The sequence below is a fragment of the Rhipicephalus microplus genome, chromosome X (genome assembly GCF_043290135.1).
Source record: "Rhipicephalus microplus isolate Deutch F79 chromosome X, USDA_Rmic, whole genome shotgun sequence".
NCBI lineage: Eukaryota > Metazoa > Arthropoda > Arachnida > Ixodida > Ixodidae > Rhipicephalus > Rhipicephalus microplus.
Genome location: NC_134710.1, coordinates 245,140,954 through 245,285,132, shown reverse-complemented (window position 1 = coordinate 245,285,132; position 144,179 = coordinate 245,140,954). Strand labels below are relative to the sequence as shown.

General features: G+C 45.1%; 3 protein-coding genes and 1 long non-coding RNA gene across 4 annotated transcripts in view; 2 read left to right on the top strand and 2 right to left on the bottom strand.

Annotated features, from left to right (window-relative positions):
* The window catches only part of LOC119161618 (uncharacterized protein C1orf53), a 123,134-nt gene extending 97,910 nt beyond the window's left edge, over positions 1-25,224 (top strand). Inside the window, exon 3 of the mRNA XM_075878898.1 lies at positions 25,057-25,224. Within this exon, the coding sequence (XP_075735013.1) occupies positions 25,057-25,095 (39 nt within the window). The 3' untranslated portion in view covers positions 25,096-25,224. The remainder of the gene's footprint in view (positions 1-25,056) is intronic.
* Positions 3,268-11,498, top strand: LOC142776050 (uncharacterized). The gene is made up of 2 exons (XR_012887259.1): positions 3,268-3,492; positions 11,242-11,498. It is a non-coding gene; the product is annotated as an uncharacterized LOC142776050 (long non-coding RNA).
* Positions 12,408-34,173, bottom strand: LOC119161617 (uncharacterized). Its single transcript, XM_037414186.2, has 3 exons — positions 33,732-34,173; positions 14,938-15,423; positions 12,408-14,039 (listed from the first exon to the last, which is right to left on the bottom strand). The coding sequence occupies exons 2-3, from the start codon at positions 15,421-15,423 to the stop codon at positions 13,095-13,097; spliced, it is 1,431 nt and encodes a 476-aa protein (XP_037270083.2). The 5' UTR covers positions 33,732-34,173; the 3' UTR covers positions 12,408-13,094.
* A 19,188-nt stretch (positions 34,174-53,361) lies between these two features.
* Positions 53,362-142,607, bottom strand: LOC119162282 (nose resistant to fluoxetine protein 6). The gene is made up of 13 exons (XM_037414738.2): positions 142,076-142,607; positions 95,129-95,340; positions 93,706-93,908; positions 79,701-79,798; positions 71,156-71,338; positions 70,286-70,379; positions 69,982-70,080; positions 69,063-69,228; positions 64,745-64,824; positions 63,607-63,729; positions 62,174-62,294; positions 60,517-60,846; positions 53,362-59,782 (listed from the first exon to the last, which is right to left on the bottom strand). Exons 1-13 carry the CDS (start codon positions 142,605-142,607, stop codon positions 59,513-59,515), a joined length of 2,511 nt encoding a protein of 836 aa, XP_037270635.2. The 3' UTR covers positions 53,362-59,512.
* Between the last annotated feature and the right edge of the window lie 1,572 nt (positions 142,608-144,179).

Genomic DNA, 144,179 nt, shown 5'->3' with positions numbered 1-144,179 from the left:
TAAAATCCTCTATGAAGCGGAAAAGACTTCCGTCATCATGGTTCCATATCATAAAAATATCGTCTAAGTATCTTCTGTAGTAGAAAGGTTTCAAGGTGCGTCCCTCAATGAATGGGATTTCAAGTGAAGCCATAAAGGTGCTCGAGTAGTTTGGGGCCATTTTCGTGCCCATTGCAGTGCCACTGACCTGAAGGAAATGCTTGCCGTTGAACTCAAAATGGTTAGAATTTAGTACAAGTTCAAGAAGTGTAAACAGTACCTCGCCACTTACACTAGTTGATGAGTCAGATTTTACATATTCAGAAACCATAGCCGCTATTCCGTCATGGTGGGGTATGTTGGTGTACAGTGAGCAGACGTCCATGGTCACCAGAAAACTGCCGCCTGGGATGTCGAGACTTGAAGTTTCGCAGATGAAGTGGTTTGTGTCCTTTAGGTAATAGGGAAAATTTGGGGGGATGTTTTTTATTAAGAAATTGATGAATTCTTAATACCTTCATATATATATATATATATATATATATATATATATATATATATATATATATATATATATAGTCCAGTTCACGGAGGATCTACTGGACTACCACCATGCCTGCCTATATATATATATATATATTATGCCTTGAAAAAGACAGGGTTCCTGTCGAAACGTCGGCACAATAAACAGTTGTTATGTGAAAGCGCATCTACTTTCATATATATATATATGTATTGCTTGGCATTCCTGGCATATTCCCTGTACATTCCTTGGCATTACTGTCTGTTAGATCTCATTAATATTGTGTTAAAACACGGACAAAACGAGCCCTTAGGTATACACTTCTTTCCCTTATTTCATTGAACGAGGGTCTCGTACTGGCAGACTTGGTGTGTTTAGGTTGTATAAGAGAGAGAATTAATCAGCTGCCCGCTCATAATAAGTTCACGTGCTACGTGACGCCAAACATGCGCATAAGAGTGTTTTCACACTCGTCGTTTGGCTTATAGATGGCGCTGACTGTCACTCCTACTTCTAAATTCACATATAAACCCAAAAAAAGTGGATGGAGGGAAGGCCGCTGTGGTAGCTCAGTGGTTAGAGCATAGAACGCGTTATTCGAAGGTCGTAGGTTCGATTCCTGCTCACGGCTGGTTATTTTTTCATCCACTTTTTTTTCTTCTTATTTACATTCCATTGGTTCTAATAACTTCCCCTGTACACTCCTTGGCATTACTGTCTGTTAGATCTCATTAGTATTGTGTTAAAACACGAAAAAAACGAGCCCTTAGGTATACACTTCTTTCCCTTATATATATATATATATATATATATATATATATATATATATATATATATATATATATATATATTTGTATATATATATATATATATATATATATATGTATATACGGTAGAAAAAGAGGTGGACAAACGTTTGAAAACACAAGTTTTACTAACGTTTCGGCAGGTGCGCCTGCCTTCGTCAGAGTGAATGGTTACAGATGCCACACAGGGCACATATATAAGCCGCTTCTTTGTGTATCACAAGGCTGAGTCTTTATTGGTAGTTTAAGAAACAAGAATATATATCACCAAAGGCACGCGGCTATAGTGCATATATATATATATATATATATATATATATATATATATATATATATATATATATATTTGGGGGCCTCCAAACTGTGAGGGTGGCCCCCTCTGCTACAGGAACTTGTATCATTTTGCTTAGATCCTCCAAAGAAGGCTGGTCCACCAGCCAAATCTGTTAGGTTTCAATAAATAAATAAATCATTGTTTTGTTTCCTATACTGCACTATTCTCGAAGTATATAATTTTTATTATGGTAGCCACAAGAAACTCCGATCATACATACATACATATATATATATATATATATATATATATATATATATATATATATATATATATATATATATACTGACGTAGTCCTTTACAGGACTTTATTAGGCCTGGAAGACGTGGCCAAAAACAGTCACTTCCGAGGCACAGAACCGACTCAAGCCCTACCTCTACTAACGATGGAGATGAGGAGGACCACTATGGGATGATGGTTATGTAAAGGTAATGAATAAGCGTGTTGTGAATGCCCACACTGATTTCCCGCGCATGAGAGTGGCCATCCTGGCCGCAACACGTCACCGCCCCATTAACAATATCCATGGAATACTCAGCTACGATTTTTAGGCGGTGCGTTTCTCGTCTGACTACGTTAGACTTGATCTAGTTTTAAGACGTCATACTGTTGAAAAGATGGAATTTACAGTGCGCATTTGTACAGTGACACGCTATATTCAGCTTCGCCAACTGTAAACGTTCGGTGCAAGAGTATACCCAGAATATTTTTTTTTTTGGGGGGGGGGGATGTAACAGAACGATTAAGTTTGGCAATTTGGTGATTGCTGCGAATGGGTGCAAATATTTTAGTATACCCTGAAAAGTTAATTTAGTATACCCTGAAAAGTTAAATTACGAAAACATTTCGTGGTGTAGGGAGTTCACATTCCCTTCCTCTCCCCTCTTTACTTATTGCTTCTTGGTTCTGCGAGCGTTCGACACGGTTATAGTTTTTTAATCTCACAGCTTTTTGAGCACAACTAACTTCCAGTAAATCGGCTCTGTTATTGTGCTTATTGTAGACGCCTAACGAAGAAAGAGTGCAGACAGAAGAAATGAGTATAGGACACGCCCTTTCTGAATTATTTTTGATCTCTCACAAGGGCTTTTATGGAGCTCATATTCAGTAGATTGGCGTGTCATACTTCAAAGGCTATAAAATCATGTGATATACATGATTGATAGGCAGGCACGAAGAAATCTGCGTGAAAAAAAAGCGTGCCGGAGGAGCCGAAGCCCATAGCACTTCCTGCACGCGGTGTGCGGCTCTTTCAGTGCTATTCGACATCAGTGCCACCGCTGCGGGCAACGGTGAAGCGATCAGGCGGCGGGGCGCGGTCACGCCACTCAACACTTCTAGTACACTCTAACACAGCTCTACGCATACGTGCGTCGGCGTACGGCTCCAAGCCAAAAAGCCAACTCCGCTCAAGGAGACAATGCTTTAGTTCGGGGAAGTCGGATGGTGGCGATGGCGCAAAACAGTATGATGCTATAGGAAGCCAAAGCAACCCATGGTGTCGCTGCGACTCCGGACAGGCAGTGCCATCTTTGGTAGAAAAGTAGAAATCGGGAGTGTAGATGGCGCGTTTTCCCTTCGCTCCAATGCACTGCCGCTCGCTTACGTGCTCGTGCAGAGAACGCGCCCTGTATTTGAGTCACCTCACAATGTACCGCCTGCAGTGCGGCTTCATAAAGATCTCTGAGCTGGACAAGTCTTCCGAGAAGCGAATCGAACAAAAGGAGTAAAGCTGGTTAGTCTAGTTTATGATGTGGAGCAGACGACGGAAGACGAGCGTGCCCGAGTCATTGCGAAATGTATGTCGCGGGTCCTTCATGATAATACTGTGTACGACGTATGCCTCGAGGTAAGTCCCATTCTGCGGACATGAAGCCGCGTACTCTATCGTTGTGCTTTGTTGACGTTTATGGAAACCATATCATTGTTGTTTTGATGTGGTATCTAGCAGTGGCAGCCGTGTATTGTCATGTGCAAACGTAGGCGGCGTGCTGAAAAAATAAATAAAAACAAAAGTTATACGGTCACGGCATTAAAATGTCCGAGAGGTTTTAGAGTCATGTTTTCCGTGCCGTGCTTGACCCGCTGACGTCACCGCGAAGCAGCAAGATGTGGAGTTTAACGGCTTATAACCATCATATCATGATGAGAGACGCCGTAGCGGAGGGCTCCGGAAATTTCGACCACCTGGGGTTGTTTAACGTGCACCCAAATCTGAGCAGACGGGCCTACAAGATTTCCGCCTCCATCGGAAATGCAGCCGCCGAATACGGGATTCAATCCCACGACCTGCGGGTCAGCAGCCGAGTACCTTAGCCACTAGACCACCGCGGCGGGGCAAAGGAAGTTCGAACAGCAAGCTGTTGTTTACAGGGAAGGCCCCTGATTTTCTTCTCGAACTCAGTCGTTGACAGTTGTTGTATGTCTGTTTTCATTTGTTCAACTTCACTTTGCAGCTTTGCCGCCTTTTTCTACATCAGCCACACCGCATGAGTCCTAGAAGCAAGCATTTTTTTATGGAAGTCGAGCTTGCTTTTTTTTTGCGGGACATCGTGTTCTGAGTCAATTTTCTCGGATATTTACATGCTAGGCACATTAATTCCGAAACAACAGCAGTTTGCAGCATAATATAGTTCATTGAAAGTAGCAAATGATTTGCTTAGCGGCTTTCGTGCACTCCAGGGCACAAGTTGGAATTTGCGACTTTTTTCGATAGTTCATGAACTTTTTCTACAGACTCTATTTGTTGATCCTGGAACTTTTTCCCGCGGATGTAAACAAATGCTCTTTCTGGACTGTCTTTAGTGCCACTATAGCCCAGCGCCACACGTTGGCCCACATGAATAACGTCCAACAATCCATCGTCGCTTTCCTGGCACTCAACAAACGTTATGCTGTCTTTTGCATCACGAAAGTGAACTTTGGTCCAAGGAGGTTAAACTGGAAGCTCAGCGCATTTTAAAAACATAGAGCTATCGACTTGTCGTTCTCCTGGCTCCACATTGTCACACGCGATCACTTCAGCGTCATGGCAATGGTCCTTAAAATCACGACGCTGCCTTTTTGCTGGTCGAGGACGAGGAGCCTGCTCGCATAAGTTGCGGTCTTTTCTTTTTATGAGACAAAGGCTTAGACAAGTGCTTCGGAGCGTCCGGAAAAACAGTAGGCACAGCATCCTTGGCAAGGAGAGGTGTGTCTTTTGGAATCTCTTCCACCTTGCCCTGAATTACTATCTTGAAGATGCGCTCGTTGAACGAAGGTTCAAAATGCCTCTCGCAAACAACACACGCGTCGTTCAGCGTCTTGTCACCACGCTTAATGTTTCGCGCCCATTGCTGTAATCATTCTGGCTCTTTCGGCGTACGAAAAAACGAGAACTTTGTTTTGCACGAACGCTACCTCCTGTTACAGCCCGGTACAAAACACGTGCTGTCGCGCTTCTCACGCTTTCGCACGGACATTTAGTTCGCTCGAAAATACTACGCACAGAACACATAAAGCGTGTTCCCCACATCATATTGGAATGAAAACACTCGTGATGAGGGCCAAGTGGTCAAGCTCACACTGTCACAATTTCGGTCGAAAAAACACAACGGATGAACTGCAGCAACAACACAACGCAGTGAACGAGCAGGCAGAAGCAGGCGAGAGCAACGACATGAATGGATGGATGGATGGCAATGGTTGTACCCTTTAGATCGGGCGGTGGCTAGCGCCACCAAGCCGTTCTACTTAATGAACCAAAAACTAGATTTATTTTCTTTTTCCTTTAAACATTGAGGTTGAGGACTCGTACTTTGCAGTGAAGGGTTTGATTTTCATTCGTGCCTTGACTTTAGCCACCAATCAGATAACCTCCTTCTAGTTAATTCTACCCACTTAAAGTCTATTTTGCCCTCCCTGTCCCTAAACCCCAGTGCTTTGAAAAACTCTGCGCCATCATCCTGAACTATAGGGTGAATCCCTTTACAGAACATTATCAAGTGTTCGGCAGTTTCTTCTTCCTCTCCACACGCACTGCATACCGTGTCTGCCCCTTCGTATTTGGCCCGATATGCCTTGGTTCGCAATACTCCCGTTCTGGCCTCAAGCAGTAGAGAACTACCCCGAGTAATATCATAGAATTTTTCCTTGGCAATTTCCTGCTTAAAGGTTTGATAGATCTCTAGTGCGGACTTCTTAATTATGCCAATTCTCCACATATAAGTTTCAGCTTCCTTCACGGAAAGCGCGCAGCGCCCCCTGCGTGGTCAATTAGGAAGCGTAAACCTCTCCCGAGTCCCCACACGGCCCGCCGCGCAGACGCAAGACTAGCCAAGTATTCTAGGCGCCGTAGCAATGCTCGAGCCCACTCCTCACGTGGGCATTATTACAGTGTACTAGAAGGGGCAGCAGAAGTCTCTGCTGATTCTGCGGCGGGTGACAGTAGCGGCGGCGCTGTAGTTCGATGGTACTGAAGATCGCGGAAACGTCTGCATTGGGAGCGCGCACGCCCGAACGTGCGAAAGCGTGTAATTGCTCGTTTACAGCGCGTTTAATGCGTTTCTGAGGCTTTATCAGTGGACGCACCTGCTACGTGCCATGTTGCACGAGTAAATATGCTCACGACGAAATTGCGTCAATACATTCACTGTTTCAAGAGCCTGCCGACCCAGAAAAAAAGATGTCATTCTAAATTTGCACGGATACGCCAAGCTCCTTCCTCAATCAGCGCTTTGAGCTGCGTTACATCATAGGAGGCTACTGGCAAACTACAAAGAGAGGAGAAGTATCAAAACGATGATAAAATCATGCGCTCATTTTGTCAGCAGTCTCTACGAAATCCAGAGCACAGTGTTCCTCATATGAGCCTGTATGCGCTCGATTGTTTCACGAGAAAGCCGAGTGTAAGTAACGCTGTCACAACGTTAATTGGTGACGACTCTTTTTTATCATGCCAGTTTTGTGGAAGATAATAATTTTTGCTTTCCGAAAGGCTTTTTACATAATAAACCTATTAAAAACAACACTAAAACATATTAAAAAGTTCCAATTGTAATATAGCCCGTCTGTTAATCTGCGTAAATTCATTGTAACCAGTTCTCATTTTGTATCTACAGCTTGAATTCGGCTGCTTTCCAAATATTCTATTGGCGTAATGCCATTGCAAGTGAGCAAGTTTATGACGATGTTTTGTATTATAAACGGCGTAGTTCTATTAATAGGCGTCAAAAGCGTAGGCAGGCAGTGGTGCATCTTGTTTTGAGAAATTTACCTTACTTGTATATGTACAAAGTAAACACACACACACGCATATATATATATATATATATATATATATATATATATATATATATATATATATATATATATATATATATATAGTAAATGCCTCTTAGCACAGCTACTAGTTGTAGGCGGTGCATTTCTCGTTTGACTACGTTACACTTGAACTAGTTTTGAGACCTCATACTCGAAAAGGGGAAAGCTACAGTGCGCATTTGTAGAGACACGCTATGTTCCGCTTTGGCAACTGTACACTATTGGCACAGGGCTACCCAGGATTTCTTTTTTTTTGAGGGGGTGTGGTGTGCAGCAGAACGCCTAACTTTGGCAATTGGTGGTCGCTGTGAATGCCTGTAACTATCATAGTACACCCTTCAAAGTTAAATTACCAAAACATTTCATGGTGTAGGGGGTTCAGATTCCTTTCTCTCCCCTATTTCCTTGTGGCTTTCGGGCTCTGTGTGCATGTGACGCAGTATTTGTTTTTTAATCTCACAGCTTTCTGAGCACAGCCAACTTCCAATAAATCAGGTCAGTTATTCTGATTATTGTAGACGCCTAACCAACGAAGAAAAAGTTAAGAGAGAAGAAATCAGTATAAGACACACCCTTTCTGAATTATTCGCTATCTCTCACAAAGGCTTTTGTAGAGCTCAAATTCAGTAGATGGGCGTGTCATACTTCAAGGGCTATGGCATCATGTGCTAGAGATAAATGATGGGCAGGTGCGAAGAAATCTGCATCAAGAAATTGCGGTGGAGGAGCCGAAGCGCAGAGCAGTTCCTGCACGCGGCGTGCGGCTCTTTCAGTACTATTCGACTGCAGCGCCGCCGCTGCGGGCAACGCGGAAGGGATCAGACGGCGAGGCGCGGTCATGCCACTCAACACTTCTAGTACACTCTAGCATTATCTCACTCGCGCCACCTCTCTCCATCTGTCGGCAAGAAGCCGCGAGCCAGCGGGTAGTTGCGCTCCGCGTGCCTCGAGAACTTATGCAGATGACCTATCTATTGTCGTCCCGGAGGAGACAACTGTTTGCACTGTCTTGGATGTAATGGAGGGGTACTGCTTCGTGAGTGGCGCCAAGATAAATAAGTCGAAGTGCGCAGTCTTGTATTTGAACAGCGCTCCCTCCAGCCCACGTCCCATGCACGGCCTCTTCATTAAGGAGCGCCTACGCATATTGGGTTTCCATTTCGAACCGGATGGCCTGACTTCCGAAAACCGGCGCTTAGCTAGGAAAAAGTTGATCGACAGAATTCGGTAACTTGGTGTCTTGTCTTGTCAACTTACAGCTAGGGCCACGATAATTCGATCGCTGTTTAGTTTTCTCACGTATGTAGGTTCAGCTATGCCTATTAAGCCCCATACCAGGATTCTCCTGAAAAAAAAAAAACTTTTCGGTTTTCTTTGGAGCCGTGCATCTCCGTGAGTGTCGTGCCCTGTGCTGAAGTTGCGCAGGGATGAAGGAGGACTCGGTATTCCTGACCTGAGCGTTGTGACCATGGCGTCACACGTTAGATGGATACGGGTATGCTTGATACGGATATGCTCTTTACTCGAAGCTTTGCGTCGTATTTCCCGAGCCCGTGGCTGAGGTGTTGTCGCCTGAGGCATTTTCGAATTCGGTGCCTTGGGCGGGAACGCCTTCTGCCTTCTATGCAGGGGCCGCTTCCACTTTGGCCTGCCTCCCAGAGGTCGACCCCGAGATAGATTTAGCTTCAAACGAACCCCACCAGTTAGTTGATAGATTAACTGGTGGAGTTACCCTGAGTTACCTACACACTTTAGGGCATTTGACCTGTCCAACCGTAATCCTAACTGGTGCTTAATTGCTGACAGTTTCTTTGACGCCAAGTGCACTCCATTCATGTACCGCCTGGCCAGAGGGCACCTGCCCATAGCTTTCAGGCCCTTCACGAAAATTCCTAAACGAGAAAAGTGCTCCTTTGTGGTAGTATCGAGGACCTGGTTCAAGTGTTGTTTCAGTCTGCACTACCAGGTGCCCTCCATCGAAATATAGCTACCTTGTTTGGTCACCCCGGTGTTTCTTTCAACACCATCCGTTTTTTATTTGCATCCCCTGTCAGGACAAGCGGTTAAGCAGTACGTGCTTCTGCTTGTTGAGTGCTCCTACCAAGTGTGGGCGTCACGGTGTTGTGCCGTTTTCGGCGGGAGGTGACCCGGGCTTCACGAAGTAACTCACAAGAGTGGAAGCTTGGGCTAGTTGGTGCGTAGTCATATTTGCAAGATGTTTCAGCGCGCGAACAAAGGAAAAAGGACAGGGTAGACAGAAAGAGCAGCGCAAAAGAAAAACGACAGGGTAGACAGAAAGAGCGCTGCTCTTTCTGTCTACCCTGTCCTTTTTCCTTTATTCACGCGCTGAAATATCTTGCAAATATGTTCACGAAGTAGTTGCATAAGTGCGAAAGGAGGTCTGGTTCGTTGTCCACCGAGAGTAGCAGTGCCTAGGTGCAAAAACGTTCTATGAGATGTGGCATCGTCCGGCAGTGATTTTCAGTGAGTCAGGAGGGCAGATAACTATCAATTTTTAATGATGGCGTTCTCTAAAGTTTCACGACTCGGCCTAGTCAGCTAATCGCCCCCGAGTTTAGTTTGAGTGGTTGTTCGCCTGAGTTATGCACGTACTACGGTGATCATGTCGCCTCGTCGGCCTTTAGCCGCAAGGTCCGCTTTCGCCCCTTCTCCATGCTCGGCGACTCGACTCCCCGAGGCGGAGGGTGGATCCCTTCTTTGCGAAGGGCTAAGCCGGCTTTTAGCCGTGCGAATTTACCGGGGTACGTTGGGTTTGCGTGCAGCGGCATTCGATTCTGCACCAAACAGTTGTCCCACAGCCCCCAAGGGACCGATTGTGTCTCGCTGGGCGGTCACGAGACGGGCCATGGCCGCAGTGCGTGGGGCGCGCCCCACGCACAGCGCCCACCTTGTCAGGGTACGTCCGATTTGCGTTTTGTGATTGAAGTTACCGCACCGAAGGGTATCCCCTATGTTGGGCCTCCCTGGCTTGTATGCCGGGGCGCAGGCCGGGGTGCAGGCCGCGTCTGTTTGGCGCCGAGCGGCGGCCTCCTTACCAGGGTACGGCCGTCTGCCCGAAACAACCCCCCTCCCACGACCCTTGGGGGAGAAGTGCCGGGACAGACGTACGGATGATGATGGGTTGATGAGTTACGAGAGATTCTGGGACAAAGCGCTTCGCGCCACGTCTCCTTCCTATCTGACAACGGCACCTCGCTGCGCTGACGAATGTGGACAGCGCGTCGTTGCTTGCCGCGCGATCGCGCCGACAGGTGGGACGCCATCGCGGCAAGCTTCCCCCTAGTGTGCACGTACTTTTCCCAATTGTCACCGGCGTTGCGAGGGTTAGCCAAGCCGGCCGCTTTCGCGAATGACGACGTCAACACCGATTAGGTGCGAGCCAGGGAAGCCCAACGCAAGTGTCGGCAGTGGGATACCAGCGACACCAACAAGGTGCAAGTAAGAACACCGATCGCGTTCGAGAATACAGAAGGCATGCAATTAACACCGACGAGACGCGAGCCAAGGTACCGAGCGCAAGCGTCTTAAATGCATCCCGCCTCCCGTGTCTTTGCATTTCAAACAAACGTTTGCTCGAGTAAGCGCTACACCGACTTTTGCTTTAAACAGTTCTTCTAGAACCCCCGTCAACAACCCTTTCAACCAGGTCAGCGCTGTGCGCACCGCTACTGCTTCGCATTTCATCAGCGTTCCCTTCAGAGAGATGGTCCATCGTTTTTTTGTTTTGTTATGCCTCTAGCTCGTGCGCTCACCTTTAGGCTTCCCAGTCTCTAGGTCAAGCCATCCGTTTTGGTCTTTTGATGTCAGCCGTTCCACAGGCACTGGCGATTCTCGGTAGCACTCCAGCGTGTTTGTATACTGTCAGTCTGTCATTTGATTCTGTCATCTATTACTGCCTCTTTTTTCTACTGTGCATGGTGAACAAATAGGCACCTGTGCTTGCTGCATCGAAGGAATATGTACTCGATTGCCCTACAGGAGATGCGTGGTTTTGCCTGCTACTACAGGTGTAAAAATGTAAACGTTGACTGGCCGTATCGACAAAAAACTAGGGGAGTAAATGCCACGCATAAAAAAATATAGCGTAATGCCATCCCAGCAATTTCATGTCCCCTACAATATTGTATACACAATATATATATATATATATATATATATATATATATATATGTATATATATAACTTCGGTGTCACTCCTAAACTAAACAACACAACGTTTCGGTAACGTTTTTTTTTTCCTCAAAAGATTGTGTCTTTCGCTTTTTGTTCTGTTCAGAGTCACAACATCAACATCCAGGACTCTTGGAGATGTACTTGTGCAGGACAGACCGTAAATATCTCGAAGGACAACTCCCAATAACACCATGGCAAGAAAATAATGACTAAAGAATGTGGTTCTCCCTTTCGAAAATTTCTGGCTTTTGTCTATTGTGTCAAAGTGCTTTTTAAGTCTTCTTTTATTGCATCACTTTATTGTAATGGGGAAATAAATATTAAAATTTCGAAGGGGCTACTAGCTGCCGTGGTTCACAACATACCTGGTTCATTATTTACACACGTGTGCTCAAACCACATATTTGGGAGTGCAGGTAGGATCGTTGTGGTCTATGTATTTCACTGGCAATTATTAAGAGCTGATCAAGGCTTTACTGCTTTCCTGAAAAAAAAATAATGAAAACTTACGCCAGCTTTCTTTTTCCACATGCCGACATTTCATACTTTCAGAATACACAAATTTTGGACGATACAAACATTTTGGTGGTCCTGTGAGATTCGCATCAGTGATCTTTAACTAATACAAAGGAATGGAATCTACACAGTGGCAGCACAGCTGTGCTACAGGAATTTTTGCGTTCAAATACAGCCGTCGCCGAAGCCAAGAACAAACATCGAATTGGCTGGGACTCAGCATCAGCGTATGTTAATACAACTGTGATGAACGAAAGAAGGGCAGTAGGTCGGGATATCCCGTGTATCTTTGTAAATGGCAACTCTCGTTATATTCATTTCACGTCTGTTATAGTTAACAAACTTTAATATTAAATACAGACGCAACATTCAAAGTAAAATTGTTCGATTCTCGTTAACTGCGGCTACGTTGCGATAAAGTAAAAAAAGGACATACACACCCGTGTGATTTGTTTTGAGGTGCATGTTAAATGGTTCCAGATTGTCAAATTATTCTCAATAAAGTGTGCCTCCAGTGTTTACTGCATTAACTTTATTATTAGATTCACTTTAGTTCACAGGTACCAGTGATAGTTATTGATGATAACGTGAACATTACGACCTCTGTAGACGGTGAACAAAGCTCGAAGGTCAAGACTGAGAAAAGGCAAGTAATATATATATATATATATATATATATATATATATATATATATATATATATATATATATGTCGTGTGTGTGTGTGTGTGTGTGTGCATTTTTTTATGAAAGTTCTGGGTTAAAATTTCATTTAATCTCATAAAATCAACAATGCCGACATAAAATTTCCAGAATAAAACAGACAGTCAATAAAAGAATGATTAGCATTATTTGCTGGTAACCGAAACGGAAAGGATCCAACTCTAGACGATGTTGCTTAAAACTTCAGGGGCATGCCGATGGCGTCATTTCTCCTCTGCAACATTGCGTTGGTTAAACCATTCGTTACCGCTTTTGATTTGTCGTTTGACAAGACATGCTTGCAGTGATAGCGCTCTGCGAGAAACAGTTTTTATAGTTATGAGCAAAAATAAACCAATACATATACGTTCCGATGTCGGAAACTCCCAATATGGATGCTTTCGAAATTATAACGCCACCTGAAGCAACATTCTACTATATATGCACGTCGCCTGAGCTAATATTTTACCTGATATGAAATCAGAGCATGTATACACACTGTAGCGAGGTGTGGTATTTAGATAGTAATAAGTAAAATGATTGGGAACGCAGCTTTAGTAACACTCTATAAGCAGACAGCTGGCTACAGAAATTCGTATGCAAGGAATTGTAAATTTTCTCTGAGAGAGACAAAAAAAACGTTAGCTTTTTCTTTACCGCATGCAAAAAGAAAGACAAACAAGAAAAACAAAACATTTTTAAGTTAACAGACAGTGACTCAAGGCTCTGGTTAATCACCTAGGGCCTGAAATGAACGATATCAAGCTGCACGGACATGAACAAGCTGAGTCCTATAAGCAGGAACACAAATACGACCGTGCGTTTGGTCACGGGTAGGGCGCAGAGCTTGGCCTGCATTCGCAGCGAGGACGTAAAGAGAAGAAACGTGTCCAGATCAGACGATGGCACATTGGCGTAGCCAAAAGGCCTCGCCATTATCTCCAGCCCAACTTCGCGGACGTGGTTGCACTCGGAGCTGAGTCGGCTCGCCTGCACCAGGGGAATGAGCAGGAGCGAGAACCATACGGCCACGTTAAGCCAGGCAGCCGCGAAGCGCTGCCACTGCGTCCATGGTGTGCTCAGCAGGGCGTAGAAGCAGACCACCGTCCTGGAGGCGACCCACATTGTCTGCACGGTCACAGCGAGCGCGTGTCTTTGGTTGAGGAAGCGGACGCTCTTGCGGGCCTCCCCGATGCCGCGGTAGAACTCGAGCAACGTCGTCCGCTTCTCGCGCACGGCTTGCGACATGTTCTGCAGGTAGACGAGCACCAGCTGGCAATGGATGGCGTAGCTCGTGGCGAGGGTCATGCTCACGACGTCGTGGAACATAAGCATCAGCACGAGTGCCGCAAGGAGAAAGTAGTGAACCTCCTCGTCGCCCTCAGAGACGTAGATCCACTGGAAGTTTAGCGTGCCGCCGGCGTAAATGTTGAGCAACTGCGACGCCAACGAGGAGAGGATCCAGAACACGCCGGCGGCGTAGACGGCGTGCAGACGACGAGTGATGCGCTTCCTGGCGACGTTCCAGACGCCACTGGTGGTCAGTTGCAGGAACACTTTTTCCACGAGTGCTTGGAACTGTTCGTACTCGCTCGAGCGCATATGCACCAAGGCGATTACGTACGCAGATATCTGCATTGCCGATGGTAGAACGTACACAGCGAACCAGCTGCCGCCACATGTCTGCAACGAAAAGAATCAGTCAGGCTGGGCGAACAATTTGTTGAGTAATAAGAAGTTCCGCGACTTTATTGCTCACAAATAACATCGGTTATTGAGTGATGTGTTCTGTGGATCAAAAAGCGAGCACTGTGGCGAGTATGTTATCTCGCTGCGATGTTGTGAATACTAAAATTTTGCAATATTGGTTTTCCTTACATATATATTATCTCGTTTAGCCCTATCATTGTTCAGCAAAATACTCCAGGCATTCTGTACCTGCAAACAAGGTTGTGCTTTTGTTGTAGACCCCTAAAAAGTGCTTTCTCCGTGTTCTCCCCTCCCCCTGAAGTCTATTTTTCGACAAGCTTAATTTCAATGAAGCTGTCACTTTATAGCACACCTTTATTTCACATTTTTAAGTGCTCTGTTGTGCTGCCATCACTTTGTACTTCATCAGCTTTCTCTCATTACATTTTCTTTTTCACACACACACACGAGTTTTTTTCTTTTGTTGTCGTTTAACGTCCCAAAACCACCATATGATTATGAGAAACGCCGTAGGCAAGGGCTTCGGAAATTTTGATCCCTGGGGTTCTTTAACGTGCACCTAAATCCAGGCGCATGGGCCTCAAGCATTTCCGCCTCCATCGAAAATGCGGCCGCATCTGCAGGCATCTGATGTCACGACCTGACAGTAGCAGAATAGACTGCAGATTTTTCGGGACTTGCTCTGCCTATATATCAAAATAAGGCACAATCACCATCAGTATGGGACACCCTGTAACGCCCTTCTGATTTTTACCACACAACTATTTATTTAAGAACAGCTATACGACTGCACTTCTCAAAATAGTCTTGTTGCATTAGCCACAAGGAAATCCTACTCGTTAGGAATTCTGGTGAAGGCAGTCATAATTACCGCGTCACTTCCTTCGACCCATCCGAAGTGCTTGAGGGTGTTGAAGTGGAGCGCCGATGACCTGTAGTTCATGATGCCGTCTCTACGAAAGCAGGACGCGTACTGTAGCATCTGCCCCATAAAGAGCACGACAAAGACTATCAGGTTGTACATGGCGTTGAGTGTCTGGAGCGCGGGCTGGCAGTGTACAGGCTCGCTGGCATCCACTAGGGGCAGCCAGCCGACGACGGCGAGGAGCCGGAAGTAGTGGCGGAGCACGTTCTTGCGGCAGAAGTTGAGCACCACCGACGTGGAGACCTCCATAGGGCTGTGCATGTCCAGGAAGGCACCAGAGTGGATGCCCACGTAACTGCTATTGCTGCACACAATTTGCTGCGGCGATGTGGTGGTAATAGAGTCTGAGAAATGCCGAGTCTCATCTTCTCGCAGCTGTTGGCATGTCAAGGGCTCTTCTTCGGCCGGGGTCACTAGAATCTCCGTAGTCATCTGTACAGCGTGAATGCATGTTATTCACCGTGTTGATACAATTTCGTTTTCTTTAACCACAAATCGCAATATAACATTCTCAATAGTGCAGTCTATCTAAAGACATTGAAGTGCCTATGTCACACTTTAGCGTAGTATGACGCTTTTGTCTCTTTCTATTTTACTGAAGTCCACAATTTTTCCCTATCCGAGGAGGGGAATATACTTCTTGATCGCATGAAAGCAGTACACACATACTTTCTATTCTAAGGGCGTTTAATTGCGACCACACTTTTCTACACCATTGAACACGGGGAAGCAGGCGCTTAAGGGCGCACGATGCATTACCCTAATTGTTGATAATATTGGGGGCTTTACGTCCCAAAACCACCATATGATCATGAGAGACGCCGTAGTGGAGGGCTCCAGAAATTTCGACCTTCTGGAGTTCTTTAACCTGCACTGGCATCGCACAATACACGAGCTTCAACCATTTCGCCTCCATCGAAATCTGACCGCCACGGCCGGAATGGAACCCACAACCTACGGTTCATCAGCGGAGCACCACAACAACTGATCCACCGCGGTGAATTACCTCAATTATTCTTTTTATCTATGTTTATATTAGGTGCATTATAGTAACTGACCACCTCATCTCAAGAACGGCGGAAACAATAATTTGCCTGACTCTTGTTCATTGCTTTCTTGGGTAGATTGTAAAGTGCAACGCCGACAAAAAAAATGAAGATTCGGTCAACGATGACAGCAATTAGTATACGGAACTCCTTACAGCAGTAAAGCGCCTATACGGTGGCTGGACACACCTTGTCCCACACTCCGGGTGAGGCCCCACCGATATAACACCAGCGTGCCACAGAATCACAGGCTTCCACTTTACGTTTAGGCCTGCGACGCCTGAAAGACCTCGAAGTGGTATATATATAAAAGTTGTGTAGGTCGGACACCCCGTGCGGGGTTGCACGCATTGTGTGGTTTGGGTCGGTCCTACAGACTCATCGAGCGGACACGGACATTCGAATAAACACAAGCAAGCACTTCAATGAAGTATGAACAACGGCAAGAGATAACATAAATAAACTAAGCAAAAAACGTGAAAATTCGCCTGATAGATATGAACTAACTGCAAAGCTAACTATGTTAAAACATTACAAATAAAACATAAAAACAACGCAGAATATAATAAAGTAAGCGGGCATGAATAAAACAAAAAACAAACAAACATTACTAAAAAATTGTGCTCTGGAATCTTGACTGCTCGAGCGGCGCAGAGCACTAAAAGAGTGTTTAAAAAAATGTGGTTAATAAAATAACGGCCGCGAAAAACTATAATAAAAAGTATAGACCATCTCTTGGAAGGGCCCCAGGTGGTCGAAATTTCCCGAGCCCTCCACTACGGCGTCTCTCATAATCATATGGCGATTTTGCGACGTTAAATCCAACATATGAAACAATCAATCAATCCCGGAAGGGAACCACAATGGGATGGAAAGTAGCAGCGCTGTGCAGGCTGTCGACCCCACCATAACGTATGTCGACGCGGGTGCTGGAAGAACGGTTTAAAGTGAAACTCGGTGTAGCCGTTACTCAAGTAAATGTTTCTTGAAAACTCAAAGAGATGGGAGGCGGGTTGGGTTTCGTGCAAATTTCATGACAGATAAACGAACCGGAAGGGTGTTTCCACTCGATCTGTGCTCGAACATTTCGAGTGGTGGAAAAGGTGAAGCGAGCGAGATGACACGGGATGAATGTCGATAGGCTAGGGATATAGTGACATCATCGCGTGAGCACTGCGAGAAAAGGCGTGACCTACTTGGCACCACCCCAACACCTGCGGTTAGGGGAGCGCGGTGTGGGCGGAGGGACAAAGTACACAGGCTAGTCAAAGAGCTGCTTTGCATCTAGTAAGTTCCGTACGGAACAGGCCCTGTTCGTGGTTCACCTAAGGGAGTGGACGGGGTGCCGCTGAAGTTCTCTCTGGCTTGGTAGGCGGCGAGGGTCCCGGTGTCGCAGCCGTCTAAATACGTTGCCCGCGACACTCCGTAATCACCGCCTACGTGAGACTCGTGGCACCGATGACAGCCTCCTTCGCTTGTGCTAAGTCAACGGCCAAAACAGTCAAATTCTCTTTAGGGCGTACGCATTCCCTTTGAGATCATTTTCCCCGAACACATACGTGCCCCTTTTGGGTACATATGCAGGGAAGGCCCGCCAGCGCCGTTCAAAGTGGTTAGTGCCTGGAAGTCCTTTCCCAATACAAAGGCCCCCTTCCTTTGACGAAGAGGCGCGCTGGCGAGAATTCCAGACTTTTGTGAAACACCTATTTAGTTTTGAACACTATTAGTCCCGAGAACAAACAGTGGCGTCGCTGCAGTCACGGCGAAGTGACGTCACGGCACGGACTCGCCTGCTCCGTCGCTGACGTATGCCGATGGTCACTTCTTTCCAAGCCCGCCGTGTTACCCGCTCTTCAGCAATACGGTGGCAATTTCTTCTCAATATCGAGTAGCAGATTATAAAGGTACGAAGTAAAGGTATATATTACTGTTAAAAGTTAACTAACCTGCAGAAAGTATGAATCCACTTTGAAAATGAAGGCGCAGGACAACGAGACATTAGTTGTCTTCGCCATGCACGTACTCGATGAAATCAATGCTAAGAAAACATTCGTGCTAAATGGGTATTATGAATGAATTTAGAACGTTTTCAGTTTAATCACAGCATTTGCAATTTACCGTGCAAGTTATGTCTGCCTCAGCAAATAATGTAGCTCATTAGACAAAATTACGCTTTGGGGTGCAAGAGACTTTTGATGGATCTGTCTTTCATACACAATCGCCTATAATAGTGAGAAAAAAAGTCACGCTGCACACCACAGAATGGTTTGCGGAATTCTGAAAAGTCGTTATACTCGGACCTCATGTACAGATTTCTTATCAACATTCGTCAGGATTACGTAGTCACATACCCTGCTTTACGCGAACAGCTGACTCGATCAACCATCACATCATAAACGGTAATGTTCACTTCGCGCAGGAGCACTTCTGATAGCAATCATTCGCAAAAAAAAAAAAAAAAACGCCAGAAGGTCGAAATGAACTGTTTCGGTGGCGCACGCCGCTTCGTGGACCACGTGATAGTGAAACGCCCTTTGCCTTAGTGAAACAACGATTGCTCCCGCACGTCATATACGTCATGTTCATATACAGATTGATGCTGTTCTGGGGTAATCAACCATGGAAAAAAATTTATTCATCAGGTGGCTATTTAAACTGGTACTATACAAGCATGACAGCACAGTTGCTAGGATGTTGCACGTAGACACTATCTGAAATAAGTAGCAGTTTCTGAAACAAACCTCGACTTCTTTTCCAGAGAAACGGAGCGCCGAAATTATTCCCAGAAGCATGAAGCTAAATAACGTGATGAAATATGAGCAACTACGCACAAGAAAATTTAACGCAACATCGGCGGCGTAATTTCGAGCAGGCGCATTCACGATATTTTGCGACACTCGATACTAAACTAAGCATGCACCCTCAGGGGAAAAAAAGAAGCTACCATAAAATACCTTGATGCGTACGATGCATATACCAATTAATTGTGAAGGCGAAACAATCAAATCTTTTTAAAGGAATCGCCCGTGAACAGCGCAACCTTAAATGCAAGTACGTGTTCATATAAGTTTTTTAACCTGCTGCACATGTATTGTCTTTATGCTCACCCCGTCAGAGTGCGGCTACCATGGCCAAGAATCGAACCCATTTTCAAAGTAAGTAGCGCGACACCATAACAAACATTATCGAAGTGTGTACGCTGGAGAGCAGGCACCGTTGGTGACTACTGTAAATAAAAAATATTTCATTGTTTTACCAGGGACATTATCCATGCAGCTTCTGTCATTTATTTGAAGCGCGAGACAAGCAAAAAGTGAACGCTGGCAGCACAACGGCGTTCGAAGCGAGCGTGTGCTATGTATACGCGCGCCACAGCAAGATTTGAAGAGTCCGTGCCATGACGTCCTGCAAGCCTCCCACCAGGCGGCGCCACTCCAACTTCTCGGGGCTAATATCCAATAGTTTCCTCTCGATACCCATCAAACGCAGCATCGTGCTCCTTACCGGGCTGCAGAAATTAGGCGCATTCTAACCACTACCACCACCATCCCTCTTCTCCAGCCACATTCTCAGCTGACCTCCGTCTCTAGTGGCTGTACTGTCGAGCGTGATTCAGAGGCACTACAGAGCCATGACCAAGAATACGCTTTCGAGGCGAGAGAAGTATCACGCCAGCGTCACTCACTTCTTTGAAATTTTCCTTAAGCGGTGATCACTCCCATCTGAGGAAGCTGCATTTTCTTTTCCCTGTCAAGCATCCGTTTTACCATGTACATTTCTTATGGATTTCGCTATAACGACCGCGGAGACAAGAGCCAACAAAGTGTATACACTTGAATGTAACGAATGAAAATAATAAAATAGGGAGGATGCAGAGTTTGCTGTAACGGTGATTGTAGATTTGAAGAACCAACGAAAGAGAAGAATGCGTAACCTTGAATATTTCTTTTCAGAAACGCGCCGGTAGGTTCCTCGGATGCTAGGCTGGTCGACGTTCGAGTGATAAGCTTGAAATCGTGCTACTGCACTACAGAGCGGGAGCGCAAGGTGCACTTTTGACTTGCTCATTGCCGGTTTCAACGAAAGATTTCCCCTAGTTTAGGATCCTTCTGTTAAGCTGGCAAAACTGTGCGAGCTTGACCTTTAGGTGTGTTGCTTCCTGTAGTTCACATTTTGCGCCAGAGGTGCGATCACCCACCGTTGGGCGATTGATTTGATTGATTGTCGGGTTTAACGTCCCAAAACCACTATATTATTATGAGAGACGCCGTAGTGGAGGGCTCCGGAAATTTCGACCACCTGGGGTTCTTTAACGTGCACCCAAATCTGAGCACATGGGCCTACAACATTTCCGCCTCCATTGGAAATGGAGCCGCCGCAGCCGGAAATCGATCCCGCGACCTGCAGGTCAGCAGCCGAGTACCTTAGCCACTAGACCACCGCGGCGGGGCCACCGTTGGGCGAAGAGCGCCGGTCATCGTGGGCTTGAGTCATGGCTAAATTGACCAGTCGTTCAAATATAGGCTGGGAATGTCCCAGTTCTGCGGCTGGTGTCCTGTTGTCCCGCCGACCTGCTTGCGGGACGATGTTTTATCCCGCTTTCGACAAGCTAGCCTGTACACCAAATATGTTTTTTTCTTTTTCCTTCTATCCTTTCTTTTTTTGCTATTTCTATGTGTTTATGTCATTGTTCTCGTTCTCTCGCCCATATAAGAACACAAATTAATTATTTCATAAAATGCTTGTTCAGCAACCGCACCTGGATAACCGAGTGGTTACGACGCTATATATACGTAAAAGACCATCGATATCCGAGTTCTATTCCTGTCTCAAAATTTTATTGTTTTATTCAACGATTGTCCTTTCCACTTCCCATATCCATTTCTTCATACTCTCTTCGCCGAGCAGAGTTAACACTCAACCCCTTCTTCCCTCAACCCTCCTCGTTTTACTAGCCTTTACTGTCTAGAAATTGTTGATTGGGCGAGTTGGTGATTCTTGCGTTAGTTATTGCATTTTCATCGGTGTGTTCTCGTAACTGCTGTTCTTACGGAACGTTTTCCTGTCCACGCTCTAAAAACTAACAGAATGCTGGGCACTCTTTTTGGGAGATTACTTTCCTGTACTATATTTAACTCTCTTTACCAGAGTAAATCAGCGCTTGTTGAGGCAGAGTAGAGTTATTCCCCTCGAACGGGTCAAAGCACTCCCCCTCAACAGACCAACATAGCGCTACCTGAAGCATTGTTGCATGACCCCACCAAGTAATACACCTCACTAAAAAAACTAGCAGAACTTGGGCCCAAACTGGGCTTTTTAATTGTTTTTGATAGATTTCCTCACGAACGGATTGTAAGGATGGCTAAATATGAGCACAACAAAAAAGAAAATATGAGAAAGAAAAAGAAGACCGAGTTATAGGTTATAACTCAGTCATAGATTGTGAGTTTGCCACACTAGGCTAACCACTACACCACACCGAAAGACGGTAAGTTTAACGTTTTTAATGTAAGAAATAATGTTTGTGATCTGTCTGCATTTTCTTGTTTAGAAGCGTACATCCCAATCTCTCTGTGCTTATCTAAAGCAGCCGGACTGCTGCTTACGTGTTTAATGTGTTTGTTTTGTGCGTCATGAGAACAGAACACTTATCTGGTACGTTTTACAGTAGAACGAAAAGAAGTTAGTACAACCAAATGTATGAACGGCATTTGCACTGACTCAAGCGGTTAGTAATTTATGCCTACAAAACATGGCGCTTCTAAGGTGTACACTGAGTAGTTCAGTTTTTTTTCACCCCCTTGAACATATTTTCGGTCATGCTTGTTAACTTTCCATGACAAAAGCAACAATACTTCACTGTAGCCGTACCGTATACGTTGCTTACGGCAGCATTACCCGTGTGCCAATGTAACGAAAAACATGAATATTAATATGAAGAGAATGGAATGACCGCTTGCGTTTAGTTTCGATTGTGACCGATTAAATTCGGTAGTATTCGCTTATTTCACTACACAAATCCAGAGCTAAAAAAACAGATATTAAGAGTTCCAAGTGCCTTCCAATGCGCTGAAATTCACTGGCACATGCTGGAAACGCCGTTTTTTTGTTAATTGTCTCTAACGCCCCAACAAACAATTGCAGTACGTTTTACTGATTATATGTATAGTTCTTAAGTAGAGATAATTACTCGTGGTGTGCCGATGCACCGAAATATAGTAGAGAACAGGAGTATAACCGTGTTCTACTCTCATGTCTGAACAGTATATGGGCATTCTATTCTTGCAGAGAGAAGTTGAGTGGAAAGCAGTTTCACTCTCTGCTTTCATACAGAGTGAAAATGAATTTCACTATCTGATGCTTTGCGATAGTAGAAGTACACTCTGAAGAGTAACTTGGCCTGTTTACTTCTGCGATTTCCCCCGCAGTTTTTAGAGTGCAGATATACATGCGATAACTTACAAATGAACTGTCAGGTGGTACGGGCTTGTCCTTGTCTTGTCAAGTCCCTGTTTAAGTTACGTGCTTGTTCTTCAAGAATTGTCTCCCCCCCCCCCGCCACCTTGGCTTCAACCTTTTTATACGCCACTCTCCATCACAGTTTTTTGCTTCATTCTCTCTCTCTAAGTCTCTTCTTTCCCTCGCACCTGCTGTACTGGGCAGTGGGGCTTTGCGCAGTTTCCGTGGAGCATACATGCTCATATTTTTTGTGTACTGCAAGCCTGAAAACGTTCAAAGTGGAATTTTCAGTTTGAGCTATATGATATGCGTTCCCTTTCATCACTCCACGAGCCTCCCCCCCCCCCCCCCCCCCCCGTCCCGTTTCGATGTCTGGGGAGTATAGTCACTTTAGCCATGGTGCAAACAATAGAGAGGGGTATTCTCGATCACGCTAGAAACGGCAACTCTCTGCATGGTAATTTCGCTGGACATTCCAACCATTACATAATGTCTTGTTCCAGTAATCCATGAATTTTTGAACGTCTTACAACAAAGTTGACCTTTTACTGACCACTGTTCCCGAGTCTGTTTCATCTTCAACGCTTTTGCCTGCTTTAAGTGACCACTTAGTTGCCCATTTCACTATACCGTCATCCTCTTCGCGCCCCGCCAAACAGTTTAAACATATTAGAGACTACGTTAAAGCTGATTTCCAAGCCATAATTAGGGAACTGGAAGCTTTTATAGATTATTTCCTTCCTGAATTTTGGGAGCGTCCGCTCAATGTTGATTGGGCTTTATTTCGAAACAAGGTCCAATGGCTGACTGATAAGTACATACCGCTCAGACGAATACCCTGTCCGAAACGCCAACCATGGTACAACGTCTCACTAAAACGACGGCTTAATAAAAAAAAAGCGCATTTTTCGCTGCTGTAGACTATCAAGTTCTGCTGAAAGGTGGGCGGCTTATGCGCGCGTCGCATCAGAATACAAAAAAGCCCTTTCTCGTGCAAAAACCTAGTTTTATCAGCGAACGCTCCCATCCCTCTTATCGACTGATCCCCGCAAGTTCTGGAGCACTGTTAATATGAGCAGATCTAAAGATGTAAAATTAAAAACACCAGATGGAACACTTGTTCCACGAGAGCAGTGCTGCGTGTTGCTCAACAATACGTTTTTCTTTATCTTTTACTAAAACAATTCCTACTACTTTTCCTGTTAAAGAAAGCCTACATCTTGAACCAATGGAACCCATTTTTATTGACTGTGCTGGAATTTTCAAGCTGATACAGGGGGCTAAAATTTCTTCATCTTCTGAAATAGATGGAAATAACTATAAGTATCTGAAAAGCACCAATGTGAACTCCTCATTGATCCTTTCCTATATTTTTTCACAGTCTTTACAGTGTTCCTTACTGCCCGACGACTGGAAGGGTGGAAAGGTGATTCCAGTGTACAAGTCTGGTGAAGTTTTCTCCCCTTTTAACTATCGACCCATCTCTCTTACATCAATCCCATGCAAACTACTCGAACACATCATTTACACTAACTTGATGAGCTTTCTAGAATCTAATTCATTTTTTACAGTCTACCAACACGGTTTTCGCAAAAATCATTCCTGTGAAACTCAATCACCTTTACTAATGATCTCTGTTCTTTGTTGGATCGTGCGTCAGTAGTCGATTGCATTTTCATTGATTTCGCGAAGGCATTTGACTGCGTCTCCCACCCACTACTACTTTATAAACTTAGCAAACTGAGCATTGACCCTAACATTTTCAGGTGGATTGAATGTTTTCTGCAGAATCGCTTTCAATATGTAGCCGTTAATGATAACGAATCTCCTCACTGTCCTGTTACATCTGGTGTCCCTCAGGGATCAGTATTGGGGCCTCTTCTCTTCTTAATTTATAGTAATGATCTTCCTGATACCATAACCTCATCAATACGTCTTTTCGCTAACGATTGTGTTATATATAGAAATATATGTGAACCTTCTGATCCCTCACAACTTCAAACCGACCTTAACACAATTTCAGCCTGGTGCAACACCTGGCTAATGAAACTAAACGTCGACAAGTGCAAATATACGAGGTTAACTCGAACAATCAAGCACACCCTTGTAAACACATATTTCCTGAATGGCTCCCCTCTATTATCGGTTACCACCTACAAATACCTGGGCGTTCAGATTTCAGATAACCTTTCGTGGCACTCGCACATTGAATATATTAGCAATAATGCGAACCGCATGCTCGGCTTCCTTCGACGAAATTCCTCTCGAGCTCCCACTTCATTAAAACTGCAGCTTTACAAAACCCTTTTTCGGCCGAAGATTGAATATGCCTCTTCTGTATGGGATCCACATTCTGCCAATCTTGTCTCCACACTTGAAGCTATATCCAAAATCGGGCCGCTCGTTTCATTCTCTCTGATTATTCCCGGTCATCCAGTGTCACTAACATGAAACAAGTAGTACAACTACCTGATCTTGCAACCCGTCGTATGATATCCCGCCTATGTGTTTTCCATAAAATATTTTACACCAATCAGACCTTAAAACAATCTTTTTTCAGATACATCATACGTGTCATCCCGCATTGATCATCCGTTAAAAGTTGGTGTGCCAAACTCCCGAACAAACCTCTACCTGAACTCGTTTGTCCCAACGACCAGCGTGCAGTGGAATCACCTTCCAGCCTCCATCGTCTCCATCAGCGACGCTGCGCACTTCAGGTACACTGTCGGCAATCACTTTTTGTAACCAGCCCGCTGTTGTCTTTTCTCTTGATTTTTTAATATTGTACCCCTCCTCTCTGTAACGCCTTACGGCATTGAGAGTAAATAAATGAAATGAAATGAAATGAAAGTGTGTATTGTGTGATAGCCGTCATGCTAACCACGTATAATTGGAACATAAGAAACTACTGGCAGGATCTTGACTATCTAATCTATCTTTGCATTGTCGAGGGTGTAAGTGCACGCCAAAACTCAAGAAATGCACAGTTTCGTACATGCACAATAAAGAAACGAGTCTAACGATTGAGGTATGGCATATCGGTAATACTGGTGGCGCATGCGTCGGTCAGTGGGCCATCAATTTGCTTAAAAAAGAAGTGGGATGCTTTAACATTTACATACATATAAGGTAGAGCGCCGGGTGCACCGGATTGATAAGTTCACCTATTGTATGGGTATGAGCACAAGTTATCGTGTCGTATGTCTTTTCTGCCGTTGCGCGCCTTTGAAGTTGTTACACTCTTAGTCAAATCCTGGCTCAAGTACACGCGTGCAGGCAGGAAATCAGGTCAAATTGTGGCCACTTCTGCGCGGCTCCGAAGCCGTGTCCTAGAGAAACGCCCGATTCAAAGGGGCCTTCAGAATAGCTGGAACGAGGATTAACCGAGATTTTAAGTCAATTTTTTTTTGGCTAGATACCTCCTGCGGTTAGGCGTGACATTTCCGTAGGCGGCCTAGCCCTAACGCAGTGGCGGAAAAAACGCAATATTTTACGCAATCGACAGTGGTTTCTCGCCGATAATGCGGTGGATATTATGACTATAGGTTATTAGAAAACCATTACTGTCACAATCATCTACATCTGCGCGAATAACATACAAAGCACATTCAGCCCTGGAATCGAACTCGGGGCCGCATGCACGTGAAGTAGATGTCATACCCATTGCACCAGCGCCGCCGTACGAAGCCCAGTTTTTTTGTGGCGTATATATCTACCAAGGGGCCTTTTGCAAACCGTCGGTGGAACCTCGAACATTTTTGTGCCATATGCATATGCTTGAGCATGCATTTGATCATCGAATAGTTTGTAGAGCTTATTGATTGATATGTGTGGTTTAACGTCCTAAAACCACCATATGATTATGAGAGACGCCGTAGTGGAGGGCTCCGGAAATTTAGACCACCTGGAGTTCTTTGACGTGCACCCAAATCTGAGCACACAGGCCTACACCATTTCCGCCTCAATCAGAAAAGTTTGTGGGGCTGCATGAACTCGAGACAACCATGGTGAGCGCTTTCAGCTTCGACTTCGCTTCGTGGTGCGCCGTTCCGAAAAAAACGTGTAACGTGTGTCGTGCGTCAATTTAGTGCTTCCCCGTGAACCGCGGGTTTTTCGCTAACCGAAATTCGCAGATACCAGAGCAACGAGGCTTTGTTCGGTTGTCGAAACCTACGTATGTTTCTCGCACGTGCATGTGCTGTGAGCAATTTCGCTCATTTGTGTCGCGAGCTACACTCGTGTCAATAACAGGAGCCTCTTTTCAGCTGTTTGAAGACAATGCGTTTGCGCACGTAAACGTTGTATGAGTATTTTAGCGTGCCTATACTCTAACATTTTCATTTAGTACGCGTGAGCTCCCGCGAGCTGCACGCTGTGGCAGCAGCGCCTTTTTAGCAATTCGGCTATCACTTATTTCCGAAATTACAATTTGTGCGCATTATTTCGCGCTATAGAAAGGTTTTCACTCATTTTCAGTCCTTAACTGATCTTATTTATGGGGAGTGGCTACTATTACTTTTATTCAGCATCACACCGCTGTTCAAGTGAATGCCGAAACGCGCGCCAAGGTCAAGTGTGACGTACACAAATTAGCGACGGACAGGTATAGGTCTCCCTCCAAATAATGCTTCTGCACATCTCTTTCGCGAACGTCCGCGTGCACTTGGGGTCAAAAAATGGTGCTGAACGAACCTCAAAATCTGTTACTGCATGGAGTTGCTCTTTAGAAAATGGGGATTTTTGTAGCTGATACACTATCTCTTCAGTAGTACGCTGGTTGTCTTGGTCGTGGTTCACTGTTGGTAAATACATGCTGGAATATGAGAACTGTACTCAATATTCAAAAGAGTGAGCAAATGTCGGTGGCATACGCTCTCCTGCTGACTTTTTCACTTGACTTCTGTACTTGATGTTCAAGTTCATAGCATCAACAAACTATTTTCAATTTTGATGTTTCTCTGTCTCACTGCCTTCAGTTTGTTTCTTTTTTTGCCAAGCTTTCCTAAAATCATCAGTTCAACTTGTTTTGTAGAACACGAGCATCCACATACCTAGGCCAGTGTTTCAGTAAGCTGTCGCGCATGCACTAGTACTCTTATTTAGTTCATGACACAACGTCATACCTCGACCACTGATAAACAGAAAGTTGTTTGTACTCTTATTGAAACAAACGAGTAATACTGGGAGTGCACATCCCAGCGTTTGCCCAAATGCAGGGAGATATATGATATCTTGAATAAAGTGTGCCGTAAGGCACCGAGAAAAGTCTCCGTCCCACACCATCTCGTAGAAAAACGACCATTACAAGACAGCGGGAGGAAATGGCGATGCACAAATGCCACCGCAGGTGACGGGGAAGGCATTTGCGTCAGGTGATGCCGGCGCCGGGCGCCGAGCTGGCAAGACGACGGGGGGAGGGGGGTGGCGTTTCTTTTTTTTCTGCGCTCACGCCCGTCACTGAACGGGTCTGCGTAAGCTGATGCCGGCTCTGTGCGCCAGGCTGGTGCGGCACAGGCAGCGGCTCTCCCTTTTTCTTTTTTTTTTTTCCCTTCTTGCGCCCAATCTCACCGGCTATAGGCAGTGCCTCTGCACCACGCTGCTGTCACCGGTATTTCTTTTATTGCTGGGCTTCCTATAAACAGGATTTCAGTCAGTACGTAGGAGCACGCCGCCTAATGCCGTTTGTTATCCGGCACCTGGATGAGAGTGTAGCCTGCGTTTGTGGTGTCTTGTCTTCTTTCTCTTGTCGGTTTTCGCACGCCGTGCTTTTGGAACAATATCGGCCGTCTTCGTGTCTTTCCATGTAGAATCCTGGTGTGCTAAGATTCTACCGCGACCCGTATGTAGTTTGTGTGAGGTAAAGCTTGTGAAAGCTAACAAGGAATGGTGGTTTCATAATCATTGGCTTAATTAGTGCACGCCCGAACGGACTTTGAGATGCAATCTAATGATGAGGGGGAGAGGGGACAAACTGAGGGCAGAGGAGTGCGCCATGTTATACGACTGCAGAAGTACGTCGACCCATTTTTAAATGCGAAGGATTCTTTAGTGAACTTCGGCAATTTTGAGCGTTGCATCCATCCAGCCACCTACGACTAACTCTCCTGGTCGTTTCAATGACGGAGTCTATGCCAAAATTGTTATGGCATAACTTGACTGCATGACAAGCATAAGTGACTATTCATACTATGAAAATCATGTCATGGGTGTCATGAATGTCATGATTTACTTGTCGTGGTCATGCTGCTCTAGCAGTGGTTTTGTTTACATGACATTTCAAAACTGGTATGGTATGACATGACTGCATGGTGAACATAAGTGGCAGGCCCTAACGTGAAAATCATGACATGCATGCATGTCATGTAAATCATGATTACTCACCGGACGCTCATGATGCGCTCGAGATCGTTCTGCTTGCTTCACATAAACCAAATTCGTTAGTACGTGACGCGAACAGATGACGAAGGTGATTGACACGTCCAAACATGCTAATCATGCCATGCGTGTCATGTAAAACATGACATGCTACGCTCATAGCGCGCCCACGGTCGTTTCGCAAGCTTCACATATACCAAGCTAGGTATTATGTGACGTGAATAGATGACGAAGGTATATGACTGGTGCAAACATGAGAATAATTCATGACATGCATGTCATGTAAGAAGATGGCTACATGCCGCGCTCATGGTGCGCTCGCGGCCGTTTCACTAGCTTCATATGTACCAAATTTGGCAGTACGTGACGCGAATGGACGACGAGGGAAATGACACGTCCTATCATGATAATCATGATATGCGTGTCATGTGAAACATGACTGCTTGCTAAGCTTATAGTGCGCCCACAGTCGTTTTGCAAGCCTCACAAATACCAAATTTGTTGTTAGGGGACGTGAATAGAGAGGAAGGTATATGTTACTGGTGCAAACATGATAATTATGACACTAGTGTTATGTAAGAACTTGACTATATACCACGCTCATGATGCACTGGCAGCCGCTTTGCTTGCTTCATACATACCAAATTTGCTATTACGGGACGTGAATAGACGACGAACACAAATGCAGGGCGCAAGCATGATAATCATGACACTGAAGTCACGTATGGCATAATTTACATACCTATCACTGCTGGGACTGGTATTGCAAACGTTAGTGGTGCCGAAATACCTAATCTTATCCAGACACCCTAGTGCGCATAACATTTCCACTTGTGTTTACTATGCACTACATTCATGTCCCTCGTAACGTTGTGGTCTGAAATGACATATCAACCTCTCTTATTCATGCTTCGGATATCATCAATTACCACTGTACGTGGGATATGCCAATTATTTAATCTTCAATAAGTGAGCCTCGACCACCCAGTAATTAAACAACTGTATAACGAAGAATGGCGGCGAAATGAACAAAAATACGTGCATGGGCACCATGAACAATCATGTGCAGCTGTCTTGTCTTAGGCTGTTCCGGGAACGGAACGCCGGGAACCGGTGCTTATGTAGTCGGCAGTCGATGCTTGCGCGTTTTCGCAAGCCTTCAGAAGCCTGCTGCTTGCGAACGCAAGGGGCACCATCATTGCTTCACCATAGACAAGATTGTGGGTGCATGTGACCGCGCATACAAGGTAATGCAACGAATGTTCTCAATTGATCACCAGATGGGCGTGACTCAACGTCTTTGACGTTAAGCATATAACTGCCGCTTTTTCGACGGCATGAGTTGCATTTCTATCCTTCTCTCTCTCTCTAACTTTTATTCCCCTTACCCCCTCCCCAGTGCAAGGTGGGGAGGGGGTAACCTCCCTGCCTTTGTTTCATTCTCATTCTCTGCCTCTTTCTCTTGCGCAGTTAAGTTCTAAAATGTGCAGCTGCACGTGTTGCTGGGCCAGTTGGTGTTTGCTCTAAATGACACATTCTAGCGCTAAAGCCCACCCACAAAATAACCATGGAGAATACGGAACAGACGTTATAACTCGCAACTTCGTGCTGAGAATCGAGAGGTGTTGTATATAGTATGTACAGGCTGTTTCATACTTAAGGGGAAATCTCTAAGCACCTGGCGTCGCGATGCGGCTAGCGCTGAAATCGTGCGCCGCGACAGCAGCTCACGCATGCGCAGACGCTTCAAGAGTGTAGAGTTGAACCACGTCGTCTGCTACGGCAGGGTCCGTGCCACATTGTCGGCTAGCACACGGATACCGTTGCTAATGCGAGAACTGGGCAGATACTCTGCACTAATCATTTAAGAAAATCTGCGCCGCAAGATGGGACGAAAAAAGAAGGAACGACAAACTCGCGCACGCTTTCTTCGTGTCCTGTTGGGCTGCGCACTTTTTTCAGATGTTCTCCTACCAACTTGAGCGACTTTCAACGCTTGTCTGCACTAAACGTTGTGCAATATCAACCTCTCAGCCTTCACTCGTGATAATGGTGCGCCTGAAACAGTATTTGATAGCATATACTTTGTTTGCGCTATCGGAACATTGTGGCGCTGTGTGAGTTCACGAACGTTTCTTCATTGTGGGCGCACCGCAGTAAGCTTGGGTTAGGAAGACACGATAATAAGCATGCACCACGCGTGGTCTCTATGTGACTAAATAAAACAGTACTCAGTGGTGACTGCTGTGCGGCTGAACGGGTTTAACACTACAAAACAAATGGACATGAATTCAGAAATGACTTAGGATAGAAGAATCACCTGAACGCGCTTATTCTCGACGATATTTGATCACAACAGAAAGGACTTGCTCCCGGCATCGAAATGCACTCGTGACGTTTCCAAGTATGTCCCTAGCGGTAGCCATGATGGCACTTATTCTAGACAGCAGTGAATGCGTGGTGTTAGTGATGTGTTCCCCTGCAGCATGTCCCTTTAGTTGGTGATGGGGACGTGGCATCACGAAATCCAGATTGAGCTGAATAAAGCAGGGGCTCATATGCCATACGTTTTTCTCTTTTTTTTTGTCTGAGAAGAGCAGTACTGAGCTGTTTGCCAGGTTTAAAGTGTCCCGTATACCTGACCAGGAGCGTCTTAACATTAATGAACTATGCTGTAAAAACTACGCTACATTTCAGGGCCGGCTAACGAGTCTTGCGGTAATGAAATGTCGTCGTCAAGCGACCCGTTCAGGATTTGTTATCACCTAAAGCATTTCTGAATTTGTTCCCATTTTTTATCGTGCTAAGCCAGCGCAGCAGTACGAGTCTTACTGTTAGGTGCTTTTTTTACTCAGTCAAATCAAGACAACATACATTGCGTGCTAATTGTCACGTTATCCTTGTCCAAGTGTACTGCGTGCACACAAAGTGAAGAAATATTCATGAACACACACAGCACCACGGTGTTTCGAGGAAGGAAACAAGGTATTTTGTCAAGATTTGCTTGAAGCACCCCATTATCTCAAATAAAAGCTTAGAGATTGGCGTCACACAATGTTTAGTGCAGATTATGGACCCAGTTTCTGCACTAGAAATGGCATTCGCGCGCTTGCCAATCATTCGGCAAGCAAGAGCCGCCGTAGCAGACGACGCCGTTCAAAAACACTCCAGCATTGTCTGCGCACGTGGGGGCTGCTGACGGTGCGTCGATGAAGCGCTTGCCGCATCACGATGCCACGCGCTTCGAGATTTCCTCTAAGTGTAAAACAGCCTGTACAGCCTCCAGCATATTCAATGATATCGCGCGATCGTCGACCGCACGCTGTATCAGCGCCTTACAACGGCGATAATCTGCGAGACTGGCAGCAGTACGCGCAGCCGCACGAGCAGCGCTAGCGCAAGCGTCGTCTGCCAGGTTGTTCCTTTCAGGTTAAAGCACTCCCTTTCTTCGTTAAAGGCGCCAGGAGTGCGCAATATTGCTGATAGTAACGTCTTGAACGTCTTCCTTTTTTTATTATTTCAACACTTCTCCGCATGCCCTCGAGGAGGCATAATCAAAAATTGAAAATGCGGCGACAGCTGTGGTCTTCTTATATAGCGCTTCAAATTACTTTTTATTACATTTCTGTTCGAATTTCCCGGCGCATCAATTTCGAGCAGCTTCTTTGACTGTAATCAAAGGAAAGATCAAGAGAACATGAATCTGTAGATCACGGTTTACGTTCTGCGCATGGTTTTGTTCACACCGCTTTTGTTTGCCTTTTTATTTAAGGAGATGATAGTCATTGTGGTAGGGTGTACATCGTCCTGAAAGGAACAGCGCGGCAGACTACGCTTGTGCTAGCGCTGCTTTGTGAGCCTGCGTGTACTGTTGCCCGTCTCGCAGATTATCGCCGTTGTAAGGCACTGGTACTGCGAGCCGACGATGGTCGCACGATAATATTAAAAATGTTGGAGGCTGTACGTACTATGTCCAATGCACTTACACATTGACATCACACGGGCTACAAGGGGGGTGTACCAAAATGAAGACAAAGTGAGGTTCCACGTTATACACTCAAACAGACGCTACACCTAATACAATCAAAATTTTCGTCTTATGCGGCATGCCTTGATAAAAGATGGCACCGTTTTATATATTTTTTCAAGGATACTAACATGAAATCTCGGATCACAAGAGCCCGTTTTGCAATGTGCGGAAAAGTGCGCGATGAAATGTTTTTTAATGTCCGCGTGTTTCATTATGTGATAATTCGCGCATCTGCCTCTTTGGGCTACCCAGGACTTCGAAAGGTTTGAGGTATCTCATACCATTCACCTGTCATACAACAAGTGTTAGTGCAGGCTGAGTTGGTGCGCTTCACTTGGAACCCACTCTCCCAGGTGCGCATGATGCGGGGTCTCAGTTGGATAAGCTTCTGGGGTGCGAAGATTACACAGACACTTCGTATTTACCTGCTAGCCACTTTTTTCACATTTTTACTCCTCTTGTGTATTATACATAAAGCCATAAAGCAGAACGATCAGCCTTTTGCCGCTCCACCCACCAGCTGTTGCCTCGTTTTCCAGGGTCCCTACTGTAAGCTTGCGTTGCAGGAAAAATGCCACAGACAAACTGACTGAATGAGGGTGTCCTGCTTTTGAATCTGAGCCAATTAGTATTCGGAACTTAACCGGCGCCTTGTGTTCACAAAACTTCCGCTCGCAAAGCGCTAAGGTTCTGTTCTATTTGACTTACTAATTGCACTCGGGCAGCAAGCAAACTACGCTTCTTGGACAAGAGAAACCGGCTTGTCCATTCAATCGATAAATATTTACGATAGCTAAGCACTAGGCAGAGAAAGAAGTTTCACTTACCTTAGCTCTTCTCGATACGCAAAAATCAGAATTGGGGATAGTTGCATTGTCATGTCCACGTGAATGCAGTTAGCAACAGTTCTTTTTCTTGTGCTAATAACCATTCTTCAATTAAATTGGTCATTTTGCAATTTAGCCGGAACGAGGAACTCAAGGCCACTGTGGGCGTGTGAGGGAGTGACAGCCCTGTCAAAATGCGTTCAGCAGTCGATGCACCTCGTTACACCAAATGGCCACGTGACGTGCCGAACATCTCCGGTACCCCAACGTGGCTACAGATTGCGCTGTTATAGATGCTTTCAGTTATCTTTAGCGTCGCCGACGTCAGCGTCTGGGGCTGAAAGTTAAAAGCCACTACAATTGATACAAAAAGACGTCTTCATTCGTACTAGCGTGTGTGTTGTCAAATTTTGTTTTGGGAATGTTGGGGCTTCAATTTCAATTATAGCTAAACTGTGAATATACCTAGGTGTATATCATGCACACACTCTCACCCCCCCCCCCCCCTCCCGGATGGCTCTCGGTATATCACTTCCGGCGGGCGTCGGCCAAGCAAACCGTACGCCTTGAAGCCATGAAAATACCAGCTCAAGGTAAACTGTTTCATATCCTACTGCTTGATTTGATTGATATGTGGAGTTTAACGTTCCGAAACCACCATATGATTATGAGAGACGCCGTAGTGGAGGGCTTCAGTAATTTTGAACACCTGGGGTTCTTTAACGTGCAGCCAAATCTGAGCACACGGGCTTACATTTCCGCCTCCATCGGAAATGCAGCCGCCGCAGCCGGGATTTGATCCCGCGACCTGTGGGACAGCAGCCGAGTACCTTAGCCACTAGACAACCGCGGCGGGGCCATATCCTACTGCTACCTCCGTGAAACTTTAAGTGAAACGTGCAGAAAGCTCAGCACTACCGATGCACAACACTAATGAGCAGTAAACTGGCTAAACTATCTGAGCTGAGTAAATTTTAGCCGTCTCTTACGAAACCGGCAACAAACTGAAGTGAATGAAATAAAAGACACTTTAGTTTATTTTGCGTTACAAAAGTTATTTTAATAATTTAAAAGACTTACTTCAAACAGTGTTTACACATTCTAGCTTATGAAGTTTGTCGTTTATAAGAGAAATATTCAGCAAGTGAGGGTCATTTGATAAAAAAATGGCAGTGGCTTAGCTCAGCTATGCCAGGATATACGTAGCGTTAGCAAAGGTTCAGCTGATTATTCTTAGCTTTGCAGAGTGTGTAGGATTAGCTTGATTATAATGCTTACTGCTGCTGCAATAACACACGTATATTTATTTTGCCGGGCAACTACTTCGGGATCCGATGAGTTAAGCTTCTCCGCTCTACTGCACAGTTGAGCAGCATTTGCACTCTCCTTCTCCATGGCTATACCACAGTGGCAAACGCCAGTCAGAGTCAGCAAGTGAGGGTCATTTGATAATATTTAAATATTGGAGAAGCAGAACAAAGTTCAGCTTATGCAGGCACACATGCATGTATAGTACAGTTGACTGTTAGGGGGAACATGCGAAAGCGTGGGCGTGGCCCACGTGGCGCGAACTGGTGGCGAGATTTGTAAACGTGGAGCACGGTCATGAAGGCGCGAAGGCGGTTCTTGTCGGACTTCGTCTGCTATTTTTCGCCCCTGCGCTTGCCGAGCGCTTTTGTTTTTCCGCGGAGCAATTCATGCCGCCGCTGGTCTTCCGGCGCCAAGTCAGGCAGTCAGTAGGCACATAGAAGGTTCAGCTCACTTCATGTGTGGTATCTCGCCAGTTTTGAAACGATGGGATTCACAACCACGGTGATGAAATTTTGATTAAAGGCGATATATAATAAAATGCCACGTGAATATGTTTAGAAGCATGCTAATAAACGCCTTGTAATTTAACATCGCAGAACAGCGGTACGATTATGAGCGACGCAGTAGAAGGCTCCGGAAATTTCAACCACCTGCATGGTGTTGCAATCAAAGTACACGGTCCTCGGATATTCACGCCTTCATCGATAATGCGGCTGCCATGATCGGGATTTCATCCCGTGGCCTCAGACTAGCTGTCAAGTGTCATAACCCCTACACCATCGGGGTGAGTTAAAAAAGCACTTTAAGATGAAATTTCTTGGAAGGATTAATACGGCGTGATCCCAATGTTCGGGCTCTGGCTTAGTACATCCCGGCAAATAATAGTATTAACGTTTTAAAGCGTGTGAGTTTTTGATTAAAAAAGCAACATCTGAAGAAGCTTCATATTTCGAATTGCGATAACATGCACTTTTATGAAAAGTACGGCGCTTCCCCAATATGTGCGCGCATGAGAAATGAAGTGCGTAAAACACTAAACAAAAAGTTTATTCGTCATATTTTTGTGACAAAACATGAAGCAGGCCTGATCTACGGCCTCTTAACGTTAGTACAATGAAAATCTTTGTTCAGAATCGGGTGATGTCACCTCCAGCGTCGAGTATGGCTTTCGTCCTTGCTGACGGAGACATGTACAGAGCTACCGTGAAGGATGAATCGCCCTTAAGCTGCCCTTAAGGGCGATTTGCCCTTAAGCTGGTTACGCCCTTAAGCTGGTTACGGAAGCCCAGAAGTCATCTATAGATTTGACGCGGAGAGTTTGGTGAGAGAGAGATGATTTCATTTCACACAATTTCAATTAAGTTCCAAGTCAGGTTACGGGGGGGGGGGCACATAAGCACCGGCACGGTCTTGAGTGACCTGTTTACCACGGCAGTGACAGCATGCACGCTGACTGTATTCTTTAGTAAATAGCTCGACTATGAGAAGCCTTTCATCCGCAGGTGCCCTGCCCATGCCACATATAAGAGCTGACACCACTGAAAATTCGTTCAGAGAAGAAATACGCCTGCAGCTGTGGAATTCTGTTAAAGAGATAACGAAGGCTCCGGAAATTTCAACCACCTGCATGGTGTTGCAATCAAAATACACGGTCCTCGGATATTCACGCCTTCATCGATAATGCGGCTGCCATCACTTGCTTGTCAGTGCTCACAGAAATGTTAGTCGTAAGCTTAATATTTTCTGAACGCTTGAAGCAGCCGGCTGCCTTTGATAACAGACAAAGAAATTGGTGCTTCATGCAACGAGCACAGGCGGCTTCCTCCAACCAATCAAACATAGCACGGCGTTAGCGCGCGCCGAGCGCTAGGGTGGGGAAGTAGCAGACGACGCAGGGCACGAACCACTATCGCGATTCTGCAGGTTCCTTCTACAGGTTCCCCTTCAGTATAACCTCTCTGTATTTTTCTTAACCTTGCTCCCTCTACTTCTACAGGGGCTAAGGTTATTTTTTGTTATTGTACTTATCGCTTGTCTATTTGTGCAGACGACAAACGTGCATGGAATTCATCACTCCAGTTACTTGACGATTGCGCGCTGATTCGATTTTTGTGTGTGAACAGTGATGAACTGCAGAAATTTACCGAGAGTTGTCTAGTTTACGGACTTGATGCAATGAGCGAACGAATACTATGATGTCCACCATGGTGCAGCAGTGGTTATGGTAATAGGCCGCTGACCCGAAGGTCGCTAGTTCGATCCCCGCCACGGTGGTCGCACTTCGATGGATGCAACTAGGTTGAGGACCACGTACTGTGCAATGTCAGTGCACGTTAAAGAACACCAGGAGGTCGAAGATGCGGAGTTCTTTACTACGGCCTCTTTCATAATCATGTCGTTGTTCTGGGAAGTACAACCCCACATACGAATATTATGACGACTGTTATGCAATGACGCCAGGACTTTTTGGCAGCAGTGGTTGCGGCTGTGTACAAGCATTGACCCTTGTGTTCGCTCCGTCCAGGTGGTGAATCTTATCTGCACGGCTCACTGGACAGCACTGCTTAGCTGCTGCTGCTGTATCCTCGGCACGTGCAACTACGTCGCTGAACTTCAGCCGCTACGTTCTCCATCTACCGGACAAGGAGCCCTACAAATAGACCATCGTTTGCCATTGCTTGTCATTTTGGCAGCAGTGGTTGCGGCTGTGTACAAGCATTGACCCTTGTGTTCGCTCCGTCCAGGTTCGTTGCTTCTCGGTGCACTCCTTTCTGTTTTGCGTTTTTCTCGCTTCCACTGCTGCCTTTGATATAGTTTATGTAGTTTATTTTCTTTTTTTATTTTGTGTCTTGTGTTTCGTATTTTGAGTTTACTTATCTTGAGAATGCCGACTTGCGCGGAACTAGCAAAGAAATTACAGGCTCTTTGGCAGGAGGTCGCAGAGATGAAAACAAGCCTTGTGTTGTTCAATGACCTCTGTGAACGTGTAAAGAGTGACAATGAGGCACTAACTAAAGAAAACAAGGTCCTGAGGGATGAGAATAAGAAGCTCAGTAAACAAATGTGTGATCTCGAACAATACTCGCGACCTAATAATGTTGAACTGAAGGGAATCCCTGAGACAAAGGGCGACGACTGCTTGGCAGACGTCCAGGTTATCGGTGAGAAGATTGGTTGTCCAATTGCCGATACAGACATAGACGCCGCGCATAGGGTGCCCGCAAAGAATGGAAGCAACATTATTGCGCGATTCTGTTCGAGAAACAAGAAGGCTGAATTCGCTAAGAAAGCAAGAAAGGCACGCCTGTCTACCACAGATATAGGGTTTTCTCAGAGCACAGGCCCTAAACCTGTGTATGTGAATGACCATCTCACACCAGAGCGAAAGCGCCTTTTTGCACAGGCAATTGCGCTTAAGAAAGCCAACCAGTGGAAGCATCTCTGGACTGACAATTGTACAATCAAAGCCAGAAAGGCAGATGACAGTCGCGTGTTTCGAATTGCATGCGCAGAAGATCTCCGAGTATTCTCTTAGATATCCTATCATTCCCCATTTTAAACCGACCGACCTTAGATCAACATGGCTGCGTTCTCGTGCCAGCAAACATGAGAATTGCTACTCGAGAAGTCACCATCCCTATCACTGCTTCACTTAAACATTCGCAGTCTTAGAAAGCACTAGGATGACCTTGTTGCGTTGATTTCCTTGCTTAAACATTCATTCTCTGTCATATGTTTATCTGAAGCTTGGTTTTCTGGTAATGAGGATAACTTGTACGGATTGCCAGGTTATTATTCTGAATACTGTAATCGGGAGCTCTGTCGTGGTGGCGGTAGTGCCATACTTGTCAACTCATCCTTAACCTACACACGCCGTAGTGACATAACCTTCAACAATATTTTATGTGAATCTGTTTGGCTTGAATTCAACCATAGTGTTATACCATTGAATAGCCGTAGTACTATTATAGCTTCCATATATCGGTCACCTTCATCGTCGTATTCCAATTTTTGTAATCAGTTAAGCATCATTGTTAATAACCTAGTGAGAGAAAATAAAAACGTTGTCTTATGTGGTGATTTTAATATAAACATTATTGACCCTGATAGTGCATCGTGCTTAGAAAATATTGTCGCAGTACAACGCGAACAAAGCACAAGTACGCCTTGAGGCAGCAAAAGCAGCGTGTTCTGAACAGCTGAGCCACAAGATCTTCTTCGTTCTCGCGTCAAGGCAGAGGCCCACTACCTGGTGTCCGCTAAATCCCCCCATCAAGGCAGAGGCCCACTACCTGGTGTCCGCTAAATCCCCCCATCATCGTTTTTGTCCACATGTAGACACGGGTCATTTGCCTCCCTCTCAAAGAGCATCGACCCGATGCGAAGTCAATAATGCAGTTTTTGTTAAAGTGTAAGTCTCACGCAATCACTCGCTCACGTAAGGCTTCATGCGCACTACGTGAACGAGTTCAGGATGGTGCTGGCGACGATTGGTACTACACGAATTGTCGGGAACAACTTCGTAAGTGACGTCACTGAGTTGTCGCAGCACTCGGTATGGCCCAAAGTATCTTCTTAAGAGCTTTTCTGATAGTCCTCGTTTCCGTACTGGTGTCCAAATCCATACTTTGTCGCCAGTTTGATAGACAACTGCTCTGCGGTGCGCATTGTAGCGGCCTGCATCGTACTCTTGCTGCTGGTGGATCCGTAAACGTGCCAGTTGTCTAGCTTCTTCCGCGCGTTCTGTAAACATGTTGGCGTCTGGGTCGATGTCGTCACTTTCGTGCAGCAGCATCGCATCTAACATAGTTCGTACTTCTCGTCCATGAACGAGGCTGAACGGGGTCATGCGGGTCGTTTCTTGCTTGGCCGTGTTGTACGCAAACGTTATGTATGGTAAGATTTCATCCCAATTTTTTTGTTCTATGTCTACGTACATCGAAAGCATGTCTTCAATGGTTTTGTTCAGACGCTCCGTCAGCCCGTTTGTTTGTGGGTGGTAGGCAGTGGTCTTACGATGCGTTGTTCCACTCAGCATCAGGACGTGATCCAAAAGAGCTGCCGTAAATGCGGTTCCTCTGTCTGTGATCACGACGGTTGGTGCACCATGCCTCAGTACAATATTTTCGATGAAAAACCTGGCCACCTCCGCTGCTGTACCTCTCTGAATAGCTTTTGTCTCGGCATAACGGGTCAGATAATCCGTCGCGACGATAACCCAGCGGTTTCCTGCAGTGGACATAGGAAGTGGGCCCAAAATGTCCATGCCTATCTGGTAGAATGGAGCTGTCGGGACCTGCACGGGTTGCAGTAGGCCAGCTGGTTTAGCCGGTGTTGACTTGCGTCGCTGGCAGTCGAGACAGGTACGAACGTGGTGCTTCACGGCTGTGGTTAGTCTCGGCCAGTAATACCTTTGCTGTACTCTGGCCAACGTTCTCATGTAACCCAAATGGCCAGAGGTCACCTCGTTGTGGCATGCTTTGAGTATTTCGGTACGAAGGGCTGCTGGTATGACGAGCAGATAGGCGGATCCTGTCGACGAAAAGTTTCTTTTGTAAAGTACTCCGCCCCGTAAACAAAACGATGACAATACTCTTGCGAAAACTCTTGGCGCCTTCTGAGATCTGCCTTCCAAGTAGTTAATTAAGCCAAGCAACTCAGTGTCGTCCCGTTGTTGCTGCGCAATGGCGGTCGTGTCGAGGACACCGAGAAATGCCGTTTCCTCCTCCTCAGGTAGGGTTGCTGACTCAATGGGTGAACGGGACAGACAGTCAGCGTCCATATGTCGCTTGCCTGACTTGTGCACGACCGTCATGTCAAACTCTTGCAGTTTTAGGCTCCAACGCGCTAATCGGCCGGTGCGATCTTTTAGATTAGTTAACCAGCAAAGGGAGTGATGGTCACTAATAACTTTGAAGTGTCGGCCATACAAGTACGGGCGAAATTTCATTACTGCCCATACTACGGCGAGGCATTCTTTCTCTGTTGTTGAATAGTTAGCCTCTGCGCGTGTTAGCGTTCGGCTTGCGTAGGCGATCACTCTTTCTGTGTCCTCTTGCCGTTGCACAAGCACAGCCCCAAGACCTACATTGCTAGCGTCTGTGTGAAGCATCGTCGGGGCTTCTTCGTCGAAGTGGGCGAGCACAGGGGGCGTTTGGAGACGTTGACGCAGGTCATTAAAGGCAGCCTCCTGTTCTTCTTTCCACTCAAATGCAACATCATCTCTTGTGAGACGAGTTAGTGGCGACGCGATGCGGGCGAAGTCTGCGATAAACCGGCGATAATAGGCACAAAGGCTTAGGAAGCGTCTGACAGCCTTCTTATTGGAGGGTACTGGGAACTGTGCGACGGCGGCAATTTTTCCAGGATCGGGCCGGACGCCTGCGTTGCTGACGACGTGACCGAGAAACTGAAGTTCATGAAAACAGAAATGGCACTTTTCTGGTTTCAATGTTAGGCCCGCGAACCGTATGGCACGTAAAACAACTTCCAGCCTTTTGAGATGTTCGTCAAAAGTGGTCGAAAACACTATAACGTCGTCCAGATAGACTAGGCACGTCTTCCACTTCAATCCCGAAAGTACCGTGTCCATAAGCCTTTGAAATGTTGCGGGCGCGGAGCACAAACCGAAAGGCAAGACTTTAAATTCGTATAAACCATCTGGGGTCACAAAAGCGGTTTTCTCTCGGTCTCTTGGGTCTACCTCAATCTGCCAGTAACCACTCCTCAAGTCCATGGAAGAAAAGTAGCGAGCGTGCCGAAGTCTGTCAAGGGAGTCATCAATACGTGGGAGCGGGTACACATCTTTCTTGGTCACCCGATTCAGCTTCCTATAGTCCACGCAAAAACGCAGGGTGCCGTCCTTTTTCTTTACTAGCACTACAGGCGATGCCCAGGGGCTCTGTGACGGTTGAATGACGTCATCTGCAAGCATTTTCGCGACTTGTTGTTGTATGGGTTCGCGTTCCTTTGAAGCTACACGATACGGGTTCTGGTGGATAGGTCTCACCGTGTCCTCGGTGATTATTCGGTGCTTTGTCAAAGGTGTTCGACCAACTCGTGATGTCGTTGAAAAGCAGTCGCGGAATTCGGCTAGCAGCTGAAGAAGTCTCTGTCGCTCGTCCTTTGACAGAGTGGTGCCAACATCGTGAGTGGGGTCTGGTTCTGGATTAGGCTCTTCGTCCAATACCGACAAACATAAACTGCCTCGCATTTCTACAATATTGTCGTACGAAGCGATAGCTGTGCCCTTCGGAATGTGCCGGCGCTCAGCACTAAAGTTCGTCAGAAGTAAATTCGTGCGTCCACGAGTGAGACGGACGATACCTCGTGCGACCAAAATGCCATGACTAAATAGCAGCGAGCCAATTTGGTCAGCAATGCCTTCGCCATCAAACGCTTCGTCGCCTTCTACTGAAACAAGAGTTCATGACCGGGGCGGGACGACCACATCATCATCAATTATACGTAAAGTGTTGCGTATTGCGTCTGAACAGTCAACTAAACCAGGGCTGTTGCGGAATGTAATTGAACGGTCCGGGATGTTGATGACGGCACCATATTCTCTTAAGAAGTCCATCCCTATGATCAAGTCCTTGCAACACGAGGTGAGGATGACGAACGTCGCCACGAAAGCAGAGCCACCGATGTCGAGTCTTGCTGTACACCTTCCGACAGGCATCAACAGCTGGCCGCCTGCTGTCCTCAGGTGAGGTCCCGTCCACGTAGTCTTCACTTTTTTGAGGCGTACGGCAAGGTTTTCACTTATGATAGAAAAGTCGGCGCCGGTGTCAACTAAGGCTGTTACTTGCTGTCCGTCTACCGAAACGGTAAGTTCTGTGGTCACAGTTTTGTCGGTGTTACAACTTCTCGGCTTTACGGCGTCCTGTGGTACAAGTAACGGGGGCTCTTTTTGGTCGCCTTGACGGCCTGCAACCTCACCCCCGGAGGTCGCCGCCTTCAGTTTCCCCGGCGTGGACTTGGTCACCTCCTTCCACTGACGTCGGCTGTAGTTCGGTGGCGCGACGAAGGCGAATATGCCGGAGACGGAGAGCGTGGTCGACGTCCCAAACCTGGCTGGTAATCAGGCACACTGTCGTCATTATTGGCACGGCGGTTGTCAAAATGGGACTGAGACAAGGGGAGTCCTTGAGAATGAGTGTCCCGGCGTGGTGCGTAGCCGTCGTTGGCGCGTCGATCGTCAGACCATTGCCGAAGAGGTCGAAACATATCTACGCGGTGCCAGCAATGGCGGGAAATGTGGCCCACGCCTCCGCAGGTAAAACAAAGCGGGCGCCTATCTACAGTGCGCCAGGCGTCTGTTTTACGAAGCTGTGGACGCCGCAACGGCTCATAATGTGGCAAATGCCGTGTCCCGTTGGGAGACGGCTCTTGGTACGGCGGCATTTCGTACGGTGGTACGACGGCAGGTCGTCGCGGTGTCTGTTCTTGTGGCGACCAAGGAACGGCTGCCGATGGCTGGCGGTACGACGGCGCAACGGGCGGCTGGCGGCGAAGCGCGGCTGCGTAGCTCATAGGTTGCTGATCGTGAGTAGGATCAGCTGTTGAAAACGCTTGGTGTATTTCTTCGCGGACGACTTCAGCGACAGATGCCGTGGGTGGTTCCGTGACCAGATTCCGGAACTTCAGCAGCTCTTCGCGAACAATCTCTCTTATCAAATCGCGCAACGAGCTTTGATTTTCAGATGCCGTAGCGGCGACTTGCATGTGGGCGCTGCTGGACAAACGATCGTATTGTCGGCCTCGTAGGTGAAGTGCCCGTTCGATATCCGTAGCTTCTTTGATGAAGTCTTTCACGGTGCTTGGCAGGTTCCGCAAAAGTCCGGCGAACAATTGCTCTTTAACGCCGCGCATGAGGTAGCGCAACTTTTTGTCGTCGGTCATGTGCGGGTCAGCTTTACGGAAGAGACGGGTCATGTCCTCAGCGAACATTGCGACCGTTTCATTGGGTTTCTGAACCCGTAGCTCGAGTAAATGCTGCGCACGTTCGCGCCGGTCGGCATCGGCAAATGTGTCAATCATTCCTCTTTTAAAGTCGCTCCATGATGACAAACTGCCTTCTCTGTTCTCGTACCAAGTTTTAGCGCTGTCATCGAGATAAAAATAGGCGCGGGAAAGCCTTTGTTCAAGGGACCACTGGTTGGTGTTAGCGACACGTTCATAGTGATCAATCCATTCTTCAACGTCTTCATGTGCTCCACCACCAAAGCGATCAGGCACCAGCGGTGAAAAAAAGGTTACCTGAGATGGGGTTGGCAAACTACTGTCTCGTAGTAACTGTTGTGGATTGGCGGTGGCCATTGGTAGATCTGAGCGGTGCTTTGTAGAGTGTTCCTGTGAGAGAGTGAACTCTGGAAGGAGGCCTCGCAAGCGACGACTGAAGCGATGCACAGGAGTGTCGACAAGTGCTTCTGGGCTGGATGAACGGCTCCCCGTGGGAGTGTGGAGCATCAGGCGGGGTCGCGGGCCAGCACCTCCACCAGTGTCGCAGTACAACGCGAACAAAGCACAAGTACGCCTTGAGGCAGCAAAAGCAGCGTGTTCTGAACAGCTGAGCCACAAGATCTTCTTCGTTCTCGCGTCAAGGCAGAGGCCCACTACCTGGTGTCCGCTAAATCCCCCCATCAAGGCAGAGGCCCACTACCTGGTGTCCGCTAAATCCCCCCATCATCGTTTTTGTCCACATGTAGACACGGGTCAATATGAACTGTTTATACTGCTATGGCTTTACGTCGCATATCTCAGCACCTACTAGAAACGATTTACTAGGTTCGAATACTCTAATAGATCATTTCATCTCCAAAATTTCCACTGAACACGTTGCAGGTGTAATAGATCATAGCATTACAGACCATAATCCCGTATTTTTCATTCTGGGCTCCGAAAATACCAAGGCCAGTAACATCTTTACGAAACACCGATTCGATGCGGACAAGTTTGTGCAAATAATTAGCACAGTAGAGTGGACATCGGTGACTAATCTAGACTGCGCAGAAAAGGCTTTTGAGTCTTTCTCAGAAGTAATAGCTTCAGGTATAGATGCATGCACCACTTCCACTACTGTCACGAAGTGGTATCGTTCCCCTAGAAATCCATGGATAAGCAACTCGTTGTTGAAGTCCATTTATAAAAAGAATAACCTTCATGAGAAACTAAAGTCGCAGCCTTATAACCTCGCCTTAAAATGCCGCTTTCACAAATACTCAGCGATTTGGGTGCACGTTAAAGAACCCCAGGTGGTGGAAATTTCCAGAGCCCTCCACTACGGCGTCTCTCATAATCATATGGTGGTTTTGGGATGTTAAACCCCACATATCAATCAATCAATCAAATCACAAATACTCAGCAACATTATCTTCCTTACTTAGGCGTGCTAAGTGCAATTACTACCGGAATCTCATTGTAAAAAACACAGGTAACACGAGACGCTGCTGGGAAATCATTAAAGAATTTTCGAACATGAAAAACTGCTCAGAGCCCACAATAAAAATAAAGCAAGGCGACTAAATGTATACCAACCCTGTAAGAGTGGCCGCCATGTTCAGTGAGCATTTCTGCGCATCTGCGGATACGCAGCAATCACCAGGTCATTTACGCAATATACCACGGTGTACTCATTCTTTTTATCTTCATTCCACGTCTGCAGATGAAGTCCTTCAGGTCATCACATCACTAAAGACCACACGTGCTGGTTTAGATAATATTGATCCTTTTAAAGTAAAACTAGTTTCAAACTTAATATCGCCACCTTAGGCAGTAATTATTAATAAGCTGTTTTCAGCGGGTGTGTTTCCGAGCTGCCTTAAGGCTGGTAAAATAGTTGCAGTTTTTAAGAGGTGTGATAAGACTTTTGTACAGAATTATAGGCCAATCTGTATCCTGCCTTTCTTCGGTAAGGTAATTGAAAAGTTATTCCACATTAGATTATTGTGTTATCTGAAAACATTTTATCTTTTATCTCCAGAACAATCCGGATTCCGTCAAGAATATTCAACTGAGCTGGCACTAATTACCTTAACGGAGGAAATTAAACAAGTTATTGATAGAGGGTTACTTGTAAAATCTGTGTTTATCGATTTGACGAAGGCTTTTGACACTATAAATCATCACGTTCTACTTGCTAAACTCGAATCATTTGGTATGTCTGGTCCGCCACTAAGTTTTATTAAGAGCTACCTCAGTAACCGGTCTCAAAGGGTTCATGTTAATGACCATCTTTCAACGCCCAAGTTAATTAACGTTGGTGTTCCACAGGGATAAATTTTAGGCCCACTTTTATTTTTGATGTTTATTAATGATCTACCTACCATTCTTACAAGGACCAAGTGCATACTTTACGCTGACGACACAACCATCTTTCGGTCATCTAAATCAGTTTCTTCACTCCAGTCTGACCTCAACACAGATTTACATAACGTAACTTTATGGTGCCAGGCCAATTATCTTCAGATCAATGCTACTAAAACCGTGTTTATGTGGTTCCATTCCCCGCGCATTTCACTTGACATACAACCTTCTCTTCATATTGGTAATACCGTCATAAACATTTCCAGTGAAGCGCGGTTTCTTGGCGTCATTTTAGATAGCGATCTAAAATTTCATAAACATGCAGCATCACTCGTTAGAAAAATTGCATTTGGTATTCACGTTATCATCAAGACACGAACTTATTTTCCGCCTCACATCATACGTACTTTGTATTTTGCTTATATTCATAGCCATATTTCGTATTGCGTATCATCTTGGGCCAACACATATTTCACGCACATCGAACGTTTGCTGCGACTTGAGAATCAAGCAGTTAGATTAATGACTTTCAGCCCATTTTACTTCTCCTGCAGCTTGTTATTTTCTCAGCTTAACATACTCCCATTTAGACAATTATTTTGTCATAGACTTTCCATTGTCGCCTTTAGACTCATTGCGCATGACATTTTTATTGCATGCATTGATCATCGTCACTTAACTAATGGTAACATCGCCCAGTTTTCCCAGTGCAATAATCTTCTTTTGCCTGCCGTAAGGACAAACTACGGCAAGTTCTCAACCTTATTTACTAGCATAGCCATTTGGAATTCATTGCCTTTTGAATTGAAATAATCGCATAACATCCATATTTTCACTTCGCGCAGTAAGAAATATTACGTTCCGCAATTATTCAACTCATCCAATTTCTGTAATTAACTGTTAATAGCTCTCCACAGTTCTGTGCTATTTTACTACTTCAATTTGCCTTTGTATAAATGATAACACTGATAATGAAACGTGTTGCGTTTGTCACGTAGAGTTCATTAATATTGTTTTTTGTCTTCACTTGCTTTTGACTATTTCCGTGTTATTTTTCAATAGTGAGTATTACCATTATGTTCTGTATTGATCGTATTTTTATTGTTAATCAAGATTATTCATTATTACTCACAAGTCCGTATACTATTGCAGTATTTTTGTAATTACCCCATCCATGTAGCCATAGGAGGTCCCCCTGTCAGTTTCTCTGAAACTTTGGGACCTCCTGCTGTAATAACGCTAACCATGTAACTCAACTGAACTATTTAATAAACTTGACTTGACTTAGAAAAATAGCAGCACAAGTGGGCATCATTAAGGGCAGGGTGACTAAGGCACACCATATGTGGACTGATGAAATCATTTGATAAGGTAACCAAGAACTGCGATTCGATCATCATATGTCGATAAAGGTTCTGACTGATATTTGAAATGCGAAGCATTTTGTTGTGTGTGCTGCAGGAACTTTTAGCGTCTATTTAGATTTGCATCTATCAAGCCGCCTACGTCTTAGTGCTCTCATGATCATCCCCCTAACTTGGGGTGAAACAAAATTAGTACGAGAAGGTGAGGTTGACGAATATAACTAGCTGTCCATGACACGAATAATGTGACGATCTCGTCGCGCACGTCGTCAAACCCTTCCCGCCAGACATGTGGCACATATCTGCGGGCGGGTATGTGCCACAGGGGATTCACGACCCGGGAATGGTGAGAACACGCACGGAGTAATTTTGACGTGAAAGCGTTAATAAAAAGCTGACGTCAGCATTGCTGACCCACTGAATGCAAAGAATAAATGTCAGGGTTCCAGCAGGAATCAAACCCCGGTATTCTGTGTGGCAATCAAGTATTCACAGAGCCACTCCAGGTCTCGGAACTACAGATTTAAAATAGACCCTATGTTCATGAAACGCAAAGGTCGTGGTGTCAATCCTGGCCGCAGTGGCCGGATTTCTATGGAAGCGAAATGGTAGAGGCCCTGTACTGTGCGATGTCACCGTACGTTAAGGAACACCAGATATGTAAAAATTTCCGGTGGTTTCCACTACGGCGTCTCTTCCGACGTTACGTCAAGACATTATGAATGATGTTCGTGAAACATCAATTGCAGTTGCAGTTGCTAACTAATTCTATAATCATTACTTATGTACTCCTTCGATACAGTCGTCACGTCGGGTTAGCGTGACTTGTAGTTAAGTGTCATGCGCTGATGTTTATTTCTGTAGCAGTGTCCGGGGCCACTTTCTTCGCGAGCACAAGCGCTGCATATTAGCTTACCACGTCTGGTGTTGCTAATACCCATGTTGCTGTTAGCATCGTTGCGCAAATGTAAACAAGTGGTTATGTGAAACATAGGCGACGGTTCAACCCATGTCTGCACGTACAGCATTTGTACGCATCTTTATCGTGATTTCGTAACATTTGGCTCAATGAAAAAATTTCACTACAGCCAACTTTTATTTGCGTGCTTCTCATAACATCAATTCCCATGGTACGTGGAATCTATAAAATTTTGTCGTTGTTTTTGTGCTCCACTGTTCACTCGATAAAACACCAATCATTGCAAATATTGTACGTGTGTACCAAAAATGCTTACCAACCTAGAGAGGCGCTCTTGAACTGCTATTGACAAAACAAGCTCTTTTTCTCATATTGCTGCAGGCCAAAACATGTCTATATATATATATTGCGCAAGCGAAGAAACAAAACGAAACAATCAATAAAATGGCGCCTTTATTCGTCTCAGAATCGTAAGAATAAAGATCCTCGTTGTTGTCTGAATCAATTCGCAGGCATATAACTTAATGCATATTACCCAATGGAGCTGGTGCAGCGTTACGAAAAACTGCGCAGATATTATTGCATTTAGAAAGAAAAAATGAATAAGGTTCGTCCGAAACAAAAACCGCGATCAGCAAAGGTGCTTTCTGGATCTCATACCACTCTGTGCGTCGCGCAGCCTTGTTCAGCAAGACATGACGTATACAGAGGGGAGGGGGACACACAAAATCGTTTGGTGCGCCACACTTTGTCCAAGTCCTGACTGCGCCCCTTCTTTGAGACACTGCGCGTTCTGAGACATGTGATAGCGTTTTTCTATTGATCTCGTGAAGTCGATAAGAGCGGTGAGGTCGATTTGGCCATCTCATTCCTGAATTTGTGGCGTAAATGTACTTGCATGGGCTACCACGCGCACGCATGCAACAAAATGTGGCGCACTCGTCGATCATATCGCAGCCGCTCTTATGGTGCTCTGCCATCTAGGAAATAGAATTGATTGATTGATATGTGGGGTTTAACGTCTGAAAGCCACCATATGAACATGAGAGACGCCGTAGTGGTGGACTCAGGAAATTTCGACCACATGGGGTTTTCAACGTGCACCCAAATCTGAGCACACGGGCCGCCAGCATTTTAGTCTACATTGAAAATGCAGCTACCGCAGCCGGGATTCAATCACGTGACCTGTGGGTCAGCAGCCGAGCACCTTAGCCACTATACCACCGCGGCTGGGCTAGGTGTTAGGATGTGCGCATTTACGTGTGATTTTGCTTATGTTGCGTGGTTATGCGCAGATCCTGTTTTCCTATTTATTGCAGTTGGTTTGCAATAAACATTGATTGTTAGTTCAGCGCTTTGTTCTCGTCTCTTTTATCCCCTCCTGTCGTTTGCACTGTTAAGGACTCTCTTCGTCTACTGTGCGCTAAAGGATTTTCATCTCTAGTGCGACGTATACAAGTGCTCTGGCACACGTCTCTTTCGTTGTTTTCCACGCATCTTTTTCATACCACATGCGGCTTCGCTGATGGCCACTCACTATGGCCGTTGGAGGCAAAACACAACTACCACAGGTAGACCTACAAAAACCAGTGAGAGCACGCTTCATTCTTACATTCAGCCTTCTCATGTCTTCAACGTTAGGCGTAAACATCACTGTTGTTCGCCACTGGCCTTAGAATTGAATCTCTTTGTAAAAACTTTGGGTCTGTAGATTGGTTCATAACCTATTTCATGCGAACCACTTTTCATGGCAGCCTCGTCGTTAATTGATATGTGAGGTTTAACGTCCCAAAACCACCATATGATTATGAGAGACGCCACAGTGAAGGGCTCCGGAAATTTCGATTTCCTGAGGTTCTTTAACGTGCACCCAAATCTGAGCATGGTACTCCAGCATTTACGCCTTCATCAAAAATGCAGCCGCTTCTGGCCTCATGGTTAAGGGGCTCGACTGTTGACTCGAAGGTGCCGGGATCAAATCCTGGCCGCTACGGTCACATTTTTGGTGGTGGTGAGAAAGCTTTCGAAGGCCGTGTACTTACCTTTCATCATCATCAGCCTGACTACGTCCACTGCAGGACAAAGGCCTCTCCCATGTTCCGCCAGTTAACCCAGTCCTGTGCTTGTTGCTGCCAATTTACACCCGCAAACTTCTTAATCTCATGTGCCCACCTAACCTTCTGTCTCCCCCTAACCCGCTTACCTTCTCTGGGAATCCTGCGAGTGTCCTCGCTTCAGTGTGCCAAGAAAAGAACTGTCGAAAGTTTTAGATAGACTAGACAATCGCAAATTGTCAGAAGAAAGGGTATTAGGACACTGGCCGAGACCATCCTCTGCATGCAAGGCATTGAGAGCGTTGTTGCGCTTTCTGCGGGCAAGTGGTCTTAGAGACAGACTGTAAGCAGCGTCGTGGATCGTCTGATGACCTTCTCTCCCTTTTTTCCTTCAACGTCTATTTTCTCTCATCTTTTATTCCCCTTACCCCCTTCCCCAGTACACGATAGCCAGCCGGTCTGAGAACTGGCTAACCTCCCTGTCCTTCCTCTATCAATCCTTCCTCCTCCTCCAGTTAGTTACCCTTAATGACCAGCGGTTATCCTGTCTACGCGCTACATGCCCACTCCATGTCCATTTCCTCTTCTTGATTTCAACTATGATATCCTCAACCTTTGTTTGTTCCCTAATCCACTCTGCTCTCTTCTTGTCTCTTAAAGTTACACCTACCATTTTTCTTTTCATTGCTCGCTGCATCATCCTCAATTTAAGCTGAACCCGCTTTGTAAGTCTCCAGGTTTTGGCTCCGTAGCTAATTACCGGCAAGATAGAGCTGTTATATACCTTCCTCTTGAGGGATAGTGGCAATCTACCTGTCATAATTTGAGAGTGCTTGCCAATTGTGCTCCACTCCATTCTTATTCTTCTAGTTACTTCAATCTCGTGGTTTGGCTCCGCGGTTATTACCTGCCGTAAGTAGACATAGTCTTTTACAACTTGAAGTGCACTATTAGCTATCTCCAAGCGCTGCTCTTTTCCGAGGTTGTTCTGCATTACTTTCGTTTTCTGCAGATTAATTTTAAGACCCACCTTTGTGCTCTCCTTGTCTAACTCCGTAATCATGAGTTGCAATTCGTCCCCTGAGTTACTCAGCAATGCAATGTCATCGGCGAAGCGCAGGTTACTAAGGTACTCTTCATTAACTCTTATCCCTAACTTTTCCCATTCTAGGCTTCTAAAAACCTCCACTAAGCACGCGGTAAATAGCATTGGGGAGATTGTGTCACCCTGCCTTACACCCTTCTTGATTGGTATTCTGTTGCTTTCTTTATGAAGCACTATGATAGCAGTTGATCCCCTGTGCTTTAGGTGCACGTTAAAGAACCCCAGGTGGTGGAAATTTCCAAAGCCCACCAATACGACGTCTTTGATAATCATACAGTGGTTTTGGGACGTTAAGACCAAACAATTATTACTAATTCACGAGCCCGTACCAAACTGCAGTATTGCGCCCTATAACGAATAAAGTGTTTGGTGTCTAGAATTGACATTGCGCGTGCACATCCGTCATTGCTCGTTTGCCTGCCAATGGAAGGCTACCACTGACGTCCTCAAAGGCGCTGTATTGAGGTATCGGCATTGTAACAGCAGAGTTCATGGCATGCCGTAGATGTCATCAGTAAACTGCTTGCGGCTTTTGTCGTTATTCGTGTAGACGCAATCATAGCATCCGTCAGGCTGTGCAGCAGGTTTGTTAGCTTTATTTTGAACGTCTTACTTCCAATTTTCAGCTCATAACGAAGGGCGCGGCCGCAAGCTGACTTGGTCCTATGTGACGCGTTACAACCTGTAGGCAACTGAAATATCGCAACGTTTTTTTTTGTTGTTTTAACGCAAAGTGTTCAATGAGGTCCTCAATTTCGAACAGAATTAAGGAAATAAAGATGGTCTTTTTGTGAAATATATTTTTGAACTTCGGTGTTTTTGGTAAATCACCTACGTTTCATTACGATTACGAGGTATCAAAGCAGGATAAGAACACACGACTGAAAAGAAAGCAAAAGTGTCAAAGCTTAATACGTACATGCAGTATGTATAAACAACTTTATTTAGTTGAACGCAATATTTATTTGCAATCATTCTTATAATGAGTTTTAATTGTAACATTGCAGGTTTAAAAATTAAGTAGCTTCAAGCTTCAAGATATCTCGGCAAAAACGTGCATTTTTGATGGTTATATTACCTGAATACATTTTCGACGTTTAATTAGAATAGTAGGGTGATAACTTAACAATTACTTTTTGAGGATTAATTCATGCATGACTTGCTTAACTCGACTGTGAGAAATGACATGGTTTATGCTGTGCAAAGTCCTCATTCAATAAAAATAAATTTGGGAATATGTTATATTAGTTGGGTGACTATGCGTGTGCTATCGGAACGCAGAAGTAGACTTTTCTTGAAAAGAGTTAGGCTGTTTCGTGCTGTAAAGGTAAAGTAAAAGCACGAGTTATACGATTGCCCTATCAGATAAATTTTTGTTTAAGCCACACAAGAACCATTCGGCGTTTGGCTTTGATGTCTTCATATTATGGGTTCCATCTGGATGCGTATATGCTTGCTGCTTATAGACTTCGAATGTCGTCTGATTAGCAATACCTTCCTTCAGCTCATTAAGGGCTGACTTATCTTCGGGATGAGTATTTAGGTCACAAAATCAAGAAACACACATGAGAACATTTTTTTAGACATTTTTATTTACAAGAGGTTGAATCTGTATACATACAACATGCTTGCATTTCGCGAGTACCTGTGGAAACATGTCTAAATAATCACTATGCTTTGTCACAAGGAATGATGAAATTGTATTTTCGGCTTAACCATTAGGCCACGATATAAAATTTATCTTTCAAGAAACAGGAACAACGTGTCTCGAATTTGCACTGTCAAGTTTTTAGAATCGCTGAATTTTATTTAAACTGTCTATGTGGAAGCGTCTGGGTTGTCGTTTCTCTTGCTGATTGTAAACGTTCCAACAATGACAAGTTAATATCAGAAGTCGCAAATTTGGGTTGAGGTTGCTGCAGCTCAACGGGAAAGAATGAGGAGCTCATGCAATATGCCACTAAAATATTTGCGTGACTTTGCGTACCTAGACTAAACAAATACAGAACGATACGCCACCTTTATAGTTATTTAACATGAATCAATGAATCTAAAATTTCTTGGCTCGTGTTAAGGTTGTTTGCATTAGGACGCATGTTTCGCCAAGGCGAAATTGTTTCAGTGAACACACGCTCATTTCCCGCAGTAGAAAACAATTCTTTTACCACTCGCAGATTCCTGATTACATATCTAAATGTAATATGTAAAAAAATAAGCTTCGAGTGTTAGCATAGTGCGAGAATCCTGAAAGAAGCATTCGTGTCTCGAAAAACTGTAAAAATATTTTAACACAGTTTACTGTTGTAATTTTATTACGGCTGAGTGAACAGCTTGTTTTGTATGAAAAAAAATAATAGGCGAATAATAACGCACTTATTGCTTCGCCCCGTACACAGGAAGGCTGTGTCCCTAGTAATCGTATTTCTCGAATATATTGTTCAAATGCTTCAATCTGTTTCTGGGATGAGAGCAAAGAAGCTTCTTGGGTATTTTTAGAAATTGCAATAATAAACATGCACAAATGTGCCTTCTTAGGTATGTATAGTCGTCAGTATATCTGTTGCACCAATTTGAACAATACCAACGGCTTCTACTACCACTTCAAGAAGAATATTTATTAAAGTTGTCCCGAAACAAGAGTTATTTCATTATTTGCCTACTTTACAAAACTCCCGAGAAGGGTTCTTGATCATTTTAACAGCACACTATGCAAAGATACAGGACAGAACAAAGAAATAATGTAAAAGGGAAATAATGGCGATACACACTTGAAAATTTGAATTGCTGCACAAACTTGAAGGAAAGTTCGTGCAGCAATTTAAATTTTCAAGTATGAACCAACTAGTCTGCAAAAAAGTATGGCGATACACACCTTCGTTTTACTGAACTTTGATCAGTATCTAAAAATGAAATAGCTAATCGATAGCTCAATAACCAGCGCCACTTCAAGACATACGGAGTTACTCGGAATATTGTTAGGTTTAGTTACTTATATTTCATTTCAAGCAATACGTTTTAATGAAGAAATTTTTGGAGCACATTTATAATCTCTCGCTTATACTACTTACGAAGAAAGTCGTAATAATTAGTAAACAAGACACACTAAAACCTATTTTAATATACTCACAACACAAAACAGTGTCTGTGGTCATGTTTGCCTTTCGATCGGTGTACTTCGATCGGTGCCTTTTGAGTTTAGGTTTAACCTATGCAAAATAACCACTTTAAATGTAGCTTCAAACGGTTGTTACACATGCGGATATAGTTACACGCTGTTCTACAGTCTAAGAACGTCATCATGGGTTCAGTTAGGCAATGGTATTGGCGAAAGGTCTCATCCAGTTATCAGTGCCCATATCTACGTGTGAACGCGCAGGAATCACGAAGTGAAAGATGCCAGCTTCCTGGTACAAAGTGAAACAATTCAAAGAGAGTGCTATAACGAACTAGTTACAGCAGTCTGAAATTTGTTTGTGTTTCATCATTGTTATTTTCGGAAATAAACTGGCATAATCATGCCTAAGTGTAATTCAGATACTACACGAAAGAGCAACAAAAAAATTAAAAAAACTCAGATACGTATAGTTGCAGCTTCAATGGATCTAAAGCTCTTGCACAAGGGGTTAATACCCCGCTGTGTGCCTGAAATTAGATGAGGTGATGCCAGGCGATTGTACTGCTCACTCACACATATTCCTAAAAAGTCAAAACAACCTGCAATGAGTTCTTAGTGGCAGCTAGGGCAAGGTTACTATAGCATTTGTAAACAATGCGTTTTGATTGACCATGGGGAACCTCGTTGACTGCCAGAGGCGATCATAATCTTAGCAAGTGATTCTTGAGCATTGCTGCCGACTTCCTAAAAAACAGCGAATATAACGCAGTACCATGTTAGGCGTGTACAAATGGCTTCACCAAGCCCCATAGTTATTAATGTCTAGAACGTAATGACCTTGCACATCATGGTTTTGAACATCCGATTAACATCATATACAAGACCACTTACAGGGTACTATCGTGAAAGGTAGCACCAAAGCCCACATGTGAAAATAACAAATGTCACAGGTGTGATGACTTAGCACAATGTGGAGGAATGAGAAATTTCGCACATGTTAGCTTGTTGAGAATGAAAGGCAGTATTACAAAAGTGCAATGATTTTCGCCTTTGTTTTATGTGAAGCAGAAGTAAAACTACATAAATTGTGTTGAGAAGTGTGGGACAGTTTTCCAACGCTCTTTGTCAGGTATAATCAAAAGTTGGTATGGGTACAGGCTTGAAGAGAAGATTAACAAGTCATTATTCGCTTGGTTTTTTTGGTAACCGGTATGACTTGTGTACAATATTCCACATTTGTAACGAGAATTCTATGCATCATATTCTCTACATGGAGTTTACACTTGACGAACATACTTGACGAACATGTTTGCGTATATATGCATCGCGGTTTGACTTCATATTTCCAGAATATGAAGCAAACGCGCGTGGGAAGTTTTCAAGCAGTGAGTAATGAGTATATCCGAGTTGTCAACGCACATCATGGGACAGGGGAACCAGCCCCATAATAAACCCAAAATGTGTCGTACAAATGACTGTCTTTTCCTCTTTTATGCTATGAGAAATGTACAAAGCAAGCCAAACATTCACCACATATATTGTAACTGAGAAACAACCATGATAAACTTGCCAGAGCTGCAAGAAAATAACTTGAACCATGTCAGACTTGCTCACAACTCTTTTACAACCATAACGCGAATGCAGCCAATTTGTAGAGGTAAGCAGGAGGCGAAGTGACCTCCTTTCACTGCCCTTTTTGACTCGCCAAAATTGGCGAAGATGCATCAGTGTCTCCACTCTGAGTCTCTGTGAGATAAGAGAACACACAGACGACACGGTAGACTTGCGGTCCGTGTCTCATAAACACAAATTTTGAGTCAATTTGACATCTTTTCAAACATTTAGGCATTTATTCTCTCACTTAGGCAGTCGGCCAGTACATTCTGACGCAATCACTCTTCCAGTCAATAATTAATGACTTTTAACGACCATAATGCCGATCACTAAAGATGTCGTTTGTCTCTTGATTTTCGGAGTGGCCTTAGGTGTTCATTTTTTGGTAAAGTTCACTTTCAGAAACCAGATGTGAATAATAATGATAGTGCTTAAGATGTTACCATTACCCATAACAATGTTAATTCCCTCTAGGCACATTTATTATGACTTGTCAAACGAGTATTGGGGTATTGAGTCCCACTGAATTGTCAAACTACGAAGGTCATATGTAAATGAGTGACTGATTAGAGCGCGCGGTCTCATTTTTGGGTTATCAGTTTCATCAGCAAGAACACGTTACTTGGAAGTGATTATACGTTGCGGAAAATTCATTTAACGTGTTGTCTAGAACTTTTCCAGGACATTATGATGGGAAGGTTTTAAAATATTGAATCTTTAACAGCTGCTTGTCGCAGTAGTCAAAAACAATATCTATTAGGTGTACTATCAACAGTAAAAGTTTGCGGGACGTTGAAACGCCAACAAATGCGAATTTTCGCTATATCAGTGCCTAATGCTTTGAATCAAGCTGGTGACAATAGGTAGGAATGCCAAGTGCAGTTTGGGACATTTATTGCGAAATAACATTACCAGAAAAAACGGGAATTCAACTTTAGCGAACATTACGTGTCCAACCAACTTTTGCTGTTGGTAGTACGTGTTGCAGGCTTAAAATACTTTAGCTGGCAAGCAGATGGAAACACTAAATGCTTGAGCACGCAGAGTTAATAGCTTGATGAAAGTTAACAAAACGTGAATAATATCTCGCGGATTTCAAAAAGCACACTTGTCTGGCAGCAAATGTGGCATTGTATATATATACGTTTTTTTGTGCTTTCATAAACTTGTAGTGATCTTCATTAACGCATACTGTCATACTGTCGCTTTAACCAAATAGACAGCGTGCAGGAGAGAACGCGTTACCGTTAGTAAGGCGGTTTCTTGATGGCCTAGGAGCACTGTATCAATTTATATGAATGTATATTGGTATTTCATGCAATGACAGCTTTCAAATGCAGTTATTCAACATTCCTAGTACTAGAGGGCAAAGGCAAAAAACAGACTTCAACATACTTTCACTTGTTTATTTATTTTGCTTCGTGAATATTTAGTATCCGTCTATAATATGCATATGAGCAAGCTAATCGTGACGCGTTTATGTACAGCGAAGATGTGCAAAATATTTCTTCTTCAATGAATAGTGAAAGATGGAGTAAGTATAGTGTATGAACTGTCCGGTGTGCCGACCGATGTAGTGTTTCTATTATTACCTAATGCGCTTTTTGTGGCACACTGAACTTGTCTTATAAAAGTTGAATCAGTAATATTGTTCAGGTACACCAGGTTTTGCCTAACATAAACATCACCCCCGCGAATTGAGGACAAAACCGCGCATCACTTCGTGGCGCCTTTATCTGTGGAATCACTCTTATGTGGAATCACTTTTGTTAGTTTCGCTGCAGAGGTGTCGTGAATGTATGGTGTTGCTCTCATACGGCAAGCCACAAAAACAAAACGAAGATCCCTCACGTATCCTAACAGTAATGTTGTTTTGATGAATGACTGGTTATTTCGTTTGTTGTGAAGCTAAGAAAGATTGCAGACATTGGTGCTTTCTGCAATGATTTAAGTGCCGAACTTTTCACTCTGGAAACCATTTACCTTCTTTTTTGATGTACATTCTCTCCCTGCCGTTTTAAAACTGCTCATTATCAAAACATTCCGAGCTATATGTCGTCTACAAAAGTAGTCAACATTGCACCTACTTTATGCTACGTATGATGACGACTTCTTATAATCAATTATTGAAAATGTGAGGATAGAGTTAGTGTTTTTAACGCAAGGGACGCGGGACGCATATTGCACACTCATATTGACTTGTAAGACGTTGCATATAAAAAACATTTTTGGCAGAATTACAGTACCATCATGCCCCGTGCAATAAACCACAATGTTGCGTAGTCTAGTTATTATGTTAAACAACCACCCGCTGTTATTTGGTGCTTCAACAGGGCTTTCATCACCTTTGGCGTATTAGATCAAATATATTGATTACCTGAGGCTTGGAAAGCTATACTGCTACATTAAAATGCTTCCCACTGTGAACTCTACTCATGACTCATCTATGTAACGCATTGAGCTCAGGCTTCGGATGGACATCTTTCCGACACATCAAGTTGAGCGTGTGCTGAGTGCCGAAGTCAGTAAAAATAGATGTGACGAAAGAAGCTTTACCGAGAAGGCACTCCCCATCAGCTTTAGTTTCGCATCATAAGGATGCATAATGCATTGATGAAACGGACATCAGTAATACTGTAGCACTCACTGCTTTTCGGTCCCACAAAGAGAGACACCCCGTGTTATGGTGCGTCATTTGAAAGTAACACTGCAAATGAGTTATTGATCACAAAGACCATGGAGCGTTATAATAAATTATCAGGCGAAACGCTCAACGCCCCTTGTCCTAGCGTGCGGGGACAAAAATATGCGTAAAGAAGGCATCCGCGCTGACAGGGGAGCACACCCGTTGCTGCTTTTTTTTTTTTTTTGCAAATTGCAGTGAATACTCTCAATATTGGCGCAGTCTAGACCACTTTTGCCATCAGTCCATCGTTAAACGCGGGTCTCGTACGTAGGCACTCATAAAATTGACAGCAACGGCCTGATGGTGTTAGAGGCGGCTTTTGGACAAGTCATAGTGGTCGGTGTCTGTCCCGTTGTCGGCCCTTTTGTGCGGCATCATGACCACTTCGACGGGCACTGCGTTGCTGGATGGCGAATGCTGATGCGGTGCCTTGGAGCGCTTTGAGGCCTGAGCAATTTGCTTGGTGCTGCCCATGAACAGCATCTTCTCCAGATTACCAACGGGCGCCTCGATGGCCAGGAACAGTAGGAAGGCACACATGTACGTCATCATGAAGGCGAACAGGAAGTCCTGGAACTGCGCAGTGGGAGGAGCATACAGAGTAGCTTGAGACAGTGTCAGAAAATAGGCAAATATTACTGCCAATGAGGCTTGAGATAAACGTAATCAGAGCAAGCGTCCTCTTTATGAGTGTAAAAGTAAGGCCGTTGCGGGTAATTTGTCCAAATTGAGGGATCTAGGTCGTCTCATTAGTTTTGTGAGCTCCTGCTTCAATCGCTGCAAAATAGTTTTGAGCAAAATACAATTTGTCCCTATTTTACGAATAGCTGTTCATGTCATAAGCTCATGAGTGGCATAACTTTATAGCGCTCCTACCGTCCTTAGGAGCATATGCGCTCGATTCAGTCTGAATGGCAAGGCTTGAAAAGGCAGTTAGAACCGTAAGAGAAAGCTTGAGAGTGAAACCGAGTATGCAGCTATGCGCAGGCGCAATTTCGAGCTCTCTGTTACCTGGGGAATGTCGCTGTCTCGCTCCTTCATAAAACAACACTCTCTCACACAAGATGTATTTGGTAGGGTCAGCACTTGAAGTGACAGCAAGCAAGTTGTGGACTTGGGTGAGTTGGAAATTATACCAAGCTCACAAAAGCGCGTTATCAGATCGATTCATCCAAACATCATTCACAATAACGAAGACGCACTACATAGGTTTAGCTGCTTCTTTGCCAATGTATCTGCTCGTGTATAAAGTACTTCCCCAATTTATTACATTTAGCATAAATGAAACAACAAAGCTTGCATATACGCACCATGGAGGTATGCGAGTAGTGAATGCGCTCTCGGGTGACGAGGCTCCTACTGAGAATAACCACGGTCTGCATAAGAAATGCGCAGAACGAGAGTCTGCTCAGTGGCACGAAAGCCGCCCAGCTCAAGAAACGGTTCACCAGGCCACCGCGGCCAGTCGCGCAGGCGAACGTCATCCAGGCCAAGCTTAGGGACCAGGCGGTGCGGTGCGTGGCCGCGTACAGAAGCGCGTCGGCTGTGTCGTAGGCGGCGCCCTTGTACCATCGGAATGGACCGAAGATCACCACTGCGGCTATCACGCCCGACAGCACCCACATGGCCGCCTGCATCAACTGTTACAGGAGCAGGCATGTGCCATTTTGTTGATGCGCCGCTGATGATGCCTTGTGCCGAATAAGCGCTTCACTTTGTGCAATGGTTCTACAGCAAGCGGTATGACAGAAAAGAAGAAAAAAGCAGTACAAAACTCTTGCACTTTCATCCTCAGAACCCTCGTCTCTTATATAACGAGTGTGAAGAAGCTTAGTTACGGACACATTATGAAAAAGCACCATAATTACTGCCATCTAGAAAATCTGAAACACAACCATAGAAGCGCATCGTCGGTATCATAGTCGGTTACAGCCTAAGAATAAATGCAAGCTCAGCCCACAGCGATCACTGTTCCACCCAAAGAGAACTTTTATAAATAGTCTACTAATTGCAATCTTTTATTTTTGTGACGTGAGGACCTTACACGTATTTCAAGCATATATATATATATATATATATATATATATATATATATATATATATATATATATATATATATATATATATATATATATATGACTTGGCTGCACAGGCACGTGTACATTTTGATAATTTTCAGTCGTAAAATCTTACTTATTGGCGAATTTCATCGAAAACTCCGACTTCACTGCTCAGTCAGTCAAACGTAACACCTTACCAAGAAACAGGCAACTTTTAGTTCATAACATGTCTAATATTTGCTTCATCAGCAGGAAGGTGTTTACGGTTAGAACGGAAATTACCAATAACTGCTCTGTTGCACAGGTTGGCGTGCTGCAGTACCGAGGGCAGAGCGTGTATTTATTCTTAGGTTGTTACCGACTATACTTATCTGATTTAGCACACAATGGCTGCAAAATAGACACAACATCGTCGCTTTAGATCATTAGTAACACAAATCCCCTTATCTACAGCGTATTGTTTATAGAGGGGTCATTTACTTGTGTGCCGGCCTCATATGACCGTATAGGGGTGGTTGAACGACACTTGCACAGAACAATAGCGTCCCAGGCTTGCACGCCACTCGAAGTCGTTTGCAGAGGTATATGGGTTGTAGGCAAGTCACAGGGACTGCGGAAGTTCACTTGCATGACGAACGAAAAAAGAAAAGAACTCGTAGATAAGGTTTTGCAACCAACGCATGCGGAAGTGCGAGCTATACTCTGATGCTTCGCTGCAGGCTTCATATTTTCTAGCGGTGCCCAAATAGGCGCATAGCCCAGAGGCATCAATTCAGGGTTGTTTCCTCAATGTCTCATGAGACCTACTAAAATGGGTATACGACATGTCTAAATTTATTGTGGCAGTAGTAGAATGCGTGAGTTCAACAAAAAGTCGCATGTGAATGAATACATGAAATGAAATTACCAGATTGATTTTCATAGCTCCGAATGCGAGCACAGCGTATCCTGTGGCGACGCCCACGCAGAAGGCCCCAGCGTGGGCGAAAGGCTTGAAGTACACCTGGTTACCAGCATCTATCGTCTTGCTGCGATGGGTTGAAAACACGTGAATGACTGTCACCCTAGGGGACTTTTGTGCTAGATGGTTCAGTAGACTAAATGAGAACACAGCACCGAAAAGAGACAATGGACGACGACAGGACGAGTGCACGTCTTGTCGTTTTCTTTGTCTCTGTTTTTTCGACTCTATGGCCTTTGAACCCTCATCCTAACTCTATTTTGCAAATGAAGTTGTGCCTTTAACTAGAAACAAAGCAAACTTGTAGTAAAAGCTGAATGCGCGTAACCATACCCCACGTGCCGGTTGCATGTGTTCTATAAATAGGCAACCTGAATATCGCTATTGTTTGCTTAATAGCTAGGAACTATATTTGCGCCACTATTCATAGCTAGTTATCTTGAAAGCGTTGTTATTAGTATGCGGCTAGTTGCTCAGAACTTCCACAGGTGTCAGTGGATCAATCGTTCATCTGATTTATGTGATCTTCTCAATAATTTCAATAGGGCCAAAAATCTGCATTGATATTGCACGCAAAAAAATGGTTTACCCTTTTAAAAAAGGGTGCTGGAAACTTCGATAAGCCGGGATGTATAGTCCTTCGTTTAGTTTATGCTATACTAATAGTTTATAGGTGTCTCATAAGACCCGGTTGCTTCAGCATACTTGCGAATTTATCACAAAGAATATTGACTTTCTAGATTTTCTATTTTGGGCCACTAGGGCAGCCATTTGCTCGTACGACGCTTGCATGCAGTGTTAAGAGTCAAAATAAACAAGTCATTAATACTTAGTCAGCCCCACGTAAAAACTATCGCTGTTTACAAGCAAATAAATCCCGGCAGGCTTCCGATTTTTCATGCCAACACATCCCGCTAAATTTGATAAGTTTCTAGGGAATACGAGGAGGAGTAGAAAAGTCACGTTGAAAAAGAATCGCGCCGATCTTCAATGCTTTTACTCTGACAATCTTCGTTTCAAAGGTGAAGCTTGGCGTTTGTTGTACGGAAAATAATCTCCTTGAGAAAATAGTCGGCCCGTGTGGTGCACGATGCATTTCCGGCCTACCGGATACCCCTCGGTGACAGCCTGCCAACCAAATATTGTCACAATGCAGCACCAACGCTTTTAATTTAAGTGAATGTTATAACTGCAGTAGCTTAGCCCTTCTTCAACATCCTATATTTTGGCTTTTCGGAAACTCTCAAGAATCATCAGTACTTGTGTAGTACCCGATTATACTAAACAGACCACCAATGAGCGTGGACTGCACTGCTAGCACGAAAGTTATAGCTATGTGGGGCATATCGTTCATATCGAGAAATAGAATCGAGTCTCACTTGATGTTGGTGTCGGTGTATATAGCTGTAGGTCCGTAGTCGTAGAGACGAGTCTGTATCGCGACTATAGCAGATGTGACGAGCACTACGAGGGTGAGCACTCCGAAGCCAACCTTTTTGTACCTGAAAGTATGCGAGAGTAAAATTGCACTGCCAGTCACCTTACAGCTCGCTGTTTTGTTTCATAATAGCGTGGGCACTCGAGCTCAAAACGACGTGGTCTAGAGTCGCAACTAAATGATAAGTAGCAGCAGGCCCTTGAAGCTTGAATTTACTATGCCACATATTGTAAAACCAAGTACAATAAATCCGAGTTTTTATTGTGGTTTGGGTACATAGCACCTAAATTGCGCTGTTAGTTGGAGTCATTTCTGGTTTGACCTTGATGTTCTATGTTGACAGATTGTTTCTGAAATCCAGATTAGAAAAAGGAGTTCATCAAGTGGTATGGCCATACTCCAATCAAACAGAAAATGGATCTGCTGAATTGTGCCTTACGCTTCGTATCCTTTACTCCTGCGCTGCTCTTCCCTTCAGGTATGTCTCATATTTCGGACCCTATTCAAACATGATTAGGAATAATTTTCGCACACATATGGGAGCTAGCTGCAATAGCCTCCAATAGCATGTGCACTAAGCATTGACAGGACCGAATACAGTTCCAAAAAAAAAAAGGAGGACAAACGTTGGTGTAACTCACCTAATCTCCCGCACTTTCAAAGTTATTATTGACATTCACTTGCCTTGTAGGGCAATGATATTTCATGAAAAGCAACTAAAGCGTCAAGCATGGCTTTGCGCTAAGCATGTGGAAAGAGTGTTGATGGCAGTATTTCATCACACAAAAAAAACAAAAAACGAGAGAACAAAAGGACTGTTCGCAAGCTTATTTTCGCATGTGTTGAATTAAGCAGATTTTTCACACAAGCAAAAGCAACGTCATTTTTGTATAATTCCAAACAGGGCTTATAACAGTTCAAAAATATTCTTTCGGAGTAGCATTGATGGCAAACGTTGCACTGAATCTGTGTACGTGAAACACTCATCGGGACAAATTGAGATAAGAAATCTAGAAGCCCACAAGTGTACATAGACTACAGTGGAAACAAAAATTTAGAGAAATGTTAAAATGTCATACCTGATGATTAACATCGGAATGACCCATAGAGAAGCGTAAATTTGCCAATCGACGCTGACGTACCAAAGGTGACCAAGACACTGAGGAACAAAAAGAAAACACATGAAAAGTGTGTTGCAATCGTGTGGAGGTCATATACTATAAATATCAAAAGGTAATTTTTATTATGATGGTGGCGGCGGCTGTTCGTACCTATTGAAAAAAAAATAATTTGCACTTGTGACTTTCCTACAGTCATAATATCTTCCAGTTGCTGATAGTTTTCGGCCGGGATGTGCCCAAGTCTCAATGCTTTTAAAATTAGTAGTTGGAGATTGCATATTTTCCACACACACAAAAAAAAAAAATCCTTGTAAATGCGATGCATTTCTTAGTCGGGCTATGCCAGGCTTCCGTCGGAATCCGTCCACCGCCCTCTCCCACAGCAACATCTGAGGGCGCGCGCCCCTAGCAACTGGAGCCTCCACCATGTCACGCTTCGGCGTCGGCAGCTGTCAACAACAACTGCGGGCGCGCCCCTAGCAACCGGAGCATGTGGTATGAAAGAGTGTAGGAGAGGGTAGGTGCAGTGCTCCTTCTCTCGCTGTTCACTCTCTTTCCTCTTTGCGCCCCACTCTCTCGTCCACTCGCGCCTCACTTGCGACCATTCGCTTGCTGGGCGCCTCTCAAGAACATCCGGAAATGTGTGCTTGAGACGCCACTGTGAAACGCCAACGCCGAACTGAGACCGCTGTTTATTTTGTACCCTTCGTAGTATTTTAAAGATGATAGTCTTTTTAGGGGACCTTCGACGCCAAAACTTCGGCCTCTCTGTCTGTCTATTTGTCTGTTTGTCCGCGGTAACGATCCCCCTTATGGCATGAAGTGACCGAACGATACCTCAAACGGCCAACCCCATCCGCAGTGCCCATCAATATTGCTCGAGTTTCAGCGTCCTTACTTGTGCGATTGTGAATTAAAAAGCAATTATTGCCCATATCTGAGGCACCATAATAACACGTTGATGTTTTGTATGTGTGCCTTTATACTAGAGAAGGCACACACAAGTAATTCTAAGGACAGTAGCGTTTATCACGCTGCGCTGACAGTGCAACGCTATGCTCAAAAAAGCAAGTGTTTCCAACGCCTTGCTAAGACGCCATGGTGGTGGCACCTACCCGTCGCTTTGCGTTGTATACCTTATCGCCTCCGAGACAGGCATGCGTCTTTCTCCGCGGGCGCGCACGCCTTCCTTCGTTTTCGAAGACAACTGCCAGATGGCGCTCGTGTCTGACGTGCCTCGATGCGCTCGTTAGCCTTCGCTGCACGGATCGAGACTCTCTTATGCTGAGCTTCCAGAATACAATTCACCAATTTTCTCGCGCGGAACACCAAATAAACGTTTTGTTCACTCCCTCCACACGCAAGAAGCCTTTCGACGACATTTGTAGTGAAACATAACCGTGCACACTAGCTACTAAAGCTGGAAATGCATACAGCACTTCGCGCGACAGAAAACCACCATGTGAGGTGAATGGTGCTATTGGCTGCACGGTGTAAAAAAAAAGAAAAGTAAAACGTTATTCTTCCACCGCTTCGTTCTCATGTGCGATACGCCGTTATGGACACTACGCAATGCCCTCACGATTTCCTTCGGGAAGTGGGGGCATTTTTTTTTTTGCTTGGTGACTTGTTCAAGTGACATCACCGTCATTCGAAGCCCTCACTTCTAGCCGGATAAATTGAAAGACGGTTAGAAGTGATCATCGCTTTTAGGCGCTATATGCTAGTATACGACCACTTTTACTAAATAAGTGTATGCATGTACTTTGTACAAATCTGTATGCGCAATACATATTTCTACGTATAAACTTCTATTCATGTTTAAAGTTTATTTAAAGCATTCCTGTTGCTGAAGGCTTTATTCTTTTTGCTAACAAAGGTGTAAGAATGCAGCTTGACGAGCGTAACAACCAATAGTTCTGCAATTTGTGCATCTATATATATATATATATATATATATATATATATATATATATATATATATATATATAGGGAGAGAGAGAAAGAAGGCTAATCTTTGAATGAAGGTGCTCAAGTAATGATTCAGCTTTTTTTGGCTAGTCTGCCATGGGGGAGCAGTGGTTATGGTGCTCGGCTGCTAGTCTGGGGGTCACGGGTTTCGTCTCAGCCGCGGCAGTCACATTTCGATAGAGGCGAAATGCTAGAGGACAAGAGAGGACAAATGCCCATGTACTATAGGACGTCAACGGACGTTAAAGAACACCAGATGTTAGAAATTCCTGGAGCCCTCCACTACGACGTCTCATTACATCATGGTTTTGGGGTGTTAAGTGCAATTATTATTATCATTTGTAGTGGTGGTGGTAGTGGTAGTGCCTAGCGTCATGGACAACTCATATCATCTGTGGAACTGTAATGACTAATGATAAAGCAATTGGCTTCTTCGCCCTGCTTGACACGACTACCTTGATGTACGCAGCCTGCTTGTCGAAACAGATCTGGTCTTTTTTTCGTGCATGCGGACCTTCGAATAATTTTAAATGCGAAGCATTTTTGAGTGAACTTCGGCGACTTTACCGCATCTATCTATCTATCTATCTATCTATCTATCTATCTATCTATCTATCTATCTATCTATCTATCTATCTATCTATCTATCTATCTATCTATCTATCTATCTATCTATCTATCTATCTATCTATCTATCTATCTATCTATCTATCTATCTATCTATCTATCTATCTATCTATCTATCTATCTATCTATCTATCTATCTATCTATCTATCTATCTATCTATCTATCTATCTATCTATCTATCTATCTATCTATCTATCTATCTATCTATCTATCTATCTATCTATCTGCCTACGACTTATAACTCTACTTGCAGTTTGGATAATGGTATCAAAACTAAAATTGGAATGACAATGTAACTGCATGATGGGCATAAATAATTAGTCATAACATGAAAATCATTAAGTGTATTTCATTAATGTCAGGATTTACATGTCACGTTCTTGCTGTTCCTGCAGTGGTTTCATTCACATTCATCATTATCATAAGCCTGACTACGTCCACTGCAGGACAAAGGCCTCTCCCATGTTCTGCCAGTTAACTCGGTCCTGTGCTTGCTGCTGCCAATTGATACCCGCAAACTTCTTAATCTAATCTGCCCACCTAACCTTCCGTCTCCTCCTAACCCGCTTGCCTTCTCTGGGAATTATTCACATTACATATCGTCAAACTGGCATGGTATGATATGACTGCATGCGAACATAAATGACAGGCCCTGAAGTGTGAATCATGACATGCATGTCATGTAAGAGCGTGACTACATACCACGCTCAGATGCACTCACAGTCGTTTCGATAGCTTGAAATGTACCAAAGTAGGCGTTACGTGATGTGAATGGATGACGAAAGCATGTGAATTGCGCAAACATGATAATCATCGCATGCGTATCATGCAAGAACAAGACTACATGCCACCCTACTGATGCGCTCATGGACATTTCGCTAGCTTCATATATACCAATTTTGGTATTATGCTATGTGAATGAAGGACGAGCACAAATTTCATACGAAACTATGATAATCATGACATGGAAGTCATCTACGCTTTAATTTATGTCCTGCTCGTGACGTTGGGTTAATTTTAAAGTGACATAACAGTTTTTCTCATTTGTGCTTTGCATATCATCGATTCCCACTGTATGTGGGATCTACCATTTTTTTTAACCCAGGAATGTACATAAAAAAGTGACCTGCTTTTGAGTTTCCGTGCACCGCGGTTACGTTTTACGAGCAGGTGGCTTTTATCGTTTTTTATCAATTCAGTAGCTTATACTGTAGTGTGCAACATCTAGAAATCAGAATAGAGAAGCAAAAAAAATGGTTCCAAAAACAGGTGATTATATTACTTCTCGCATGTGCAAGTAATTATTGCAAATGAATGCGATCAGGTACAAATGTGCGATGAATATAACTGAAAATAATAGAGCAGAACACAATATTGAAACTATATACGGTATTTTTAAAAATACCAATATTGTTTTTTCTTGTTGCACTGCAAACGCAGTGCACTGTAAATGTGGTGCGCAGTAAATGTGCACTGTGATTGCGCAAACATTCGCTTTGGGTTCGATTCTTCATCGCATGGCAGTCGGAAGCAGATAGTCGGGCCAAAAGTGTATTAGTTACGCAAGCGAGTGTGGCATTGTGCTTTTTTTGTCAGTCTGGTACTCGTAAAGGAGAGCTAGTTTTTTTTTCTTTTCATCAAATCGCGATGAAAACGTGGGTGTCATATGGCACTCACCATGTCGAAGAAAGGCACCCAGTTATTTATGTGGAGCAGTACGCGCCACCAGTTCTTTTCGCATTGACCAAAAAGGATGTCCTTGTACTCGGAGAATAGCGGGCCCGTGAGAATGAGTGGCATTAGAAGCCATATTCCCACCAGGAACATCACCGGTGCTGTGATCCTGTTGAGGAGGGGAAACTAACAGGCTTAGAGGGCAGCTGGTGGAGATAATTCACTAATATACATGAAAGGAATGGCAAAACATAACTGCTCAATAGATTGAACTGTGCGTACTTGTGACATATGCATTGAAAACAGTATCCTTGATGACTGAATGCAGAGAATATATATATATATATATATATATATATATATATATATATATATATATATGTGTGTGTGTGTGTGTGTGTGTGTGTGTGTGTGTGTGTGTGTGTGTGTGTGTGTGTGTGTACGCGAACATCGTTAGTTTCTATCTGTCGCAAAATGCAGACAGCCCAACCCAAAATAAAAAAATGCGTTCATAAAAGCGTTTGCTGATGTCTGACATCCTTCGTTATTATGTTCTATAACAACATTGTCTGACAGTCATGCTGCTATGGTCTTAAGAATACAGGGACATAGAAGCATTACAGCAGTCGTCGGTAGTGGGTGCCTCCAGGCAGCCTTTCTCCCGAGCAGTGATTCGATCTGAACGCGCTGCTTCTGATCAGTGGTCTGAATATGCGCACCGATCATAACTTGCCCGATAGTTTTTGTGAAATGATGTTAAGAGATATAAAGAAAATTGTGTACTTGCTTGTTGTTATACGCATCAAAAATAAATATTTAAAGTATACGTTTATTGTGATAGTTAATACCTGTTCGGGCTAGCTTTCAGAATCAAAAGTATTCGTTTCTACAAATATTGGTAGGGTCTGCAGGACATTCATACCTTATGTATCGTCGAAGCAGGAGCAAAATGATAGGAACGACCAGGGTTCCTTTGTAATCCTTAAGGTACTTTATCACGTTGAATGCCACAAGAAATCCGCTGTAAGTCAAAAGAAAAGAGAAAAAAGTAAGACAGATGGTTTCTACGAAACTGTTACGAGAGTGGCATCACGATGATAAAACACACTTGCCAGCGGTGCGCATTGAGCAAGCGGCTGGAAGGAGCGTTCAAGATAGCGCACTTCAAATCGCGTGTTCCGTGCCCACCGCTGGGTGCAAGCGCTAATATAGAGAATTTCAATCACCTTATAAAAAGGAACGTCTGGATGCAAGGGTAGGCGTTGGCGATCATGAGGAACGCGGCCTGGCTGTGATACTTGATTATGTTGAACGAATCAGCTGCAAGAAACAAAACCAAATGTCAATTCAAAGTAACACAGAAATATTGGCCTTGTGAGTCTTCTTTGTTCTCATTATATTATCTGGCCTGGTTTAAGGCTTACGTAAGGGTTGACTTGAACACAAACAAAATGTATTTAATGTCAGTTAATATTTTAAATAATACTGAAGGAGATGTCATGCTTTGACATCTTGCATTTGGCGTCCATAATTTTAAAGCACAGGCATGTCAGTGAACTATAGCCATCCATTTATTTTATAATCTTAAGAATTTCTTCAAGACCAGTTTTGCTCTGCGTTTGTCTGACTTCGCAGCCCACCCATTGTCAACGTGCACTGCGTAATTCATCGTTTTTTTTTCCTGGGAACACAATGCCGATTGCCAATCGCACAACATCTTTGATTATAGGTACAAAACTTTTAAGGACAGTACCTCAGCACCAGTAAAGTCGCTCATGCTGCGTGGCGGGTAGTACGTCTTTAGAGACTTTGCTGTTCTGTTCTTTTCGAAATGCTTGTGAATGTTTAGTTGACATTTTTTTTGTCATATTCAAAACGATTTAGGTGAAGGTTCATCTCATTTAGAGAACGCCATGCACACATACAATCACTTGGTCATATCATTTTTTCTAGTTTCTATTGCCGTTTCCTATAACCCTCTTCTGTTGCCGCGCTTCTTGTTTTGGCATGCTTCCATGGGCGGATTGCCTAATTCGTGTGCATACTAAGTGGCATTATGGTGATAACCAAAAGACTTCACTTCAAGGCAGGCTCACCCAGCGAGGTTACGCTGACAAGGAAGTAGGTGTGTCCCAAAATGACCCACGATGAACTCCAGAATCGCATGCCGTGAATGAAGCGCAGCTTTATGCTGTCTGATTCACTGGCCGCTTCTGTCGTGAGCAGCATGTTGGTATTCGAGACAACCGAGAAAGCCGTCAGCACCTTGGTCAGTGGCTCTGAAAGAACGCAATAACGAAGTATAATAAGAAATATACTTGATAAGAAGGACAGTGAGAACACTTTATTCATTTACTAAATTACAGCGTCCATGGTACCGTGAAAAGGCAGCTCAGGGAGGGCGCTATTCGAGCACCAATATCGTCGTAACTTCTATCTCGGGCTCATATGCCGACCGCTCGGAATGACATCCACACCCATAGCTTGCTTGTAATGCTAGAACAATAGTAGCAAGTACACTAATACTGCGCATTCTGGCCGGAGCCTTTGAGCTGTCATGGTATTGATAGCACATGCGCGGCGGCGCGTTTCAGGACTGCAGGTCTGCTCAGATGCACAATGCTTATAGCTGTATCGTCACGCTTCACTACGTTGACTTGGTAGCCATTCAACAGCAGCGATCTGCATTCCATTGCTGGCATGTCAATTCAGTTCAGAAACACTAATATTTAATAACGATTGCTGGGGTTTCACGTTCCAAATCCACAATATGATTGTGAGAGACGCCGTAGTGGAGGGCTCCGAAAACGGAACAACCTGAGGTTTTTTAACGTGCACCTAAATCTAAACACACAAGGCTCAAGATTTTTCGCCTCCATCTAAAATGTAGATGCCGCAGCCAGGATTTGATTCGGCAGCCTGCGAGTCAGCAGCCGAGTGCCTTAGCTTCTAGACCACCATGGCGGGTAGAACCACAATAGTGTGTTTGAAGCAGCTGCATGTGTACCACAACGTACTGTATCCGTTCGCCTGAGCGAAACGAATGACAAGCATCCAGTCACAACTATCATTTCACAAGTATCATTTCATTGGTCCACAGTAAACACCGACTTTTCTTTTTTTATTGCATCATGCAACATCGAAGCGTTTGACTTTGAAGTGTAACGCTGCTGTCAGCGTCACTCATGGCGCCAATGTTTCAGAACAAGGTGCTCTTTCTTTATGCGCGGCTGCAGTTGTCTCACGTACCTATAGTCAAGCCGTGTCCGCGTATTGTTAGAACACTGTTCGAGGAGCTCGAGCGCAACGCTGAACCATGCTGTCGCTTCGGATAAATCAGGGGCTGAACGATGCCCGCGAAAATATACTTACCATGTAGTTTTAAGCCCGTATTCGCAAATGAACCTTCCCCTTATGTTATGTTTTCCTTAAGCTTTTGTGCACTAAAAAATGGCAGGAAGGCGAAAGGGGAAGCTTACGATGAAAAAATCTGTAGGGGCTCTGTCGAGACGACATTTCCATAATCAGGGTTGTCATTCCTAAAGGCTGCCCCGCCGCGGTGGTATAGTGGCTAAGGTACTCGGCTGCTGACTCGCAGGTCGTCGGTTCGAATCCCGGCTGCGGCGGCTGCATTTCCTATGGAGGTGGAAATGTTGTAGGCCCGTGTGCTCAGATTTGGGTGCACGTTAAAGAACTCCAGGTGGTCGAAATTTCCGAAGCCCTCCACTACGGCGTCTCTCATAATCATATGGTGGTTTTGGGATGTTAAACCCCACATATAAATCAATCAACACCTAAAAAGCTAGAATGTAACTGTTCTAGCCTTGGGGTAGACAAGTTCGTTTGTCGAAACGTCGACTGGACACAACCCCTGTTTACAGACTTGTACACGCAACATGGCTTATAAGGGCAGAAAAAATGGTAACAGGCCAAAAGATATGTGTACTAGATTGGTTTGTGAATACCGGCCTGCTTTGTCTATCAAACGCACTATATACGAAAACCTATAATAAAATTTTGAGATAAGGATCAGGTTAACCTGCGAATACAGGCCTTAAAATGGGTTGCATACAAGCATTCGAAACGGTCACTCTCAATTACGGCCATTACCCGATTTTGTCTCGGCCCATGCTGTCAGCGTAGTCATCAACGAAGGCAGAGAGAGAACAGCTGGTAGCATCTTAACTACAGAAATCGACACGGCAGGAGAAACAGCGATAGCGCTAGCAGTCTAAACCTGTACTGACACAGCCGTAATACTAACCGATGCGCAAGCAGCTTGTCGAAATTTTTATTAAGGGGGAATTTTCAAGCAAGCCTTAGACATTTTCGCCACCACAACGAAGTTCAATATACCAGACACGTACATCGTTTGGACTTCAGGTAATGAGTATTTGATGGGAAATGAGGCAGCCTATGCTTTCGCCCGGTTCACCGGGCCATCACACAGGGCGCGCTAAGGGGGAAAGAAGATGTACCTTAAATGTACAACAATGTACTGCAGCACTACAGACTAAACAGAAGAATTTATCTGCCAGCTCATTCAAGCCTGACTCGGGAAGAGGCAGGCTTGGATGAGCGTAGGCGTTAGTCTGCAGCTTTCTGAGGGTTACTGCCTCTTCCCGAGTCAGTAACCCTCCGAAAGCTGCAGACTAACACCTACGTTCATGGTACATTGCTTCACCGCATCTCACCAACTGAGTACTCGTTCACCTGCAAGAACTGTGATGTCCCTGAAACTCTATTCGATATGGTATGTGGATGCAGACAAAGCCCCGGAGCCACTACACTATCCGAAGAGCAGTGAGAGGCCAAGTTATCAGACCCGGGCCTAAAGAATCAGCGCAGCATGGTTCAACGGGCGCGGGAGATGGCGAACGTCCGCGGCTACATAGAATAAGGAGGTCGCCAACTTGGGCGCACAATGCGTTTGCTCAAATAAAAGTTTGTTCTCTCTCGTACCCATCGTTGTGATTCAGTCATTAAGGCGCCATATGTACACGGTTATATCGCAGCTGTGCATCTTTATTTTTTATACCGTTGATATACTCGCTATTGCTAGTTTATTTAAACATCATCTCAGCGTGGCGCAAGTGAACTCATATGATTGATCTTGCACCAGCAAGTTTCTTATGTCCTGATCATCTCTGTAAGTTCAACCCAATAGATTTGCGCCAAATGAAAACTTTTTTACTACCTGCAAAACGAACTAGCTATGGATCACATCATTTTTTTACCAGCTAAGATGTATAGCAAATTGTTCCATGTTCGTGCAACCAGAAAAATATCATCATCGTAAGCGGTTATGCGCCACATAACTTGAGTAAATTCCACCACACACCAATGGTCCACTAACGATGGAGACAACAGTTAGCCGAGTAAATGAGTCTTACCACAAACGTTTCTGCGGCTAATTGGAAAACTACCACCATCATAAACGGGTGTGCCGCAGAAGTTGCTTGAACCCGCTACACACGACTTCCACTAAAATTGAGAGGTCCGAACGCTTGGTTTCAGCGCGACATTTTCCCTTTAGAAATTGGACTTCGTGTCGTGTAGGTGATTGCCTGGGGTTTAACTCGAACCTCCCTGCGCTGTTAGCCACCTAAAAAGAACCTGCATTACCTAGTTAAGGTCTAGAAAGAACCTAGAGGCAACCAGATTACCCTTCTGGATCGTGGAGTTTTGCTGTTTCAATAATTTTGTGGCTTCGTGCTGGCTTCATCAATTTTTTTCCTGTTTCGCTTTATCTACTTGGCACTTAATAGAATCACACATGAAACAATGTTCACGGATTGTTTTTAAATACGAAGCATTTTTAGCCAACTTCGGCGACTTTGAGCCTATCTATCTATCTATCTATCTATCTATCTATCTATCTATCTATCTATCTATCTATCTATCTATCTATCTATCTATCTATCTATCTATCTATCTATCTATCTATCTATCTATCTATCTATCTATCTATCTATCTATCTATCTATCTATCTATCTATCTATCTATCTATCTATCTATCTATCTATCTATCTATCTATCTATCTATCTATCTATCTATCTATCTATCTATCTATCTATCTATCTATCTATCTATCTATCTATCTATCTATCTATCTATCTATCTATCTATCTATCTATCTATCTATCTATCTATCTATCTATCTATCTATCTATCTATCTATCTATCTATCTATCTATCTATCTATCTATCTATCTATCTATCTATCTATCTATCTATCTATCTATCTATCTATCTATCTATCTATCTATCTATCTATCTATCTATCTATCTGTCTGTCTGTCTGTCTGTCTGTCTGTCTGTCTGTCTGTCTGTCTGTCTGTCTGTCTGTCTGTCTGTCTGTCTGTCTGTCTGTCTGTCTGTCTGTCTGTCTGTCTGTCTGTCTGTCTGTCTATCTATCTATCTATCTATCTATCTATCTATCTATCTATCTATCTATCTATCTATTTCTCTGTCTCTCTATCTGTCCGTCCGTCCGTCCGTCCGTCCGTCTACGACACTTAGCTCTTCTGGCCGTCTCAATAATGGTATCCATACTAAAATTCGTATGGAATATCATGATGGTATGACGAGTATAAGTGACTAATTATAACATGAAAATAAAGATATGTATGTCATGAATGTCATGATTTACATTTTTTTGTCTTGTTGCTCTTGCAGTAGTTTCATTCACATGACGTATTGAAAAACTGATATGGTACGACATGACTGCATGGCGAACATAAGGAACAGACACCAACGTAGAAATCATGATATGCATGTCATGTAAGTCATCACTACACGCCACACTCATGATGTGCTGGCGGTCGTTTCGCTAGGTTCATATATACCAAATTTGGTACTACGTGACGTGAATGGACGACGAAGGTAAATGACCTGTCCAAACATAAAAATCTTAATATGCGTGTCATGTAAAACTTCACTACATGCTACGCTTCTGATGCGCTCAAGGCTGTTTCGCTAGCTTCACCTATACCAAATTTGGCATTACGTGAAGCGAATGGACGACGAAAGTAGTTGACACGTCTAAACATGATAATCTTGATATTTGTGTCATGTGAAACATGATTACATGCTACGCTCATAGCGTGCTCGCGGCCGTTTCGCTTGCTCCACATATCCGAAATCGGCATTACGTGACGTGAATGGACGACGAAGGTAAATGACACGTTCAAACATGGTAATTGTGATACGCGTGTGGTGTAAAACATGACTACATGCTACGGTCATAGCGTGCTCGCGGCCGTTTCGCTAGCTCAAGATATACCGAATTTGGTATTACGTGACGTGAATAGACGACGAAGGTGAATGATACGTTCAAACATAATAATAATGATATGCGTATCATTAAAACATGACTACATTCTACGCTCATAGCGTGCTCGCGGCTGTTTCGCTAGCTCCACATATACCAAATTTTGCATTACGTTACGTGAATGGACGACGAACGTACATGACACATCTAAACATGATAATCATGACATGGAAGTCATCTACGGCACAATTTACGTCTGCCTCATAACTTTGTGTTGATTTGAAAGTGACATATGGACCTTCCTCATTCGTGATTCGCATATCATCAATTCCCAGTGTACGTGGGATGGGCCAATTTTTTATTTGTGTTCTTATTTTTATGACGTTCATAACAGTTTTTATGACGATTACAAGAAAAACCGAGCCTCTCTTATTTCGTTACGTCATACATAACGAACCACTCTGCCGTGTGTCAGAATATAAATACCTGGGTGTTTACGTCACAGATAGCTTGAGCTGGGAACGCCATATAGATTATATCTGTGATAAATCGCAAAAAAAGCTATGGATGCTTCGTCGGAGGCTTGGTGACGCGACACCTGAAGTAAAACTTATAGCATATAAAACCATAGTACTTTTGTTGCTGGAATATGCATGCCCGATATGGAAGCCATATACGCACAATAATATCGCTAAATGTGAACAGGTTCAAAATAGAGCCTTAAGATTTATTTTTAATTCCTACCGTAGAACGCAGTCCGTAACAAGTCTAAGAACTAGGGCTCATATTCTTACATTGCACGAAAGAATGAATATCAACAGCATGAAATTCTTTTTTCAGATATTCCACGGTATCTACAAAACAGAGATAACAAAAATTTTTACTCTAGACACGTCGCATTCGCGAACAAAGCACACCAAACACATTAAACCTCTGAAGCATAACACAAAATCGTTCAAGAATTCTTTTATTGTATCCACTGTTGACACATGGAATAAGTTACGAAATCACGTTGTACTGTGTAACAATGTTAAAGATTTCGAATGTGCGTTTGAAATGTTGAACTGAGCTGTAATAAGGCACTCATTTGCTCACCTGTGTTATTTTCTGCCGAGTTATGCTGCAGTGTGCGCATTGAATGTTAGATTTTTTATTTATTTTTTGCATTGCTTTTGCTTTCTTTGTGTCAAATTGTGAGACGTTCTATTTTTGCATTGACTTTTGAAATTTGTGTGCCCATATGAGCAACTCCTGTTTTGGCATGTATGCTAACAGTATGAATAAATAAATTAACTAAATTACTAGGTACACATTGTTTAAAGAATACTGGTTATATTATTTTTGATTACCTGCAACAAAATTTTTGTCTTCTTCGGTTTTAATGCAAGTTTTATTGTGATATTGCTCTTACGGCTCATCATCTTATTTGTATTTGTAATTGCGGACAACTGGTCCCCTACAGCCTATTGCAACCCTACTTCCTTCTGTATATTCATTCTGCACGTTGTTTTTAAATTGTAGCTGAAATGAACTTGAAATTGGAAACGAACTTCAAAAAATTGGAACTTGAACTTGCTCTAGGAACGAGAATGCGTGTTTGATTATGACATAGGCTTAGACAGCGTATTCATACTAGACGAGTGCGTATCAAGCAAAGTTAAGTGGTGTTCATCTGTTTAACTGCGAGTAAAACAAATATTGTGGTAAATGCTCGATTGAAATTAAGGATTATTTCAGTAGTCTGCCGTAACGAGCATTGATTAAAGATTTTTTTTAGTTTGTGTTGCCAAATTGGCCTGTCACGCCATTCCCGTTTCTAACTAATTAAATGGCTTTCTTCGCTTTCGCGGTTGTTAACAATACCCCCACACGTTCTACCAGCCACACTCTGTCACACAGGCAGGTAAAATTGCGCGCTATATATAACTAAAATTTACAAGACTACAGCCATTGTCTTAGTGCTGTGGTGGCTACAACGTCGACCACATATACAAAAGCAACAACCATACTACTGCGACATACGTGCACTTCTCCCTCAATATATATATATATATATATATATATATATATATATATATATATATATATATACTGGCTTATGGAACTTAATGAGCGCCAGCCAGCGCTGAGGTATTGCCGTATATATGTTTCGGTATTCAAATGTAATTGACTCTGTTTTTACGTGCGAATATTCTAGGGTACGCCCCTCAACTCGGCAACTTATACATGTTTGAAAACAAAATTAGAAGAAAAAAAATTAAGGACGATTGACGCTGGGGTGTCAAGTCTGAAGGTTTAGCGAAGCTGTTCTTTGTTTCTTTTCGGTGATCACTTTGCTTCTTCCTGGCCTTATTTCTTTTCCTTTCTTTCTGTCTTTTACTCTGTTTTTTTCTCTCTAAATTTGTGTCCACTTATTATTTTCTCTTCATCTGTCTCAATCTTGCTCAGTCTTTTTTCTTCGTGTTTTTCTCTTTCTTTTTATCTCTCTCTTTCTCGCTTGCGTCTATTTTTTCATATTTGTACGTGATTTTTTTCTGCGTTACACAAATCGACGACAGCATGGGACAACCCGAGTCGTTAAAGTGCTCCGCACCTATCATCATCGAGGCGTTCGAAGAACAAGAGGAAGAAAATTCCTCCTTGGCGTGAGCGCGCTTTATATGCTACAGATGGCTATGCTATTCATGGGTTAGCCTGCGTTTCGTCAAGCTAGGACAGCGCACAACGACAGATCATAATTTTGCAGGCCTCTAAAGTGCTCCGCACTTAAAATAGGGCAAATTTCTTCCCCTCCCGTAATTCTATAGACAGTAGCACAAGAGTTGTGTACTGGAGTGCGCTACATTGCTCAATGAGCCAGCCATTTGCAGTGAGGCTACTAATCTTTCCTTAGGTATAAATTACTGCTTATTTGCTTCTAATGTCCCTTTGCTTTTTACGAAAAACGCTTTGTAACGTGCCACGTATATACTGACGGAAACTTGCTATCATTAGAAATATGTAAGGATAACACGGTATTTTAATGCTAATGGCGCCACCAGCCTGCTCACGGTTTTAGAAGTACTCAAAAAAAGCTCGATATTACACTTGACTCAATCGGTTCTCGCACTATTCCAGTTGTATCTTACTTTGATCATCTCGCCAATTCCCGTTCCCGCACCTTAAGTTCTGAGTTTGGTAGCTCTTATAACTTTCTCGTGTTGACATAGTAGATGGCTAGAGGTGTATAATGTTTTCTAAAATTCATTCATTCAACTGTTTTAACGTATAGAAAAAATGTTTCGTGCCAGCAACGAATGTATGCGCGGATCGTTAAGATTATTTACCGATATCTGATGTGCGCATATATTTCCTCTATAAGCTTACCTGGAAGGACTTTCTTTTTCTCCTCTGGGAGATAGTAGCGGGCAACATCGTAAGCAGTGCCGAGTAGTAGAATAAGAGAGAGAACTCCTAGGAATATGCTGTAAGAAGAAAAAAAAGTGAAATAGCAGCGTAAATGTAGTATCATGAAGTTGTATACACATTTGGAAAAGGTCTAGCGCTATGTCTGTAGGATGAGGTAGGGACTTGGATTCCGTCTGTGGGGATTGCTTGCATTTCGATATGTCGAAGTAGCATAAAAATAGGGGCAGGGGGGTCTGGTACATTACATTGTGTGCCCCCACATTATATGACTAAAGTTCATCATTCATGAATACCTCTCTATAAAATGATTATTAACAATGTCGTGGTTTTGGCACATGAAACGCCTAAATTTATTTGAAAAGAATAATGAGGCATTTGAATATGTTATATTATAAAACCTGTTAGCAGTCCGTCTTTTTTACCTTGAATAACTTTATCTGGCTTTTGTACATAAGGATATAATTTTACTAATATTATTAGTAATAAAATTACACCATATCTGCCACTAAAGAGAACCATGTTTAGATGCGTATAGACGGGCGCTAGCGCTTACACTGGCGGCTGCGTTGACGCTGTAGCTCATCACGGCTTTCTGAAGGAGCGATACCTGGGGAGGCGCAAAGCACACAGTGATGGTAACGTGTTTTCTACTGGAACGTAGTATCGCTGCTAATGAGCAATGAGAGACAAAACACTGCAATTAGACACAGAGACCAGCAGTCTGCTTCTAACGTGTACGCTGCGAATTTGTATTGTTGAACAACGCGCAAGAGTAATCTCTCAACTGCACTACCATGGAGGTCAAAATCAAGTGCCTATGTATAGGGAGTGCTCAGTGAACGGTTGTTCACCGCGAGTAGTCAGTTCTTACAATTAACAAAGTCGCTAGCAGACACTGCCTGCGTCGCCGTTGCAAGGCGATTAAGGGGGAGCATAGGAGAGCAGAGAGAGGGGGAGGGGACACACATGCGCAATGGAGGTGTAAATGCCTCTCGGAGGGATGCCTGGAGGAGGGAGGGGGGTAGAGCGTAGCAAAGGAGAAGGGAAAGGGTGCGCATTAAGGGTTAAGGGCCGCACACCGAATTGAGCTTGACCACAAGACGCTTCGCATCTAATAATATTAATAATCGTTAGGGTTTAACATTACAAAACAGTGATATGATCATGAGGAACGCCGTGGAGGGCTACGGAAATTTCTACCACCTGGGGTTGTTTAACGGGCACTAAAGGGCCCCCTAACACGTTTCGCGACAACACTGTAAAGCGATAGCGTTAAAGAGCTCGTGTCGCAGAAAACCCGCCGCCGGCGTCGGCCCCGTTGGTTGTGAGCTGAAAATCGTCTGTGCGTCTGTGACCGAAAAATCAAGTTACCGAGATAGCCGCGGGAGGCCGCTACTTGTGCACGCGTGCGCGCTATCACATCGATAAAAGCCGCGCATTCAAAGAAAAAAAAAGTGCTCAAAGTCACAAGGTGCGGTGGTTTCTTTTCCCTGCCACCCCTCTCTGTTTAGCTTCCAGCGCTTTCGTCGAGACGAGAGAAGAGATAATACAATTGCAGCATGAGACAAACCTTTGTAACTCCACTCGCCCTGAACGGATTCTTAAAATGTTTGCGGCAATGAATTCGTGAGGCAATAAGCTCTTCAAGTGAATTCATTCCATGGTTACGTGAAAAAATGTTTCAGGGCCCCTTTAACGCATTTTGTTCGACAGGTGTCACTACGCTACGAGAACGAGCCCATTCGGTGATAATAGCACGCGCTTGTCCAATCTACTGTGTGCATGTTTGTGTGTGTGCGTGTGTATGTAACAAAACATACGAATAAGTGTGCACTTAGCGGTTGAAGGGTGCACTAGGGACCGGATTTCGCTATCGCGTTCAACTCATAAAGGCGAAGCTTAAGGGTCCCCCAATTTTTTACATGTTTTTCAAGCTGATTGCGTATACACTGAAGGCTCTTTAAGAGATAAGTGCCGCAAGAACGGCAGTGATAGAGGTACGCAGTGCAAAGTTATTCAGCGTAGAGATATCAAAATTCAATGAAATGGATGCTCAACCTCAACTAGAATTTCGCGGGCATAATTGACCGTGTTTTTCTCGCTCTGTGACGTCGGAAGGCTGCCCAATGAAATAAACTGAAAGCCCTACCATAGAGGAAGCTTGCATGCTATCGCCCGTTATTAACAACGCATTGATGATGCCATTGCGATGGTAACTAATAATATGTACTTGAAGAGGGAATGACGCTTCCGAAACGAGGAGTGCAGCTCGCGAACGCTTCTATAATGTTTGGTGACTCTACTGATCTTTATTTTTGTGATGGCGTCTGCATATCAACACTCTTCTGTTTCTTTCTTTTAGTTTCTTCAATAAAAGGCGCCTGGAGCATCTCCGGCGCGTTTACTCCAGCACCATAGCGTTTGGCGCACTCTTTGAATAGCTTTGCAGTTCTCAATTCGGAAAAGTCAGAGAGCTTCATTCTCTTCCTAGTTCGGTGAAAAACTATGCTAGAGAAAAAAGAAATCCAATAGTAATCCCTATTTTGATGCGATGCCGTGATTAAATTTAACATTACATTTATCTAATCACCGGCCGGTGGCCTCCATCATTCCCGCTTGCAATAGCTCTGGCAAGCGCCACTACAAGTTACGCAGTCAGAACCGATGTTTTTAAGCGTTAGAAGACCCTTTTGAGTTCACGACTCTGAAGCAATTTTATCTCCATCAAAAATGCGGCCTCTGTGGTCATGAATATATCCAATGACCTATGGGCCAGCAGTTGACCACCATAACCGCTAGACCACCATGGCGGGTGTAACAATACACACATGTTCTTACTCCTGGGCCCATGCACTTCTGAAAACATTCTAATACATTTGTTGCGTACACGCTATTTCAAAGCAGATGTATACACCAGGCAGGATACGCATGGGTGCTGTTCGAAATTACTCCGGCAAAGTTAGGCGTCCTCATACGATTGTCATTGCAAACTCCCATAAAAGAAGCAGCAATTATTCATGACTTTGGTGCCTTTTATTAATGCGTTGATTTCTCGTATTCCCCATACCTAGACAGACCACGTTTTTCTGAGCTTTTGTTAATGAATGAGCCACGATTTCTGCAAAGGCGGAACGTAAAACATTATCGGGATACGCATTCACAAATGCGTATTTATTGTCTGACCACAGGTCAAGCGCACGTGACCCTAAACGACAGGTATGAATTTCGATCGAGGCATGTCGTGTACGCAAGCCAAAAGCACGCCAGTGCTCCCCAACTACCGAAATGAGCACTCGACGCAAGCTGTACGCATTGGTTCTTGACGACTTGATCACGAATCAAAGTAAAAGTTGCCTTTGTCTGTCTGGGGAGGGCGCGCCACCAACCGAACATGCAAGACTGCAACGTCTCCAGATGCCCCCCCCTCCAATCTTGATATCCGGCTACAGTGTTCTTTCGGCTCTGTTCTGCGTGGCAGCGTTTCGGCTAGTCTTTTCTTTGTACAGATTTAGCGGGCTGGGCATGCAAACAATGCGTTGCGATTGCTTCAGCTTCTGAGGCGGAAAGAACGTGCTTCGTACTTCTCTTTGTTCTGTCCTGTATTCACAGAATCTGTCCAGTGATAGCACAGACTAGTGTGCTATTACGAGTTATTCAAACCTGTATTTGAACTCGATGACAAATACAGCAAATCCAGCGGTACACATAGTAATGGTGCACAACGTTTGCGGTCATTATTAGTTGGTCATCATAACCGCTGCCATGGCCTTGTGGTAGGGTGTCCACTTCGGCTGCGGGAGGTCGTGGGTTCAAATTCCCGTGCTGCCGGGTGCCCACTGGTTCTACAAAATGGGCACAGGCCTCCACCGGCCCGACTTTTGGCTACTTTCAGGGGTGAAACGTCTGGAAGGGGCAGCCTACGCCATTTAAAGCCCGTCAAAACATGTGAGCGCAAGGAGTTGAGGTAAAGCTCGCTCGGTAAATTCACAAAATGTGCCGCGCGCAGTCGCCGATGTTTCAGAAAAAGTATCATTAGAATAACGTGTATTAGTTTTTAATTCCTTCCATCTTTGCCCCTAGCTGCTAACGCTAAAACCTAATCTTTGGCTGGAAAACTGTGATCTGCCGATCGGCTAAATATTACAGGTCTTGTATGACAGCTGTCAGTCTCTGCGGAATCTGCGACGTAGTAGGCGAACTTGCGTTTGTTGCATTTAGTCTCACTACTCTTTCATTCCACTCAATAAATTGATACGCTATTCATTATGACACAACAAACTTTTGAGAGAAAGAAAGAGAAAAAAGCTGTCCTTACCGTACGTGGTAGCGTTAGTACATGATAAGGTATTTTATTGATGGTCATAATTAAATCTAGCAATAGTTTCCCAATACGGAAAATACGATGGCCAGGTATGCATTCCGAATCACGCGGTGGAGCAACATGCATTAGTTTTCGACTTTGCCCATCCATACAAAAAAACTTTTCGGCCTAAAGCAAACGGCTGCTGAAGCTGCTATTAAAACGCTCAAGTTCAAGAAGATGAAGTAACCAAAACGAAGCTCTTGTTGAACCTTCCTAACTTTTAGAAGCTACTCAATTCAGCCAGAATCGTGCGCTATTGCGAGATAATCTAAGCTGTATTTGAACTCGATGACAAAGAAACCAAATCAAGTGGTACACACAGTAATGGCTCACAACGTTCGCGGTCATTATTGGTTCACAAAAAAAGTTGTTTTACACATATTATGTGGTAGGCCAACGACCCTAATCTTGACGCCACTTTCCTACTTTCAGAAGCCTCACAGTTAAGCCAGAAAGAAATTGCGTTCAATGTACCATACAAGGTCCGTCAACCTGAGTGCAGTTTGCCGTGAATGGTGCATCGGCAGCACAACCGGAACAACAGGAAAAGCCCGTGCAATTAGGAGGGCGTAACTCTTGCAAGTGTACAAGGTGCAATTTTCTCGTCGTTTCCGCTTGAAAGGGTGCACATGTTTTCGTGTGTTTGAAGCTGCGTTCCTTGCCCGACTGTGCAATAAAAAGCACATTTCTGTTTGCGAAGTTTTCCGCTGTTGCGAACTTTAGCTAATGCGCGTGGAGAAAGCATACGAAGGAGGCAGACATGATCACATGCATTACAGGGCAGGCAATGTTTGCAGCTGTCTGCCATATCAGCGGGCGCGCGGTGCGAATGTAACCGCACAGCGAGCTTATATAAGTCAAGTGTTCGGCCGTCTAGACAATAGAAGTTCGCTGTCATAGGTTAATATGCGCCCAAAGGTAACGGGAATTGCAGGTGGAGGACAGAGCATAGTTCGTACATGTTCGGTACCCATGGCACTGCAACTTGTCGCTACAAATTCTATTTGTGAAATTTTATTCATAAAAGGTACGATCTTTGCTCCGAGATTGTAGTTATGGCAGTCTTAATAAATTGCCTAATTAGCCATTGGCTCTGATTGCACGCTGTAATGACGTATTGTGCAGGATGCGCTGGGGAACGTTATGCAATTTTCGGGGACGAGGATAATGAACGGTGGAGGTCAGAACGATCATCGAACTGATTTGGCATCTTTGTGGTAAGCATAGGCAAGCTCAAGGAGGAAAAACTAGACATGTTTGATGAATGCTTATGATGTACGTAATGAAAAAGCGAGTAGCTTTTTTTCTTTTCTTGGTTTAAATGTCTCAAGTCATACTGTTTATAATGACTCCGCAAAAATCACTCATGAACTAGGTGGAGTGAATCGGAACTTGTATGGTGGTTTATATCTTCCTTTTTCACATTGTGATTTAGCTACAGACTTCCTTGTATCACACACATATATATATATATATATATATATATATATATATATATATATATATATATATATATATAAGTTTTACAGGTGGTAGCTTCACTCGGAGACAAGGATATTATTGTAAAGACATTTTGGTGTGCTTGTGGGTTGAATTGTGGAAGGTATCATCAAGATACTTTGTAACCATGCTGATATAACTGTAGAATTCACCAGTGATATAATTTTGCTGTTATAATTTACTTAAAATTTCGCTTTCGAGCTGCCAATTCTTTGAAATTTTCAGTAGGGGCCTAATACTTGACATTGAAGTCTAACAAATATAAAAGAGGAAGGTCGTGACCACTCCACTTTTTTCAACACATACCGGCCGTATACCACTTAATACAATTAAAAGGGTCATATGGGAAATGCTCCAATACGAGTCTTGCAGTACATGAACTATGCCGAAAGTGGGTTCAGTTAGATCATTGGGGTGCGAACACTTGCCAGTCCGGCCGGATGCATCAGCCTCTCCGCATGGATAGCTTGGCTCAGTTTGGCCTTTCGACGATCTACATGCAAATCCTCGATGGATCGAATGGTTCGTTCACATCCAGCGATGATGCACCGGACGCTTTGTTCTTACGCTCTGCTTTCATGCATCAACGGAGGTTGCCGCTGATATCTGGCTCGCCAGAAGGAAGTTCACTTGAAACTGGAGTGTCGGTGCTTCCTCAGTGCGTAACTCATCAGAGGAGCGAGGGAGTCGTTCAAAGTTCACTGATGATATGCGAATTGAACTTGCAGCGGCCCACTTGATCCTCTATTTCTGTTGCATCGTATGATGCGGGTGATAGAGATTGAGTGAAAGACAGCGCAAACCTCGCGGTAATGTTGCTGTAGCTTCGAAAGACGTTTCTGCAGCTGCATGGTCTTTCAGTAGGCGGAACAGAGTTATGACAAAATGTACATTAGTAAACGTGCGATACTAATTTATATGTCGCCTCGTAGCCGCCTAAATGAGTGCCCCATTTGCGGGCTTTTTTATCCCTCTATAAATTTAAATAAAAACATTACAGCCATGCCTAATATTGTACATTAGGATGCCGACGTCAGACACACTGTTGGTTCGATACTTCATTTAAGATGTGCTGTGTTCTTGCAGTCAGTATGAACGCTGACATAACTCTTCGCCTTGCATTGCATTTGATGGCAAAACTCGGGTTGTCTAAACGAGGATGCCGGGGTAAAACAACATTTCCAGCTCCTTGGGCAGTTGCAGTAAAATAAGGGAAGAAAACGATAGATAAGGGAAAGACAGGGCGGATAACCGGTCCATTACTGCCTGCATGCTTACCTTACGTGGCGGGAAGGGATGGCGGAGTGTGACATTTAACGGTGTAAGAAAAAGATAGTGAGACAGAGAGCACATACACAACGTCTCACTCAACTCCTTCTGCACGGTATGAAACATTTCTCTTTAGACACGATGTTATTAATCTACCTGTAAAATAAGATGCCAGTGCACTGTAATGACTGCGAAATTGTGGCATCATGCTGCTACATTTTCTCAGCTAACTTTCCCTCAATCTATTGCTGCTATTTGTACCGGCACTATGATGAATACGCCTCGTCCTATTCAACTCTGTTTTCAAAGCAATGACGTCTCCAACTGCGCATAAAGTTTTATGGTGGTTACGAGGTAACATTTCTAGGCTACATGCAACAGGTTCAGCCACTCTATTTTGCCTGAGTGACGTCCCAAAGATGACGTGTTCGAATAGCTAGTCAGTTTTGTATTCAAGTGCTTTCTTTTCTCGCGGAGCTTCCTGTACAGGCTGCTTCCCGGAAAGTACGGGGAGTCATCGCCACCACAAGCATTGTTCACTGCATTGATAAACACTTGCAAAACGTCTGCACTGCGAATTTTCATTTGCAAACGTCATGGCATTGGGAGTGAATTCAGTGCTTTTTTAATACGCCAGTAGAATACGAAGCCACATGTGTGAAAACGTTGAATAACAAATAAAGAAGTCTGAAATTGGCCGCACGGTCATAGCTTTGCTTGAGAAAAATAAGCCAGCCAGGTGTTCGACGTTAATTATGTACACGTGTCGTAAGGAAAATAAAAGGTCTGACGAACTCTGTCAAAAGGCGCCATGAATGGGGAAATATATGACCTAACAAGTGTACAAGTAGTGCAGAGGTATGTATAGAGTTTTAAAAGCGTGACCACAACGTATCGCCAAGCGAATTCATTCCAACAAAAATAAGGTCAAAGCTGAACTAGTTAACATTCACAAAACTTCGTATCAATAGTTTGCGCTTAGTTCATCTGAAAGACCGATAGGTACAGTGACGGTCGAAATTTTGCGGACCAGAGGAGTGCGTGTTGCCCCGCCACGGTGGTCTAGTGGCTAAGGTACTCGGCTGCTGACCTCCAGGTCGCGGGATCAAATCCCGGCTGTGGCGGCTGCATTTCCGATGGAGGCGGAAATGTTGTAGGCCCGTGTACTCAGATTTGGGTGCACGTTAAAGAACCCCAGGCGGTCAAAATTTCCGGAGCCCTCCACTACGGCGTCTCTCATAATCAAATGGTGGTTTTGGGACGTTAAACCCCACAAATCAATCAATCAGAGGAGCGCGTGTCAAACAACACCGCTGTGCCTTCTGACTGCTGCCTGCGAAACTCAAAAGCACACTGCGCACGCACGCCATTTTTTACCTACCAGCCTGCTCGTTCGCTCCCTTCAACAGCGTGCGCACCAGAACGTTAGAAGAAGCGCAAGGTGTCCCTCCAGCAGTCACCGTGCTAACCTTATCACAAAGGTCTATTTTCGAAAAACTGACGCCGTATCCACGTTTTCGACAAAGCGGAGCGTTTGGGACTAAGGCGCATAATGCGGCGCGCACCGAGCACTGCCGATACAAATTACGTGCTTTCGTCACGACATTATGGCTCGATGTTTGCGCAGCCACAGCAGGAGTGACACCTAGCACTTCTGGCGTTCCCGTGTCCGCACGTTCTTGAAGAGAACGAACGAGCGGGCTGGCAGGTTGTCACGGACGGCCATTTTTGGCGACACCGCGTCACGGCAATTAACGGGCGCCGTACTCCCCGACTGACCGTGAGAACGGCGGCGCATGAAAGGGAGCCGAGAAGGGCAGAATGGGGTGCTCTTTTTAGAACGTCGCCGCCGACAGTCGACCCTTTTGTAACTGCGGCGGCGTCTGCAAGGTCGTAGAAGGCCGCGGCATACCCCGAACAAGGATTAGACTACAAGACACACCGGCTGAGAGCCAAACGTTTGACCGTTCCCACGGGGAAAAGCGTGGGAAACGCTCTGGTGGCCAAGCCGTATGACTACAACCCGACAGGTTGTCACTCTCGCTAGTTGAGGGCCCTCTCCCAATCAAAAAGGGGTGGGGTCAAAATATTTCTGGGGCGGAGTTTCCTATCAATTAAACGCGCATGATTGGACCCAGGTAGAGGTCTCTTGTCCCCAAGGAAGTGAGCGAGGAGACACGAGGGGGATTTAAGCGCAGGATTTTGCCCTGCTAGGCAGACTAGTCGCTGACCAAGATGGTGTAGAAACAGATCAACAAGCATCTCTTCTAGAAGTTTTTAGCGTGGCTCTGTATCGGCTGGCCACCTAAACTTAGCCGTTCATCTAGTTGTGACGCGATATTAACGTCTGCAACGTAGACATCGGGACTTCGCCTCGAGTTAGCTCAACCTGCTCGAAGTCAACTGCAAGCACTAGCCTCCCGGAGCCACCAGCGTTGCAACACCGCCGACATCGCAGTCGTGCCAGAACTCTCTTCGACTTCTCGCATACGATCGTCGGGGACACAACGCTGCCGGTCATCACACGTATGCCTTCACCTGTTTATATCTTCGAACTTTCTCCTCCGTCGTTCTATTCTTGTTAGTTTGTGTAGTTTGTAATAGTTCTCTCTCGTAAGCTGATTTATTGTTTCTGTTATATATTTCTTTAGTTGTATCAAGTGTCGATGTATTTTGTTAGTTGTATTGAAGTGTTGTATTAGATGCCGTGTGCTGCAATATCAATAGAGTAAAGTTTGTTTTGTTTTCTCACGTCTCTGATCTCTTCACTGTCTCTGCTTGCGTACGGAACGAACCAACCTGCTGTCATTCCCGTCGCCGACTTCGCGCTGGCGACGCTAGAGTGGCAGCTTGTAACAAAACTGGCGTCCGCGACAGGACGTTCCCTACAAGAGTAAGACAGTGAGGGGTGAACGAGAACCGTGCAGACAGCGTGGTGATAGAGCCGCACAGTTGAAGCGGTTGCATCCTGCATATGATTGAGCTGGTTTTTTAGTGGCGTTATAGTGACAGTTGCAGTATGCAGTGTATGGATTTTGATAAGTGGATCACGCAAGGTAAACAGTTAGGCCTCGAGGGCGCCGAACTGAGACAATGGGTTAAGGAGGAGCAGGAACAGGCGTCAGCCAGAGAAGAGCGGGCACTGGCCCGGGAGGAAAAGGAAAAAGAAAGAGAGAGAGAACGCGAAGAAAAGGAGAGAGAAGTGGCAAGGAAAGCAGCCAGGGAAGCCGGAGAACGGGAAGTGCAGTTACTGCAATTAAAGATTCGCCTCAGTGAGGGTAGCAGGGTGAGCCGATCCAGCAGTGAGCACGGCGATGCCGGCGAGGAACTGTCATTTGAGCGAGACACATGGTGTCAAGGGCTACTCACGGTTCTGCCTTGCGAGGCAAATGAAGCTGTTGCGCGACTCAGTCAGCAGAACGCGAACAACTACGAGGTAGTTAAGGCAGAGATGTTCCGGATATTCGGAACTTCTGTCTGGACAAAGGAAGAGCAGCTCAGACAAGAGTCTGAAAGAAAGCGCGAAACAGAAAGACAACAGTCTGAAAGCGAGGCGCGTCGGAAAGCGATGGACGTTAAAGTGTGGCAGGAAGCGCTAGAACCAGAGATCGCGCCAGAAAAGGGCCCGCGTATTCTAGAATGCATTAAGGTAGAGTATGCTGAGAACGAGGCCTTGGCCGGTCTGGAGGTAGAGACGATGACGAAAGACGCTCCTTGCGTGGATGAGGAGAGTGCCAGCAGCCCTAATGGGCCCAGTAAGATGCTGGAAACCTCCTTCGTGCCTCAAGAGTACGTTTCGACATCGTCAAATGTAGGCATGATTAGCACAGTGGCGAATCAGAGCGAGGACGCGACGCTTCAGGAATGCAGCGATGCCGTCGGAGAGGGCCCAGTTGATGGCTTCATCAGTGTTGACAAAGCTAACTTGGCCCGACAGTCCGTCGTGACGCAGAGTTCAAAAAGCGTTATCGGGAGGGAAGACCTAGCACCAGCTCCAACGAGCTTCCCAACTTCTGAGGTCCCGAAGCGACATGATGATGACATCGAGAGAAAGTGGGCAAGCAAACATCGCCGAAAACGAAAGAAGCGGAAGCGCACCGCACTGTGTAAGCCTAGGGCAGATCCCACTCCATCTCGAGAAAGACGAAAGGCTAGGCCATTCATCCGTTTCAAGAAACGTCAATGGTGGCGTTCATGGAGGCACAAGCGGCGAGCCAGGTGTAGAGGGGGAAAGAGAGGTGCGTCACCCGAACGAAACGTGCGGTTCATTTCGACGACTTCGGGAAAGCGGCCTTCCCCGAAGGTTCAAAGTTGAAAAGGCACAACGGCTAAGTACTGCGTGGGGGCGACCACAAAGACACTATTACCCAGGCTTCTTCCCTGTTTCTGGCGTCCCTTGCACATTCCTGAGGGGAGCCGGTCGAAATGCAGAATGAGGCGTGACAGCAGGACACAGTCTGGCGTTCGTGCTTTTTGTAACCTCTGGCATGCTCGAAAGCCGCCGGGAACGCGACCCCATCGTGTGCGATTCAAGCGAATCTAATTGAGAAAAGGGGGGTGGCCAGTTTGAAGAATTGTTGCACGTGCGTGCTAAGTATGGTTACTTAGTGTTGCTTCGCAGATGCAGACTTCAGTCATAACTTTTGCAAGTTACGTGATGCGGTGTAAATTGTTCAGAAGGAAAACCGCCGAGCCAAAGCCTGAAAGTTAGCATCGAATTAGTTTAATCAAGAGTGCGAAAATTTGCATAAGGTAAAAACCAAGAAAATGTGTCACTTTTCTAGTTTTTTTCAAAGGTTCATCGTACGCCTCCACTGCCATGGGGATGTGGCATGAATGAGCATTTGAGGAAGATGTTAGCATAAACCGAATGATTTCGTAAATTGATTAAGATTGGCGTGACCCGGTACAGTTGTCGTTGCGCGCATTGAGACTTGAGGTCTATGAGCATGTTTTTTTTCTTTTGTCGGTTGTTTTCTGTTTGTATGTGCGTATTTCATTGTATAAGAAGTGTATTTTGAGTTATTTTCTTTTTGCTTGGTGCAGTGGTTGTTTTTACTTGTTGTAATGCACATTGAAGGATTGCACTACCGTAGAGGAGCGCACCGGTTCCGTTTTGTTTCGTAGTATACATTCGTGCAGTGTATTCTGTATTGATGGCTGCCGTACGCGGCTATTTCCTCTTTTTGTTTGTATGGCGCATTGATATTGTTGCGTGTAACTGAAGCTGGTACTCTAACAATTGTTTTTTCCCCTTTTGTTGTTACTTTGATGCACTCTGCCTATTTATGTTGTGTATGAGAGGGACAGTCCTCATGTCTCCCTTGTTGGTGGTGTTTTGTTCCTTGTCGTCGAAAAATTCCCCTCCGTGTGAACAAATGTTATGAATAACATTCTGAAAGTGGGGGGCAATGTCACGGACGGCCATTTTTGGCGACACCGCGTCACGGCAATTAACGGGCGCCGTACTCCCCGACTGACCGTGAGAACGGCGGCGTATGAAAGGGAGCCGAGAAGGGCAGAATGGGGTGCTTTTCTTAGAACGTCGCCGCCGACAGTCGACCCTTTTGTAACTGCGGCGGCGTGTGCAAGGTCGTAGAAGGCCGTGGTATACCCCGAACAAGGATTAGACTACAAGACGCACCGGCTGAGAGCCAAACGTTTGACCGTTCCCACGGGGAAAAGCGTGGGAAACGCTCTGGTGGCCAAGCCGTATGACAACAACCCGACAGCTTGTCACTCTCGCTAGTTGAGGGCCCTCTCCCAATTAAAAAGGGGTGGGGTCAAAATATTTTTGGGGCGGAGTTTCCCATCAATTAAACGCGCATGATTGGACCCAGGTAGAGGTCTCTTGTCCCCAAGGAAGAGAGCGAGGAGACACGAGGGGGATTTAAGCGCAGGATTTTGCCCTGCTAGGCAGACTAGTCGCTGACCAAGATGGTGTAGAAACAGATCAACAAGCATCTCTTCTAGAAGTTTTTAGCGTGGCTCTGTATCGGCTGGCCACCTAAACTTAGCCGTTCGTCTAGTTGTGACGCGATATTAACGTCTGCAACGTAGACATCGGGACTTCGCCTCGAGTTAGCTCAACCTGCTCGAAGTCACCTGCAAGCACTAGCCTCCCGGAGCCACCAGCGTTGCAACACCGCCGACATCGCAGTCGTGCCAGAACTCTCTTCGACTTCTCGCATACGATCGTCGGGGACACAACGCTGCCGGTCATCACACGTATGCCTTCACCTGTTTATATCTTCGAACTTTCTCCTCCGTCGTTCTATTCTTGTTAGTTTGTGTAGTTTGTAATAGTTCTCTCTCGTAAGCTGATTTATTGTTTCTGTTATATATTTCTTTAGTTGTATCAAGTGTCGATGTATTTTGTTAGTTGTATTGAAGTGTTGTATTAGATACCGTGTGCTGCAATATCACTAGAGTAAAGTTTGTTTTGTTTTCTCACGTCTCTGATCTCTTCACTGTCTCTGCTTGCGTACGGAACGAACCAACCTGCTGTCATTCCCGTCGCCGACTTCGCGCTGGCGACGCTAGAGTGGCAGCTTGTAACACAGGTAAAGAAGGGCGCGCGTGCGCGCTCTCGAACTTTGCAGGCAGCTGTCAGAAGGCGCCTTGGTGCTGTTTCACACGCGTCCCTGTGGTCCGTAATATTTTGACCGCTACTGTACATATGGCCGCTTAGTTCAGCATTAACGGGGTTAAACAAGTGTATAAAAAAAGGATGTTGTTGCCTGTAAGCGTACTGCATTCTACAAGATCTCCCTCTCAGACACACACATGCACGCACATCAGCTGATATAGCGTAGTAAAGAGTTCGCTCACATCAGGCCACGCTGGTAGGGCTTGGGTGGTCCGCTGTCCTTGATCTGACATCCGCGTACCACTGTATGGAAGCCGTACCGGTGAAGCAACGTGGCCGCCATGTGACGCAGCTCGGCACCCGAACACGTGGACGGGATGCATATGCCCATTTGAATGCCGAAGAATAGGTCCTGGTTTAGCCAGTTCATCGGGTTGCTCGCACCCTGCATAAGTGGATTACGAACTTACTTGACGGCCCAGCGGGCGTCTGCTATGTGCTGCCGTCATTCTTGAGTTTCATGGTGGAAGACTCAAATTATTAGAGCACGTAAGAATGTCATACACACGTTGTTCTGTGTGTCAGCAAGGCTCTGTATAAAATTCAAGCATGCGAGCCAGATGCCCATTTAACTGCGTTGAAACTATTCGCAAGTCATCGTCACTGAAGTAAGCAATCTACAAAACCTCGATACAGTGTAAATTAGAGTATGCATTCGTCATATACAGGATAAAGCGCACGCCTTTCTGATTCAAAATCTGTGAGCCATTCAAAATCGCGCAGCACATTTTGTCTTACCGATTTATTCACATCATTCAAGTTTCACGTCCTTGAAGAGCTTCCCGAACTTGCCTGACCTCTCGTTGCGTCTAAAATTATCTCGCTTTATTTTTTACACAAAATATATAACGGCTATTCGAAGAACGCTACGTTTCATTTACCTCGTTGCACATCACCGAGGATGAATCATCGCACTAAATGATCTTGTCATACCAGATTGTGGAATGACTCGTTGGTTCCTAGGACAAGCGCCGCCGGGAACCACCTTCTCGCCTCCGTAGGCAGCATAACACGAATGAACTAGGTTTCAATATCGCCATACAAGGTGCCATGTAGCTTTTTCTCTTTTTATTTCCACGAGCGACAATTTTTTTTTTCCCAATCCGGTCTGTAGTTCCTTCGGGCTCTGAAGCTACCTAAATGAATAAATAAACCTTTTGTATAAGGAACACACAATAACTTTGCAGAACAGATCCTCGCGCTTAGGCATGAAACCTCAATAAAAGATTTCTGAAAGTCATTTATTTATCTTATGTGCTTGAGAAAGCAAAATTCAAGGTATACAGCAACGTATGATCTAAGCCGGAGCATGGCCTGAGTGCACGGCATGGCCTAACAACCTATTCTTTGCGCCTGAGATTTGTATTGTCGATTTTTTGGTAATGGCGTAAGCTCCATAACTAACAAGCATCCGTCCCAATTACAGGCCTAGAATAAACAATCACTCATAATGAATAAATACAGAAAGTCTATTTTTGCCTGTGAAAAAGCTGTCCGTACGTACCAAATTACCCTGACTGTTCAACATTAGTTACAAGAGGGACAACGCGTTTGTTCAGCGATTTCGAACAAAGACGTGTACGCTGTTCTGGCATATAGGCGTACCATCATCTCTCCCTGCTCCTGGAACTTGGCGATCACCTTCCGCAAGAAAGGAACTCCTTTGGGGTTCACGAACAAGCTGCAGTACTGGCCCACGAAGTCGACATCACCGTAAAAGTCACGCACAACCACGTCCAGGCACTCGTCGTAGTTTCCGAGGTCGGCCACGCTCCCTTGCAGCATACCGGGCGGAGGCTTCCCGTTTGAATCGGCCACTGCGCAAACCATTCACGAAGAATGAAACAAAATTTTGTTGACTCCCTGTATATCGGCACGGGATCTCGTGGTGGCATTATTGTATGTCGCTTCCACGCTGGCTGACAAAAAGAAATGACGTGCGTTGTTTTGCACGGTTGGCGGTAAAGAACACCAGGTGGACTGAGTGATTGGGAGATGAGAGCAAATTTATTAGAAAGCAGGTAGATTGGCCTGAGCTTGTGCACGCTAGCCTGCTATTCTGCACAAGGGAAAAATGAAAGGGGGAAGAGTGATGAAGATGACGATGAGGGCCGGAAAAGTTTGATGCGTATGCACAATAACCATGCGTATAGCGTTGTTGTTAGTATAGTGTGAAATACAGTACTCTTGAGAAAATCTATTAACATCTTTGTAGCAGCCGCTCATGCACACAAGCGGGCGATGTACATAATATGTTAGTTGCACTTGCTCACACCCATGGCGGCCAGCGTTGACGCCAGCGTCTTCCGTTCACGTTCAAAGGGCAGTCGCACAATACATGTGCTAGGGCGCTATGCAGGATCGGCTGAGTTTCGCCCGAGTTCCACGAAACTCAGAATCTTGCCGAGCTCTGCCGAAACCCCCTTATAATCGAGCCAACAGAACAAAATAGTCATATCCAACCCCCCCCCCCCCCCCCCCCAGAACGCTGCGTTTCATTGGTTATGAGGGACCTGGTCGTAGCGTCAAAGATGGTCGACTAAGTTGGGCGCTGTTTTCAAACCAGAGGCATCTTCATTCATGTTTGTAGTTCCACTGAGTGCAAAAGTGCACCCATGCAATAAAAGTGTCATAAACTTTTCGTGATGATATTTTTAGAGACACGAGGTGCTTAAATTATTGAAATTATTTAAATAATTTATTTTGGAACTTTTAATGCCTGCAATAAGCCTGTTTTTGAATAATCAGCATGGTGGCCTCTCAGATCAGTACCGACCGAGCGTCTTACAACATCGAGACCACAGCTAAACCCGCTCGAGGACATGTTTTAATCATCATGGTCAGCCTGTACATTCTAGTGCGCTGCTTGGCCGGTGCGTGCTGGCTTTTGTTGTCATCGTCTGCTAGACCCCGGGCACCGGCAGCCGGCTAATTAGCTATTAGGGGCGAATCTCCTAAAGCCGTGGGTCTCTCCCTCCTAGCTCGTGGTACGTGACTGCCTAATTCGATGGCTTACTCAGCAGGTGCGAACGGACGGATGGACGAACGGATGGAGGAACGATTCACGCTTTACTGTTAAAACTCTCCGAAGCTTCACCCCCCTCGTCGTCATTCACTCCGTGGATAAGCTGTGAATATTTTGGCTGAATTGTATTCTTGGCTAGTTAGGCCGGAAATGCTATGACCAAACTAATTTCGCCAATTATAGTTAAGGCAAAGGTAATTATGCCACATCTTAAGAAGACCATGCTGATAAAGCACCGCCTAAAGACAGCTAGAACTGCGCTAATTAAAGCACGCTAGTTCATGAGCTATCTAAACTATGCTAATTAACGCGATTATGGTTATGTGCACGCTAAGTAAAACCATTCTAATTAGCCCTTACTATTATAATGAAATCAGTACCCTGCTAATCAGGAATACGGTTAAAAGCTATATACTGATCAAGACCTTGTTAATTGCGTCCGAGATAATTGCCTTTTATTGAAGCCTAATCAATGAAGACAAGGCAGCTCAGTGTAATGGTCGTTAAGCCTCAGCCAATTAGTACAAAAAATTAGGACAGAGATGATGTCCGCAAATGGAAGCTGACGACGGACATGAGTAGACAGAGATGATGTCCTCAAACAGAAACCGACCACGTACATAAGTAGACGACCAACTAAAAAAGCTGCAAGAAGCTATAGGTTATCACAAGCTCCTCCATGGCTCCAGCCTTGCACAGATATTGTAAGCTCACCAAATTACTTTACATGCAAAGAATTTGCCACTTAGCGTTCACCACATGAAACGCTTGACAGTCACACTGTTACCATCACAGTCAGGAGTTGAACTTACCGTTCTCAGAAATAACGAGTTTCCATCAGGGTTCGGGCGTCAATAAGTTTGATTGACAGATGCCCGCAGCGAAGATTAGGTACGTCCACCCCGTTTGCTTTTGCCGAGGAGCAGTACTCGCATCTAGCGGCAAGAATAATCCATCAGCTTTATCCCACAGATTATAAACACACGCACGAAGAAGTAAAAGTGATATCACCATGTGGTCGCGATGTCTCGCATTCAATTTCATCGCGCTCACAACGTATCCAATCACAGCTGCGTTGCAGCCATGATGCAGGCACCCCTGGTGACCAGCTGTCCTTATATTTATCTACAATATTTGATAGACGCGAAACGAGCAGCACGAGAGTGGTACATGTGTATCCTTGCTGTCTTCAAGAGTAAAAATTTCCACGCTGCAGGTGGAACGAAAGAAACGCCCACGAACACGCCTGTGGGAGGTGTGTGTTGAGTTGGCAAAAACATAGCACGCTAATGACGCTCACGCCGCTGCACTGTTAAAATGTTGAATGATCCCCGTACTCTAAAACGTCCCTTCTCTCAACGCTTCACCTTCATTTGAGAAAGCCGATGCGAGCGCCATCTCTAAAAACGGCAAGTCATTGCTTGTCAGGGATAATCTGCTGCGATTCTTGGGTAGCACAGCGTCATTTTCAGCTGAGCAGAGGCGCACTGCTCAACTCTGTCAAGTGAAGAATGAAAGTCGAGTCGAGGAGCGTTTGTCAATATGGGGGTGTTGGCGACTCTGACGTGTTCGCATACGCTGATTCTTTGATAACCACCGCAAATGTGTCACATGCGTTTCCAACACTACGCACGTTCTTGTATCCCCGTACTCATAAACGCTCCTTGACTTGAAATCGTCTTCAATGCAACGCGTTTGAAACGCGTCAGTGCATTTGTGCTACCTCGGCACCGTCTAAAGACAGCGCGTTCGAAACACGTTTGTGCTGCTGCATTGAAATTCTTGGCAAGTGCAGTTCAAGTCAAGCAGCGTTTCCGGATATGAGGGTAAGCGAACTTCAGAAACTTTGAGCGTATCTATCTATCTATCTATCTATCTATCTATCTATCTATCTATCTATCTATCTATCTATCTATCTATCTATCTATCTATCTATCTATCTATCTATCTATCTATCTATCTATCTATCTATCTATCTATCTATCTATCTATCTATCTGTCTGTCTGTCTGTCTGTCTGTCTGTCTGTCTGTCTGTCTGTCTGTCTGTCTGTCTGTCTGTCTGTCTGTCTGTCTGTCTGTCTGTCTGTCTGTCTGTCTGTCTGTCTGTCTGTCTGTCTGTCTGTTCGCCTACGACTTTTAGGACTCCGGGTGGTTTCCATTATGGTATCTATACAAAAACTGGCATAACATGACTATATGACGAGCATAAGTGGCCAGTCATAACATGATAGTAATGACATGTATGTCATGAATGTCATTATCTACATTTCATGGACTCGCTGCTTTTGCGGTGGTTCCGTTCTCATGACACATCGCAAAACTGGTACGGTAAGACATGACTGCATGTTGAAAGAAAGTAGCAGACCCTAACGTGGAAATCATGACATGCATGTCATGAAAGTCACGAGTGATGACTTCACGCCACGCTTATTGTGCGTTCGTAGTCGTTTCGCTGGCTTCACATATACCAAATTTGGTATTACGGGACGTGAATAGGTGACGAAGGTAAATGACACGTTCAAACATGACGATCATCCCATGTGTGTTATTGAAAACATGACTACATGCTACGCTCATAGCGCACTTGCGGCTGTTTTGCTAGCTCTAGATATACCAAATGTGTTATCACGTGACCTGAAATGACGACGAAGGTAAATGACACGACTGAACATGACAATGATGACGTGTGATTGATGTACCGCATAATTTACGTCCGCTTCGTAACGTTGTGCTGATTTTAAAGTGACATATTGACCTTCCATATTGGTGCTTCGCATCACTTTTATGCGCACGCAAGCTAGCGTATTGATTCTTTATACAGGGTGTTTCAGCTAAAAACACCAATCAATAAAAAATAAAAAACGAGTGCTACGCGTCTTCAGCTGGCACAGTATATTTCTTAGCGGTATGTAGCGCGTCAGAATTTTTTTTGATCCGCCAAGCACGGTAATTAACAAAGATTCTTAATGAACTTTTTAAATACTGACTCTAGAGAAAAAATTCAATGGAAGACTTGTAGCTCTTATCCAGAAATAAAGTTTTCATGTTACGGTAAGATAACAATACTGGTTAACTTTTTCCAGGGTTTCTTTAAAGTGCACGAAATTCAAAAAATACCACGTGATTGCCGCCTAACGCGCGCACGGCGCTTTGAGTGCCCTCAAATATAAGTTGAACGAGTTAGCGAAGGCTTGCGACGCACGAAGGTCACTTGAACAGGCTATGGGTGACTACAATAGACTTTAAGCGATGGTTCGATGGTATCATTAAAAAAAGGGGGGAGCGAAGAAAGAAAACAAAGACAATAAACCTCAATCAAAACGTCACCCTTTCCCCCACCATCATGTTTATCGTTGGCCTGAAAAAAAAAAAAAACTTCAGCGCTGCGTCGAATGCTGCCTCCAGTCTCGTATCGCAATGCACGTGGCCGTCGATTTTTTGTCGAAGTTTATTGTTTTCGTTCCTTTCTTTTGTCCCCCTTCCCTTTTTTAATGGTACCATCCAACCATCGCTTAATGTCCATCGTAGTCACCGATAGCTGGTTCAAGCGACCTTCGTGCGTGAGAAGCCTTCGGTAATTCGTTCAACTCACATTTGAGAGTTCTCAAAGCACCGTGCGCGCGTTAGGCGGCAATCACGTGGTATTTTTTGAATTACGCCTACTTTAAACGAACCCTAGAAAAGAGTTTGATTGATATGTGGGGTTTAACGTCCCAAAACCACTATATGATTATGAGAGACGCCGTAGTGGAGGGCTCCGGAAATTTAGACCACCTGGGGTTCTTTAACGTGCACCCAAATCTGAGCACACGGGCCTACAACATTTCCGCCTCCATCGGAAATGCAGCCGCCGCAGCCGGGATTCGAACCCGCGCCCTGCGGGTCAGCAGCCGAGCACCTTAGCCACTAGACCACCGCGGCGGGGCAAAAGAGTTAACCAGCGTTGTTATCTTATCGTAACTTGAAAATTTTATTTCTGGACAAGAGCTACAAGTCTTGCATCGAACTTTTTTTCTCTAGAGTCACTGTTTGAAACGTTCATTGAGCCATATTTTTTAATTACCGTGCTTGGTGGATCATAAAAAGTTTGTGAGACGCGTAGCACTCATTTTTAATTTTTTATTCCTTGGTGCTTTTTAGCTGAAACACTCTGTATATTTGCACGTAAGCAGCTCGTTTCAACAAATATGGTATAGAGTGTTTCCAGAGCACAGCGTAGTTTAACAAAAATTTTTCACTTGGCCATGCATTGTTCGCACCGGCATTTATAATAATGTGCTCTTCGCTGATGAATGAGACACCAATTACTAACGGAGTACCTATGTGTTATAATGTTTGAAGGCAGCTGTTTGCAACTACTGCAGTAGATCCGCTTGGTGGCTCAGAGTATGCGAACTTGGGTCGTAGCTCTGCCACTGCTTTTGAAATATTCCTTCTAAAGGCATACTACAGAATGCATTGTTTAGTTGAAGGGATAAAAAATCCTTTTATAGGGGTGTCACTGGAGGCAAAGCTTTGAACGTGAGCTGTCTTCTTCAAGGCAGTAACTGCCTACCTGATGACGCGTCTGTGCAGTCTCCACAACAACAAAAGTGGAGTGAGTGAGGGCAGGTGCGAAAACAGTAATGTTTACTTTGTCACAAGCAGTACAGTGGCTGAAACAGGATAGCCTGTTTATATATTATATTACATCTGCATTGCGCCCACATGGTGAAGGAGCTACCCCAGACGGTGGCACAGTATCGATGATCTCAAACTTTACGTGCTCCGGTCAAACATCCGTTCACCTAAGCACAACAATGCTTTATTCGGAAGCTCCTTGTTCAGAGTTTTCTTATTCAGAATGTATTATTCAAAGTGATACCTTATTGAGAAGTTTAATACATGTGCACGTCAGAAAGTAAGTATAAACGTTTAGAATATAACTCTTGAATGAATCCGCTGAGGTAGGTAACACGAGGAAAACAGGTGAGATTTAACCCTTGCACTAATCATTTATAACTGTTTGAAATCACCGTGAAGTAGTCATTTTTAGTCACGCTCACTATTGTCCTCATCAATAAGCGGAATGAGCGCCACCTTCTATCCTCTTGATAAAAAAAGACACAAAGCGTGTTTCGTCTCCTTCTGTTTTCATTTTTCTATCGATGTGTTTCGGCTTTACTCACCCAATTCGGCACTCTAGCTTACCTCAATACCCACTCCTGTCTTTCTTTCTCCCATGAGTAAACATCGCGAGATACAGTGAGCGATTCTCGGGTTAATCAATTAACGACACGCGAACTCAATAGCCAATCAAAATACATTGTTTCATACACTCCAATATTAGCAGTTATTATATTACTCAAACAATATATTACCAGTTAGTAATTTATGATCCTCCCCTTGGGGCGATTTTTACCTCCTTTTCGCAAACCCAATCGCAATGTGGCAAACAAAAGAAGCTAGTGATTGAGCTTGCCGGCGTTCGCCCGTCTTTCTCTCACTGTTTTATTGCTTTTAAATGCATGCCGCAAGTTTCTCCCCATGCAGCGTCATCAACTCACGACATCAGACGATCCGATGAACGGAACGCTGTTATCTTTCATCCGGTTCATAGATTGTGCCTTCTTCCGCAGGAAGTAAGCGAGTAACGGCGTATGTTTGGCTGTACTCTTAGCCAGTTTTTTACACACAGAGATTTGAGCGAAGACAAGGATCCCACCTTAGCGTCATTCCCACAGAGCTCCCACAGGGCTCTATACGTTCTAAGTAGGCCGCGCGATTATCCCGAAGAAGCCATTGCCAAAAGAAAGGGCACATAGTCATGACCTGACGTATCCAACGGTGCTGTCTCTCCGGGCAGCCCTGGCACCCCACCTTTGTACTCGCGTCTTTCTTTTCCCCCTTTGTCGAGAGCCCACACACTGCGTTTTTACTGAGCTTTCTTTGTCATTCTGATTGTCTCGAACCGTCAGAATGAACCATCAGAAGAGTCGACCTCGACCTTGTGTTTGTTCTAGAGGTCGTTGATATGAGAGTGCCCTCTGTGAGCTCCGAATGTAGGGTGTCCTGGTTCAGTGCGTCGCCATCCAGCATTTCTCATACACAATACTCAATATTTTTTGCATTTTCTCAGACACAATATTGTGCGCCTCGCATGACGCCCAAACTTCTGGGAGCCAAAGTGCACGCTCTTGTCTTGACTTTGCTTTATACCGGCATCTTTTGTGCGCTTCCTTGTTAACACGACATGTCACCCTCTTAGCAATGATTAATAAGATAGTTGAACTTTTTGACCGCACCTCTTTTTTTGTTCGTGTTTGACTTTTGCGATAATTCTACAGTAGCGACGTGCAGTAAACAATTGGTGCATGGTGCCACTTCTCATTTATATCTGTATTTAGGTTCTAAATACTAATGTAAATAATGGACCTGATGGTCCGCACAATGTAATTAAAGCACATTGTTTGCTATCTTGACACAAAGGCGGCATTAAAACATCTGAACTTAAGGCAGCAATTAAGGCATTGGGGATGAGAAAAAGTGGCCGGAAATGAATAAATGGTGGCCAGGAAGTGAACGAATCTCAACACTCCAATTGTGGGTCGTCTGTTGCCCTATTAAAAACTGCAATGGTAGAACCATTGAATCCTTAAATCTCCCGCTTAATCTCGAATAGCGCAGTGACTACACAGGACAAAAGGAGATTGTCAAAGTGCATGGACCGTAGTTGCGTATAGTACGTAAATATATAGTTCCGAAAGTGTTTCCTTATTAGGTGACTCTAAATGGGGGTAGATTCGTTTGAACGGCCGGACAAAAAAGTGGAGCCACACGTTCATTCATTCGGCCGTCTTGTTGTTGATATTGTGATATGTGCGCGTTTCCTTCACCGCGTGAAACGAGGACGCAGAACAAGATCTTTTCGACCATGAGTCTACCACCCCCTGTTTCCTATTTTGTGATGGCTTTATTTTTTCTTTCTTTGTTGTTACCCTTTTTCGCGCCGCATACGGCCACAGCGCTGCCCGTCTCTCGCTCTCCACTTTCGGCGTGTGCACGATAACGCCTTCATTTCTTCCGTGTGGTCCAGCGTTGTTGTGGAGGCAAGATGCCGCTAGATACGTGCACGTTCGACAAAGGTTGTGCATTGTGTGCGGCAAAGTGCGTCCATTTTTTTTTATTTGCGCTAAACCGCAGCGAGAATATCTCGAACGCTATTTCGCGCTCCCGGCCAGACTGACGAGATTTCTTCTTTCCTGAAATCATTCTATTCTCAGCCATATATAATAACGCATTCATCGCACTAGCTCCATGTGGATCGCTATATATAAAAATAGTAGGTGCGTCCTTTCCTCGAGGCAGTGCATCTGGAGTTCACTAGACGTATAATTGGGTGCAATATATATATATATATATATATATATATATATATATATATATATATATATATATGTAGCACATCGAACACCATCGAGTACAAAGCCTTACTAAAACGCATTCCCAGAAACACGTACCCGTTAAGAATGAGTATATATAGTCGCGCAAGTGTAAAAACAAAAAACAAACTGGACGAAGGATGCCTATAAAACTAGTCATAAATCATGGCTTTATGGATCTATATGCTCAAGCGACTACTGCCTTCAAACATACGCAACATACCACAGCCCTCCCACATTGCTCTGCATATTCTCTACACATCTATATCGATATACTGTACCCTATATATTCATTAGATCTCGCCGCGTTACGTTGCGATGAAAAAATTTTCAGCATATAGGCTTGCAAACGCTGCCTTCCTTTGTGCGTGAGGCCCCCTTGACTGACAGGTTATAAGTGTGTAGTCATTTCAATATTTAACTTACGATACTCAACACTGGCGTCTACCTTTGCTTAGGCCATTGCGTCATTCTTTTCCTTAAAGCTCATTGGGTCATCATCATGGTCATCGTCAGCCTGACTACGTCCACTGCAGGACAAAGGCCTCTCCCATGTTCCGCCAGTTAACTCGTTCCTGTGCTTGCTGCTGCCAATTTATACCCGCAAACTTCTTAATCTCATCTGCGCACCTAACCTTCTGTCTCCCCCAAACCCGCTTGCCTTCTCTGGAAATACAGTTAGTTACCCTTAATGACCAGCGGTTATTCTATCTACGCGCTACATGCCCGGCCAATGTCAATTTCCTCTTCTTGATTTCAACTATGATATCCTTAACCCCCATTTGTTCCCTAATCCACTCTGCTCTCTTCTTGTCTCTTAAGCTCATTGGGTAATCAGTGTTAAATCAATTTCGGGGATTGGAAACACGCTTTGGCTGCCATGTGTTGGCAGCACATACTCGAACGCCAGTGGCTGTGACATCAGTAGATATCAATATTTTTGCTCAGAAATTGACGGAACAAGGTGGTAACCAAGAATTAGCGAAGCAATAAAGCAATTTTTCCGGCCGCCACCAGCCTAAAAGCAGTCAATTGTGTGCAAAGCAGGCAAACCTGGCTACTCTGTCTCGCACAGGTTACATGTCAGGAGAATTTCGGCTTGATATATGTCGATTAGAGGGGTGTAGCCTGCAATCATTTCGGCAAAGAGGTAGGTGGGATCCAACCACATTTTATGTATGTTCATGTTTGTGCTTTTATTTGTGCATGTATATATTAGAACATAAAATTCTAAAATTGGGAAAGGGTTTTGAAGCCCCTCTGGAAATCGCTGCCCCCACCCATTCCCTGGGCGCACGCGTACACACTACGCCGTTGTAACGACGCAGCAGTCACTACCAAAATTGTTGCTGATGAAGCATTTGCAGGCGAAGAGCAAAAACGTCATCGGTTTGGCAGAAGAAAGGGCCAAATGAGGGACCTTCATACATTATGCAGTTTTCTGGCCCCCATAGAAACGGCTTGAATTATTGAAAAGGTTGATGTTTCATGATACTATTCGTGTCATATCAAGTTTGCCGTTATTCTTCAGCTATAACGATGATGGCGCGTCAATGTGACGAATAACATCCTTAAGCATAATGGATAATGGTCGTACAGCCGTCCCCCTATAGGGCCCCCTATAGTCTGAGGTGCCTATTTCTGTGCGTTCTGTACGTTCAACATATCCGGACATGTGTTTTCATCTGTCGGCTCCCATCTTTACCTATATACTACTTCTTCGTGATAGGCATAGAGCAGTTTATGTTTATCAGTTCTAAGTCTTTCTAGTTCTTGTTCGCTTTAAAGTGTATTTTAAGTGTAACCGTAGTAACCTTATAGGTGAAAGCTAGCTTCTTGTGAGGTACATAGAGGTCTTATACCGCTCAGCACTACAGCCCTCGGCTACCCCGTGTTTGTGCCCCCCCCCCCCCCCCCCCCTGTAGCATTGCACTGGCGATGAGCTCATGCGAGTGTACACAGCCATAAAAAAATACGCTTTTAGCACTCGTAAACTGCACCGTCTGAACTATTCGCTTTGTGCGTGCTACATTCATCACACGCAGAAAACTGTCTGCACTTGCGGGATTTCTGAAGACCGCGCCAAATAATTTCGAGGCCCAGCTGGGCGTGGATTGCGTTTCCTTCCTGCTCAGAACACTGAGCTTCCTTTCTTGCGTGTTCATATTATGCATACTGCATGGCTGCACGCATTCGCACAAACCGCGTGTACGCGCCCATAGCAGACAGGATAGCTGCCTTTCATTGCAGGCACATTTCCGAGGCGCCAACGTGCGGGCATGTGGCACCCGTACGTATGCAATCGGAGTGAACAGTGGGCGTCTCGCACCCAACTAAGCGGCATCAACTTTATCAGACTTGAGCACTTTTCCGTTCTTTTTTGGTACGAGACCTCTTTGAGCAAAAGGTTGGAAAAAATACAATAAGAATGGCGACAAGCCAGAGAAACAAGACGCAGTCACGCTTCTCAGTCCTCCGTAGCCAACGAGCCGCGTTATCCTCCCTTGGGACTTCGTCGTGTGTATGCTCTTTTTTTTTTAATTTTTCCTCTTATTTTCTGCGTTGTCATTCACGGCCTGGCGCATTTATTTGGCTTTTTTTCTGCCTTGTTGTTTTCTTGCTGCCTTTTCTAAATATCAGGAAAACTAGCTCGCCATCACTCTCCAGCCGTACATGTCGTATGCGTATATATGATATCTATGCGGCCACATTGGCCGCAATGCATGGTGCCGACGTATTCTGGCCACGCGAGGATGTACTGAACGAGAAGAAAACAAAAATCAGCCTCGAACAAGGAGGTCGCACTCGCGTAACGTGTTATAGGGAAGGCGGCAGCGTTCTGGGAGCACTGCGCACTGCGTACTTGCCACACACAACGTGTGGCTCGTGCAGCCAGCGTTGGCCATCCGAGCGATATCTTCGACAACTTCCTTTTTCTCCGTCCGCAGCCGACGTCCATCGCGTTTGCTTTGTTACGCATGGATGACCAGAGGCGGGAAAGTTTGGGGCTCTGACGGGGTTTTTATATAGCAACAGCGCGGACACCCGAGAAACCGTGTGGGCGCGTTTCGCGAAGAACGACAGGGGCACTGGCGGCGTATCGAATGTGCGCGTCCGCTTTGCACCGGAAGCGGGTGCCCTTGTCAGTGTAGCGAAAGGAAGCAGCTGCCAGCGCAAACAGTCAGTCGGACAGCGAAAAGACAAAACAATAAGTGCGGACGCTAAGTCGTTTCGTATATGGAAATGCTCGCTCTTCGGTTCTCAACTTCAATGTTTCAGAGATGAACATTTGGCAGATGTCTGCCTCATTGGGAAGGAAATGAGGCAAATACAACATCAGTGTTGTAGCGGATTAGCAGGAAGGCGAAAACTTTCTTTAAAGAACGATGGCAGAGAGTCATGATGGCTTTTCAGTACGAACGCATAACGAAGACTTGTTTATTCTATAGACCCATTCCATGTTTGTAAACAGAGGTAGGCCGTTGTCGAAACTCCGGGTAAAATTATAGCGACGTCCGCATGTAACTCCCGCCATAAGCGCTGAGGGCTGCGATGTGCGTCAACAAAGGACATTGTGAGACACCATAAGCGTTGTGAAAGCCATAAGCGCTGAGGTACTAGCCACCATAGCTGAGGGCTGTGATGTGCGCCAACAAACGAAACTAAGTTGTGAGACGCGGCTCACATCCAACCACAACGCAGTTCGTTGACATACCGTTTTTTTTTCTCGTAGCTTGACTGAGAACATCACATGCACCATTAAAAACCCAGCAGAAGCTGCGGTAGGCAGAACGTCTTTTGCCTACCAAGACAGCGCCACCGCATTTTCGTGACGTCAGGCCGGTGGAATTGGTCTATAGTATGTACCGTACTCTTTTAGAGCGTGAAAGTAAAAGTTATTTGAAACATACATAGAAACACAAGTATGCACATAGTCAAAAAGAGCTTCCTGTGCACTCTGTACGTGCAAATGTCTTGAGCAACAGAGTGAAATAACACTGTCCCGATGGCTTTATCTTTCTTCATCGTACTGTCCTGTAGATTGTAAAGGCGCGCCGACGTCAAGAACGCTCTCTCCTCGACCACTCGCTGTCGCCTTTGTTGCACCCCAAAAACGATTCCTCCCCCCCCCCCCCCAAGTTGTTCCTTTCCTACCTTTTTGTCGTGGGTTCCTCCGAAGCGGCGGTTGGTATCTCTTTTGGACAAATACAACAATCAAAGCCAACCTCCAACACCGATGCCTTCTTTCTCCGAGACAACGGGAGCATCTGGTCGCCCCTATTTTTTTATTCGGCGCAAATGAGGCACACTGTAATTAACATCCGCTTTCACAACAGCACTCTTGATACGCAGTGTCCCCAGCTGGGAATGAGCACGCCTTTATAAAAGAAGCTTTTAGCCGCAGGCTACACGATGTTTGATTCTGTCGAGTAAAACGAGGTAGTAGCTGTTCATGCCAGCGCGTTCCGTTTTCTTAGTGATGGCATGGACTCGGTACCATGCTGCTCGTGTTCTCTACGGTAAACTCATTGTGCTCTGATTAACTTGATGTGCCTCACCGGTAGCTTTGTCGGCCCCCACATCGCCAGTAATGCTTTAGTGCCGCGGTAGCCACTGAAATACCGTCATGGTCTATGTCTACCTCTTTATAGCTTCATATGCTCTCATCAGTTGTTTACGTGCACATAGCAGAGCTAATGGGTCAAGTTGCAGAGCTGCCTTTGAACCACCGAAAATATCGAAGAAAAAAAAAGGTGTCTCTTGACGCGCTTTCTAATACATGCTACAAGTATCCTTTTGTCCGAAGAACCCATGGAACAGCGAAGGTCGGGAATTTTTTGAAGGTGGACAGAATAACAAACACAGCTTTGTCATAGTTGATGAGCCATCTATATAAACGATAGACTAGTTGAGAACGTGTAATATTGTACGTTAACATACACAAGTGTCTGTATGATATTTTCAGGCTTATAGGAGCCCCTGCTCTGTACTTAAATGTGGTTAGAGCAGCGTTTCACCCGATGCATTCGTGAAATCTTAGCGGCAGTGAGGCATCGCACAGGCTTGCTGCAGCAAAAGAGCTTTCTTTCATAAACTAGCCCCCCACCCCACCCACCCCCCCCAAAAAAAAGGAGCTCGCATGGCGATATGAGAAACTATGCCAGAACTATCAAAGACACAATAGGTTGACTATATATTGTCTGTAGAGAAAACGAATGCTGGGTCGTACTCGCACGACCGATTACATTGTTCTCTTTATAAGGGAAGCAAGCTTGGACTGTTCTCTTCAACTTACGCAACCGCATTTTATCTTATATTACGTTACCCTACCTGACCTAACTTTGCCTGTCATTACCTTACCTTACTTAACGTGCACTAAACTGCACTTTTCACTCGGACAAGGACAAGTGTCTTTACGAAATGTCGGCTTCGCTCTGAGACGTCCTCTCTTCACACCCAGCATGTTGGCCTGAGCCTTGTTACGTGTTTTAGCGCGCGTGAATAAAGACCCTCACTTCATTTTATCACCGTGAAGATTACCTGTATTGTTCTAGGAAATGCTATTCTAGCTGGGGAAAGGAAAGCCTGGTTAGGTTTTGTACAGTTTACAAACTATTTGAGCATAGACACTCCGCTACTCAGAATTTTGTTGTTGGCCACGAGATGCACCTGATTTACGCATTGCCCGAAAGGTTTTCTAAGAGATACTTCAGGCCACCAACTAGTAAGGGTACTGTTTGCACTGCCGGTGAACTATGGCGTTGCTATTTTGCACTATAGAAATAAAGAAGAAGACAGAAAAGAAAGAAGACATGGGCACTCGGCAGTGCGGAAAGACAATCACGAGAGACTTCCATATATGAGCTTCTAACGGTGTAGTACTGGCGTCGCAGTTTACTTCATTTGCGTTCTCGTTTTAGCTCACGCGCGGTAGACCCGTGTGAAAAGCTCTGCGTTTGACTCCAGCTGACCGGAAAGACGAGTCTTCGCGGGTTAACGATGTCGCTAATGGCCAAGCGGACCGCAGCTGTTGCTGTCTTTGGCTTCATGGTTCGCGGCCTGCGCTGCCATTTTGAGACAGCCGCAGGGAAAGTGTAGCGTGAACCACGCTTCCAGAGAGATAGTGTGTAAGGGCGCCGCTGACTCTTGTATAGGAAGTTAGTGAGCCAGAAAGACGGCCTCTTCGAGACAGGCGCGGCGATGCACGCAAGTTCGCGAGGTAATGACCCGAGCGCCGCGCTGCTGCTCTTCATCCTCATGGCTGTCATCACCTGTTACCAGCACATGTGCACCCACCCTTTCCTCTGTCTCGTGTCAGTTTTAGCGATGCCTTTCTCTGCTTGTTTTTCATCTCCATATTGTTTTATGGAAGGAAGAGAAGGAGTATCGCCCTTTGCGAAAGGGCTGAGTCACAGCACACACTGCCTGAATATACTAGTGTCAAGGTTGTGTAGAATAGGCCTAGTTATGTTGGTGACTGTTCTTTTTTTTCCTGCATGCATTCTTTACTGTCGCCCTTAAATATCGAATTATCTAAAAAGCCCAAAGTTAAAATGGGTGACCTCATTATGTCAAATTGTTTTCTGAAAAAAAAAAAAATCTTTCCGCATTTGCAATCCGACGGCTACGTCTTTGGAACTGTCAGTCCTCTATTTTATACGTGATAATCATAATGACGATTGAAAATATGGATCTACGAGGAACACATCACTACATAGTGCAAATGTTTACTGTACTTTTGTATTAGTCAGGCTCCTAACGGACCACGCGAGTTCTATTCATGCGTCGAAATTACACGCATGTCCAATATAGCTCTCTCCTGATACTTGTTTTAGTCTTATCGAGAGAATATTGGGCATGCCATCATTTGTCCCCCAAGTTTTTAGGCCAATAATTGCGTACACACACGCGAGTCTGGCCCTTTCGGCGTGCTCATGTGACATTACTATGGCTTAAAAAGAACTTTTTTGTTTGGCAAGCTAGCGAGTACATATATCTCTTGATTTTCGAGCGAAAACAAACACATGTGCAAGTAAGCACCTCTCCTGTCTTCTTGCTTGTTTTCGTCTTTCTTAGTGCGAAAATGAAGATGTTATTGAAATGGCTCTTTCAGGATCACGCCCATCAAAGACACCTTAGCAAGGCATCTCCATTCTAACGTGGAAATGCACAACCGTAAGCCAACAAAGTATTTTCTGACTGGATGTGTCAAAACATTTATTCACTTATGATACAGGATGTAGGGGGATTATGATAAACTACCCTCTGTATAACACTGAAAGGACTGATTTTAGGTGAAAACTGAATGGTCTGAATGATAGTCCTTTCGCCCACTAGGTGAAGTTCTTCAACTGTCAGGGGGTGAACAAGCGGGAAGCAAACACTTATAATATTTTCTACTCTCCTACTGGTGTGGCCATTGGCCTTTCTATAGGTACGCTTTGGTGGAGAAGTGGCTAGGGTGCCCAGCTGTTGAACCACAGGTCACAGGTTCGATCCCGGCCGCGGTGGTCGCTCTTCAATGGAGGTGTTGGGCCTCGCCCGATTTTCATGCAGTCTTCGTCTTTCGGACGGCGATGGATGCGGAAAAGCATTCAATACCACGTCGCCGGCTCCTTTTGTCATAAATTTTTCGTTGGCACTTCTCAGCAGCCGAGAGCAACATTCTGAAGCTGCATCAACACAGCTATAGTACGGCGAATTCTTCAGCGTCGTCGGCTCGCCTCTTCAAAAACCCTTTAGACACGCCCGACCGACGGATTGCCTAGGCAGTAAGGATGGCAAAATTGATAAACGATTTAAAATTTTAACCGACCATCCCTACTAGATGGACTGCCTATTTTCAAACTTGGGTGCGTCACATATCATAGGGCCTTCAAGTGTTCATTCCCCGCACATCGTGGCGTGCCCGGCAGCAAAGCCGCGTGGATGAGTTCATTCTGGGCATGAGACTCCCCGTCACGGCACTGGGCTGCGTCGTGCCGTGTAATCGTTTTGTGTTTGGTGTCATGCTTCTCCACCGTAGCATGAACTGGGCGTCCCTCTTCCCTCTTTTCAGGGTTGAGAGGGAGCCGGTGTTTGAGTTTTCCTCTTCGGGGTGTAGAGGACAACGACGATTTTGATTGGAGTGTCCTGGACTCAATTGTTTACCTCTGCAGGGAATCTTGGGAAGACCCAGGTAATAAAACTCGAGCGCAGAGACGCCCGAAGCGGCTTCATTTCTGTCGTGTACTATTACGCTCTTATAAACATGTAAATACTTGTAAATGAACGTTTCTATTATCAGCTCCGGCTCCTCTATACCCATCCTCCCACGAGACGTAGATGACCCCGGTTCTGACCCCGCTACCCAAAGTCGCAACAATGGTAACAGCGGCGGGATGCTCCAACTCCCGTTTCACAACAAAGGTATAATGCTATAGGCCCATGTACTGTGCGATGTTAGGGCATGTTTGAGAACACCAGATGGTCAAAACTTCCGGACCCCTTCACTACGACGTCTCTTATAATCACATCGTGTAACCTCATATAATATTATCATTGACGTTTTTATTTTTTACTTGGCATTATGAGCTCCTTATAATGTGATAACTTCTTTACTTCTCATCAATTTTACCAGGTTTGTACGGTTTTTATGAACGTCTTTTTCTAAGTTGCTCATTTCTATGTCCAAACTAGGGTTGTGTCAGAGCTGCTTGTGTATTGGTGATTGAGTCTTTTTTCCTACCTTAACACACTCCCCAACTCAACAGGAACTTTCGGTACAGGTTATCTACATTGTGAATAAACTTTTAGTATTGGGATAAAATTTGTTGAGGTACTCACGCCTAAGTGTGCTATGCAGCGCCGTAGCCGGATAGCTCACACTTAAACGAAATTGCTTGATCTTGTGTTGGCTCAAACAAATCCGGGAGCCAGCGTCCAAGAGCCAAGTGTCTTAACTATAGGTAGCATGTATAGACATTGAAACAAATAACATATCTAAGTAGTGTGCATGGACGTTGGAGAGGGTAAGAGAAATTTTCGAAAGATAGGAAAGATCCCAAGAACCAAGCGAGCGTTCTTAAGTCGGAGTACTACATGCTGAAGCAGATGGACATGTTAAACCCACCAATACAACGGTTTCCGAAATACTTGATGGAAACCCCTGGTATTGAACACAACACACGTCCTTCATTCCGATACCAGGAGGAGTCCTTGAACAGGTATTCACAAGGGGAGCCAACCAATATACGTCCAAGTGTCCTACTCAAGTTTGCAGGGACTGTATAGTCTCGAGGAACCACAATGAGACGGGTAGGCTCCACACTGCTCTTAGATGCATGAACCTTGCTCAAACAACCAACCAAATCAAATTCGTTAGTTGCTTCTTTGTTCTTCTTGTGTATACTCTCACATGCCATTGACAATCGGGGTAGCTGGATTAAGCTCACGATTATTATCAAGTAAGTATTCGCATTTTATTGAAGAAAAAAGGGCTCATTTTTTGCAGCAGAACGAAGTTCATAGAGTTACTACGTTTTCTTCTTGCAGAAGTCATGCGGTCCCACGACTCATCCATCTGCAGTAGTGATGTATCTTTTTTACCTCTTTTATAATGCGAACTACCCTGTTCCACAAATTTAATTTGATGACGACCATTAGTTTTGGTGTGCATCGATGTCGCCTTGGCTTGCAGAACAAGTTAACTGCAACAGGAATAGCTTTTAGCTTTTCCAAATTAAGAATGTCTGTGCGCACAACTTCTATGTGGGGTGAAGTCTATGATGATCAACGTCGATCAAACATTTTTGCAGTTCGTTGCCCGCGAGCGGCTTTACACGCAGGTCACGTGCGTGCAGAGCTCGCACCTATACTTAGTTCTTCCCCAATCTCTCTTCTTTTCGGGGCTCTCACTGCGTGATTATGAAGTGCCCGTGAAAGTGGCCGCCACCATCGCACCGTGCTTAGAGCAAACGGCACCTGCGCCACTTTGCACTTCACTAAAGACGAAAGACGCCTTTGGGTTGAAGGTGGAAGGTCACTCGAATTCGCTGAAAAATCTCGCGTTTAAAAGAGAGGTCTCCTGATCTGGTGAAAGCCATTCTCCTAGATCGCTGTCTCGTGACTGGACAGGTGTTCATGAATTACAATTTGACTCGAGGAAGCAGATGATGAAGAGGGATTGAACAATGCGTGACCTTGTTCTGTGGCACGGCTGATTACAAGACTGTGGCGAGTGGCCGTGGGGGTCATGAAGTCAACCAACGGGCGAATGAGAAGAAAAAAATTGTGGCGTTGTGTGGCAATTTACCTTCGTCTGTGACGAGGTCTTCGCAGCTATTCATATGAAGACACACGCGATCGGGGTGAAGCACGACAGAACCACACACTGCTATGTGAATAAAACAACTACACGTAAATGCATGTTGGTGGCATAAAGCGTGAACGGAGAAGGGTCAAGTAGCCCAAACAAGAACGCGTATACCCTCACAACAAGTGGGTGGATGGTACGCACTACAACCCAGCGAGCACGCACCGGGAAGCGGCGGCACCCATCCCACTGGTCTACGGCTAGTGAACGGGTTTAAGCGCGCTCGCGCGGGGCCGGTGCGCGCGTTGTACTACCTCCGCGCAAGTCGCAACACGCTCTTAAAATAGACGCTGCCGGCTAGCCACCCGTGTGATGAGAAAACAGAAAAAGAGGAAGAAAACGAGCGTGACAATTACTAAAATAGAGGCCGGCATTTCGGCTTCGGCGCGAGCTGGCCCCCAAGGGTTAGTCCTCATTGAGCTCGGCATGCCTTGTATATACGAGCCGGCAGTGACTCCGTCTTCATTCTGGGAACCGGGACATTGTACGGCACTGTACGTTGCCGTTACTCGCCGCGCCTGCGCCCCCTAAATATAGTCGCTACAGGCTTTTCGCACTGCATACGGGCTAAAGTGCATCCGCCCCGAACAGCTATAAAACAACCCGTTATCAGCGTCATAGCTGCTGTCGCGTGATGATGGCGTTATAGCCAGGCATTGTTCCTGTCGGAGCAACTGCTCCTTTGAACTGAAGCTTTTCCGGCTTCCAACATGCTATCCCACACTTCGACAGGTAACTCAAGTGCAGCGACACGCTCGAAGAGGCCGAGAGAACATTTTCTAAAATGGGTGAGGCTTGCGAGAAAAGCCACGCGAGGCTTGTAGCAGGAAAACTGAACGATTCCGAAGAGCAATCTGGCTGCTTCTAGGTTACTTCGAGGATTTGGCAAGGTGATGCGGAATCTTCTTAGATTTATTCTAGGTCGTTGGTAGGCTTTAGCTAGGGGTTGCTAGGTGGTTGACACTGAATGAATAGAAGTTCGAGTTAAATCACACACAGTCACAGGCACGACACGAATGTCACAACTCCAGAGACAGAAACTCGTGCTGAAACACAGCGCTTGCACCGTTCATAGATCTTCGGGCATGTCGTCGTCTTCCATCACTCCGTGTTCTTGTTGTATTTCCTTTTGTTATATATATATATATATATATATATATATATATATATATATATATATATATATATATATATATATATATATATATATATATATATATATATATATATATATATGGTTAAGGATATCATAGTTAAGCTATGTCATGCGGAAATGGCAATCTGCTTTTAGCAGTTAAAAAAGGGCCTACTGTAACAATATTAGCGCTATGTTTAGCCCTCTAATTCTATTTTGCATTATTACACATTGTCACGTTTTAAATATTCATCCAGTCGAGTAATTAGAAATTTTGAATACTAGCTATTCGAAAAAACAACCGAAATATTTGATTAAGTACCACTCGATCGGAATTTATAACTCGAATATTCACATATTAGTAATCGATATATGCACTATGATACACCGAGGCATATATATATCTAGAGCAGTCGCTTGTGTTTTATATCACCTGTTGACTAAACTTGCGTAACATTACCGACAGCAACATGGGTACTACCAACACACGAAGCGGTAAAGAGATACAGTGCTTGTGTTTGCGAGGGTGGTAGCCATGGCTAGCGCTACGTTTGACAAATTTTTAATGATTTAATTGTTGCGATTTAATTACCCGACACCACGATATGAGTATGAGAGACGCCGTAGGGCAAGGCTCCGGAAATTTCGACCATCTAGTGTTATTACCGTGCACCTTAATCTTAGTTCATGAGCCTCGAGCAATTTCACTTCCATCGAAATTAAAGCGCGGCCGCCGCGGCTGGGATTTGATCCCGCGGCCTTCGGGTCAGCACTCGAGCACCATAACCAATAGACCACCGTAGCGAGTATAGACCAACTTCAGTGAATGGCGCGACGTTAACCCGACATGGTGCCTGTGTCATAGCAGTACATGTGTGGTGTTTATAAAATTAGCCAGTGCGGCAGCCACAGTTAACGTTTCACCAACATTACGCCTGCATAGGGTCCTTTTGCAAAGCCGTTTTGAGACTTGGCGTCGCGTTGTGGTAGGATATTCACTTGATTACCACGCAGAAAGCTTCGTTGCGATTCTCGGTGGGACCTTGATATTTATTTTTTTGCATTCGTCAAGTCAACGACGCTGCCGAGGTCAGTTTTTCTTAGCGCTCTCGCATTCAATTTTCCCATGTATGTTCTTGCCGTTCCTGGGTAGATACAAAGTGTCAGTTATCTGTAGCGCATACCCGTATACAGGGGCCCGTGATATACGGGTACAGACGGGTACACTGTTAAAAGGAGCACCTGCGTGAGCAGCATGTTTAGATTTCGCTATCTTACAGAATTATAGCGGCTTAGATATGCATAAGACTACTGGTAGATAAAAGTTCCGACTCTTCTTGACAGAATATTGACTTGCATGAAGATTGTTTCGTAAACCACTTGCTCTTACAGGGCCAGAAATATTGATGGTGTACAGTCGAGTGTTCCCTTTATTAGTGGACCATATTGTACATACCCGTTATGTGCCTCGCGTGTCTGGAGGAAAGGGTTTCACAACAATGCACATGACGGGATTTTCACTTTATTTATGTCATGACTAGACAGCCATAATTGCCAAATCTTCTTACCCTTCCATGCTGATTTTGGCCTACCCCGAGTTAAAGAGGTGATCACGAGAGCACCCAGACGTAGGCGGAGAGATAGATAGATAGATAGATAGATAGATAGATAGATAGATAGATAGATAGATAGATAGATAGATAGAGAGATAGATAGATAGATAGATAGATAGATAGATATATAGATAGATAGATAGATAGATAGATAGATAGATAGATAGATAGATAGATAGATAGATAGATAGATAGATAGATAGATAGATAGATAGATACCACATTAGAAAAAACACAATGTTCCATTGCGTCCAGCTTGCTGAATCTATCAAAGTTTTTTTTTTTTGAGTTTCGAGGCTCAATTGCTAATAACGGGTGAGCTGAGCTCGCACTTACTTCCCACGCCTCTCTCGCGTGTGGCAGCTGTCCTCTCAAAAGTGGCTTCAGGGTACCACTTGCGTCGCCGTAACTAGAAGCGCACGGCTGTCTTAGCGTTGCGAGGCTGCTTTCTTATAATATCAACCGGCAGCTAAACCAACAACTTCGTCTCGTTATCGCGGTCACCAAATGAGACTCCGAATTTTAAAACAAGTTTCAAGGACCATGATGTGATGATGTTCTAGCATGTTAGGAGCGAAAAGCGTGGTTAGGAGGAAGTGCCAGCTATATGCCACGCGCTCACTGCGCATACTTCGTCGGGTATTGGGTCACATCTGTACCAAGTGAAAACAATTACTAGGAGATACGCAGCAACCTAGAAAAAATTGAACATCATGATTTCGTCCGATGAGGCGTACTGTTTGATATGCCAGTTGAGACAAATAAGGCAATCAATTACTAATGTGGGTAATGTGATTTTTTGCTGCATCAGTATATAAAATGCTATCCAAAAAATATGCAACTTCGTGTGAGATGGTCACTAGCAAAACACCATTTGTCTCATCTTCGTATCTCTTTCTCTTTCCCTCCCTTTTAGAAAACAACTGTATGGCCTAAGTTTTTCTAGTCACATGCGTGTCGGGTCAACATTGACTCAGGTCTACGTTTCCTACCGCATGTATCAGTTTTTAACACTGGTGCGATTTTTTTTTTGCGCTCTTATAGCTGCACGCTCTAACTTCCTCCTGGCTAGAGCAGCTCGGTTCACTGCGCAAACGTGTGTCAATGAGAGCATCAATCAATTTGATTGATTGATATGTAGGTTTTAAGGTCCCAAAACTACCATATGATTATGAGAGACGCCGTAGTGGAGGGCTCCGGAAATTTCGACCGCCTGGGGTTTTTTAACGTGCACCCAAATCTGAGCACACGGGCCTACAACATTTCCGCCTCCACTGGAAATGCAGCCGCCACAGCCGAGATTCAATCCCGCGACCTGCGGGTCAGCAGCCGAGTACCTTAGCCACCGCACCAGCTCGGCGGGGCAGCATCAATCAATTTTAAATTAATCCACCCGACTCATGAGATGTAAGACTGGTCGTTGCGCAATAGTTCATGTTACAACCTTTTTGACGTACTATGGGGCTTGAAACACTGTATACAGCAGACTCACGACGCACTCAAGTAGCGAAAGAAACGCTCCATTTTTTCCCCCACGTTGCACAAAAATGTTATTCGTGGAGTGCTTCTCAAGCGTGGCACGTTCACTACTTGCGGTTTTTTTTTATTCCAGACTTTTCTTTCTCGAAAGTAAAAAGACGAGCTCCCAAACGGTGCGAGCACCGTATTCTTGAAGACAGCTTCTCTTGCCGGTCGTTAGCGTGTCCGCGACTTCCTTCCTGCTGTCGGCTTCCGGTGGTGCGCCGTCCTCGTACGAAGATCAGGCAGCACCCTCTGCTTGTTGACGCTTGTTTTTTTGTGTTTTTTGTTTGTTACTTTTTGTCTATCCATCACTTCTTCCGCAGTTTTTTCGGGTAGCGAAGGAGTTGATATGAGAAGGCGTGACGAGACTTTCCCTGAAATAAACACACCGCATAACTAGGTTAACACCATCGTTCGTTGCTCACACCAAGGACCCACATGTCTGCGCAACCACCTTATTCGCTGTCCGTGCGCTAGAGATGCGTGTACACGAATTCACTGGTCTATCCATTGGTATTTTCGTTTGCGCTGTCGAGAAAAATGATTCGGTGATTGTCCTGTCTGGCGTCATTGTCGTCAAAGCTCTTTATTAAAAATGAGAGTGATTAGCCAGTGATGTCTCCGTATATACAGGATGTTTCCAGAAATGTTTTAAAGTCCTTAAATTTTTTAAACGTTTTAAAGTTTTAAAAAATTAAGAAAATGCGGCATCTTCTCTCTGTCTTCACAGTTGCTTCTTCTGTAGCGGCAGGCATCTAAGGATAGGTGAAGGCATCATTTGGGATGCTAGTAATGAAGGTTAGATAATGAAATATTTATTTAGCGAAGTTAGGCTGTCATATCATATAGTTAAATTGCAAAGATCCTACTACAGATTTTGAATAGAGAAAAAGCGGCGTCTATATAGTATAAATATGGTGGTGTAATAAAGTTCAACCGGATTCAACAGCGAAACCGACACCCAAGCACCGATGAGCGCAACGAGCAGATAACCAGAAAAATGTCGCTGTTCATGATAACGACTATAATGGTGCAGTTCTTCCGCGTTCGTTAACATTGATCTATGAGTGACGTATAGGCTATAATTGCACGCGCATTCCGCCCACCCACACAACGATGTCAGTTGATAGTTAATATAACGACGCTCACTGATTCCGCACGTCTCAGGAGAGTATGACAGTTACACTGTCGTTCTTTTTGGTTTTGGTTTCACCACTGAATTCGATTGAATTTCATTACTTCGAACTTTACTAGAGGCAAATTTTCGAAATCTCAGAACTGCAATGAGTTCTTCGCATGAAAGACTTAATTTCTCCCATTTGCCATAACCATCTAAATCCACTAATTTGAAGGTAAATAATTTACATTGTTAATCAGTACTTCAAATGATGTATTTGGCTATCTTAAAACGTATGCGACTACAGTATTTCTGTTGGCACTGAACAAATATCGCATTTCTCTGATTTTTGAGAATTTTAAACACATTTTATAAAATACCCGGTATACATATAGTGTACACAACTGGTGTTCTAGCTAATTCTGAAAGAGGTTTACAAAAAATATTATGGAAAATTGTACATGATGCGTATTAGTGGTAGTCATGTGTGTTTAGAGCCTGAATTTATTTCCTCACTAAGTATCAATCAGTAATACAGTATCAGTATCAATCAGTATCAATCAGTAATCAGATGGCTTATGAGCTATCTTTCGAATTCTTGCCCGTAATGGTACACTAATAGTTTTAATTTGTAGACTGTCTCATATAACCTCAGAATCAAGCATTTAGTTTTTTTCTGAAATCTGCCCGGATGTTTTTTCTAGAAAAAAAAACGAAAAACAAGCCGTGCAGAACATGCCAAATATGAAACAGAAGCGCGCTCGTGCATGGCTATTCGGTCATTCGATCGACTATAGGCGGCGCAACGGTAGGTTGAAATGGCGGACATGACGGTGATTTCGCAAGCGTGCACGTCAGCGTCGCAGAGCGTGAAGACGCGTTCATGACTACTGAGAGACCGATCTGCGTCGCAGATTATCACCGTGTGACAGCTTCGGAGCACGGCCGCACGGCGCTTCTCGGGTCGCTGGAATGACCGAATGCTCATACCCTTCCAAGGCCACGCCGCTCATGCTGTCCTTCTCATTAAGGGCGAGCCATGTATATACACCGTTTAGCACTGACTTACTGTAAATAGACACAAAATGAACATTCGTGAACAAAGCAAGTACTTTCATAAGGCAAGCCTAACCCAAACATTGTCGTGTCCGAGGGCTTGATCAATAGAGGGGTAGGTTTTCTGAACCACATACAGTTGGACGAAAGGGGCTTTGCAAAACGTCTCTGGTTCCACTTTCGCTCTGAAGCAACAGAAAAAAATTGCTTGCATCACGTCCAGGACTATTTGGGAAGTTACTGGTCCGGTCGTGCCTGAGTCCGGATTCCAACGAAATTCGCACCACCACTTCCACTGAGACGGACAAACACAATTCCCTGATCAGATGAGTTGTGGTGGCGCTTGCACTGTTAAAACATCGCACGGCTTCATCGCAACAGTGCACATCTCACCAGGAACCTTGCGGACTGACGTCATGAATTTCTTGATGCACAACTTCCGTGCGGTGTGCTTACAGGATGTGCCGGTGATAGTCACTGGAGAGTTCAATGTTAACGTACTTCGACGTGAAAATTCGTGGCTTGTCACGATTCTCAAACATGGACTTCGTCTCCAGTTGGACGCCACGCAGTCAACTGTTCACAAGACCTGTTTAGATAATGTGGTTATTGCATTAAAGTCAATTCAAGCACAACTGGCCATGTTCAATATATTTCGTATGGTTCGTAAACCTCCTAGCCTTACTTCGTATAATAAGAGCCCTTTGTGTATAACACAGCCCTGCTTGTATGGGTAACAGCCCAGCTTGCATTAAAATCTTTCCTATATAATAGTCATATAATATAGTGCAGCAGTCAACAAGTGATAAGAGGTGTCGAGCAACGACACTTTCTGAGGCTCTCTCCCTTGTTTAGGTCATGACTGAGGATGCTTGCACGCGCCATATATACACTCTAGACGATAGAATATTCCATTCCACTTTTTTTAGTGTACGTTAATGTAGCGTCGGCTAGAAGATGGCGAGAATTCGCGGCTATTAACGTGATAGTGTTAAACAGCTCATTTTGCATATAATCCGGCGTCAGCGTCGTTAGTTGTTAGTGAAATATCAGTGCTGTTCATGACCTAAAAATAGGGAAACATGCAAATAAACTAATAATGACCTTTGGTTCCAGGGAGCATCAAACCCAAGCCATCTTTGTGGCAAGGAGGCCTTTTATTAAAGAGTTGAACTGTTGCTTGAAACTGCTCCGGGAAAAAAACACAATATATTATTGTTATGTAATAGAAGGAGTCTTTTTAACGTGTGTATTATTGCGTGGCGGAAGCGCAGAATTGAAAGTCTTGAAGTGTGCAACGAGTGGGTATTCTTTAAAGGCCCACTAATTACAAAGTGCCCATACATACATACATACATACATACATACATACATACATACGTACGTACGTACGTACGTACGTACATACATACATACATACATACATACATACATACATACATACATACATACATACATACATACATACGTACGTACGTACATACATACATACATACATACATACATACATACATACATACATACATACATACATACATACATACATACATACATACATACATACATACATACATACATACATACATACATACATACATACATACATACATACATACATACATACATACATACATACATACATACATACATACTCTAAATGTGGACACAGTGGCGCTCAGCATGCATGGGGTAGAGAAGGACGAGGTGTATAAGGAACAGGCGGCCTGCAGCAAAGGCGTTGTCACTTTGTCTCATTTTTCAAAAATGGCGGAGTTGTCGAAAGGCTTCGGTGAACCATAGTTCTGACACGGCTTCCCGAGGAACGCCATGTCACTTCCTCGCCGACGGGCCCCGCCAGGCGACCGTCGCGCATAGTACCAATCCCACCACCAGCAGGCGACGTCGATGCCTCCACTGCAGTTCCGGAAAACTTGTCCAGTGACGCACTACTTTGCGCTAATGCTCATGGGCTCATCTTGCCTAGGGACGGCGTGCATGCCTCTTTGTCATCTGTTGACCTGTCGGCGCTTCAAGCACCCCCCATGGACGTCGTGCAGGCCTCCTCGGTGGCTCAACATGGCTTCATAGACGCCGCGATACCATTGCACAAGACAACACATGGGTTCCGCTTAACTAGGAACGCTGTTGGCGGTTCTGGCCCTGTCTCTTCAACCTTATCATCCGACAGCGCCGCATAACTGTAGCACACCATCGCGCCACATCGCGTCGTGAGTTTCGCCTTGATAGTGTCGAGCTTCGAGCTCTCACCCGCAGCCTTTCCCAAATTGTACGCCATCGGTGCCATGCTGAGTGTAGCCGCAGCACATGACTTTGAGACCACCTCACCCGAGAACCACCGGGAGCTCCGGCGTTCCCTCACGAAGCTTTCAGACTAACCACGCTGCCTGGCATCGGCACAGTTTAAAATTTTACCTGGAATCTTCCCATCACAGCTTTTCTGCGAAATGCGTTCCCTCACGAAGCTTTCAGACTAACCACGCTGCCTGGCATCGGCACAGTTTAAAATTTTACCTGGAATCTTCCCATCACAGCTTTTCTGCGAAATACCAAGTTCCGCGGATTTCAGGATCACGCTGGAAATTGGGTGGCTACTATCAACGCGGTATGATGTTCGCGAAGCCTAGACTGACCAGAAGAAGTTGTGGGTGGCCATCGATCACTTTCGCGATGCTGCAAAAGCCTGGAACTCCTATGTAGGCACCGGACTAAGATACTGGACTGAATGTTGCGCCCGGTTTACTTCTATATTTTGGCCACTTTTTGATGCCTCCAACCCTATATTTCTTCCAACCCAGGATCTCCTGCGGGTGAGAGCTCGGCGACACCCCACCAGGACAGTGCAGCTCTGGTGCTCACCAACCTGCCCTTCTTCAGATATAGAGCTAACCAACACCTTAGAGCGGCCAGCTTTGGCACTCCTCATCTGACTCAGTTAGAAAATAGGCCCCTGGTTTCACCTTTGCTACAGGTGCACATGTAGATGCCAGCATTTCTCGTGCCTGACACGCCACCAGAATACTGCGTCTATACATTTGCTCGCGGACCAGCTGGAGCCACACCCACGGAAGTCATGGCAGTCATTGGCCGAGTATGCGAGTTCTTACAGCGCTTCGGCTGATGTGTCGCAAACAGATGAAGCCACCATGAGTTTTTCCGGCCTTTCGGTGACCGGCTCTACTGGCAATGGCACGCAGTTTGTTATGACTTCCTGCTTACCAGCCGAGTGCCATGTGGTTCACCCCGAGGCTGCGTGCGTCAATGGGGAATTTGACGCTTATCGGCCAGACGGTGACCAGCTCGGACGAAGCATCGAGATGACGCCTTCGTACAACTCTGGCGTATGCAGTGCAGTGCCCAGCCATGGTGGCTTTCACCCGTCTGAACACAGTGATATAGAACCACCTGGGAGCATCTTGCTTTCTCGCGGCAGCGGAACGGGAGAGTGCGATGATGACAGCACAGAGATTCCTGCGTCAAACCATGAAAGTCCTGTAGCGTAGCCTGTCTGAATTCACAGCCGTACTTTGTTAGGCGAGAATTTGCCTGCTCTCCTGGTAGCAATGCGACGACCGGCATGACATAGTCGATGGCGTCCGCCAGAGTCATCACCGCCCAAATTTCAAAGGAAGACACATTGTGGTCAGAACCGGCCTTTGCGAGGCAGCCACCCTCCAGAGATATTGAGCAGTTCATAACGCTCGAGAACAGCTGACGCACGCAGCCCGAGGCTGCGTGCGTCAATGGGGAATTTGACGCTTATCGGCCAGACGGTGACCAGCTCGGACGAAGCATCGAGATGACGCCTTCGTACAACTCTGGCGTATGCAGTGCAGTGCCCAGCCATGGTGGCTTTCACCCGTCTGAACACAGTGATATAGAACCACCTGGGAGCATCTTGCTTTCTCGCGGCAGCGGAACGGGAGAGTGCGATGATGACAGCACAGAGATTCCTGCGTCAAACCATGAAAGTCCTGTAGCGTAGCCTGTCTGAATTCACAGCCGTACTTTGTTAGGCGAGAATTTGCCTGCTCTCCTGGTAGCAATGCGACGACCGGCATGACATAGTCGATGGCGTCCGCCAGAGTCATCACCGCCCAAATTTCAAAGGAAGACACATTGTGGTCAGAACCGGCCTTTGCGAGGCAGCCACCCTCCAGAGATATTGAGCAGTTCATAACGCTCGAGAACACGGACACGCACAAATGCGTGTCTAACGTACTGGCCCGAAAATTTGTACTTTAAGACTCTAAAGACCACTAAGGCCGCTTCTTATGCAATTTCGCAGCGTGGCCGAGTGTGATGTGGACGAAGCGGCGCTCGGCTTTCATGGGGTAGGAAAGTATGAGGTACATAAAGAACAACCGGACTGCAGGAAATGCGTTGTCTCTTTGTCTCATTTCTCTACAATACATACATACAAACAGTTAATCATCAGCAGCTGCAAAAGCATCAACAAAGAGAACAGTTGCATAGGTTCACGTATAGTGGGCCCTTAACTGACTCGTTCGCGAAAGGAGGAATTATACCGTTAATGGGCATGCACTGCATGTGCAGCTGTATTTTCTGGTGGCATTTTATAGGAAAGTTTGAAACAAGCAATGTTAAGGGCACAACGTTCGATTTCCTCCTGGCACGGTTAAGGAAGGCAAGGCTAGCAGTTGAGAAGGCTATGAGCTGGGGGCCCAATTACGCCATCGCGTTTTACAAATGGAAGGGGAAGCTCTAGCATCCTCTGAGTTTTTTTATTATTGGTGTCGTAGTTATTGTTTACACGATGAACACGAAGATCAAGGAAATGAATGAAAGGCAGGGAGGTCAACAAGATGAATTTCGGGCTTGCTACCCTGGAGTGGGGCGAAGAGAGTCAAAAAAAGAAAGAAGGAAGAAAGCGCCATCAGGGTACATGAACGTCTGTCCATTGCATGGCAACAAGTGGTCGCTGACCCAGTCGATTAAAAAAAAAACACGTAGCAAGTGCTCGTAGCAAGTGTAGTTGTTTGAACTGCGCTAAAAGCTGGCCGAGCACAGACAGTTACCGTCATCTGTATCTCATTCATATTTCCAGTTGTCTTTCTCTATGCAGTGTTTTGTATTTTTGTTAAAGCCACCCTGTTTTTATGAAATGATTACTTCTTCCGTCACTGCGCTCTGTGTATGAATTATTTAACACCTTAGGGGCCACGGCCCCTGCAATAAAATAGGCAGATATGTTCGCCCTGCCGCAGTGGTCTAGTGGCTAAGGTACTCGGCTGCTGACCCGCAGGTCGCGGGATCGAATCCCGGCTGCGGCGGCTGCATTTCTGATGGAGGAAGAAATGTTGTAGGCCTGTGTGCTCAGATTTGGGTGCACGTTAAAGAACGCCAGGTGGTCAAAAATTCCGTATCCCTTCACTACGGCGTCTCTCATAATCATATGGTGGTTTTGGGACGTTAAACCCCACATATCAATCAATGTTCGCGCATATGTGCAACAAGCAAAACATTTAGTAACAGTGCATGCTTGCAACACTGTAACCTAAAACTTGTGTTCTCTTGGGGTGTTTTGTGAGGCTGTTAAAAAACGGCTAACGTTTTTTAATTGACTGGTACCTACGTAGGCCAATCTGGAGATTCCAGATCTACACATTTAAGGAGTTTTCTGTCTTTTCTAGAGGCAGTACGTCGTAGTGAATACAGACTAGCTGCATAACTCGCCACGAACAAAGAGAAATTTTAGAGCAGGAAGGTATGCATTACATGCGTCAAACAATAAAGCTACCTTAAACCACTGCGCCTCCCGTTTAGGAGATCAAAATAAAGGTGTCGGAAGCTTCCCTTCCAGTGAAGTTCCCATAGAACTGCGCTGAAACGATAGCATAAACAGTGAAAGCGTACAACTTGAAAAGCACGTGGTGACTCATCTGCTACGGCGCAATCTATGTATACGTCCTCACGCACGCTTCCTACGTGCACGGAGAACGCTTCCAGCACTCGCTCATTTGGGCCATTCATCTGATAAGTATACTAACGTCTCTAAGCCGCAAGGGGAGGCGGGGCGCTTGATCTCTCCTCGACGAACGAGCTGTTATTCTCATGGTACTTCTCAAGGGTTGGCAGCGGCTTGTTAGCGGCGCCTGGCTGTTCTATGCTGTCAGATTTAGCTTCCTCGCACGTCCACTATACGCGAACGCGCGCGCATTCTACTATACGTGCCCGTGTCTTCACGAAGAAACGCCGGAATCGTATAGTTTTTTTTTCTGCTGCTGCGAGAGGCTGTTGGGTAGCGAAATACTCTCACCCCGGGTGCGTGTGAGGCAGCAGACCCCCCCCCCCCTCTCCCCATCCCACCTGCATTTACGAGCCTCTAACTGCTGTCAGGGTGGGGTCGAAGCAATCCCAGCGCCCTTCAGGCGCTCACGAAAAGGCGAATGCTGCAGCTATTTCGAGACCGCTTGTATGTTACATTTCCGCGTAATGAATCGAGGCGCGACACGCCGCTGGGCACACGTAGAATAATATGGGAACGAGAATTACCCGTACTGACGAGCGCCATAGCATAAGAAAAGGGCCTTGGGAAAACTTGCGTGAGATTCCGCTTTGTAAGCCCACCGAATACTTCATGGAACGGCCGTGGTACGGTGTTGTAGGTTCGTCTTCGGTAGGAGGGCCCGTCAGATTCTTTCAGCAAGTGAATCATCAATTATAATTTCTTTCATCTTAGTATTTGTGCGTTGTTCTGTAGGTCATGCGAACATAGCGGAGGCAGTTGTGCGCATATTTGTGATAGACTGTCCCGTGCATCACATCGGGGAAATGGAAAGAAAAATACGAAGTATCTTCCAAAATTACTTGGAAGTAAAAAAAAAAAGAATGCGAATAGCGTCGTACAGTGCAAGAGAGAATCACCATGTGGCACGTTCAAAATGTAATTAGATGTTATCAACCCAAAGCCTCGCCGCAAGGGCATCGCTGTTTCACGTTCTTGAAACGTGCTCATTGCAGAGATTTATCAGCCTGCTAGAGGACCTTGCACTTGAGACCGTGTGCTTAGATGGAAACTCAAATGTCAATTTGAAGCAGTGAATCGCTTCTGAAATGGGGGCTGCCATCTTGTGCTACCAGTTGGAAGTGTGATGGCTGCTTTGAATTTGAATTTTTAATGAGCCTGCCTTACGTTATAAGTAAAAAAAACAGCAAGCGCAGATATAGACTATTATACGGAGGGGTTTTAGTGCCATCATATTGGACTGTGGACCTTTGTGTTTTGCGTGTTAAACAACTAAGCAAGCAGTGTGTTACGGTGGGCGCATATAGGCATAACACTGGTTGGGTTGGAGCATACGATGTTTTATGGCAGCAATAGTTATGTCGCAAAACACACAAAAAAAACCAGAAATCATCGACATGACAGCCCAAGATAGCGGCGACCATTGGTCATATAGGTGAAATGGTTTACATGAATGTTGTGAGCTTGTTTTCGCTCGCACGCTTGAAGTTTGCATGTATGCCAGATTGTTTTCTTTTCCTAACTGCGCGGACGAAACAATAGGTTGAAATACAACCAACTCCACTCGGCCACTTATTCTAAGAAGGCGAGAGATGACTACATTGACGCCGCTTTCTCGTTTCCGCAACGCCAATTGGACGCGTAACAGCTATCTTCACGGTCGACTCACACGCGTGCCGTCCGGAACGGTGCCGCGTGGCTCGCGGGTGATTTGGGCCAGACAGCAGGAAGCAAGCCCACAACACCGGTGTTTCGTTCTGACGTGAAATGAATAAAAAAAATGTGGTCGCTCGAGAGAAAGCGCAACGCCAACGTTGCCACCACGCATGATCGGGACGACGAGGCCGTGACACTTCCGTTACATCGCGAATAGCTTCTCAAATAACGGACACTCGCTGCTCATCCACCCTTCCCGGCACCCTTTACTTTCAACAGCAGAGGCGGACGTCGGCTTCTCGAGTGTATCACTTGCCTCTCGAAAGCTCGCGCACGTCGTGGGTGCGCCTCCCGCGAGATCGGGGCGAGTGGACGAGCGAGTGTTTAGTGCCTCTCGCCACTGACCGGAAGCGCGGTATTAGGGACGCCGGGGCTCGATCGCAGCACCCCATCGACTTGTTCTCATTCGTGGTCAGCGGTGACGAGAGAGCGTAGAATTTCGGCCGCTCAGGCGTTTCCGCAGTCTGTCATGGAAGTGTTGCCCGGTGGCGCCGGCGAGTGCTGACCGCGCGCCGACGAAAGCGGTTTGTGTGGAGCGTCCGCATACGTGTTCGCGGGCGAGGGAGTCGCCATCTTCCCACGGTTCCGGGCGCGATGGTGCGTGCATTTTTAATTGAACCTACCTCCGCAACCGCCGCAACAAAAAAGAATACAGAATACAAGCCGTTGCAGCTACGCCACAAATTAGATAGTTGGTGCAAGGTTACTCCTCTTTACTGGACCCGGAAATGAGAGTGTTCAAGACACTTGGCAGCGTGTGTTTTATAGGTATTTAGCGCATACGAATTGGTTTCTATGAAGAAAACGGTGCCTTAATTGATTTTGTTAATAGCAACAGTATACCCTAGTACGCATGTGTGGACGCACCTTTCTGATTTCCTGTGATGAACAAGTGCTGTAATGAAAAAAAAATTGCCAGACCTGCGCGGAACACGCAGCACTTGTAGCAGCGAAAGCTAGAAAAGTGTTATTTTTAGAGCCCATTGAAGACTACCTAAGGGCAACTAATACAAGTAAACATGGAATGTGCCCACCACGTCATATGCCACCGTAACTTTCATGAAGTAGATGAGCACCACTTAGCGATATGGTACTACTACCCTTCGTTCTGCGGATAAGCGAGGTACTCGCTATATATGTAAGACATTATAGGCACTTTTTAATGCTGTGACTGATGACGATGAATAATTATGGCTGAGCCTTTTTGTAAAGGGTTGGAAGCATTCAATACCCGCTCGTTGCGCAATCCACATTGTCAGAAGCCTCGTTGTTGTTCTACTCTTCAACGACGCTATATTACACGTGTTAAAATAATTCCTTGCCCGACATTACTTCTCTATAGGGTATTCTTACGAATGAGGTTCGAGCCCCAGCACAGTGCTATGGTACAAAATCCTATTGCCATTCACACGGCCGGGGTCTCAATCTATTAATTCCAAGAAGTATAATTTAATTACATCGTATTTGGCGCGAAGTGGTTATGGGCACCAGTGTTGGCGGTGGTGTAAAACTACGGCGTCAAAACCGCCACTTGTGATCTCACAACAGCTTTCTCTATAGGGCCACAAACACCATCACTGTCATCAGAGCCATAGCTGAGAGCGCAAAGTGGCGATTTACCAATGGCTAGGGAAGTGGTGGGTGGCAGGAAAGAATAACAGCCACCAGTGGTGGTTTCAGTTGCTCTGGTTTACGCCATCGCTTCATCTGGAAAAACGATGGTCAGGACACGAAAGCTTGCCAGGTTTATGAGGTGCTAATGCTGGGCTGATTATCGTAGTAAGAGGGCCGGCGTTTCTATTTTTTTCTGGTTTTATTTTTTATAGTTTATTATGACAACAGTTACAAATACCTGCTGCGGCGGCGGACAACTACCCCCACTGCCACTGCCGTTGTGATCTGATAAACTTTCGCTGTAATAAAATGTTGGCTGTAGTGACACCACGTGTTCAAAGATTTTTTATCGCTTGAAGCTTTCATCTTTTGCTCAACTTGGGCCTTTTGTGGGTTCGTAATTTTTTACATGTAATTATTGACTTCAAGCGAGTACATTCGAATAATTACCTAGTATTATCGCTTTTGCTTTGATTACAATATAGCACGTGAAAATAACACAAAGGGGTCAATTTGAGCGTCATATCACAAATACGGAAGGTTAAACAAAGATATTTCAGTGTATATGAACTGCGAATGAAGTGTACGTGAGTCGTGGACAAATGACAAAATTTCTGTAAAGTGATTTCAATGTTATTTCATTTCGACGGAGGTGAAAGGTTATAGGCCCTTGTCCATAGACTTAAATGCACGTTAAAGAAGTCCAGGTGATCGAAACTTCCGAAGCCATCCACTACGATGTCCTTGATAAACATAACATGGTTTTAGCCGTATAAACTCAGTTCTTATATTATTATCATGTAGTTTCAATACGTATAAAATAACACAAATGTACTTTATTTGCGCCTATATTAACAATAATCACTAATGCATTTTAACTATTTTTAAGCTGTAAACTTTATGATCTTAGCCAACTTAAATTGAGACCTTTTTAAAAATCCAGCTTGTGTCAGCCACCACCACGTGGGTCGGAACGCACGGCTTTGCAGTTGCTATGAATTTCTTAAGATCTCTTGTTTTTTTTTTTCCTGTTTTTCAAGCTTAGTCAAAGTCAGTTTGAGCACCCTGAATACGTAGCACGTATCCACTGTTTTGGTTTCGTATTTCTCTTGCGAGGAGATAGTTTAAATTTTCAGTGGAAAATATACGGGCTCAACGAATATGTAAAGTTAGCGCTCGTCATGGATGTGTAGTATGTGTAGTTTTAAGTCCAAAGATCATGAGGGACGTTGTAGTGGAGGGCTCGCGAAATTTGAACCATCGGGTCTTTTTTAACGTGCACCTACTTCGTACAGTACACAAGCCTCTACCATTTCGGCTCCATATAAATGCGAACACTGCGGCCGGGATTGAACCCTTGATTTTTGGGTCAGCAGCCGAGCATCCTAGCCACTGATGCACGAAGGCGGACCACGTCCCATAAGTGAAAAAAAAGAGTGGCGGTTGTTAGAGCGTGAGAAACACGCTGCAGCTGCAGTCCTTTTTAAGGGATCTAGGATGTGTGTAGCACGTTCTAAGGCGGGGTATCAAAGAAAGGAAGAAAGAAAGAAAGAAAGAAAGAAAGAAAGAAAGAAAGAAAGAAAGAAGGAAGGAAGGAAAGAGAGAGACAGAAACGGAAAGCAAATAATTATCTGATCGTTCTGCTGGAGGCCAGGAAAGATCATTGCAAAAATATTCTCGTCCTCAAGAAAGTTACAAAGATAGTAGCCATAGGAAGCAACGCGATCTTAAAGGCGATCGCTGAGACCCGTTATACTAAATTTATTGTGTACTACCCGAGCCTGCGCGTGCCCACCCGACTGACTGCATAAACACACGGAAGGTGGCGTCCCTACCGCCGTTGCACGAGTGCGAATCGAGCGCGGGATATTTTCTTTTTTTTCCTCGACACCTGAAACGGATGTCATACGGATGCGTCGTCGTTCGTGATCTGCATTTGAATAGCGACGTGACACACGAGCTCCGCGCGGCCACTTGCACGTGAGACGAGGGTGCGGCGTGGTTCGGCCGTCCGGCGGCGGCGTGCTTGGCGCCGCTGCGTTCAGCGGTGCCAAGTGAGCTTTACCACCGTCGTCGTGTCTGCTGCCGGCGCGCTTTGCGCGTCATTGTTTTGTTTTCTCGTAAGCGCTACAACTGTTACCGGCGCAAGTGGAGCATTGGGCCAAGCGACATGAAACGGCGCGGAAAACAGAGAGCAGCGGTGTGCTGGCGTACGGCTACGCGCACGTTCACCGCTTCCTCTTCGGGCCCCGGCGCTCGGGCTGCACGTAGTCGCGCCGGCCGCACGAACGCGGCTTCGCCCAAGCGAGCGCGGCGCAGTCGGCACGCCGCGGAGAATGCTCCAATCGGGCGCCTTGGGTGTTGATGAGGGATAAATTGGGGGCCCCCTTCTAGAGAGAGAGAGAGAAAGAAAGAAAAAAAGCACCCGAGAGAAGATGGTCCAGAATACACCAAAAGAAAAGGCAAGAAGCGTGCCCAGCTGAAACCTCCACGAAGAAGGCGTCAAGAACGCCTTCGAGGTTGCGTTGTGCACGCTCAGATGTACTCTGCATTTAGCATGCAGCGTTTTGTCTGGTACTAGAATATGACGAACAGTTCCTTATTAGACGAAAATGAAAGTTGTCAGATCTGTAAATGAACGCTGAGACTCCTGTTAAACGGTGTTGAACAATGCTAACGATCACCAGGAATGGCCTTGTGGTGCGTATAACATAAAACAACATAAAACGATTTTTCGCAACATAAAACAATTTGAAAAGCTAATTTCATATTGTGCTCAGGTAAATATTGAGCAAAGAGAATGGTTGAGTGGTTTCAAGGACACGGACATAACTGGACTTATTCGCAAAAGTATCCTTTCTTCAATGCGGTCTTTCCAGAGGCGGCTGCCTCTGCACTGTATTTTTTTCAACTGCTTCTACCCGTGCGAGGGATCTGGTCATAGCTCTCTCTGTCTTTACATGCAATCTTTCTCTCTCGCTATCCCTTATGGTCGATACCACGACTGCATAGATCCCTCTTTCATTCTTTGTTAAATATGATGAAAATAGCCAAAAAATGCGATTGGTGCAAGTGTGGCCACAACTTTGGCCGCCCATCCAAATGTCATATATACGAGAAACTAATGCATACAAGAACTACAGCAATGGCAATAACATAAAAAGAAACGCCTTTTACAGCGAATAGCTCCAGCGCACGAACTCGTTCGTCAATACGATTCGGCATGTGCGGAAAGATTTGTCGGAATAAGTGTTGGCGAGAAATGAAAGAGATATATGTATGAGAGAAACAATTGCATTTTTTGTCACCTACAGCTGTGGCAGTCACGCGCAAGCCACGTCTCCGTAATTTTCTTGTGTCGTCAAAAACGTCGTCAGCACGCTGACGCTACGGGGCACTGACGAACCCTGTAGCAAGCGCTGCATTTGTTGCTAATACATTACAATACGTTTACCGCTAATTACATCCCCTATTCTTCTCTTGGTAGTGTTGTCTGTTAATTATGCTTAACACTCTGAGCTTAAAATATTGCTGCATAGGGATTTGCGTGGAATCAGTACGTCCCGATACTTATTTGCACAATTTGAGCGAGGATTTATCTGGCCTATCGGATCCAAAATAGCAGCTATAGCTTTGGCCTAGCACGAAGGTACAGTCGCGGCGAGGAGTCGAACCCGGGCCCTTGGTGGTGTTGGAGAGAGACGCGGATGCGTCCCATCCTCTTTCCAGAGCCATCGGACATGTACGAAGGCCGGAAGAGGCTGCGCGCCACCTCTTCCGCCTTGTCCCAAAGCCGTGCGCCATCGTTAAAGCACTGACCTTTTGCAAAACGAGGCTTGTGCTCCCTGCCGGTTACGCAATTCTAGAAGCAGTCGTAAAGAATGCCCTCCTCGGCCTTTCTCCCGCTTTCACTTCCGAACTACTCCAGTAAAGGGAATGGCGCTCGCACCTTTCAAGCGATTTCCGGAATTGCGTAACCGAGCTTACGTATGTGGAGATCGCGATGGCAGATTTAGACGTTGCGCGCATTACACGGCGAACAGAGAATGGGGCGAAAAATCGATCGAGCGTGTGCGTAGGTGCCATTTACGCACGCCAGCGATGTCCGTATGACAGAGCAGAACTCGAACGTCTCAAGTGAAGCCGTTGAACCCTCCGGCATTCCATTTCCTGGCCGGCGTAAAAGGGAAGGGGTTCGTTGACGGTCAATCCCTGCAGTGTATGTTCGTTTCCTCGTCGCCCTACAGATGAGTTCGGTGAAAGTTTGCTAATCAAACTATTTTTGCGCGAGTGCCTATTTTTATCTATGAATCTTTAACATTCTGATAACACGTTTGCACTTCAAAAACTTCTTTTGAAAGTATGGTAACACGCTTTATCGTATTTACATTGCTGCGAAGAGTAGCAACTGTTCTATCGGGCCCCGCCGCGGTGGTCTAGTGGCTAAGGTACTCGGCTGCTGACCCGCAGGTCGCGGGCTCGATTCCCGGCTGCGGCGGCTGCATTTCCGATGGAGGCGGAAATGTTGTAGGCCCGTGTACTCAGATTTGGGTGCACGTTAAAGAACCCCAGGTGGTCAAAATTCCGGAGCCCTCCACTACGGCGTCTCTCATTATCAAATGGTCGTTTTGGGACGTTAAACCCCACAAATCAATCATCAATCTGTTCTATCGGAATTGTGAGACCGAAACAGGTTGGTCTTGCGGGTAGGCAAGCTGCCTTTTCTTTCTATTGGCAAATTTTTGAAAAATATATATATATATATAATATGCTTGACAGCAACAATTCATATTTAAACGCACGCAGGATCGATTGGTATATGTGTTCAATACATGCGGCATAACGCGATGAGGTGCATATACCTGCCACTGCAGATTATGCCGAAAAGTATACCTTCAGTTTGGCTTGACGCGCTAAAGCTAGTCTGTCGATATCGGCGTCATTACGGTGTACGGAAACCCAGTTACAAAAGGAAACTTCATGCGTATTGCGCCAAACGCAGTAGTCGCTTGTGCACGTGCCTCATCTGTCATTTCTACAAGAAGATACACACACACAAATAAATAAATATGGTCGTTAGGCAGACTAGGACCAACGACCCTTTCTACAACGAAAGTGGCACGGCGCCTGCAGTCTTTGGTGCAAACACCATCGTATATCAATAAATATTGGCATAGTGTCTCGCTATATGCATGGGCGACCCTGGGTTATTGGCGGCTCCATGAACGCGTGATTTCAAACAGGTCATCATCGGCGCCGCAACCATGGCCTCAACAGTGCGCAGCGATCGCTCTACCCGACTCGCCTTCTGATACTGCGACCCTCGATAAAGACGTAGGCACCTGCATATTCACCAGCGTTGCGACGAACGCCGGGTGGTGTTGAATGGCCGTTGGCACTGGGGTCGCCCCGAAGTAGCGGCCGACGGGGTGGCCCACATTTTCGATCCGCCGTTTGTTGCCTTCGACTGCACGAAGGAGGAAGTCATTGCGGATGGAAATGCCTTTCCTGGCGCGCTCCAAAACGCCCAGAAGTGGGTTGCCTTACGTAACGATTGTCTTAATCGGGAAGCGGGGCGCTCTCTCTACCGGACTACGGCCGTTTTGGCCCCTCTCTCGGGGCCACTGAGGCCCTTCACTTCCTAGGTGTGTGTATGCGCGCGCGCGCTTGGCTCCTGGCCGAAAGTGCTTGGCGGGAGTGTATGCGCGCGAACGAGCCTATCTTGAGCATCGCTGCTCAGAGACTAAGCGCCAACATTTATAAAACGAGTAAAGTGGAGAGGCGTGAGAAACAGCAGTCGTGAAAGTGGTCATTGGGTGAAGTCAGAAAACTGTGGACTCTCGTAGAAAGTGAGCATGGCATGCTATACTCTCGGTACCCGCCATTTACTGCGAACATATTGCTGCGTGCGTTCTCTCTGAACGAACGAAATGGACAGAAAATGATAGTACTGTGACAAATATACTGGACGGAAACAAAAGGAAGAAATATTTGCTACAGTACTGTATATAAGCAGTACTTTACACTGAGGCTCGGGCTTTTTCGATTGCGTCACCCTTCATAGTATCACTTTATTGAGTCATCATGTGATTTATCAATTCCAGAAATGTGAGCCGGGTGTTAAAATAGCACAAAATATGAAGACATCAAGCTCCTAGAGTATACAGTATCAAGAGAGATGCAAAAGAAGCAAAGGCAGAGGAGTTACCCGGAATTAAAACCGGACGTTTGCTGCCTCGCACGATGATAAATGTAAATAATTGTATTAAAATTATGTGGGAATAAGTTGAAGAAGCTCACTTCACTACCCTAAACAAAGTAACAAAAACAAAACGAAGAACAAACTAGCAAGCCAATATACAAAGGAGCACCTTTCATCATGCGAAGTCAGAACGAGACTTTTTTGGTGACCATTTGGGAATGGAGAGCTGTATTATGCTCATCATACACAGTAATAAAGAATATATACTTGTCGCAACTTCAGTCTGAATACACCTCATGGAGCAGCACACAGGTCGGCTATTTTTCGTAAGCAGCACGGATATTATCTCTGAACATTCTCGCGCGTTCCTTGAAAAATGAACGCTTTGGTCAAGCCACACATATCGAACTTTGCTAAAATGTTGGAAGTTTGAACGATATCACATGACCGTTGTTCCTCAACGACAGCTTCTGCTACCCACACAACAGGATACCAAAAATTCTTAATGGAGCCTTCTTATGCATGGCGTTGTGTAAGAGGCGGCTTTAGGTAATGAAGGGCGCACCGCTTACGTTCGAAGTAGCGCGCCTCGGAATGAGAATCCGTTCGTATTGAATAGCCCATCTTGTAGCGTAATGCATTCGTAAGCGTTTAACAACAGCACTACACTGCACGGCTGGTTGCCTCCGGTACTTCCTTGCGGTGCACCGGCACGCGTTAGCGCAGTGCAGAGAAACGGAGGAGGAAATCAGTTTTCAAGGCGAAAGGCTCGCGTTTCGCGTGCTTCGCGTGAGCCGCGATCTGAGATCCCGGCAATTGCCAGTGGCATGCGCGTCGTATTGCACCAGGAAAATACCATTGAGAATGCGTGCGAACGCGTGCCGCAAAATGCGCGTATACTGGTCGTGGTAACCACACGCTTCGCCTTCATGGCTTTGACAAAAAAAAAAAAAAACAAAGTGAGCACAGGGGCCTGTCGCTTTCATGACGCTCACTGAACAAACGGCGGCAGATTGATCTGCGACCGCCGCTAAAAAGTGAACGCTATCAATGACGCCCCCTGTTTATGGCGCACACGCACAACCAAATGCGAAGCTGTTCGTCATTGCGGTGCGTTGTGCACAGCGGCTAGTAAAGTGGCCTAATGTACACTGTCGTCCTTTATGAAAGGGAACACGCGAATCTGTGGCGTGCGCTCTGTGGCGGTAGAGTTACTAGGGAGTTTTAGAATAACGCACTGCGAGGCCTTGCGGTTCGGTCGCTGCCGCTGCGCATGCGTTGCAACGCGAGTCGGCGTTCGCGTTCGCGGACCGCACGCAGAAAATACGAAATTGCGTGTGGCGATCGCGGTCCGCATGTGGCCCGCAAGCGCTGGTTTCGAGGTATAGTATACGATGTCGCTGCGATCGTGCGTTGCGGTGCAGCAGGGCAAACGCTATTCTAAAGCTCAAATGGCGCCCGCAACGCCCGCAGCACTTGCAAACGGTATTCTAAAGCTCCCTCGTATATGCTACCTTTAGGTAGCAGAGTTGCGCATAGGTCCCCCATCTTGCCCGCTGAGATGTCCATGTAATGCAGAAAAGTAATCCCTTCCGAATGTAGGAGCAGACGCGGCACAGCGGTTCCGTGCGTTTTGTGGCTCGGTCATAACCCGTTGCTGGTGCAATGACTTTCGCTTCGAAGGAAAATGGGGGAAAACTCGAATAAATATTGGTCTTAAATATTCCTAATGCATCTAGCTTGTTCGATGGCAGCCCCGCCGCGGTGGTCGAGTGGCTAAGGTACTCGGCTGCTGACCCGCAGGGCGCGGGTTCGAATCCCGGCTGCGGCGGCTGCATTTCCGATGGAGGCGGAAATGTTGTAGGCCCGTGTGCTCAGATTTGAGTGCACGTTAAAGAACCCCAGGTGGTCTAAATTTCCGGAGCCCTCCACTACGGCGTCTCTCATAATCATATAGTGGTTTTGGGACGTTAAACCCCACATATCAATCAATGTTCGATGCAGTCACCATAGCAAGATATATTTTTTAATAGCAAACAAGAAAGCCTTGACTTCGTTTGTTGAGAATCGTGTACATGGTTCGCGACAACTTAAGTTCCGCTAATCGCTTGTTTCACGTAGTTTTTTTTTCGCTTTGAACGATTAGGCGAGTGGCTTGATAAAACAATCGCTAGAACTATTCCTCCGTGTTTTACAAAGAGCGTGAGCAAACGAGAATTTTCGGCATATCTATGCGTAGCATTGGCATCCTACATGTCATCGTGCCAACTGCGCAGCTCTGAGACACGGCGCTTCGCCGTGGCCAAAGGGTGGCCCACCAGGCACGTGCCCCTCCACCCCTCCCTCCTAAAAAAAATTTCTGGCTGCGCGCCCGACAAACAATACTTGTGTTCACTAAGAACGGACAACGCAAGAGAAAATCAACACCAACGAAGTACCTCCGCACCAGTGGGATCGCCTCTCTGGACCGCTTTGGTGGCGGTGGTGGTGGCGCGAGTGTCGCGGCGGTCGCCAGCGCGGCTGTAAAGTTGGCTTTGCCTAAAATGGACGTTTTTTTTGTTTTTTTTGCGAACGTGAGCGCGCTTGGCGAATAGGGGTGCAAGCGGTTAGTTCTATCAGTGGCGCAGCTCTGCTACCTAAGGAAGAACGGCTACTTGGGCTAGTTGGTTGGAATTCATGGTAATAAGGGCTGCAGTGCGAGCACGAAGGTGCTAGAAGAAACGTGAAACGAAAGGCGAGGCAAGGAAAGCAAAGAGGAGCGCTCGTGTTGTCCTCTTTGCTTTCCTTCCCTCGCCTTTCGTTTGACGTTTCTTCTAGCACCTTCGTACTCGCGTTGCGGCCCTTATTATCTGCTACCTAAAGGTAGTATATACAGTAACTCTATGCGGCGGCTGCCTACAGCCCCATCAACCGACAGCAAAAGAGAACACGTTTACTTTCAACATGATCTGTTGCCCACCTCCCCCCCCCCCCAAAAAAAAAACAAACAAAAAAACGAGTTATGGTTGGTAGACAAGCGCTGCTTGATTGCACTCCTCTCTGCTCACGCCTGCACTGCGTAGTCCACTGCCAACATATCAAACGTTGTGTGCAACCCCGGCGCAAGCTGCAGTAATCGCCCGATATCCCTCGCCGTGCGAGCGGTGAGGGAACGTAACTCTTCTACTCGCTCTTCTCCTACACAGATGTATTTTAGTCAAGCTGTGTTACTCATGTACTGATCGCGTGCTTTCTTTGTTTTGATGTTTCTCTTCTACTCGCTCTCCTCTTACACAGATGTATTTTAGTGAAGCTGCGTCACTCATGTACTGATATTGTGTTTGTGTTTGTGCCCCTCCTGCTTGGGCCTTTTTGGCCTGCAGTATTTCACAAATAAAATAAATAATAAATAATCTAGCAGAGCTTGCCTACCAGCCATGACTAGTTATTTTGCTTGGCCATAGATGACGCCAAAAGCAAATGTGCTTTCTTCCCTTGTCGGTTGACGGTGCTGTAGACAGCCGCCGCAGAGCGCAGGCCACGTGTTCTCGTGTTCTCTTTCATAAGGAACGACAAGGTACAAGTTCTTTTCTTTTCAACGCCTCAAAAAAAAAAGAGAGAAAAAAAAGAACGAAAGAAAGAAACCTGGCGTGTCGCAAAATAGAACACATTGGGAAACTGGAAAAGCTAAACTATCACTGAGACGTTCTAGGCAAACCTGGCTCATTAAATCACACGCGAAAGACATTGTGGGGTTTATGTTCAAGTCTGATAAATTTTGAGGCAAATTCGTTCCCGTAAAGTCAACAAATAGTGTGGTGATCAAGAATGAAGAAACGAAGAAAAAAGAGAATAATGACAAGATGGCAAAATGTCACGTCCCCTTTGCCCTTGCGTTATAAAGCGCACCAAAAGAAGTAAAATAAAAGAAAACATTTGCTTGATGAGTCACCGGCTACAGTTCACCGCGGACAAGTTGCATGCATTCAGCGTGTAGGCAGTCAATAATATATCGAATGAATGCAGAACGATGGATAAGCTTCAATTAACATTCCTGCCTTCGCTTGATTGAAAGCAGGACAGAGGGGGAAGAAATCAAGCTCCTTATTTCTATCCACAGCGTTCTCATGAAGTTTGTCACAACTTTTAAAAATACTGACGTGACCTAGTAAGGTGGTGAAGCAAATAAGAGCGACCGCACCTTTGGACTGCTGACGGAATGCCCACTTGAGCTAGATCAGCCTTCGGTATTCCTTTTCTGCGCCGAATGTGTACCTCGTTTTCCCGTACCATTCATCACGCACCGCCAAGCGCTCAACCCAGTCGTGCCCAGAACGGACTACCACGCGAAAGTCAATAGCAAATGGAGGTAGTCGCTTTCTATAGCGAAGGCGAAAAAAAAAAAAAACAACGAAAGATTGCCTAAAAACGAGAAGGCCAAGGTGATCGCTCTTCGTTAGTAGCATGGTTGCCAGCAGAGTATCACACTCCTGTGCCAGTTCACCGCTCCCCCACTGTCGCTCTTTCTAGTGCGAAAGAACCCTCACACACGGGAGTTCACTTGAGCATGACGCGGATGAAAGCGAAATTCATGTGGTTGCTATGTCGTGTAGAATATTAGGCTGATGGCATAAAATTGGCATACTTGCGAGATCCAGTTGATGAGATGCTAGGACAAATGTTTTACATTTCGGCCACACAAAAATATAAAAATTGTCAATTAATTTTAACTCTATGCACTCTCAAATGAGTCAAGGCAAACTTGCAGGTTCATGACGACGTAAACTGATGCGCTGTGTGGTGTTCTTCACAATGTTATGAGTCATCCGGCAACAATGCAGAGTTTTTGCATCTATATTTAGAGAAGTGTCGTACTTCACAATTTAATGAAATTAATCCCCAAGGATTAGAAAATATTTAGACTGAAACGTAATAAGCAAACTTGCGTTCTAAAAGTGGCTACTTGGGCTGGTTGCTATTGCATTTTTCGAGAGCAATATTCTTCCTTGGGGCGCAGGTAACGTTTCAGAGCAATCTCTCTGCTATATATTCCCTCTGAAACATTCTCTGCGCACTAACAAAGTGTGTTTCTCTCCAAAATTGCGTTAGAAAAAGGTGCTTACGAAATGACAAACGAAAGCAAAGCAGTATACTGCGATAGAGTTTTCATAGCATCTTTCAGTCTAAGGTTGTGACAAACTGCGGGTGAAGAGAGTAAAGTTACTGGTCTTTATATAAAACAAAGTAACGCAGAAATGGCTTTATCTGTAAAACAAAATTCAAGACAGAGACAAAAATATTTAAACATAAAGGAGAACCTTTCCAAGCGCACAGACTTTTGTTTAAACCATTGGTAAAGCAAAAGTCTGTGCGGTTGGTTACATTAACCAATACCTACATATAGATTACTTAAAAACGTGGATGAGCGATCTCCCCCCCCCCCCCCACAAAAAAAAGCAGAATGTTTTGCGGCAACAAAGCTGCTAGTAAAAGCACGAAAAGCACGTGAATAACGTTTTCTTCTTACCAGGTAACGAAACTGACTGAGTGAATGTAACGCAGTGATCGAAACATCTATTTCATACTGCTCATGATACCTGTCATCGTGTTTTTTTTAAAGTATTTGTGATAAACAATCTACAATGTCACAAAAATATCTCTTTCTCAACGATAAACTTTTCTTTCTCCGCTTGCAGCCGCCGTCAAGCAGGTCCATCATCATGTCAAGATAACATTGGTAGACAAGTGAAGGAAAGAGAGGCCCTGAAATTCCAAGTGCGCATGTACTCACTGCGTATGGCCCAGGGCTCCATGCGGCGCAGTCCCAGCATCGTCTTGACGAGCGCGGCCGAGCACTCGCTGGTCACGTTCGGGTCCGAACCGAACTGAGTGAACACGGGCAGGCCCATTTTGAAAGCCTGTGACACGGCCTCGGCCACTAAGGGCTCGATGTCTTCCACGGTGGACGTCTCTGCTGACGCCGACGGAGCTTCCGTGCTGCCGATGCTGTCAGCATGCTGCTCCTCATCGGCCGCGGCCAGGAAAGCGCACGCGGCGGCCAACACGATCACCACTACCAAGTACCGGGGCCGAGCCATCGCACGAGCGTAACACACTGCTGTATTGCCCTGTGCCTCGCGAGTGACTCCTGGAGCGCCGAAATATCCGAGGACGCACTGCAAGCTGGCCGCCACGAGAAAGGGGCTTTTGACCGGCAAGAAAGGAGTGCACCGCCGCTCTTGCTCCTCACCCCCGCCGAAACTTCGGCTCCGCAGGGTGAAAGTGTGGAAGGAAAGACCGTGGACGTATTTGGGGGGATGCATGGAGAGTGCTCCGCCTTCAGGTGACCTAACACTCTCAACACCACCCTCACCCCGCAACCCAAGCCATCTCCCAACACTTCTCTTAGAAGAGGAAGAAGAAAGATATAAAGGGGGCACCTGAAGCACGACCAGGCTTTCTTATTGTTTTCTTTTCATCCTTGTCCTGTTTTGTTTTTCTCGCTTGCTGTCGGCTGGTATGCATATTTAGGTCTCGAAAAACTCGGCCCTACGAATAAACTAAGTGGTAGCTGTTAGAAGAACTGTTCATTGAAACAAAGAGGGCGTTTGCCTGTTGTGGCGGATCAGTAATCCAAGGATGTACAGTACGGTCTACTGTTAAAGGGAACACTACAATGAGCGCCGCTCGTATTGCCGGCCCTCTAACAGCAAGTGGATAAGGTAACAATGTTCATGTACAGCACTAGTCTTTCAAAATGCGTAATAACTGTGAATCACCAGTAGTCTTGTGCAAATCTATGGTACTGTTCTCTTGCAGGAGAGTAGAAAACTAAACATGCCGTGCATAAAAGTGTTTCCTTTAACAGTGGACCCGTCTGTACATGTAATACAAGTGTCACACTGTCACTTTTGATTGCGACTGACCCTGATGCACATCGAATTTTGCTGTCATGACTGTATCCACTACGCAAGCTGAGGAAGGGTGCCAATCACTGTTTATGAATTTGATCCTTATCGATCTGCTCGATCGACAATCAGTGTACCAGCACTGCTATTCCGGGTTGATTGATATGTGGGGTTTAACGTCCCAAAACCACCATATGATTATGAGAGACGCCGTAGTGGAGGGCTCCGGAAATTTCGACCGCCTGGGGTTCTTTAACGTGCACACAAATCTGAGCACACGGGCCTACACCATTTCCGCCTCCATCGGTAATGCAGCCGCCGCAGCCGGGATTCGAACTCGCGACCTGCGGGTCAGCAGCCGAGTACCTTAGCCACTAGACCACCACGGCGGGGCCTGCTATTCCGGGTTGAACACAGGTATTGTCATATGTGTCAGATGCGCGTTAACATTATTCTCGATTCGTTGGCTCGTTCATTTTTCAGTTGCAAAACTTGCACTAAACGAAGCGATTCACGCCCGCGGGGATTTGAGGCACCATGAGGTTTATATGCATACTGCTATGCCCCCAGCTCCTGCTTCATGACGCACATCAGTCTGTTATCTAATCTAATCATTGAATTACAAGAATGGTCTATTCCCCTTAGCCTATATATATGCGATCACATTAAAGCAAGACACAACTGCAAACACTTCCGTGTTTCGAGGAGGGTGAGGTGGTGAAGGCTAAGACGTTGAACACCATCCTTCTCTCTGGCTACGCCTGTTGCCCAAAACGAATTTTCGTCAATATCGAGTTGCGCGCATGACCTGTCACAGTGGTCCGGCCAAGGCGAGTAGTTGATCAGATAATGGAGCAGTCATGTAATACCTTCACAACTACCCACCGTAGCCTTTCAAGACATTTGTCATGCAAGACCAATTGGTTAGTTTCTGTCGTGTCTAGGCGGCACGCTGCGTTTTAAACCTCTGTTTTTAACAAGCTTTGT

Coding starts and splice junctions, on each gene's coding strand:
- LOC119161617 (XM_037414186.2), bottom strand. CDS start 15,423: ATGACTACGGAGATTCTAGTGACCCCGGCCGAAGAAGAGCCCTTGACA. Junction 14,040..14,937: donor GGGTCGAAGGAAGTGACGCG/GTAATTATGACT, acceptor TTTTCGTTGCAG/ACATGTGGCGGCAGCTGGTT.
- LOC119162282 (XM_037414738.2), bottom strand. CDS start 142,607: ATGCATCCCCCCAAATACGTCCACGGTCTTTCCTTCCACACTTTCACC. Junction 64,825..69,062: donor GGGTGCCTTTCTTCGACATG/GTGAGTGCCATA, acceptor TTTGTTCCTCAG/TGTCTTGGTCACCTTTGGTA. Junction 60,847..62,173: donor GAGCTATGAAAATCAATCTG/GTAATTTCATTT, acceptor CTCCTGTAACAG/TTGATGCAGGCGGCCATGTG.